Source organism: Pinus tabuliformis, chromosome J (genome assembly GCF_031772625.1).
Source record: "Pinus tabuliformis cultivar Carrire ecotype Pingquan chromosome J, CPIR1, whole genome shotgun sequence".
Lineage (NCBI taxonomy): Eukaryota > Viridiplantae > Streptophyta > Pinopsida > Pinales > Pinaceae > Pinus > Pinus tabuliformis.
In genome coordinates this window covers 1,568,064,620-1,568,208,798 of record NC_142295.1, presented here as the reverse complement: position 1 = coordinate 1,568,208,798, position 144,179 = coordinate 1,568,064,620, and positions in this window count along the sequence as shown.

Here is a 144,179-nt window from a genome sequence, read left to right as displayed (position 1 = left end):
AGGAAGAATAATGAATATGGACACATGCAAAAGCCTATCTAGTTGGAATTTATCAAGTCGTAGCCCTAACTTGATCACCTAGTGCATCATAGTTCATTGGTAAGAGTGCGAAGTAAGTGTGTCTCCATCAAAATATGAATTGGAGCATGCAAGCATGCATCCCTTCCTTGAGATATGTGTCCTCTATCTAAGATGGAATTTTCTCATGCATAAGTATTCTAATTGACTAGGGATCTACACCCTTTGAGTAAGAATAGACCATGCATGCTAAAAATAACAAAAGAAAATATCTAATAATAGAAAACTCTATCCAAAATTGAAATTGCTAAAATTGAAACAACATCCAAACTAGAATTAACTAAAGGTGTGACATGCATGCCCTTAAAATGCATGCACCCTCTCCAAAACAATAGTTTATTTCACTATCTCTTGTGGCACAAATGCGCCCTATACTAAGTAATAATATGTATCATTGTATCCTTTACGTTCATTCAACTTGTTCATCATTGATGTAAGGAAAGGGTGAAGGTGTCATATATTTTGTCTTCTCTATTGCCGCATCATTGGGATGATCATTAGTTGAGAAACAGGTAAAAAATCATAACACATGCATTAGACATAGAACATATAGGTATTAGTAATGTGATTCATGTTTTTTCTGGAGCAAGGTTGCTTGGGAGTGGGAGAAAAAGTGGGAAGTAGGAGTGGGGAGTGACATTTTCAAAATCCCTTGGGTCGGGAGCAATTTAGGGAGTGAATTTTATATAATATATATTCTTGTATATTTTGATGTGTATATATCAACAAAAACATGTAGAATGATGAATTTGTGATAAAAAAAATAAAAACATGGATTGAACTATATAACATCATTCATCTAGTAGTTATAATCTTCATCAACCATAGGTCCACAAATTACAAGTTCTCATTTATATAGCATGTAAGGGTGCACATAACCAAAGTAGCATTGAGTGCAATCCATCTATGAACTGAAAATACATCAACAAATAGGCTTTGGATGGCCTCTAGCATCCAAAAAGATCATGCTACAATAAATACCTACATATCATCAAAATCATTGCCTATCTTGGGATCTTTGTCATTAATATCATCCTCTAAGAATTAACATAAGATATAAAAAGGTAGCATGTCAAGTCAAGATTTTCTTTGAGTGATGGGTACATTTTTAGTAGGGTCATGATAGAGGAGTTCGAAAAACCATGTCACTAACATAAAGGTACATATAGGGCTTGATTTTCTTTATTAAATATGAGTTCCATACCCTAGTACATGACAAAATCCAATGGAAACATTGCAATCCCCCCAATCCAAAAATGCTAAAAAACTGATAAGTCAGCTGGATTTTGAGGGAGATCTAAAATTCTACTTTCTCCATATGAAATATAATGAGGTTCAAAACACTCTCAACATCTTGAGTCATTTCATGGTAATGTTAAAAAATTAAGTAAAAGGATGAAAATAAAAGATAAAGGAGAATGTCACTTTTACTTTAAGAATTTAACATTACCATGAATTTCATATCAATACTAGGGCCATAGGCTTGAATATTAGGCTACTTTGGACCTAATATTACTATAGTGTTTTCTTTCTCCCTCCCACTCTCGATACTCCCACAATACTCCTGAACCTGTATTTCTCCAACCCACTTGTTTTTGATTCCGCATGCCCTATGTATTGTATAAACAATACCTTATAATACACATATCACTATACAACATATAAAAACCCTTTACCCCTCTATTATATGATCAATATGTTATTTCATTTTTTCCTCATTTTTTATGCCCCAATATGAACAAATGTGGTATGGTATTGCTTTGTCAGTGGACCCCCCATGGAAAATGCTTGAGTCATTTAGTGAAAGAAAACACTTGTGTTGATATGAATACCTAGTTTGATTTGACGTTTGGTTCTAATATTTCGCTAGGCTGGTATCCTAATTGGTTTCCTAAATTTGCAATGTCAATGATCATTTTAAATACCTTAAGCTTTCATATTACGAGCATGGTATCTAATCAGATGCAAAGGGAACCAATGGAGAATCGAGGATCTCATAGTCACCAATTTGATCGTAACGTTGTTTTTAACAATTATCTCTCAATTAATCATTTTCCTGTTATCATACCCGATGATAGTTGTCTTACATTAATTTTTTTTTTTTATTACAGTAATATTCATGGTTTATCATTTCACGATTCAGGTGCTTGTTGGATAGTTGAGGCTCTTTAGCATGAATTGATAGTTATGTTAGGTCCCCATTATCTTGACAAGGCTTCTAGACGAGATTCGATTGAATTCCCCTCAGAAGATTTTCTTTGCAATTCAAATGCGTTAATTGGAAATTCATGTTTTCATGAGTCTCAGGGTTTTCAAATGTGTTGTTTTAAATGTCAAGATCCAATCGCCAAATGGTTAGAGCAATCTTACATGGCAAGCTCCATCGCAAATTATAAATTTCAATATTTTCTAATGTTTGCAAAAACTGAAAGCATGGATGAATGTACACCCATGAGCAGCCTTAAAGGTTTGTGTGATTTTCATTTCAATCAACAAGGTAAAGCTCGAGACTAGCTCAAACCAGTCAGTATGGCATATATTTCTATTAATAAGCAAGACCTTCAATTTATTGCGCAAGTTTTTCAAGTTCATATCTTTACTCTTTCACATTGTTTTATATTTCTCTTAATCATTCGTATCTTTGTTTTTGTAGGTCGACAGAAACTATAATGGCTACACTGGAAATTTGATTACACTTAACCTTGAGCTTCTAGCTGGTTAGCTTAGGAGTAGGTCAAGTTGCATGTTAGTTTCACTTGCACACTCATCTTGAACTCGCTCTCCATTTAGTCTCTACATATATTTGTTTTCTTATTTTATGTTATGCATGTTGCTATTAGTTTACCTTTCCTTCCTGATTTTATCAAGTCTTTTCTTTCATGTTTTATTTAATAATACTTTGCATGAAAACTTCCCTTGCTTGAATCAAAAGGCAATATGGAAAAATTTAAAAAGGGAATTTGTGATGACAAACAATTCTTGGCTTATCTATTTTCCTCTTCTCTATTTGGGTTTATATATCTTTAAAGTCGATGATGTTTGAATGGAAAATACGATTCGTTCCAAAAATAAATCCTTTGGTCAAACTATGGATGTCATATCTTTATTAGGATCTTCATTCCTGATTCAGCCTTGTATTGAATGGTGTTTTGACTTGTTGAATCAATTGAGTAGCAAAGTGAAAGGAGAAAACTTTAAAACGAGCATGTAACTTTAGTTATCTTTCAAATACCTTAAACAAAGAACAACCCCTTATGCTCTCAATAAGTTAGGATCCCTCTTCCACCCGTACTGCACATATTCAATAAGTTATTCAAGCATATCTTTAAGAAGATAAAATAAAGGGTGAATAAGAGAAAGGCTTCCTGCGCAGAAAGGTGAAGCAAACAACTTTGTCAAGGTACTATTCAGGCTCACTGGCAGCGAAACAATGTTTGTGTTTCCTTGAGGTGACTCTGTCAGGGTACTGTCCAGGCTCGCTGACGACAGAGCAACACTAAGGAATGTGCTTAAAAGCTCAGCATACTTACTATCCTTCTCCCTTATTGAAAAGGTTGAGGTATGGTTAGTCTTATGTTGATGTGTTTGAAGCTGAGCAAGGAATACAAGAGACTATATCTCTAACCAGGATAAGTGGCAAAGCGGGGGTAAATTGTATGGAAAATCAATACTTCCTGAAAGACTGGGACCTTTCACTTAAGGATTCAACCTAAATAGAGAAGCTAGATTTATACCAGTGTGTCCCCAAGTGTTGTTGCTCAGACAAACACCTTCCAAAATTTTTCTTACACTTGAATTTTGGAGGTTACTTATGACCCTATGATATTTTGTTCTTCGATTTCTTGTAGTTTCTTGATGATCAATTAATGTTATGATAAGTGTTTAATTATTTGTCTTAGTTTCTAAGTGTCGAAGTCACTTTCTCACAAATTTCTAGTCCGTAATGAGTTCATGAGCACATTCCTTTATGCAAGCTTGGGTGTGCATAACATAGTCCATCAAGACAGTGCCTATGCAATGTTCAACCTATGTCAAAAGTTAATGCACACTTTCAATTGACAGTCTCTCACTTTTGGTTATGATTGTACTTCTATTTCGGTGATTTTTTCCAATTGTCGCTTTGACACAACTTCACTTTCACACGAGTCACTTTCATGTTTAAGACTGTCACTTTTTCTTGTTTTCACTTTAATAAGTGTCATTTTCATGTTATCTTCACTCTGGAATGTGTTTCTTTCAATGTCGTTTGCATTTTCAAGTGTCGTTTGCACTTTTCTCTTACTGTCACGAGTGTCATCTTGCAGGCATAGGAAGTGTCACACGATGTAAGAGAAAATTTATGATTCATTTCATGAGGAAAATTTGGTGTAAATGGGTCCTAATTATCATATATACATGTATTATACTCATTCTCAAAGTTTTATGCATTGTGGTGAGTTGCGCATTGCGTAGTCTTAAGGCTCAAACCTGCCTCATTGAGCTCCCCAACTGCATAGTATTCCTACCTAGGCTTCCAAAATTGCACACGACACAATATCAAGCCTTAGTCCCTCACTCCTGGGCTTTGGAAGTATGAAATTTACTGAGCTTTCCTCCCGGTTTAGTACCCAGTTCCAGGTCAACCAGTGGTTTTCATGAAGCAAGTTAGACTAAGATATTTCCGGACTGATGTCATCTTGTCATGAGTGGATTTCAATTACAGGTACTATATCTTAACCTAACAGGATGATGATTTCAGAGGAAGATAAGGAGGCTATGGTGGAAGAAACTTGTGAAGATGGAACCATGAAGAAGTCATCAAGCAAGAAGATGAAGAGACACTAGCTTCCAATAGAATATCAAAGATATCACATGAAGACTTCATATCAATCAACTCCTAGGAGGATGTTGGCTTAGTGGGTCCTGACCCAGGTTCAGAGTTAAGTTTGCCAAACAAATCCCTACACTACTGGCCCTTTTGACATCAATCCACGGAGCGTGAACTGATGTCTCACCTGAAGCAGTATGGGGGGATGCTGGAACCAAGTTTCCACACCCAGAGATGATTGTGATGTCATTTTATGCCCTAAACCTATCTTCGTACAGATTGATAAGCCATTGAGGCTTATCGATATAACTTCCTCTTACCAGCCTCTAGACGTTCGCGAAGGTTTAAGATTGTCTTTCGTGGACACTAAATAGGCGAATCAACCAATTACACGCCTCTATAATCACTCCTAAGTCTGTTATTACCCAGATCGACTTAAGTGTATGATATCTTTAGCATGCATTAAGATATTCTTCACGTAAACAAACTAACATTGATATAACAATGTGAACCATGCAGAACCACGCATCAATACAATATTAAATCATAAACCCAATATTCATCATAACATAAACACATTCATTCATAACAGGAGTAAATGGGAAAAACACAGATATTTCCATAATAATCTCTTTATTAATGCTTCAGATTTTCTTAAAGACTGAAGACTACCCTGCGCACTTTGCTGCAAGGGTCCACACACACAGCTGCGGACTCTACTCTAGGCCTTTGTGCACTCAGTTGCAGAGCCTCTCTTCTACTCTAACACTTTTCGCTCTTCAAATCTAATGACCCATTACATTCATCATCAACTATCAACTTAACTGAACTCAACTGCCTTAAACTCTCTAAGACTCTCCTTTTTATACAATCCTATGGTTCAAGGACCATGGGTAGGTCTATACAAGCTGACACAAATTACATAAAATAAGGGAAAATCCCTTTCCACTTACTATCTACGTGCTCCGTGATCATAAATTACAGAGACTTTACACTTTACATCACAAAAACTTGGGATTTTGCCCCAAAATTGACTGGAGGGGACCTTGTCCCAACAAAGGATGAATACAAAGCACATGAAAATCATGCTTGGAAATGCCACATCATCATGAAGTTCCATGTCATCATTATCAAGAGTCATCTCAAGAGTCACATGTGTCATAATGTATTACCACATCATTTATGGAATGCAATGGTGCAATTTCCCAAAATGAGAAAATGTAAAATATGTGGAAGACTAGGGGTCCCACATGGAATATGAAGAGTCACTATTGAGTTCTAAGTTCATATATAATATCAAAGGTCATGTAATAATTCGAAAAGTCATTGTAGAAGCTCAAGAGTCACGAGGGAGGTCAAGAGTCATACGAGAGGTGAAGAGTGACCTTATTTGTTATAAGTACACCCTCATAACTCAAGCAGATGGAATTTTGGGACTTGAACTTCCCACCTTGGCTTCTATAGCATTGACACAGGAGAGAAGCTATTTTTTGGAGGAGAAAGTGGTGACTTAATGTTCCATTATTGGGGCTAGTGTGGCAACATTGTACTTGTATATCTTGGTACTTCCACTTAATAATGAAGCTATATGAGACAACACATTTTCATGCATGTATCATGAATGTCATAGGACTATTCTTTAGATGTTTGTAGTATATGTTTCATTCATATGTAGTAAGGAAATTGAAATATTTTAGTGGCTTTGGTACTTATATTGTTGAAGGTGTGTTGTATTTGGTTTTATGATCATGGTTTCCTTGTGAGCTACTTTGCAGACTAACTTGCGATCCTCTTATTCTATTATGTGTCTCTTTTAGGGTGGTACTATTACTTTTCTTCTAGAGGTTCACTCTCTTTCTCCTTTCCGTGAAATTAACTTATATACATCGCAAATTTTTGCCTCATATTGTTGACTTTCTTGTTTCAAAGAATGTTTGTATAAGCTATTATGTTAATAATAGTAGCCAAGGATTATCCCAAGGGACAATGAAAACTGACTATATTTTCAGTTGGGGTTTCTAATCCAAATGGTGTGAGGTCTAATTGGGACTTCACATCGGAGAGACCCCTTTGGTTGATGGATTTACAACATCATCAATAAAGGGTGAGGACTATGAAGAGACATTGTCTCTAGTTGCCAAGTACACTTACATGAGAACTATTATTTATATTTCTTATATTATAGGTTGAAAATTGCGTCAGATGTATTAGAACTTCGTAATTTCCTTTGGCTATAGGAAGGAAACCCATAGGTAACAACAAACCACTTGCGGAATTGGAAACTAGCCCTTCCAACCCCAGAGAGGGCTCTCTCTTTCAAATCAATCACTAAAGACTGGTTTCAATGAAGAAAAATGGCTAGATCTTTGGCAAATATCAGAGTTTGTAGGTGTGGTGGTAGGGCAGAGAAAAACCCATTGGGAATGGAGTTAGTAAAAATTGAGATCAATGACATGGTGGTGCTCGATGAATTGGGAAAAGCTATTCAGAGGCAAGATAGAAACACTTCTTTATGCCCATTAATAGTTGCAAATACGAGAAGGATAAAGAAAGTAGAACCATCTCAAGGCATCAAACAATGGATGAATCTTAAAATTATTATGACAAAAAAAGCATATGGAATTTCTAAATGACTATAACAGAGCACCATTAAATAGATGAATTCTGAAACATTTTTTTCATTTAAACATCATAGGAAGAAATATAACACACACAAAATAGGAAACACATATAAGAGATCTGTATCACATGAATCTATGAAGATATCTATCCAGGTACTTTTGATCCACCAATTTCATTGAAACTCAGAAAAAACTGCAATATGCAGAATGTTCTTTTCTCTCCAATCCGACCAACCAGACCATTTTCCATGTCTTTACATCATTATATACAAATAGGAATTCGAATTACCACTCTAGGTGGTCAAATTCACTTCATAAAAGTTGAATGGTCCAGATGCAATGCATCTTTACTTGCTATGCAGAAAAAACAAAAACTGCTATATCAAGACTAATACACTTTAGAAACATCAACCAAGTTGGAACTTATCGACACATGACTTTGAAATTAAAACTACATGACTTTAAATTTATATACACTTATCATATAACTAAAATTAATTCTAGAAGCTCCAAAATTCAAAATTTCTCAAAATAACATTGACTGATATGTTTGCGCAACAAGTCTACTATGAAATAGGGACTAAATTTCTTGAAAAATAGGGGTCCAAAACTAGCTCATATATCCTGCATCCGGACAGATGTTGCAAAAAAAAAGAGAGTTTTTTGTATATGAGAGTTTCCTTGATGGAAACCTCTCTCAGTTTCCAAAACTTCATCTCGAGATCCTCATAATCTTCACCCAAACATAATAACTAAACCAAGAAATGACAAAACCTGAAACATAGATCTAAGAGAATGATTGATTTTTGTAATAAGTATCATATAACCCTAGGTCACTCTACAGCTTATTACCCTCAAGGGAATGGACTAGCCGAGTCCTCCAATAAGAGTTTAGTGAATATCATCAAAAAATTGTTGGAGGATAACAAGAAAACATGGAACAAGAAGCTAGTAAATGCCTTGTGGGCAAATAGGCTAACCACAAAGAAATCCATTGGTACCAGTCCTTATAAATTAGTCTATGGAATGGAGGCTATTTTACCATCTTCCTTGCGAACACCAGTGATGAAATTACTCCAAGAGGTGCAGGTTGATCCAAATGACATTCAAAGGAGAATCAACTAGACAATTCACTTACAACAGACCAGGGAAGAAGTGTACATCAGATCCCAAGTGGTGAAAGAAAGGATCAAGAAAGATTTTGACAAAAGGACTACGGAAAAATATTTTTACCTAGGAGACAAAGTTTTGAAATGGGATTCAAGAAGAGAGGATAAAGGTAAACATGGGAAGTTTGACTTCCTATGGAAAGGCCCATATATCATTTATGCTTTTAGGGGTAATAATGCTTTTTTCCTTAGAGAATTGGATGGCATAGAAGCAGAAGGAGGACCAGTTAATGGTTGAATGCTTAAACACTACATAGAACCTAGTTACTAATTTCACTAATCACTTGTACATATTCTATTTTTCAAAAGTTTAGAGTTGATTGGATGGTAATTTTTGGAGTTGAAGCACGAAGAGAAGGCCCTAAGCTTCAAAAGTTTTACTGTCATAAATAACAATAAGGCATAAAAGTGAAAGGAAAAAATTGGAGAGTAACATCACAGAAATTCAGAAGGCCATTGATCTACAAGTTCTTGACATTTAACCAGGAAATGCCATCCCCAGGTGGAGCCACTCTTAGGTTCCTATACCAATAGGAGTCACAATTTTTGAATGGCTGAGATTAAACCTGTAATATGTACATACCTTTACTTTCTGCAAATGTTTTTCATATTCAAAAAATTAAAAAGTGTAAAGAGGGTATGTCCTAAAAGAAAAAACAAAGGACAAAAAGAATAAAAAAGGTAAAAAAAAGATAAAAAAATATGAACCCCAAGAAAGAAAAGACCATGAAAGTGTGCAAGTCAAAATGGCACTACTATTTACTTTTTGTACAAAATAAATGATTGTGTGCAATTTGTAACCTATGCCACAATCCATGATAGTCAAATTGTTTAAACTTGGCTATTTCATGCTTTCAATTTCATGCCTATAGATAGAGAATAAAATCTGACCAAACATTGTAATCTTGGTAGATAAGTAGATAGGTAGAGTCAATAAAGGAGCTCAACTGTTTAATCTAAGCCCTTGGATGTAATAAGGATAGATTTAGTTAGATTACCATTGTAAAAGAAAGAAAAATATTTGATAAGGGTTTGCTAGCTTAAATGCACCCTAATAAAGAGAAGTAAAAAGGTAGGATGAGTAGGTGGGTAAGTAGAAGAAAGTTTGCAGAATTGTGATGACTGTTAGACAAAAGCATATTTATCACCCTCGTCATGAAAGTTCTAAGTATGGATGAGAAATTGGACTGGCATAAAGTTCACAAAGTAAAATTGATTAATTCCCCCTCACTAATTTCACCTTTTACTTAACTAATTTCCCAAAATAAGTTTCAAGTACCCAAAATCTTAAAGTCAAAGGGGCTCAGAGCATTTCTTTGACTTTTGGAGGGACCGGACCCTCGGCCAAATGACTTACAGATCTTAAGTACTAAGAACCCCTCATAAACATTCATCCTATTGACCAGATTGAGTTGCACAAACAGATAGGGGAGATGATTTACTCCATCTTGACAAGGAAAGCCATCACAGCCCACAAATTGCAGAACTCCCTGAATAATGTATCAGCTCAGTTCTGATTGCAGAAGGCCTCTTCACAGGCAAAAGACACCAGAATCAAGTACTTAGAGGACTTAATCATTGAGTTGGGACACGATCCCAAAGATGTAAAGGCCACCGAAAAGTTGATAACGAAGAAGAATGATGACATAGCTGCTTTGAAGAAGAAACTCAAAATTCCACCATTGCATCATCCATAAATAGCAGAAGTCCTGGAAACACAAAAAGGACAAGAAGAGCTTATGGACTTGGTCCTAAAGCTAAATGACCAATTGAAAGAAACAGAGAAAGAATTGGACACATTGATTCAGTCCAAACAGAGTGAATTGGCCACTACCTCCACAACTGCCATTCCCACAGTAACAACTGCAGTCCCTTCAACATTGGCAGCCTCTTTAGCACCAATAGCTCCACCTGCTACAACACTCCCAGTCACAACAAAGTTTACAACAGCAGGTACTTCAACAGAGAAAACATCAGAGCTAGTGAAAGCCATGGAGGAAATGTCCATCCAGGCAACATAACTTAAAAGGCTTAAAGAGAAAATAGCAAGCTTAGAAACTGATTGTAATCTTGCCCAAATACAGTAGAAAGAAGAAGCACAAAAATCCCTAAGGATGGGAGACAAGATTAAGGTCCTAGAGAAGGATCTAACATTACAAAAGCGACTAGGATAGACTAAGGAGATGCTCTAGGCCAATATCATTGACTCTGTCAATGATATTTGGCCATAAATTCAAGTAATATTTGAGCAAACAGAATTGGTGAAAGTGGCCATTGAAGCAATACAAAAGGTAAAGGAAGACTTAGGAGAACAACCTGAGGATGCTAATCAACTCATCCATTTCTTGAACAGCAAGAACATGCATGAACTAAATGAGCTTGGTGTGGAGGACAGAACTGAATCCATCATTAAAATAAAAAAGGTTCTTTCTAAAAGAAACCTCATGCTTAACCTAGAGGGAAAATGCCATAACATGCAGGTTGGCATTGACAGATTCATGGCAAAGTTTCAAATTTTGAGGGATAAAGGCCTTCCCAGTCCCATGGTAATCAATGACAAACTTATGACCCAATTGGACTATGTTGATAGATTAAAGAAATTGTCCAAGGAATAGGCAAGCACTTTAGGAGTCAAAGCATTGCCAACAGGGAAAGTATTATATGATACTTTAGAAAATCTATTCTTCCTAGAGCATGAGGTGAAACATCTATTTGTCACCAAGCCAAATTTTTCCAAATACACTGAGGCAAACGAGATATATAGAAGGATGCTCAAGGTAAAGTTACCTGAAGATGAATGGTGGGAAAAAATGAAAGATTTACTATAAGTTACCACAATAAATCTGAATGGCAAGCAGGTGAAAGGACAGATAAACAGGGTCAAAGAGTAACAGGTTAAAGAGTATCAGTAAAAGATTAAAGACAAAGGTGATTCCAGCGTACAAATATCAGCCAGCTTAAAGAGCTCAAATTCAAACTGCAAACAGCCAGCACTATCACAATAAAAGGGACAACATGATGCAGTTTTCCATCTGTCTCTATCTTCATGCTTGAAGATATTTTGATTTCCTAGATTAAATCTCAAACTGTTATGAGATATTTTGTAAATATTTTTTGTATAAATACTTCACCTTTCGAAGTATTTAGGGTGGATTCAAAGACATTTTTGTAGACATTTTCCTCTCAAGTTAAAGTGCTATTGTATCAAGACTGGATTGGCTTGCTGGATCAAGGAATAAAGTAAAGACATTTCACAGGATTCTTGTGTAAAGCGGAAATCAAATAAGTATTTTCTCTCATGTGTATTATTGTTTTTTCTTTATGTTTATTAATAATCATATGTGTTTCTATGAAATTTGAATGGTAAACTAGGAATGATATTTCAGAACTGGCTTTAATGCTCTCTGTCTTGACTGTTTACATTCTTAATGTTTTCTGCTAAACTATCTTAGTTAGGGAATTCTTAAATTCTCCCTTACTTCCGTAGTTTCCCCCTCGGTCTATAGTAAAGGATTCTTAGTTGCCCTTTGCTCATGATCACCTCCTACTCTTCATCTTGATCCCGGTCTAAGGATTCTTCATTGCCCTTTCACCCTGGTTAGGACTATCTCATCCATTGAACCTGAAGATTTTCCTTTTGCTTTGCTAGCCTGCCCTGTGAACACTCCCTTTAGTGATTTGGTCTAGTTAAGCCATCCTTTGATTGACTCCATAGCCCAATATCTTGAAGGCCTTGCTCCATCCATCTGTTCCTAGAATTCCACCACCCAACAAAATTCAACACCTTATGAACACTAAGAAAGCCTAAAATCCCACCCAAAACAAAGTTCAATTATAAACAGAGAGCCCTATCTGGACTTAGGTTGGCTAGAACCCAAGTCTAAAAGATTAGGTTTGTGGTTACCTTGGATTATTACTTCTTTTGATAACTGCTAGAGAAGACTTCTGAGTGATAACATAGTGGCAACCATACTGGGGAATCAAACCCTCAGTCTTAATAAACCTTTGACAAATTTCGTTTTTTCTTGAAGGGTTTATTAGAAGTTATTTGTAAAATTTCAGAAAAAAGTAATAATTAGAAAAAGCTTGAAATCTGGCTTCAAGGAGAACTCACTATACTAGGGCCAACTTTGATCCAAACCCTTCCCCAGTATATGACAATCCCAACCTGATTTCAAAAATATCCAAAAGACAAGAAAGTTCAGTAAGCCAAATACCTTCAATAAAAGCAGATTCATGTCCGGATGAGTGGTTGTTTTTAGAAGACCTCCCCTTTAATGAGTCTTTTAACCTTTCCCTATTTAGAACCAGGTCTGAAAGTGCACTTGATGACATAGTTCTAGATCCAGAATTTACAACAGAACTTGAAGTCCAAAGGGAAAACTTGTCAATTGATTAGTACATTCTAAATTCCCCTCAGTCATCCCTTACTACTGTTAAGATCCCTGAGCTTTCTGAAACAGTTTCAACTTCCTTTAGTTCACCATTATTCCCTTCCATCTCTGAAGTTCATTCCACACCTCCATTTATACCTTCACTTCCCCACCAACCTACCATTACACATCAGTCACCCATTACTCCTAGTTCCTCATAACCCATTGTATCATCCTCGGGAAACCAAACTCCCCTTCTTAGTCCTACCCAACTTAGAGCCATGGAAAACATATATGCTCCTCTTGTGTTACCTGCTCCACTAGGTGCCATGCCACAAGACTACCAGAACAAAATTGTCCAATTTGATGGCATAGGACCCTACACAACACAACAACACACAAGAAAGATGACAAATTATTTTGAATTACATGAAATTGATCTTGGAGATGTCCAAATGAGACTTTTTGCTCAGACTCTAGCTGGCGATGTAAGAACATGGTTTAGATATTTACCTGCTAACAGTATAGATAGTTTAGAAGTATTTTACCAACAATTTTTAAATAGATGGGAAAAGAAAAAGAATCCTTTGCAGATCCTTTCAGAATATGAAAACATCAAGAGAGGACCAAATGAAATAGTTCAGGACTACTGTACTAGATTTAACAATATATACAATGCAATACCAGTTGACCTTAGACCCCCACCTAGCTTAGCTCTGATAAATTTTCCTGACGGGTTTGAAACTGATATGGAATTCCAACTTAGAGAGAGAAATCCTTCAACTCTAGAAGACATGCAGAGTGTAGCAGTTAGTGTAGAAGCTAATTTGCTAGAAAAAGAGCTAGGGTTAGGAACGAAAGGAGAGCACCCTTGAAAGATGAAGTCTCACCTTTTGACCTTAAAATGGATGCCCTAGCCAAATGAATGGAAAAACTGATGGATAGGATGGAGAACATTGAAAGGAAGGCTCACTGGGATAATCAACAGGCACCTCCAGTGAGAAATCCAAACTTTAGAAAGAATCAAAATCAAAATACTAGGAAAAATGGGTTTGATCAGAATATTAGTCCTCCTTTTCAAGAAACCTACGCTGAAACTTCCCATTCAGAAGACCCTGAACAAGACATACAAATTAACCTAATGGGATTAGATGAGGAGGAAACTGTCTTTTTGACTCAAGATGATCAGGAATTACACATGCTTCAGCAGTTGCAGACCCAATCAGGAGAATCATTTGACTAAAAGCAAGGGTATGATTCTGCTATCTTCGAAGTGCACAAATAGTACAATTTTATGAGTAAGAAGAACACTGACACTCCTGACCAAAATAAGAAAGGAGTACCAAATAAACTTAAGAAATTTAAAACAGTTCCAATTACTAAAACTCTCCAAATCCTCTCTAGACCAGATCAGAACCCCCCTAGTCCCACCATTGTATATGTAACCAATGACCAACCCCCTAATAATAAACCATCCACCTCAATCCCCTCCAAGGAGACAGTGGAAGAAACTCCAAACATTATATTAGAAAATCCATAGAAAAAGACTTCAAATACAGAAAAAGAAGAGCAACCTGCTCCAAACCCTGTTGTTAAAATTCCAAACACTCAAACAAAGAAGTCCCCTTTGCCTTTCAATTTGGGGGCAGAGGTGGCCAAATTGAAAATCTCGGTTCCCTTAATAGAGCTGATTAAACATGAAACTTACAAATCCTTAAACTTCGTTGAGAATGAAGACTCTGTTAACCTATTTGATGATCAGCCTGAGCTTATTTTCGGTCCTGATGTTAATGGAAAACCAGTGGAAGGAGGGATACCACCCTTTTACATTAGCCTTAACATTCACGATAAAATCCTACACAATGCTATGCTAGACTCTGGGGCTTCACACAATCTAATGCCTAAATCTGTTATGGAGAAATTGAACTTGGATATCACTAGGCCTTACAAGGACTTGTTTTCATTTGATTCAAGTCAAGTTAAGTGCCTAGGACTAATAAAAGACCTGTGTGTTTCCCTAGTACAATACCCTACTAAGACCATTCTTATGGACATAGTTGTTGCTGATATACCACCTAAATATGGCATGCTATTGTCTAGATCATGGGGGGCTAAACTCCAAGGATCTTTGCAACTTGACATGTCATATGCCACAATATCAGTCTTTGGACATCCTAAAAAACTATATAGAGAGACCCTGATGAAGTATGTAGTGAGTAGCCAGGAGAGGCCTCAAAACTTTCCTATATATTCCATGCATTCTGACATCGATTCTTTCATTTTGTACAATGCTGAACCAAACCAAGAAAATACTTCAAACAACATTACTTCAGAACCAAAAGAAATTGCAGTTGCAACAGAAAATCAAATTGTCCAAATTCAAGAGCTTTCAGATAAAAAAGATGATCAAGATACCTTAATCAAAGAAGATTTTGTTCCCCCAGACAGTAAGAATTATGAACATGAAATACTATGGCATCTTGAATTTGATGGATCAGTGAAAAAATTAGGAGTAGGAGCAGGAGTGTGGATTTACAATTTAGAGAATGATCACTCAGAGGGCCATGCTTACAGGCTAAACTTCAAATGCACTAACAACATGGCTGAGTATGAAGCACTTCTTTTAGGTCTCAAATTGGTTAAAAGGTTAGGAGCCATAAGAGTTTCTATTATGGGAGATTCTGAGTTGGTTATAAAACAAATCAATGCTGTATATATGACTAGAGATCCTAGGTTAGGTTTTTATAGAGGAACAATGGTAGAAATATTGAATACTTTTTTGGAAACTAATCTTGCAGTCATCCCAAGAAAACACAATATGTAGGCTCATAGTTTAGCAATGTTTGCCAGCACTTGTAAGTTACCATTTCAACCTAACCATCAGTACACTGCTGAGGTTAGGCACATACCTGCTATCCCTAACAACTTGAAAAACTGGCAAGTATTCACTAATGACCAACAAATAAACAATTTTCTAACTTTAGAGGAAGAATTTGTAAATAACAACATAGATACTGACATAACATTAGATCTTGATTTTACAGATAAAATAGAAATTAACAAATTAGAAGATGAAGAGATAGATAGATTCCATCCCACAAAGTTTACAAAATTAGATATTCAAAACCTAAAGCAAGTTGAAATTGATGAGATAATTGACGAAGACTCTGAAATCATCAATCTCAAAGATAATTTTTTGCCTAAAGGATTAACTCCTTTGGAAGACTTGTTTGATTCAAATGATGTCCCTAGAAAACCGAAAATGGAACCCTTAAAATCTGACATAGAGGAGTGTAACATAGGCTCTGAGGAAGATCCTAAATTGATAAAACTTTCAAAATCCTTACCTCCTACTGAAAAAGTAAAATACATAGAACTGCTAAAGGAATTCCAAGATGTCTTTGCTTGGAGTTATGAGGACCTCAAGTCCTATGACACCAACATAATACAACATACCATCCCCTTAAAAGAAAACCAAAAACCTTTTAGACAAAAGCTTAGAAGGATTAATCCCATTCTATTTCCTTCTATTGAAAAGGAAATCAAAAGAATGTAGGAAACCAAGATCATAGCACCAATTAGATTCCCTGATTGGGTTTCAAATTTGGTGCCCACAAGAAAGAAAACTGGAGAAATTAGACTGTGTGTTGACCTTAGGAAAGTCAATAAAGTTTTACTCAAGGACAACTACCCTCTCCCCAAAACCGATCACATATTATAGAGGGTAGTAGGTTCAACCAGAATCTCATTGTTGGATGGGTTTTCTGGTTATAATCAGATCTTAGTCCACCTAGATGACCAGGCTAAAACTGCATTCACTACTCCTTGGGGCACTTTCATGTATGTGAAGATGCCTTTTGGATTAAAGAATGCAGGGGCCACTTTTCAAAGAGTTATGGATATAGCTTTTGCTAAGGAAATCCATGACTTCCTAGTAATATACTTAGATGATATCACTATATTCTCAAAATCTGATAAACAACACCTAGATCATCTAAGGCAAGTTTTCATCAAGTGTAGAAAGTATGGAATTTCTTTGAATCCTAAAAAATATCTATTTGGGTTGGAGGAGGGAAAAATGTTAGGCCACATAATCTCTAAAGATGGTATCCGAATAGATCCTGCAAGAATTGAAGCCATCTTACAAATACAACATCCTAGGAGCATCAGAGAAATACAAACTTTTTTATGTAAAATAATCTTTCTTAGAAGATTTATTTCTAACTTAGAAGAACTAATTAGATTATTAAATAACATGTTGAAGAAAGATTCGACTATTAAGTGGACAGTTGAGGCTAAAAGGTATTTTGAAGATATTAAGCTAGCCTTAACACAAACACCAGTTTTGATCAGTCCAAAGTTTGATAGGGATTTCATTATATTTTCTTTTGCCTCAGAACACACAATTGCTTCAGTCCTGCTACAGAAGAATGATAAGGGTTTTGAGCAACCTATTGCCTTCTTTAGCAAAGCCCTGAGGGATGCCCCTTTAAAGTATAATATAATGGAAAAGCAAGCTTTTTCTTTAGTCAAAGCTATCAAAGATTTCAGAGTTTACATTTTATATTCTCATGTAATAGCTTATGTTCCCAATTCTGTGGTCAAAGACATCCTAACCCAGGATGGTCCAGATGGAAAGAGAGGGAAGTGGATAGCTACTATATTAGAATATGACCTAGAAATAAAACCTACAAAGTTGATCAAAGGCCAAGGTTTAGCCAAGCTCATGGCTGAATCAAACTGTCAGGCCTTAGACATAAATTTTATTCCAGAAATGGATAATGGATAGGAGATGGCGACTCCATTGATCAGCCAAGCCTTTATTGAATCACCATGGTATGCTGACATTATATATGTTTTACAAAATCTACAAGCTCCTCCTGAATTATCCAGGACTAAAAGTAGGTTCTTAAAAATGAAATCTTTAAAGTTTTGCATAATTGACAATGCTCTGTTTTGGAGGAATCATGAAGGTATCCTTCTTAACTGTTTATTAAAAGAAGAATCTGACAAGGTGTTACAAGAGTTTCATGTAGGTGACTGTGGAGGACATCTTTACTGGAAAAACACAACTGACAATATTCTTAGAGCCGGTTTTTATTGGTCCACTCCGTTTTCTGATGTAAATAAATTTGTAACCTCATGTCATAAATGTCATATTTTCAAAGGAAAGAAAAAACTTTTACCCTTACCCTTGAAACCAATATCTGCTGAAGCACCATTTCAACAGTGGGGTCTTGACTTCATTGGTGAAATCCATCCACCTTCCTCTGCCCAACATAGATGGATCCTGACTGCTACAAATTATTTCACAAAATGGATAGAAGCCATACCCTCAAGACAAGCCACTGACACTGTCATAATAACCTTCCTTGAATCCAACATCCTATCTAGATTTGGGTGCCCAACCAAGATCATCACTGATAATGCAGCAGCCTTCAAATCTAAGAGAATGATTGATTTCTGTAATAAGTATCATATAACCCTAGGTCACTCTATAGCTTATTACCCTCAAGGGAATGGAATAGTCGAGTCCTCCAATAAGAGTTTAGTGAATATCATCAAAAAATTGTTGGAGGATAACAAGAAAACATGGAACAAGAAGCTAGTAAATGCCTTGTGGGCAGATATATTAACCACAAAGAAATCCATTGGTACCAGTCCTTATCAATTAGTCTATGGAATGGAGGTTGCTTTCCCATATTCCTTGGGAACACTAGTGATGAAATTACTCCAAGAGGTGCAAGTTGAGCCAAATGACATTCAAAGGAGAATCAACCAGACAATTCACTTACAGTAGACCAGGGAAGAAGTGTACATCAGATCCCAAGTTGTGCAGGAAAGGATCAAGAAAGATTTTGACAAAAGGACTAAGGCAGAAGATTTTTACCTAGGAGACAAAGTTTTGAAATGGGATTCAAGAAGAGAGGATAAAGGTAAACATGGGAAGTTTGAATTCCTATTGAAAGGCCCATATATAATTTATTCTTTTAGGGGTAATAATGCTTTTTCCTCAGCGAATTGGATGGCACAAAAGTAGAAGGAGGACCAGTTAATGGTCGAATGCTTAAACACTACATAGAACCTAGTTACTGATTTCACTAATCACTTGTACATATTCTATTTTTCAAAAGTTTAGAGTTGATTGGATGGTAATTTTTGGAGTTGAAGCCCGAAGAGAAGGCCCTAAGCTTCAAAAGTTTTACTGTCATAAATAGAAATAAGGTAGAAAAGTGAAAGGAAAAAGTTGCAAAATAACATCACAAAAATTCAGAAGGCCATTGATCTACAAGTTCTTGACATTTCACCAGGAAATGCCATCCCCAAGTGGAGCCACTGTTAGGTTCCTATACCAATAGGAGTCATAATTTTTGAATGGCTGAGATTAAACCTGTAATATGTACATACCTTTGCTTTCTGCAAATGTTTTCCATATTCAAAAAATAAAAAAATGTAAAGAGGGTATGTCCTAAAAAAAAAATCAAAGGACAAAAAGAATAAAAAAGGTCAAAAAAAGATAAAAAATATGAACTGCAAGAAATAAAATACCATGAAAGTGTGCAAGTCAAAATGGCACTACTATTTACTTTTTGTACAAAATAAATGATTGTGTGTAGTTTGTAACCTATGCCACAATCCATGATAGTCAAAATGTTTAAACTTGGCTATTTCATGCTTTCAATTTCATGCTTATAGATAGAGAATAAAATCTGACCAAACAGTGTAATCTTGGCAGATAAGTAGATAGGTAGAGTCAATAAAGGAGCTCAACTGTTTAATCTGAGCCCTTGGATGTAATAAGGTTAGATTTAGTTAGATTACCATTGTAAAAGAAAGAAAAATATTTGATAATGGTTTGCTAGCTTAAATGCACCCTAATAAAGAGAAGTAAAAATGGTAGGATGAGTAGGTGGGTAAGTAGAAGAAAGTTTGCAGAATTGTGATGATTGTTAGACAAAAGCATATTTATCACCCTCATCATGAAAGTTCTAAGTATGGATGAGAAATTGGACTGGCATAAAGTTCACAAAGTCAAATTTATTAATTTCCCCACTCATTTCACCTTTACTTAACTAATTTCCCAAAATAAGTTTCAAGTACCCAAAATCTTAAAGTCAAAGGGGCTCAGATCATTTCTTTGACTTTTGGAGGGACCGGACCCTCGGCCAAATGACTTACAGATCTTAAGTACTAAAAACCCCTCATAAACATTCACCCCCTTCAATTCATTCATTTTCCCCTAATAAACCCCTTTTCCTAAGGATAAAATCTTGTTGTCCTAGGAAAAGTGATCACCCCCATGAAAAAAAAAACCATTTGCTCAAAAAACCCAAAAATACTTTTTAGCCTAAGTTATGATGTATGTATGCTAAAATCAAACAAACACAAAGAATTGATTATACTTAGTGTAATTTCATTTTTGCGATTCTCATATTAATTTCTAACATTTATATATTAATTCCCAAAGAAAGACGCTTTCCCGTATAGTTATATTAAAACCCTTTAATTTAATATCCCTAGCCCACTTTAAATATAAACTATACTTTGCCCCAAACCTCGACGACTCATGTAATTAATCAATCTATGATTAATTAAAAGTTAACCTTCCGTTAATGACCTCGACGCCCTAACCCCACCTTAATCCATCATTTAATTAAATCCCACCGTGCTTAAACATCAGCCGGGCCCCTCCATTACCCTCCATACAACTCCCATGCCTGATCATCATGCGATTACCTACCATTTGATCCGACGGCTATTAACCATATTGGTCGGGCTCGAAATCTGAAATTTACCCGCCCGGAATGGGCTGTTTTCCGCTGGGCCCCCGATGCGACGTGGCACTCGATGAATGGAATCGGGCGCACTCCTCAATACTGCCAGGTGCCCAAAAGTGGTGCAATGGAAACCGCTTACCGCCCCCCTGCTAAACGTCAAAACTATCACTATTCACATTACCCGCCAAAAATTTGACTTTACACATAAAGCCAAAACCCCGAAATCATTTCTTTTATCGTAAATTCAATTGAAATTGCCATGTACGCACCTGCAAACATCGAAGTTACCATCTATGTCCACTCGCCACCCTAAATATGCCATTGAACATTCAGTTCGCCTTCCAGCCAACACTGTACGTCTTTGACCATTTGTAGTTGCCAGTCAACCTGTTCAAAACCTTGTCTAAAATTCTGGACAAATTACTTAGTTTCTTAAAAATTAAAGGAAAGATTAATTGCAAGGAACTTGAAGTTGCCTCAACCTACTCTGCACTAAAACCCCATTACCCTCAAGAAACTGTAATTTCTGTCCCCCATTCTCAAATCCACAAGAACTGAGAATGGCCGCCCCAATTGCTATGGACGTTAGACCAATTTCCACTCCTCACCTGGACTTGGATCACCTTCCCCTTGCTGATAAAGACTTCCAAATCAAGGACACCTCTATCCTTGAATCCCCTATCAAACTGTACTGCCGATACAGGGACCAATACCTAAACCAAGCTGATAAAATAGGTCTTTGGGAGTCTAATTTGCCCAAGTATCAATTCCCTGAGGTGCACATCTTTCCAGAGATTGTCCATTATTGCCATGCAAACTATATTCCCAATCAAAGAGCAGTGATGTCCCCTGACCACACCATACTTTTCACCATCACTGCCGAGTCAATCAATGAAATGCTGCAACTACAACCAGGGCAAAACTTAACCCCTATTTCAATTGGAGACCTACTAGACCAATTTCCCAAGCTTACCACTGCCAAGATTGCTGAAATGCTTCAGACCTTCATCAGGGAGGGAAAGCATGTCCCAACAGAACCTCCTCCATATGTGGCTACCATATTTTCCCCATTTGGTCAGGATATAGTAGCAATGATCTCTTGTGTTTTAGGCTATACCACCAATGAATACATAGATGAAATCATTTTAGCCTTCATGTCCATTTTTACTCCAAGACAACCCCCTGTTGTCATGTATGATTATGCCAAGTACATAGCTGATAGGATGCATGAACAATTTCTGAGAATGAGTAATGAAAGAGTGTTTAAGTATTCTTCAGTTTTGTACCACCTTTTCTTATACTATCAAGCTGACAAGTTCCCATTCACTCTCCAAAAACTTGACACTAAAGGTCATCCTAGGTTAGTAATTTTTTGGACTCCTTTGATACATAAGCATGATTCCCCATATCCATACACAGATTTCATTGATCTTTTTGTACATCCAGTAGTGACCATGCTGCTAGGAAGTCCTCCTCCGAAAATCAGTTCAGATATCAGGAGGATCCTACAACTTTTAAAAAATACACAAAGTGGGAGATTGGTACTTGTACCAAAATCACACGGAAATCAGGATCTATGGTTGTGAGTTGGCCCCATATAAACTGCCTAGATACCTCCCAATGAGGTTATTTGCTCTGGAGTACTATAGGCAGATAATCAACTCAAATGAGGTACATTTTGTTAAAGCCAAAAAGAAGGCCCAGCTTAGAATCAAAGATCAACTAGGCCCCTTTGTATGCAATAATAGAGAAGCTGAAAGAGAAGCAAAAGAAATCCTTTAGAGATTCAAAATAAAAAAAAGCTTCATGTGTAGATATGACCCCTATAACTTCATCTGCAACAGAAGACAGAAAAATAAGATGACTCCCTACATTCACCACCGAATCCATGAAATAGAGAAATATGCAAATCAGTTGAAATGGGTGGAGAATACTCTAGTGGACAGAGATAGCACTGAAGTTGCTGTTGAAAATGCACTAATTGATTTAGAGAAAAGGCTTGATGAAGGTTCTTTCCTGCAGGTTCCAGGAGAATCTAAAGCACAAGGAGAATCACAGGCACATAGTGAACAACATAGAGAAGGAGAGTCCCAGGTGCAAGAAGAGTCAGAGCAGCCAGACCTATCAGAGCAATTAGGTCAAACAGGTACACAACAACCCAATATGAGTACTCCCGCTAACTTGAAAACTCCTCTAAATGAGGAGAAGAACCTCAAAAGGAATAGGGAGGAGGCCACTACATCAGGCAGAGCAACCATACATACATATGCAGAAACCAGCCTAGTCAAAAGGCAGAGGTTAAATCCTGTCTCTAAGTAGGAATTCACAGAAGAGGCAGTAGAGGCCACCATCATAGAGAAAGAAAGAAGTAGGCCTGCTACTCCTTCTAGGGGCACACCAGAACCTTCCACATCTCATACTCAGATGTTGGAGAGGCAACAGAGTGTTCAAGTGTCCTCATTTAGGATACTAGCAAACAAAGATCAAGATATCAAAGAAAGGTACAAGGACATCAAAGCCAGGAATGAGAGGCTAAAGGCCCAGACTTATGCACAGTACCTCAAGATGGCACCTACCAACCAAACAAGGCTGATGTCAGCCTATGATGTGAAAGAAGGCAAAATGCAAATGACATTCATGAAGCCTACCACACAACAACCAAGATCAGCAACTGACTTCCAGAAGATAGATTTTGAAGTGCTGGCAAAGGACATACATCCTATTGACCAGATTGAGTTGCACAAATAGATAGGGGAGATGATTTACTCCACCTTGACAGGGAAAGCCATCGCAACCCACCAATTGCAGAACTCCCTGAATAATATATCAGCTCAGTTCCAATTGGAGAAGGCCTCTTCACAGGCAAAAGACACCAGAATCAAGTCCTTAGAGGACTTAATCATTGAGTTGGGACACGATCCCAAAGATGTAAAGGCCACTGAAAAGTTGATAAAGAAGAAGAATGATGACATAGCTGCTTTGAAGAAGAAACTCAAAATTCCACCATTGCATCATCCACAAATAGTAGAAGTCCTGGAAACAAAAAAAGGACAAGAAGAGCTTATGGACTTGGTCCTAAAGCTAAATGACCAATTGAAAGAAACAGAGAAAGAATTGGACACATTGATTCAGTCCAAACAGAGTGAATTGGCCACTACCTCCACAGCTGCCATTCCCACAGTAACAACTGCAGTCCCTTCAACATTGGCAGCCTCTTTAGCACCAATAGCTCCACCTGCTACAACACTTCCAGTCACAACAGAGTTTACAATGACAGGTACTTCAACAAAGAAAACATAGAGCTAGTGAAAGCCATGGAGGAAATGTCCATCCAGGCAACAAAACCTAAGAGGCCTAAAGAGAAAGTAGCAAGCTGAGAAACTGACTGTAAGCTTGCCCAAATATAGCAGAAAGAAGAAGCACAGAAATCCCTAAGGATGGGAGACAAGATTAAGGTCCTAGAGAAGGATATAACATTACAAAAGCCACTAGGACAGACTAAGGAGATGCTCTGGGCCAATATCAATTCAATTAATATTTGAGCAAATAGAATTGGTGAAAGTGGCCACTGAAGCAATACAAAAGGTAAAGGAAGACTTAGGAGAATAGCCTGAGGATTCTAATAAACTCATCCATTTCTTGAACAACAAGAACAAGCATGAACTAAATGAGCTTGGTGTGGAGGACAAAACTGAAGCCATCATTAAAATAAAAAGGGTTCTTTCTAAAAGAAACCTCATGCTTAACCTAGAGGAAAAATGTCATAACATGCAGGTTGGCATTGACAAATTCATGGAAAAGTTTCAAATTTTGAGGGATAAAGGCCTTCCCAGTCCCATGGTAATCAATGACAAACTTATGACCCAATTGGACTATGTTGATAGATTAAAGAAATTGTCCAAGGAACAGGCAAGCACTTCAGGAGTCAAAGCATTGCCAATAGGGAAAGTATTATATGATACTTTATAAAATCTATTCTTCCTAGAGCATGAGGTGAAACATCTATTTGTCACGAAGCCAAATTTTTCCAAATACACTGAGGCAGACGAGATATATAGAAGGATGCTCAAGGTGAAGTTACCTGAAGATGAATGGTGGGAAAATATGACAGATTTACTATAAGTTACCACAATAAATCTAAATGGCAAGCAGGTGAAAGGACAGATAAACATAGTCAAAGAGTAACAGGTTAAAGAGTATCAGTAAAAGATTACAGACAAATGTGATTCCAGTGTACAAATATCAACTAGATTAAAGAGCTCAAATTCAAACTGCAAACAACCAACACTATCAGAATAAAAGGGACAACATGATGCAGTTTTCCATTTGTCTCTATCTTCATGCTTGATGATATTTTGATTTCCTAGATTAAATCTCAAACTGTTATGAGATATTTTGTAAATATTTTTTGTATAAATACTTCACCTTTCGAAGTATTTAGGGTGGATTCAAAGACATTTTTTTATACATTTTCCTCTCAAGTTAAAGTGCTATTGTATCAAGACTGGATTGGCTTGCTGGATCAAGGAATAAAGTAAAGACATTTCATAGGATTCTTGTGTAAAGCGGAAATCAAATAAGTATTTTGTCTCATGTGTATTATTGTTTTTTCTTTATGTTTATTAATAATCATATGTGTTTCTATGAAATTTGAATGGTAAACTAGGAATGATATTTCAGAACTGGCTTTAATGCTCTTTGTCTTGACTGTTTACATTCTTAATGTTTTCTGTTAAACTGTCTTAGTTAGGGATTTCTTAAATGGTCCCTTACTTCCGTAGTTTCCCCCTCGGTCTATAGTAAAGGATTATTAGTTACCCTTTGCTCATGATCACCTCCTGCTCTTCATCTTGATCCCGGTTTAAGGATTCTTCATTGCCCTTTCACCTTGGTTAGGACTATCTCATCCATTGAACCGGAAGATTTGCCTTTTTCTTTGCTAGCCTGCCCTGTGAAAACTCCCTTTAGTGATTTGGTCTAGTTAATCCATCCTTTGATTGATTCCATAGCCCAATCGCTTGAAGGCCTTGCTCCATCCATCTTTTCCTAGATTTCCACCACCCAACCAAATTCAACACCTTATGAACACTAAGAACTAGCCTAAAATCCCACCCAAGACAAAGTTAAATTATAAAGAGAGAGCCCTCTCTGGAATTAGGTTGGATAGAACCCGAGTCTAAAAGATTAGGTTTGTGGTTACCTCGGATTATTCCTTCTTTTGATAACTTATAGGGAAGACTTCTGAGTGATAATAGGGATCACGAAAGACATGACTTATTGGTTGATCTTCAAATTATTTTTCAAATTGATCATCATGCTTGGACAATTCATGTATGATTTCGTTGCCATCATATAGTTTTAGCTGTGAGTCATCAAACCCATTCTCAAAACACTCCTCAATCTCAATATGAAAAGGAAACACTACCACTTCTCATTTCGGATGACAAAGGTTCTCAAAGGGCTGATTTTGACATTGGAAATTGTGGGACTGAATTATAAATTCTAAGGCTTGAATATCTTTCTCAAGTTTTTGAGCAAACTCTTCTAAAAATTTGAGAAAGTATCATCAATTTGATCATCATCAAACTTATCCTTGTATTATTTGAAACCCTCAATAGAAATAGGGTTTGCCACATATCCTGTCATCTTGATTGACAAGAAGCTGGATCAATAGTTAAAGCTCTGAATGCTTTGGACAATGGATTCACCATAAGTGTTATGCAATATGGATTCTATGACAATGGAGTCGCCCGATGAAAAATTTTTGTAGCCTTTTGATGTCCAACTACTGTTCACCATCAATAATCAGATCTATATCGTCGTTGTTCTTTCCCGGGGAAGATAGAGTTTTCTCTCCTTGACAATGACACCAATATGTTAGCACTCAGTAATTTCCTTTGGATGTAGGAAGGAAACCTAGAGGTAACCATAAACCACTTGTGGAATTTGAAACTAGCCCTTCCAACACGAGAGAGGGCTCTCTCTTTCAACTCACTCACTAAAGACTGGTTTCAATGAATAACAATGACTAGATCTTTGGCAAATAACAAATTTTGTAGGTGTGGTGGCAGGGCAGAGAAAAACCCATTGGGCATGGAGTTAGTAAAAATTGAGATCAATGACGTGGTGGTTCTCTGTGAATTGGGAAATCTGTTCAGAGGCAAGATATAAATGCTTCCTTATGCCAATTAATAGTTGCAGATGCAAGAATAATAAATAAAGTACATAGCCATCTCAAGGCATCAAACAATGGATGAATCTTAAAATGATTATGGAAAAATAAACAAATGGAATGTCTAAATGACTGCAAAAAAGCACCATTAAATAGATGAAATCAGAAACAAGTTTTTCATTTAAACATCATAGGAAGAAATATAACACGCAAAAAATAGGAAACACTCACATAAGAGAGCAATATCACATGAATCTCTGAAGATATTTAACCAGGTACTTCTGATCCACCAATTTCATTAAAACTCAGAAAAAATTACAATATGCACAATGTTCTTTCCTCTCCAATCTGACCAACCAGACCATTTTCCATGTCTTTACATCATTATATACAAATAGGAATTCGAATTACCACTCTAGGTGGTCGAATTCACTTCATAAAATTTGAATGGTCCATATGCAATGCATCTTTACTTGCTATGCAGAAAAAAATAAAAATTGTTATATCAAGACTAATACACTTTAGAAACATCAACCAAGTTGGAACTTATTGACACATGACTTTGAAATTAAAACTACATGACTTTAAACTTATCTACACTTATCCAATAACTAAAATGACTTCTAGAAGCTCCAAAATTCGAAATTTCTCAAAATAACATTGACTGATATGTTTGCACAGCAGGTCTACTACGAAACATGGACTGAATTTATGTAAAAATAGGGGTAGAAAACTAGCTCATATATCATGAATCGGATAGCTGTTGAAAACTCGAGAGATGATTTTGTATATGAGAGTTTCCATGAGAGAAACCTCTCTCAATTTCTAAAAATTCCTCTCCAGATCCTCACAATATGCACCCAAACATCATAACTAAAACATGAAATCCCAAAACCTGAAAAATAGACTGTAAAGATGCATTTGAATATTCCAATATATGAGACATGTGAAGAAAATGAAGGATATTTTTTTGCTTTGGAACGTTCTTGAAAAAACCCTCTTTCATTTTTCTAAACTTAAGCTCCATTTGGTCGGAAATAGATTTTTAAAATGATGACAAAAACAGTCAATTTCGCAGCAAATTTGTAGCAAGTCCAAGTAGCCCTCCATGCTCTGTATGTTTGCACACCTCCTCTGGAAAAATGGATAAAATTTCTAGGCTTGAAATGTCCATGTGATGGTGTGTAACTCTTGAAGTAGTTTTTCTAATACATGTAGACCTCCTATATGAATAGTAAGAGGCAAACACACTTTGATTCCTAGATTATAGGATCCTAACAAGATGGATGTGGAAACCACTTTCCTCAATGGTGTAATTGTGGAAGAAGAAGTGTAAATAGAGCTACCTTAGCGATCTGAGGTACTCGAGAGGATTCTCATGTTTGCAGATAGAAGAAGTATTTGTACATACTCAAGCAGGAACCTTAGACTTGGTATTCTTGGAATGATGGATTTGTTGATATAAAGATCATCTGAGGTTGTCATTGATGTCAACCCAAGCAGCACTAGGGGCTACCCTGATCTTGCAAGGGAATTTTGACTTGAAATTACTCTATTTTGAGTCAAGGATCTTCTAGATAGATTCTACTTGTCGAGATGTTTCTGTTGATATATGGCATCCCAAGTAATTCTTCATGGTTTGAGAGATATTCATGTTTGAAGTTAGTAACCTAGTTAGTGGGCTAAAACCCTATGGGGTTGTGGCATGGCACTCATAATTGGTTTTTGTCATTGACTAGATAATAATTAATAAATTTTTAATATCCTAAAATCCCTCTAATATTCTCTATAGAAGCCCCTCTCAACTCTATAAAAAGAAATCTCATATTTTCTTCCAAATGGAGTGATTGTGGCATTTTCGCTATAACTTCATTTTTGTGAAGTCTTAGATTCTTAAATTAAAACCCAATTGATTTGCAATCTTGATGAATGTCCTGACTGAATTTCAGATCTTGGTTCACTATATTTTTTGAGATATGATCTATGGCAGTTAGGGTTTTTGCAGGATGCCGAATCTCATCTCAAAGAAGTGACCTTGGGACAATCGTCATAAATCTCTCTCAGAGAAGAGGATTGGAATTCTGTAAAAAGTGGCAAATAGTACATGGACTGTAGTTTTTTGTGTATCAATTCAGAGCCGAAGAAGGCAACAGTGACATGTGGTATGTCATACAAGTTATCTATACTGAATTAGTCCATAATTAGGTCATTGTGAGAAATTGGCCATAAATTTGTCTTGGAGAGTCCAAACTGGGTCAGACCAATGGAATTGGAAAGAAGACTCAGAGGGCTTCTACAAGACCTAAGATCACATGTTGGGGATCTGAAATCGCAGAGATACATCAGATTAAATATCGTGCTCCTAGAAGGCAAGAAAAACTAGATCAAGTGTTGTCAAGGGGTGCAAAGGACCAGACTTTCTAGGGAAACAAAGAGAAAGGTGCAGCAAAATGATGTAGCAGAGGTAAGCTACAGGTAAGTATCTTCTGTATATGCATTTTCATCTCTTAATTGCATTAGTTTCTTTGTATTCTAATTTGTCGTTTTTGTTTAGCACTGACATATGATCTACAGGATGAGGTAAGTTTTGCTATTATCATGTCATGGGTAGTTCTTTGAATAATTTTTGCACGTATTATATATTCATCAAGAGAAGACTCAATGCATAATCTAATGTTCTGAAGAGTGAGAAAGGGTAGCATGACAAGAGTAGCAATCAAGGTGCAGAACAACAGCAAGAAGTTCACCACATGAAGTCTTCAAGTGGGAAGCACTGCATACAATCATTGTAAAAGTATCATTGTACAGAGTCATTGTAAAAGCATCATTGTAAAAGTTGTACAAGTGTCTATCTGCCAAGAGTTGAAGAGGTAGTTTCGGGAGGTCTAGGATCATCATTAGGTGGTTGTGTCATAGTTGGGGTTATGGTTTAGTGTGTCTTCTTCTTCTACATCATTCTATATCATTGTAAAGTGGACCATTTTCCCTGGTACGGGAGTCCATTCTTCTTTTATTCTTCTATAGGGTGGTAGGGTGGTGCTAGGCTAGTGCATGAAGTCACCAACAGGTTCAAGCCTGTGAAAAATTCAAGGTGGTAGGGTGGTGCTAGGGTGAGTTGTAGCTCATTGGGTGTTGGGGCATCCGTTCAGTTGACTACTGAAGAATCTCAGGCGTTGGAGCGTCCATCCAGTGGGAGCTGGAGAAGAATGCTTTTCTAGATTCTAGGAAGTTGGAGCTTTCTTTTCAATTGGAGTTGAAGATTACAAAATTATTAGAAAAGCGTTCAGTTGTTTTGGACCCGGAGGGGGTTTTCCACCTAAAATTTTTGTGCCTCCTTTGTTCTTTTATTCACTGTTGTTACTGCATAACAATAATGATAATTGAAGATTAACTAATGCTCTGAAAAGATTTAAAAGTGCTAATTGCTAAGGAATACTGATTCACCCCCCCCCCCCCCCCCCCCCCCCCCCTCTAAGTATTTTTCAACAATTCGTATCAGAGCTTGGTTCCTTCAATAGTAGTTTAACAAACGGAAGGAGATCATGGAGCATACCAAGAATGGTGTACCTCTATTCAATGAAAATAATTATGCACTTTGGAAAGGAAGAATGGAGGTCTATCTCTTGGCGCAAGGTTATGAAGTATGGGACACTGTTCAAAATGGCTTTACACCAGCCGCAGATGAACAAGGTAAAAAGAATTTGGTAAATGATGTAAGAGCAAAGAATATTATTATCAGTGGACTTATTGAATCTGCTTATCATAAGGTGTTGGCTTGTAAAACACCAAAAATGTATGGGACAAGCTTGAGAATATATATGCAGGTGAATCAAATGTCAAAGAAGCAAAGCTTCAAATCTATAGAGAAAAATTTGAGCAACTTAAAATGAAAGAAGATGACAACATTGTTGCATACTTCCAACACGTTGATGAAATAACCAACACTCTGGAAGGATTGGGAGAGCCTGTTGACCAGAAGACTATTATAAGAAATATTCTTAGAACGTTACCAGGAAGATTCAACCCAAAGTTATCGGTCTTAGAATACAGTGCAAATATAGAAAAACTCAACAAAGAGGGATTACATGGAGTTATCATAATATATGAAATGAGACTTGATGAAGAAGAGGGTACTTCGCATCTAGAAACTGCATTGCTGCATCTAAGAAAACAAGTAAGGACAAACAACCTTCAAAGGCAAAGACCTGCACCTGTACCTAAAAGTGTGAAGAAAAGGAAGATGATGAAGAAGGTTTTTCAGATGGAGAATATGCTTACTTTACGAGAAAACTAAAAATTGGTAAGGGAATATTCAAAGGTAAACTTCCATTGATATGTTTTGGTTGTGGTGAGGTTGGGCATTTCACAACAAAATGTCTGAACAAAAGTGATGGAAACTCAAAAGGAAAGAAAGGCTTTAAGAAATTCAACAAGCAAGGCAAGAAGAAAGGATTCAAAAGGAACTTTCTCTCTAAAGAAGATAGCTCATCATCCGATGAAGAAAATGACAGTGAAGAAGAAGCCAATGAGAGAGTATTGTTTATGGCCAAGCACAATAAACAAGAGGTATCAAACAACGAAGAAGAAGGGTTGACCATAGAAGAATTTTCTAAGGAGGCAATCAAGCTTATAAAAGAGCTCAAGGCTGAGAAGATCCATTCCAACACTCTTGAAGAACAAGTTCAAGGTCTCAAAATTGAAGTTGAAGAACACAAATGTATTGAAGAGTCACTTCAAAAGAAGTTGGAAGAAAGCAATCGAGAAAGGGAAGCATTAGAAGCTGAAGTAGTCTCGCTGCGTAAGGAAGTGAAGAAGGGAAAAACTGTCCAAAACTATGCCAACAGCTCAAGGGCATTGGAAGAACTCATCAACAATCAACAATCTTACAACGACAAAACTGGCCTCGGTTACAAAGAAGAAGAAGTAGGACCTTCTATAACAAAATACAATGAACCTATGAGATCTGACAGGCATGTAGACTTCATTGGACAAGATTCACAAGAACAACCTTGGAAGACAATTCCCCAACGAAGATTTCCATCCAGGTACCAACATATTTTTCATGGCTATTGTTATTCATGTAGAAAATTTGGTCATAAAGTTGTAGAATGTCGCACGTACCCTAGGAACCAATACAATTCCAAGAGATCTGTCAAATATCAACCTGCCAGGGCTCAACGAAACATCAATAGATTTGAACATTTAAGAATTAATATTGAGTGTTACAAATGTCGAAACTTTGGAAACATAGCCAGAGACTGTAGACTTGAAAATCCTCCAGAAGAATATTCGAAGCGATAGAACGAATGAAAATGGAAGAAGAAGAACACTGATAATTGTGCTCTAGCTGTCAAGGCTCAAAACAACAAATATGTGTGGTATGCCGATAGTGGTTGCTCAACGCATATGACTGGAGATAGAAAGAAATTTGTATCCCTGAAAGAGAAGAAGGATGGAACCGTGTCCTTTGGAAATGATGGATCATCAAATGTTATAGGATTAGGTACCGTCAGTATCGGAAGAAAAGATGCTCTAGCCAAGAATGTTCTATTGGTTGAAAACATGAATCACAATCTACTCAGTGTTGGACAAATGTGTGATCAAGGACACACAATGTTATTCAACTCCACAAAATGTGAAATCAGGAAAGGAAGGTATGGTAAAAACATGGCTACAGTAAGTCGAGTTCCAAATGACATATATGTTCTGGATGAAGCAACTAAAGAATGTCTACTAGCTAAAGAAGATGAAAGCTGGTTATGGCACAAACGAACGGGTCAAATAAACTTTGACAACCTTGTTAGGATAAGCAAAAAGGAAGCAGTACGAGAAATGCCAAAAATCTCAAAACCTTCCAACACACTATGTGAGGCCTATCAGCATGGAAATCAGACAAAATGCGGTTTTAAAACAAAAGAACACTTTGCATCACATCCATTGGAATTGATACATACTTATATATGTGGTCCTATGGGAACAAAAGGCTTAGATGGAGAATTATATTTCATGTTAATGATAGATAACTATACCAGGATGACAGCCGTCAGTTTCCTAAAGAAAAAATCTGAAGCATTTGAGTGCTTTAAGATCTACAAGGAGTTGGTTGAAAATGAAATTGATTTAAAAATAAAGTGTCTAAGATTAGATAATGGTGGAGAATTCACTTCCAAATTATTTCAACAATACTGTGATGAAAATGGAATAAAAAGACAATTTTCAATAGCACAAACACCTTAGCAAAATGGAGTTGTTGAAAGAAAGAACAGAACTGTACAGGAAATGGGTAGAACAATGCTGAAGGACTTAAAATTGGATGAAAAATTCTGGGTTCAAGCAATTGATACGACAGTCTTCATTATCAACAGAAGTCTTCTCAAAAATAATTGCAGTAAGACCCCATATGAATTATGGAAAGGAAAACCGGCTAATGTAAAATATTTCAGAATCTTCGGAAGCAAATGTTATATCAAAAGAGAAGATCAAAAGTTGGGTAAGTTTGAATCGCGTGTTGATGAAGGTATCTTTGTTGGTTACTCACGCAATAAATGCTATAATCTAAGACGAAAACAGATAGTGGAGAGAATAAATGTTACATTTGACGAAGGTAGTGTTTTAACGAACAATGATGAGGATCTAGAATCTTTGAAGCTTGAGACAGAGGCTAAAAAATGTACAAAGAAAATTCTAGAACAAGAAGAAACTGTCAACCAGGAAGAAGTAAATAATGATCAACAAGATATACAGGAAAAACAACAAGAAGCTCCTCCAAAGAGAACAAAAGAATGGATTCAAAAGAACTATCCATCAAATCAAATCATTGGTGACATAAATGAAGGAATTGGAACAAGAAAAGGTCGACAACTTCGTTCATCACAACAAGCTCACACTGCTTTTATAGAAACCTTTGAGCCTATTAGTTTTGAGGAAGCCAGCCAGAATGAACATTGGGTAGTAGCTATGAATGAAGAATTGGATCAAATCGAGAAGAATAACACCTGAGAATTAGTTCCACGACCAAAAGATAAAAATGTCATTGGGACTAAATGGGTGTTCAGGAAAAAATTAAATGAAGATGGACATGTTAACAGAAACAAAGCAAGATTGGTTTGCAAAGGCTATGCACAAGTGGAAGGAATTAATTTTGATGAAACATTTGCACCATTTGCCAGAAAAATAAAAGTCTACCAAATGGATGTTGAGTCAGCATTTCTGAATGGAGAATTAGAAGAATAAGTTTACATCGAACAACCTCAAGGTTTTCTACTATCAGAAAAAGAAGACTATGTTTGCAGGTTAAAGAAGGCTCTGTATGTCTCAAGCAGGCTCCTAGAGCATGACATGCTCATCTTGACAGATATCTATGTCAACAAGGGTTCAAGAAAGGTACTGCTGATAACAATCTTTACGTACAAATAGATAAGGATAATTTAACAATCGTTGAGGTATATGTGGATGATATAATCTTTGGTAGCAATGATGATCGACTAAGTAAGAACTTTGCTACAAAGATGCAAAGTGAGTTCGAGATGTATTTACTTGGTGAGTTGACATACTTCTTAGGGATTCAAATATTTCATCAAGAGAAAGGAATATTTATATGTCAAACCAATTACATCAAGGAAATTCTCAAGAAATTCAAAATGGAAGATTGCAAACCCGTCCTTACTTCAAAGGTAACAGGTTGCAAATTGAGCATAGATGAATCATCTAAGGATGTGGATCAGAGGTTGTACAAATATATGATTGGTAGTATTATATATGTAAGAACCTCTCGACCAGATGTTATGCAAGCAGTTGGACAAGTAGCAAGATTCCAAGCAGCACCAAAAGAATCACATATTATTTCCGTCAAAAGAATTCTTCGATATCTAAAGGGCACAACAAAATATGGCTTGTGGTATCCCAAGGGAAACAATCTCATTATTCAAGCCTTTACAGATGCAGATTGGGCAGGAAGCATTGATGATTGTAAGAGTACTGGTGGAGCAAAATTCTATCTAGGTGGTTGTCTCGTATCATGGTTGAGCAAAAAGCAAACCTTAATCTTGTTATCTACAACGGAAGCAGAATACATTGCGGCAACATCTTGTTGTACTCAAGTCCTTTGGATGAAACAAACTTTGCAAGATATTCAAGTAAAATTTAGTGAGCTTATTCCCATCTTCTGTGATAACACCAATACCATCAACATCTCCAAGTATCCTGTCATGCATTCAAAAACAAAACACATTCCGATAAAATATCATTTTGTTAGAGAAAAAGTTGCTAAAAATAATATCAAACTTGAATATGTTGGTACAAAAGAACAAATCACTGATATCTTCACTAAACCTTTACCTTGTGAAGCATTCGAATATCTTCACTAGAAGCTTGGGATTCTCCCAATTTCTCATTAGATTTTCCTTATTCAAAAAATAAAGGGGGAGTGGAAGTGTGTACAGGTCCACAGGATGGTTGTGTGTTAGGGGGAGTTACCCTTTGACATTGATGTCAAAGGGGGAGAGAAGGTAGTAGGAGGGGGTTCCCTGATCGCGAGGGGAGTACTTGTGTTGCCATCAATGCCAAAGGGGGAGATTGTTGATCTAAAGATGATCTAAGGTTGTCATTGATGTCAACCCAAGTAGCACCAGGGGATACCCTGATCTTGCAAGGGAATTTTGACCTGAAAACTTACTCTATTTTGAGTCAAGGATCTTCTATATAGATTCTAATCGTCGAGATGTTTCCGTTGATATATGGCATGCCAAGTAATTCTTCACGGTTTGAGAGATATTCATGTTTGAAGTTAGTAACCATAGTTAGTGGGCTAAAACCGTATGGGGCTGTGGAATGGCACTCATAATTGGTTTTCGTCATTGAATAGTCAATAATTAATAATTTTTTAAGCTCCTAAAATCCCTCCAACATTCTCTATATAAGCCCCTCTCAACTCTATAAAAAGAAATCTCATATATCCTCCAAATGGAGTGATTGTGGAATTTTATCTATAACTTAATTTCTACAAAGTATTAGATTCTAAAATTAAAACCCATTTGATTTGCAATCCCGATGAACGTTGTGACCGAATTTCAGATATTTTTTCGCTATATTTTCAGAGATATGATCTGTGGCAGTTAGGGATTTTGCAGGGTGCTGAATTTCATCTCAAAGAAGTGACCTTGGGAAAATTGTCATAACTCTCTCTCAGAGAAGAGGATTAGAATTATGTAAAAAGTGGTGGACAATGCACGGACTTTAGTTTTTTGTGTATCAATTTCAGAGCCTAAAGAGGAAACAATGAGACGTGGTACGTCGTACAAGTTCGCTCTACTGAACTAATCCATAATTAGGTCATTGTGAGAGATTGGACATAATTTTGCCTTGAAGAGTCCAAATCGGGTTAGATCTATGGCATTGGAAAGAAGACTTAGAGGGCTTCTATAGGACCTAAGGTCACGTGTTTGGGATCTAAATCATAGAGATACATCATATTAAATATTGTGATCCTAGAAGGCAAGAAAAACTAGATCAAGTGTTGTTAAGGGGTGCAAAGGACCAAACTTTCTAGGGCAGCAAAGAGCAAGGCGCAACAAAATGATGCAACAGAGGTAAGCTATAGGTAAGTATCTTCTGTATATGCATGTTCATATCATAATTGCATTAGTTTCTTTGTATTCTAACTTTTTGTTTTTGTTTAGCGCTAACATATGTTCTGCAGGATGAGGTAAGTTTTTCTATTATCATGTCATGGGTATTTCTTTGAAGACTTTTTGTAGGCATTGTATATTCATCAAGAGAAGACTCAATGCATAATCTAATGTTCTGAAGAGTGAGAAAGGGTAGCATGACAAGAGTAGCAATCAAGGTGCAGAACAACAACAAGAAGTTCACCACATGAAGTCTTCAAGTGGGAAGCACTGCATACAATCATTGCCAAGAGTCATTGTAAAAGCATCATTGTAAAAGTTGTACAAGTGTCTATCTGCCAACAGTGGAAGAGGTAGTGTCGGGAGGTCTAGGATCATCATTAAGTGGTTGTGTCATAGTTGGGGTTATGGTCTAGTGTGTCTTCTTCTTCTACATCATTCTATATCATTGTAAAGTGGACCATTTTCCCTGGTACGGGAATCCATTCTTCTTTTATTCTTCTATAGGGTGGTAGGGGGGTACTAGGCTGGTGCATGAAGTCACCAATATGTTCAAGCCTATGAAAAATTTAGGGTGGTAGGGTGGTTCTAGGGTTAGTTGTTGCTTATTGGGTGTTGGGGCATCCGTTAAGTTGACTACTGAAGAATATCCAACATTGGAGCGTCCATCCAGTGGGAGCTGGAGAAGAATTATTTTCTAGATTCTAGGAAGTTGGAGCTTTCTTTTCAATTGGAGTTGAAGATTAAAGAATTATGAGAAAAGCGTTCAGTGGTTTTTGACCTGGAGGGGGTGTTCCACCTAAAATTTTTGTGCCTCCTGTGTTCTTTTATTCACTATTGTTACTGCATAAACATTAATGATAATTAAAGATTAACTAATGCTCTAAAAAGATTTAAAAGTGCTAATTGCTAAGGATTACTGATTCACCCCCCCTTTCAGTATTTTCCAACAGGATTTATGATGAGTCTTGGCTTCACTAAGTGTAATTTTGATCCCACCTTTACTACAAGGTTGATATTTTTATTATATGACTTGTTTCTAATGGTAATAGAAGGACTCACTCGACAAAGTAATCAACACTGGCAAGAGGATTTGCTTTCATGATAGAGGAAGCAATCAAGGTTACCTTAGGAATCCCTATTTCAATGAGAGTGGACCTCTAAGTTCAAGATGAAAGATCTAGTTTTGATGCATTAATTCCTTAGTCAAGGGAAGTATACTATTGATATCATTTAGATATTTGGTATGATGGATTAGAAATCCATGGCCACTCCCATGGTGACCAATCTGAAGAAGCTATGAGGCTTTGATCCATATTTGGTGGATCCCATGATGTACATACAATCAAGTAAAGTGGAAAGACCATATGTCCAAATTGATGTCATGGGATTAAGATTGTCATACTAAACGCTCAGAGATGTGAAGTCTCTAAGATAAATATGCCTTCTATTAGTGGACCATGCCAGAAAACATACATCCTTTAGTGATTAGGAAGCAACAATGGCAGAGGGGGCAACCAATATTTCCACAACAAGATATATTTTAGTGTCTGAGGAAATACCCAATCAGGGTGACTGAAAAGCAACTATGGTGATGAATCTAGTGAAGGAATCCAATCAATTTATGGTTGAGACAAGGCATACGACAAAACATGTGTTAAGGTACTAACATGGTACAATTGGATATGGTTTAAGATATGTCTCAACTTATGAAGGACAACTGTAGCGGTATACAGATTCAGATCGGGCAAAGAGTGCAATACACAGGAAGAGCACATCAAGATGTTGCTTCAGTTTGGATTCTTCTATGATACCTTGGATGATCAGGAAGCAAACATCTATAGCACTCAACATTGCAGAGGCTAAGTATATTGCAACTATTTTTCCAAGTTGTGAAGTATTGTGGATTTGGAAGCTACTCATAAGATCGTTTAATCAAGTGATGGAGACAACCGTGATAATTAAAGCAATGTGAAGCTTTTGGAAAATCCATTTTTTTCCATGTTAGGTTGAAGCACATTGAGATCAAGTACCATTACATTCATGGTATAGAAGGGAGTAGTGAGATTCTAATACATTTCTACAAATTAGCAGGTTGCTGACATTCTCACAAAGCCTTTGTCCTAGATGAAGTTTTTCTACTTCATCGACAAGGTTAGAGTGGTTGAGAATGCCTCCCTTGGTGAGAGGGAGTGTTGATGTTATAACATCAAGGGAAGATATTCTCATTATATCAAGTGTGTTGACCAGGTTCCATGTAATGTGGCTAGGGATATTGGCCCATAGAGCATAAGGGCTCAGAGAGCTCCCCCATTGAGAAGATTATGACCATAATGAGGGTTACTTGGCTAATGGGTAGAGTGAGTGCCCGATAGCATCGGGAAAGTGTTTTACTATTCAAGTATCATGTGACAACATGAGTGAATGGTAAATTGGCCAAGGGTTTAACCATTGGTCAGGGATACCTAGTTCCAAGTGACGATTTGGATAGTTGGTGACCCATGACTAGTCTTGTGTTTACTCTAGTGATTAGATACTTTGCAAAGGATATTTCGTTAGTGGGTAACTAGATCCTTTGCATGACACTGATGAAAGATGCTTTCCATGTGGTTCTGGAATAGAACATGAAATGGATGGATACTTTAACATATCGAACTCATTCAATATTTTTTTGAGATGGATAAATTATTCAACAAAGAGGACATATGAGGAAGTCAAGGTGAATACCTCCCTAGCTAAGAGGGAGTGTTGATTTTTCGATAGCTGTAGTCGGTATTCCATAGCTACACATGTTGGTTAAGAAATGAAATGAAATTTAATTTTAAGATGCTCAAGTTGGCCCCAATTGCTCAAGTTGGACCCACTATGTGAATGGATATTACCCTTGGTCAAAGCCACTTATTTTGACCACTATATATACCACTTTGACCTCCCTCATTTTGACAATAAGGATCACACTAAGAAAAATCAGATATTCTTCTGTTCACACGTGTGAAGAAGATAAATAAGAAGATTTAAGTTTGACATAATTATGACCAACATTGACCAACATTGGAAGAGAATTTCTAAGGTTGGTTTGACCAATTTTGACTGAGTTTCTTTTGAGGAAGTTTGAAAAAAATTTCTGAGGTAGTTTGACCAAAATTTATGAGGTAGTATGACCAAAATTTCTAAGGTAGTTGACTGAGTTCTGTTCTAGGTAGTTTGACCAAGCTTATGTGTAGCAACACAAGGCTGAAATTTGGTCTCTTTGACTCAAGGTTGATAATATCTATGGGCAACTACAGGAGGTCGAATTTAGGCTTGTTTGACTAGGTTTGATTTGTGATATGTTGTTAGTTTAGGTTGACCAAGTTTTGAATTGAAAATTAGATTGTACTTTTGTTGTGTTAGCTACCTATACCAATAGGTTTCATATTTCATGATGGCTATAGAAGTTCCAAATATGCTCTGCTTTGATTATGCAAAGATCCCATATTTCCAAAGGAGTACAAGGTGTGTAAATAGCTTAATGTGTCCCAATTTTGATGGATGGTCCAACAGTCTAAACTGGGTCATTCCATGGTTTAAATTTCCAGTTGTAGAATAGAGAAAGAAGTCTGTCCAAACTGTTTAATCTTGGCAGACAAATAGCTTAGGTAGAGAAATTAAGGTTCCCAACTGCTTAATCTGGGACCTTGGAAGAAATAAGGGTAGAAGTAGATAGAAAAACAAAAGAAAAAGCCAAAGAAAAGAAAAGGCAAGTAAGGGTCTGCAAGTCCAAGTGCACCCTCCAAGAAGAAACAAAAAATGCTAGACAAAGTAGCTGGGTAAGTAGTTGGGGTTCCAGAAAGGTTATCCTTACCATTGCAGGTATGTTAACTTTGTGTACTAAAGCAAAGTCAAAACAATTGAGAAGGTGTTCTTCTTCATCAAGTTGCAGCAAGCAGGAAGCATCTCTAACCTCCCTTCTTCCCCTTTTCCACTTCATTGCTAACACTCCCCCATCAGCTGAGATTCATGGAAGAAGATTATGGTTTCATGGTGGTTCTTAATCTTTTAGAAGCCACATTTCTTGTCTAAAAATTCTTTTCATTTTGATCTACTCCCTAAACTAAGTTAGTCTCAAACAAACTTAGTGTTTTCTCCCTTCACTCAATTCCCCCATATTAACTCTAACTTTACTATGTAAATCCCCTATATTACCTTTCCCCTACTAGTATTAACACCATGGTGTATAAACCCCAAATTTTGTATAAATATCCCTCCCCTGGTATTATAGCCAATAAGTTCTGTGTCAGGGATCAAATGACACCTGGTCATCTTGATGAACCTAAGTCCAACCCCCTTCCCTCTTCTGAAGTCATTTGGCCCCTTAGAAAACGTCATTTTCCAAAAGAGCCTCATAAATGACCTTGTTTTACCTATACCCGCTTCATTTGCAAAAATAACCCAAAATACCCACTTTGTTCGCTTATCCTAAGTATCGGGCCTGCATTATTGCGCATTGAAAACCATTATAAATCTCCTTTACCCATAAAACCCCTTTGAAATTATAAAAAATCCAAAAAACCCACCTTTTGGCACTTATCCAAAGTTTCTGCGCGCACAGTTGATTTTTTAAATTACATTGAAAAACCTTACAAAGCACCATACCCCGATGGTCTTCCGCCTAAGCGCGCATCCCGAAAATAAATATTAAATAATACCGCGCCCGCATCCGTATCCACCTATCATGTCATCATCCCGTCAACCGTCGGATCGGACCCACGGGATCCGACGGTCCTTATTGATATCGGAGCGGCCCCCACGACAGAGGTTTAGCGCCCGAGAAAATGACGTAGCGATACGTCAGGGCGCGGCCACGCGTCACCCGTTCAGGACTCTCGGAGCGCCTTCTGACAAGATCTGGTCCGTATCCAAACCGCCCCGAGAAACCATAACAGCTAGCGCTTAACCGTAACCGTCAGAGCATTACCGCCCGGTTTGCCAGTGCCACGTCATGCCCACGACATCTCCGTCCTGCCATCGCATCAGCACTTTTGTCCGCTTCTGGGCCAACTCACCTGCCACAGCATCATCCACATGGACCAACAGTAGCCCGCCACCTCACCTGATGACGTCATGCTGACGTCATCCGAGCTTGACCCCACCCTATGACGTCATGCTGACGTCATCACAGAAAAGGCGCCAAATTGCAAAAAATCCATATTATGGCCAAAAATCGCGTTTTTTCATACTTTCTGCTTATTTGCTATTGCTTCTTCTGCATGGTGTTTTACGTTCAAGACTGCGCCACCCCGCTGGAATCAACCTGAAGACCTCCAGAGCACCAATTCCACCCACATTTACGACCACTGCGCGCTGTTTGCCAGGTATTTCTCGCCGTTCATCCTCCATATGCCTAAATTGACTGTAAATTACTCAGAAGGCTTAAGGAACACTGAAACTCACAATTTCACCGGCAATTTCCCTCTGCAACACCTCTATTTACAACTGCAAGGTCGAAAAACACTAGCTGAGCCTTAATTCCCGAGTTCCTATCAAAAAACTGTAAACTGCTCGCGCAATCGTGAGACAGTGGGTTAGTCCATTAAAAACCTGCCACAAGACACAGAGTGAAACCTGACAGTGGTCCTATTCCTAATTCAAACAGTATTTCAATTGCTGTTGGATCAAATCTCCCTCTGCTACCTGAAACTCACTTTCATTGTAAGAAATCATCCCTGGGTTGGTCTGCTCACTTCAAACAGTTCAATTACAGTTCGAAAAGCTTAATAGACCATGGAGACACCAATTGCATTGAACATCAAACCTCTCAATGCCCCTCATAGGGAGTTGGAATGGAAAGCCCTGGGAGATATGGATTATCAAATGTTAGACTGGTTTCCATTAGGCTCCAAATACAATATTCAGATGCTAAATGAGTTGAAAGCCCAGCACCTTAGTGGAGCTGATATCCTAGGGATTTGGGATTCAAACTTGCCCATCTACAACCTCCCCCAGGTAAATTCTATGCCAGAGTTGATCTACAGATGCCAGGAGTGCTATGATCCAGGCCAAAGAGCTGTCCTCAGCCCTATAGGCTCAATTCTGTTCCATATCACCCCAGAAAGCATAAATGAGATGCTGCATTTCCACACAACAAAACCATTGACCCCCCTCCACATGCAGAACTTGATAAAGAAGGGGAATAAGTTGTCAAATGACCAAGTCATCAAAATCAACCAGCTGTTTGTACAGTCAGGCTCTGAAGCCATCAGAACTTCCCCTATTGGATATCATTACTTGAATGAATTGGGCAGAATGCTAGTAGATTTGATCAGCTATGTCCTAGGGTTCAAGGGAATGGAGGATGTGGATGAAATCATAATGGAAATGCTGTCTATATTCTCTCCTGGAAAGCCTCCAGCTGTACATTATGACTATGCCACATACATAGCAGACAAGATCCATGAGCAGCTAATGAATTTGCCAAGGGAGAGATTGTTTAGATACTCTTCATACATTTACCATCTATTCTTATTTTATCAACCAGCCAGCTTTCCCATTCCCCTGAAACAAGTTAATGCCCAGGGGAATCCAAGGTCAGTTGTGTTTTGGACCTCTGTTTTTCATCATACCTCTGTATCACCATACACATACTGTGAGTTCATAGAATCGTTCATTTATCCAGCTATCACAGTATTGTATGGTGTTCCTCCTCCAAGGTTAACTGATGACATGAGGAGAATTCTCCATCTGAACAAAACCTACAGGATTGGTAATTGGTACTTTTACCAACACCACACAGTGATCAGAGTTTATGGCTGTCAGTTGAAGCCTTATAGGCTGCCAAGGTATGTCCCCATGAGACTGTTTGCCTTAGAATACTTAGGGCAATTTGGGAATGCCGACTACCTCCACTTCCAAAGTAAGAACAAGAAGGCACAGTTGAAGGTAAGGAGCCAGCTGGGCCCTTTCCTATATAACAAAAGAGAGGAAGGATGGAAAGAGGCGGATGAGATCCTAGAGGGACTCAAGCTGCAAACTAGTTTTGAGTGGGTACCATATGACCCCAATCATTTTGTTTCCCTCAGGAGGATAAGATACAAATTGGGCACCTATTCACATGTGAGGTAGCCTGAGATTGGGAAATACGCCAATACATTGAGCTGGGAAGAGGGTACCCTAGAAGAGGAATTTACTGATAAAGAGCTGCTAGAAAGAGAGGCTAGAAATGTTCAAAAGGAAGCTGACTTGGAAACTTGTGCACAGGTTCCCCCCTCATATAAAAGGCAACTCGGAGCAACTACTTCATCATCAACAACACATCAGCAAGCTGCCGGGAATACTGCACAGACAACCAGCAAAGGCAAAGAAAAGCAGGTGGAATAGCCACCTCCTTTGACAGAATAACAAGTGGAAACATTGCTGCAGCAACAAGAAGAGATGGAACAACAGTAAGAAGAACAACAACAACAGAAAGAACAAAGGCAGGAACAGCCTGCCCAACAAGAAGGAACAGTGGAAAACCCCAAGACCACTGAACAGAATATGCCTCCAAGGCAAGAAGTTTCACCTGATGCAACAATCCTCCAAACTCCTCAAAAGGAGGATACATTTATTTTCAGAAAAAAGGGACAGAGAGACTCCCCTGACAACATCAGCAACTCATGGGGAGAAAAGACAGAGAGTCAATCCCTTCTCAGAAGAAGAGATGCCAATGGGAAAATCTTTTGGTATGGGCCCACCCAACAGAGAAGCTTCAGCCAGTTCCTGCCAGCAGGAACAGGACAGAACTGTGGGAGGAGAGGTCAGCTCCTCCAGCCAGCAAAGGGAAGGAGAAAAGAGCATCAAGCAGCAATTTATAGACATTAAGAGGAGAAATGAGCCCATCAAAATACAACTGTATAACCATCTGTAAATATGGCTCCCACCAATCAACAAAGACTCATGTCTGCCTTTGATGTGCAGGAAGGCAAAATGATCATGAGTCATTTTAAGCCAACAACAGTGCAGCCCCAATCTGCCTCTGACTACTTAAGGACTAACCTGGAAATCCTTGCCAAAGATATCCACCCAATGGATAAGATAGAACTGCACAAGCAAACAGGTGAGATGGTCTATGCTTCCTTAGCAGACCAAACATTGGATAACTACAGGCTACAGAATAGCCTTAATAATACAGCCTCTCAACTAGAGTTGGAGAGAGCATCATCCCAGGCAAAGGACAACAGAATAAGGTCCTTAGAGGATATCATCATAGAGATTGGGCATGATCCCAAAGATATCAAGGGCATACAAGAGATACTAAAGCTGAGGGATGAAGACATGGCAGCTTTGAGGAGAAAGATTAAACTTCCAGCCACAATTCACCCTCAAACAGATGATGTTGCCCAGCAAAGACATGATCAAGAGGTAACTGCTTTGTTGATGACTCTATACAAGCAGCTGATCCAAACTCAAGAGAAGCTGGGAGAATCGGAGGCTGAAAAAACAGCACTACAGGCAGCCTTAAAACAAAGAGAAGAAGGGCAAACTTCCCAGCCTCCTCCTCAGATCATAAATCTTGAGGAAACTGCCCCTATTACTGCTCCTCCTCCTCAACAGACTGAACAGACAGCAACATCTACTTCAACAGCGCCAACAACTACAGAGCAGGCCCAAAGCCTGGATATGCAAAAGCTGAAGAATGAAATCCAAATCCTGGAAGCTCAAATGACAGAGTTAAATGAGATCAGGGAAAAGTTAGCCAAAGTCAATGACAGGCATGATAAATCAAAGAGAGAAGTGGCAGAAAAGGGCAGGGAAATCAAAGCCCTTAAAGACAAGATCAAAGAGCTAGAGAATGAGCTCAAGTTGGATAAGGTGGTGGCTGAGCTTAAAATAGTGCCGTGGGCTAACATTGGTCAATCTATCAATGAGCAATGGCCATATATTGAGACAATCCATGAGCAATTAGAGCTCATTCCATAGGCACAAAAGGAGGTTCACAGATCAAGAGCTTTATTGAGCAATATGCCTGAAGTGGCCACCAGAATGATCAATGTACTTAACCATAAAACAAGTTCTTAGTTAGTTACCATGGGAATTACAAATAGAACTGAGACTATCCAAATGGTCAAAAGGGTTCTCACACTGAGAAACTTAGTGCAGACATTGGAAAGAAGAACCCAGGATATGCAGACTGAGGTGAAGAGGTTCATGGATAAATTCCTGGTGCTGCAAAACAGAGGACTCCCTAGCTTACTGAACAGCGCAGGGAGATTGCTCATTCATGAGCAGTATGCCAAAAGAGTGAATGCATTTGCCACAAACGAAATCAATGAGAAGCCCAGCAACTCAGAAGAAATAGGGCCAGCTACAGGACAGACTATCTACAACAAGGTAGAACATCTATTTTTTATAATGCATGAGATCAATCACCTGTTTGAGGTGGCTCCCAATTTTTTCAAATATACAGAGGCAGAGGAGACTATGGATGCAATTCTCAGGCATCAACTCCCTACACAAGACTGGTGGACAGATGCAATACAGAAGATTTTGTAAACAGGGAGCCACTCACCAATTTTTGTTTCTTAAAAAATATATCAGTTGTCATGCAGAGCACAGTTTAACAAAATCAGCATGCATTGTGGATTAAAGCTGAGCCAACTCAGCGGATGTATCGACCAACAAAGCAGAAATAGAAAACTACAGGTGGCAGGGCCGAGAAAATACAGCGCAGCAAGAAATAAAGACGCGTTATTCAGCATTAAAGCAAAGCGGCTCAACCGACTCAATGACCTCCAAAGGTCAAATTATCCTCTGACAGACATAAAGAGCATTTATGCTGCATTCAAAGTTGCAATAACTTCTTTTCTACTTTCTGTACGAATCTATGAAGATATTTTCTCTCTCAGATGACTCAATGCCTGAGATATTTTGTATAAACATTCCTATAAAGTCCCCTTCGCATGAGCTTGCAAGGGTTGTTGTTGATTTCTCCTGAAGAAGTTCTTATGCTGTAATCCTTTCAGAAGTTAATAAAGAAAGTGATGGAATTTCTCGGATTTCTGAAGTGTTGAATGCGTACTGGTGTCTGTTGGAAACTGCTGGATTCCTGTGTATTTCGCCATACAATAAGTCTCTGTAACTCTCTCTGTTATGTATTTTGTTTGTTAAAGTCCATATGTTATCTCACTTTAAATATCTAGCAACAAGGAAAAAGAATAACTTTCAGGATTTATTCAATGAATACCCTGAGTTCAATCTGCGTTGTTAATGAATGTTTTCTTCAGATGCAATCTTGATAAGTGTAATTCTTAACTGCTGCACTTTCAGAATACATCTTTCACAGTGGCCTTTGTCACAGGAATTCAAGTTTGCTCCTGTGCAGCGTGTCTCACTTTCACCTCACCAGCTTAATAGAAAATTCTTAATTGCTTTCTATTGGTTGACATACATCACCATTTAAGCTAAGTTTGTTTGTCTAAGATACACAACAGGCCCTGCAGTTTGAACACCACCAATCCTGCATATCAAATCATTTCACAACTCCAGACTCCATTGCCCAATGGTATTTCACTCCTTAAACACTACATCATAAGACCTGAAAGAAATCCTTCAACCAAAACATAAACCAAAACCTGAGCATAATAGCTAGCCTAAAACAACACCATAACAGAGACAAATCATAAAGAGAGAGCCCTCTCTGATTACAGTTTGGCTAGAAGCTGTGATCCACAGATTGGTTGGTGGTTACCCCGGCCGTATTCCCTTGGGAGTCATAGGGAACAACCTGGGCGTTAACATAATTGGCGACTCCACTGGGGAGTGCTTGAGTTTTTTCAATTACCATATATTTTCATAGCTACTATCAAGCCTGAAATCAGCCAAGAGGCCTTTAATCTGTTTCTGTATCACATTAACAGCTTTAAGGAGGAGCTTGTTTAGGGAATCTTCATCTTAGCTCTGAGAATATATAGCCATTCTAAAATCTCCATTCAGTCCTTGCAGATATAAAAGCTTCCCACAAAATCCTAAAAAAAAAAAAAAAAAAAAAAAAAAAACAGTTAGAAACTGGCTCCTAAGAAGAATCCACGGCACACTAGAGCAAATCCTGACCCTAATCCACCCATCATTGTTGATAATCCAAATACCATCCCTAGAAACATTAGGAGGCAGCAAAGGCAGGAGCAACCTGCTGATTTGACTTCAGAGTCAGATCATCCCAGCCTCATCCCTACTCCATGCAAGGTCCTTTTCCGGTCTACCCCTAGTTCCCCTAGCTCACCGTCCACATCTCAAACTCCTCCTCTCACATCCTCATCCACTGCTCATATCCCCTTGACCAACACTCTAGGTTCATCCTCACTTGTCACCCCTGTCGTACCCGCTGTTCCTATTATCCCAGCTGCCCCTGTTAATCCTCTAAATCCTGTAAATATGGCTAACAGATATGCACCCTTGCAGATACCAGCTAATGCTGCAGCTTTACCTCAAGATTACCAAAGCAAAATCTCATATTTTGACTCCAATGGCCCTATGACAGCTATCCATCATGCGAAGAAGATGCAAGACCATTTTGAGACCTATGAAATAGATGATGACAGTGTCAGAATGAGGATGTTTGTTCAAAGCCTAACCGGGGATGTGAGAACTTGGTTTAGATCCCTGAATGCAAACTCCATTACAACTCCTGATGAACTGTATCAAGCCTTTACTACTAGATGGGAAAAGAAGAAAGATCCTCTCCACATACTTGGTGAATATGAAACAATCAAGAGAGGTCCTCAAGAGACCGTTCTGGAGTATTGTGCTAGATTCAACAATGTGTACAATGCAATACCATAAAACCTAAGACCTCCTCCTGATTTGGCTTTGTACAAATTCCCTGATGGATTTGATCCTGACATGGCATATCAGTTGAAGGAAAGAGAACCTGAAACCCTTGAAGACGCTCAAAAAGCTGCTGTCACAGTGGAAGCAAACCTGATTGCCAAAAGAAACAGGGCAAGGTTGGAAAAGAGAAACATATACAAAGAAGAACCTACAGCCTTTGACCAAAAACTTGATGCAATACTTAATGGTATGAAAAGGTTGGGTGATAGGGTAGAATCAGTTGAGAGAAAAGCATCATGGGAAGCACCACAAAACAATCCTCCTAGGAATCCAAATTTTAGGAGAAATCCAAACCCAAACATTGGCAAGGCCAGTGCTGACCAAGACATAAGACCCCCTTTCCAAGAAAATTATGCAGCAACTTCCACATCAGCTGAGCCCAATGAAGATCCTGAGATTAATTTAATGGGTCTAGATGGTGAAAGTCAAGTTTTCTTAACACAAGAGGATCATGAGGATGATGAAATCAAACTATTCCAAACTAAATCAGGTGAATCCTTTGACTTCAAACAAGGCTATGACACTGCTGTTTATGAAGTCCATAAACAATACAAGCTGAGGAGCAGAATTGTGAATGTTAAACAGCCTGAAAAGAAAAAGGATAATCAGCAGCCCGAAAGAGTTACAGTCATAGAACCTAATGACAAAATGACTTCACATACAGAAGAAGTGATTGTTGAGGAGATCACTGAACCACTGTCCTTAAAACAGCACCCTATGGTCACTCCCCCTGCTCATCCTCATTCAACTCTTTCTCCTCAAGAGATGAGTAAAAAGGATAAGTCCCAAAATCAAGATAAAAATCAAGAAGAAGATTTAATGAATAAGGAGAGGACTGTCACCTATAACCCCAGGACCCAATCTGAAAAATCCTTTGATCTAGAAACTGAAATTGGCAAAATAAAGATAGCTATTCCTCTCGTGGAACTAGCCAAGCATGACATCTATAAGCTACAGATCAAAAAGTCCCTTCAACTCACTAGTAACAAAGATGATGTCAATGTGATGGATGACACCCCAGAACTCCTGTTTGGCCCAGAAGTGGATGGAAAAACAATAGTCACAGGGGTACTGCCTTTCTATGTCAGTTTACATATTCATGATAAAATATTACACAATGCAATGTTTGATTCAGGTGCTTCTCACAACCTCATGCCAAAAGCAGTCATGGAAAGACTGAATTTGGACATAACAAGACCATACAAGGACCTGTTTTCCTTTGATTCTAGCCAAGTCAAGTGCCTAGGTCTCATAAAAGATTTATGTGTGTCTTTGGTTCAATACCCAAACAAGACAATCCTAATGGATGTGGTAGTTGCTGATATCCCACCTAAGTATGGGATGCTGTTATCAAGATCATGGGGGGCCAAACTCCAAGGTTCCCTACAATTAGACATGTCATATGCCACCATCTCTGTTTTTGGGCAACCAAAAAGACTGTACAGAGAAACACTAATGAAATACATGGTCAGCAGTGAGGAAAAGCCTCAAAACTTTCCCATATATGCTATCCATTCAGACATAGACTCATACATTCTCTTCAATGACACCACAATGCCCTCAAAAGATGAGGATGAAACCAAGATATTCATACAAGAGAAAGACTCAAGGGAAAGTTTCACCACCCATGAAACAACAGCCAATCAAACACTAGATGTTGCTGCTGCCCTAGTTGTCCAGAACATCCAATCAAATGATGAGACTGTCCTAGAAGACAAGCTAGAGAAAAAACCACAATTGCTACTCACATTACCAGCCCATGAACATATCATCAAATCTCCTTTCCACCAGGATATTCTATGGTTCCTTGAATTTGATGGTTCAGTTAACAAATCAGGAGCAGGAGCTGGAGTTTGGGTACACAATAAAGAAAATAGCTATGCAGAAGGCAGAGCCTATAGACTGAATTTCAGATGTACTAATAACATGGCAGAATATGAAGCTCTTTTACTAGGCCTCAAGTTAGTAAAGTTCTTAAAAGCTGCCAGGGTTTCAATCATGGGTGATTCAGATTTAGTTATCCAACAAGTGAAGGGAAACTTTGTCACCAATGACAAAAGACTAAGGACTTATAGGTCTGCTGTTGCTGATGTACTAAACTCCTTCTTTGAATTCCAAATCACCAAGATTTCTAGGACCCACAATCTACATGCTCATAGTTTAGCCACCTTTGCAAGTACCTGCAAGTTGCCCTTTGAGCCCCACCATTGTTTTACAGCTGAGGTAAAACACAGACCCTCCATTCCAAACAATATCAATGATTGGCAAGTATTTGAGGATGACAAGCAAATAAATCATTTTTTAACTATGCAGCAAGAATTTGCAGGACTAAATATTGACTTTGAGACAGCAAGTCAATCACAAATACTTGAGACAGCAAGTCAATCACAAATATTTGATGTAGCAAGTCCATCACAAATACAGTTTCAACAGACTACTCAACCAATATCACCCAGAACTGCAAAACTAATGCTGAGTCCAACCATTTTCAACAAGGAAAACATTCAGCAAATTCAACAAATCAACTATGAAGAGGTGGCCAATGCTGAAACTGAAATCATAGAGCTGAAAGACAATTTCCTACCAACAGGCCTAACTCCACTAGAGGACATCTTTGATTCAAATGATATTCCCAGAAAACCAAAAATGCAGCCCCTAAATGCAGCCATTGAAGAATGTAACATAGGTACAATTGACAAACCCAAGATAATTAAATTATCTGCTTCCTTACCCCCTGATCAAAAGCCCAAATACATTGACCTCTTTAAAGAGTTCCAGGATGTTTTTGCATGGAGCTATGAGGACCTAAAGTCCTATGATACCTCTGTAATCCAGCACACTATCCCTCTCAAACCTGATCAAAAGCCCTTTAAACAAAAACTGAGGAGAATAAATCCTATGCTCCTCCCAGCGATGGAACAAGAGGTACAAAAAATGTTTAAGGCAGGCATCATAGCACCTATCAGATTCTTTGAATGGATCTCCAACTTAGTCCCTACAAGAAAGAAGACTGGTGAAATTAGGCTGTGTGTGGATTTGAGGAATCTGAACCAAGTATCCCTTAAAGACAATTACCCCTTACCCAAGATGGATCACATTTTGCAGAGAGTAGTGGGGGCTTCCAGAATTTCTCTACTTGATGGATTTTCAGGCTTCAATCAAATCCTAGTTCACCCTGATGATCAGGACAAAACAACATTTACAACCCCATGGGGAACTTTCAAATATGTAAAGATGCCTTTTGGATTGAAAAATGCAGGGGCAACATTTCAAAGAGCAATGGATATTGCTTTTGCGAAGGAGATTCATGATTTCCTTGTCATTTATTTAGATGACCTCACACCTTTTTCCAAATCTAACCAAGAACATTTGAAGCATTTGAGACAGATCTTCCTAACATGTACGAAATATGGAATTTCGTTGAATCCCAAAAAATCCCTGTTTGGTTTAGAGGAAGGTAAGCTATTGGGCCATATCATTTCTAAATATGGCATTAGAATTGACCCAGATAGGATACAAGCTATCCTACAAATGCCCCACCCAAGAAATGTCAAAGAATTGCAAGGATTCTTGGGAAAAATCAATTTCTTAAGAAGGTTTATCCCAAACCTAGCAGAACTAATCAGATTATTGAATAACATGCTAAAAAAGGATTCAAAAGTCAAATGGACTGTTGAAGCCAATCAAGCCTTTGAAGGTATAAAATTGGCCCTTACCCAAACTCCAGTCTTGACCAATCCTCAGTTTGACAGAGAATTTATCATTTTCTCTTTTGCCTCCCAACACACTATTGCTGCTGTTCTATTACAAAAAGATGACCAAGGAAATGAAAAGCCAATTGCTTTCTTTAGCAGAGCTCTTAGAGATGCACCTTTAAAGTATCAAATCATGGAAAAGCAAGCTTATGCTTTAGTCAAAGCCATTAAAGACTTTAGGATTTATATCCTTTATTCCCATGTTATAGCATATGTGCCAAGTCCAATTGTCAAAGACATTCTCACTCAAGAAAACTTAGAAGGCAGAAGAGGAAAATGGATTGCCAGCATCTTGGAATTTGACATTGAGATAAAACCTACAAAACTAATAAAAGGGCAAGGCTTGGCCAAATTAATGACAGATACAAATTTTCAAGCCTTAGACATCAATCAGCTGGACAGTGAACCGGAGCTGGCGAATCCAAAGATCAATGTAGCCTTTGAACAATCTCCTTGGTACTCTGATATCTGTTATGTCTTGCAAAACCTGTGTGCTCCCCCAGGACTGTCCAAAACTAAGTGTAGGTTCTTGAAAATGAAAACATCAAGATTTTGTGTGATGGATGGAAATCTGCTTTGGAAAAACCATGAAGGTATATTGCTGCACTGTTTAATGGAAAATGAAACTAACAATATCATGCAAGAGTTTCATGCAGGAGACTGTGGTGGACACTTGTACTGGAAGTCCACTGTGGATAAAATACTAAGGGCTGGGTACTACTGGCCCACCATGTTCTCTGATGTTAAGAAATTCATCACCTCATGTCATAAATGTCAAGTGTTTGAGGGAAAGAGACAGTTGCTGCCACTTCCTTTAAGGCCTATTGCAACAGAGAGACCTTTTCAACAATGGGGATTGGACTTCATTGGGGAAATTCATCCCTCATCTTCAGGCCAACACAGATGGATTTTAACAGCAACAGACTACTTCACTAAGTGGATTGAAGCTGCCCCATGCAGACAAGCAAATGATTCAATAATTATTCAGTTCTTGGAGAACAACATATTGGCTAGATTTGGCTGCCCTGACAAAATAATTACAGACAATGCTGCTGCTTTCAGATCTAAAAAGATGGTGAATTTCTGCCACAAATTTCACATTACCTTGGGTCATTCTACTGCCTACTATCCCCAAGGTAATGGCCTTGCTGAATCATCAAACAAAAGCCTTGTAAACATTATAAAGAAAGTACTGGAAGAGAACAAAAAGAATTGGCATAAGAAACTAGTCAATGCCTTATGGGAAGATAGACTAACAACCAAAAGATCAATTGGGACCAGCCCTTATGAGTTGGTTTATGGATTAGAGGCCAAGTTTACCTCATCACTAGCAGTGCCTGTTATGAAACTTCTTCAAGAAAGCCAAGCTGAACCAAATGACACGCAAAGAAGGATAAATCAAATCATATGTCTGCAGCAGACTAGAGACCAAGTTTTCAGCAGAGTTCAAGTTCTACAAGAGAAACTAAAGAAGGCCTTTGATAGAAGAACTAAGGCAGAAGATTTCAGTGTGGGAGACAAAGTCCTCAAATGGGATGCAAGAAGAGAAGACAAAGGAAAACATGGAAAATTTGACTCCCTTTGGAGAGGACCATTTGCTGTCCAAGCAGTGCAAGGAAACAATACCTACTTCCTTAAAAGTTTAACTGAAACTGACTTGGATGAAGGTCCTGTGAATGGCAGGATGCTGAAGCATTATTTTGATTATTACCCATGAGTGCAGTCTGGGTTCCCTTGTATATATGCAGATGTATATATTTTTTTCTGTTTTAGATTGTAAAAATGCAGTTTTACAAGTTTATTGACTGCCAGCAAAAGGCACATAGAATCAGAGATAAACCAAGAAGGAAAAGCACAATTTTGGCATTTCAAAGCAGCATACGGCAAGTTTTGGATAAAACATGTCAAGGGCCAAGGCAATCTGACCTGCTGATCTTGGTCTTTCAAATGAAAAACCATCCCCATGTGGAGCCACTGTTAGCTACCTATACCAATAGGTTTCATATTTCATGATGGCTATAGAAGTTCCAAATATGCTCTGCTTTGATTATGCAAAGATCCCATATTTCCAAAGGAGTACAAGGTGTGTAAATAGCTTAATGTGTCCCAATTTTGATGGATGGTCCAACAGTCTAATCTGGATCATTCCATGGTTTAAATTTCCAGTTGTAGAATAGAGAAAGAAGTCTGTCCAAACTGTTTAATCTTGGCAGACAAGTAGCTTAGGTAGAGAAATTAAGGTTCCCAACTGCTTAATCTGGGACCTTGGAAGAAATAAGGGTAGAAGTAGATAGAAAAAAAAAAGAAAAAGCCAAAGAAAAGAAAAGGCAAGTAAGGGTCTGCAAGTCCAAGTGCACCCTCCAAGAAGAAACAAAAAATGCTAGACAAAGTAGCTGGGTAAGTAGTTGGGGTTGCAAAAAGGTTATCCTTACCATTGCAGGTATGTTAACTTTGTTTACTAAAGCAAAGTCAAAACAATTGAGAAGGTGTTCTTCTTCATCAAGTTGCAGCAAGCAGGAAGCATCTCTAAACACCCTTCTTCCCCTTTTCCACTTCATTGCTAACACTCCCCCATCAGCTGAGATTCATGGAAGAAGATTATGGTTTCATGGTGGTTCTTAATCTTTTAGAAGCCACATTTCTTGTCTAAAAATTCTTTTCATTTTGATCTACTCCCTAAACTAAGTTAGTCTCAAACAAACTTAGTGTTTTCTCCCTTCACTCAATTCCCCCATATTAACTCTAACTTTACTATGTAAATCCCCTATATTACCTTTCCCCTACTAGTATTAACACCATGGTGTATAAACCCCAAATTTTGTATAAATATCCCTCCCCTGGTATTATAGCCAATAAGTTCTGTGTCAGGGATCAAATGACACCTGGTCATCTTGATGAACCTAAGTCCAACCCCCTTCCCTCTTCTGAAGTCATTTGGCCCCTTAGAAAACTTCATTTGCCAAAAGAGCCTCATAAATGACCTTGTTTTACCTATACCCGCTTCATTTGCAAAAATAACCCAAAATACCCACTTTGTTCGCTTATCCTAAGTATCGGGCCTGCATTATTGCGCATTGAAAACCATTATAAATCTCCTTTACCCATAAAACCCCTTTGAAATTATCAAAAATCCAAAAAACCCACCTTTTGGCACTTATCCAAAGTTTCTGCGCGCACAGTTGATTTTTTAAATTACATTGAAAAACCTTACAAAGCACCATACCCCGATGGTCTTCCGCCTAAGCGCGCATCCCGAAAATAAATATTAAATAATACCGCGCCCGCGTCCGTATCCACCTATCATGTCATCATCCCGTCAACCGTCGGATCGGACCCACGGGATCCGACGGTCCTTATTGATATCGGAGCGGCCCCCACGACAGAGGTTTAGCGCCCGAGAAAATGACGTAGCGATACGTCAGGGCGCGGCCACGCGTCACCCATTCAGGACTCTCGGAGCACCTTCTGACAAGATCTGGTCCGTATCCAAACCGCCCCGAGAAACCATAACAACTAGCGCTTAACTGTAACTGTCAGAGCATTACCGCCCGGTTTGCCAGTACCACGTCATGCCCACGACATCTCCGTCCTGCCATCGCATCAGCACTTTTATCCACATGGACCAACAGTAGCCCGCCACCTCACCTGATGACGTCATGCTGACGTCATCCGAGCTTGACCCCACCCTATGACGTCATGTTGACGTCATCACAGAAAAGGCGCCAAATTGCAAAAAATCCATATTATGGCCAAAAATCGCGTTTTTTCATACTTTCTGCTTATTTTCTATTGCTTCTTCTGCATGGTGTTTTACGTTCAAGACTGCGCCACCCCGCTGGAATCAACCTGAAGACCTCCAGAGCACCAATTCCACCCACATTTACGACCACTGCGCGCTGTTTGCCAGGTATTTCTCGCCGTTCATCCTCCATATGCCCAAATTGACTGTAAATTACTCAGAAGGCTTAAGGAACACTGAAACTCACAATTTCACCGGCAAGTTCCCTCTGCAACACCTCTATTTACAACTACAAGGTCGAAAAACACTAGCTGAGCCTTAATTCCCGAGTTCCTATCAAAAAACTGTAAACTGCTCGCGCAATCGTGAGATAGTGGGTTAGTCCATTAAAAACCTGCCACAAGACATAGAGTGAAACCTGACAGTGGTCCTATTCCTAATTCAAACAGTATTTCAATTGCTGTTGGATCAAATCTCCCTCTGCTACCTGAAACTCACTTTCATTGTAAGAAATCATCCCTGGGTTGGTCTGCTCACTTCAAACAGTTCAATTACAGTTCGAAAAGCTTAATAAACCATGGAGACACCAATTGCATTGAACATCAAACCTCTCAATGCCCCTCATAGGGAGTTGGAATGGAAAGCCCTGGGAGATATGGATTATCAAATGTTAGACTAGTTTCCATTAGGCTCCAAATACAATATTCAGATGCTAAATGAGTTGAAAGCCCAGCACCTTAGTGGAGCTGATATCCTAGGGATTTGGGATTCAAACTTGCCCATCTACAACCTCCCCCAGGTAAATTCTATGCCAGAGTTGATCTACAGATGCCAGGAGTGCTATGATCCAGGCCAAAGAGCTGTCCTCAGCCCTACAGGCTCAATTCTGTTCCATATCACCCCAGAAAGCATAAATGAGATGCTGCATTTCCACACAGCAAAACCATTGACCCCCCTCCACATGCAGAACTTGATAAAGAAGGGGAATAAGTTGTCAAATGACCAAGTCATCAAAATCAACCAGCTGTTTGTACAGTCAGGCTCTGAAGCCATCAGAACTTCCCCTATTGGATATCATTACTTGAATGAATTGGGCAGAATGCTAGTAGATTTGATCAGCTATGTCCTAGGGTTCAAGGGAATGGAGGATGTGGATGAAATCATAATGGCAATGCTGTCTATATTCTCTCCTGGAAAGCCTCCAGCTGTACATTATGACTATGCCACATACATAGCAGACAAGATCCATGAGCAGCTAATGAATCTGCCAAGGGAGAGATTGTTTAGATACTCTTCATACATTTACCATCTATTCTTATTTTATCAACCAGCCAGCTTTCCCATTCCCCTGAAACAAGTTAATGCCCAGGGGAATCCAAGGTCAGTTGTGTTTTGGACCTCTGTTTTTCATCATACCTCTGTATCACCATACACATACAGTGAGTTCATAGACTCGTTCATTTATCCAGCTATCACAGTATTGTATGGTGTTCCTCCTCCAAGGTTAACTGATGACATGAGGAGAATTCTCCATCTGAACAAAACCTATAGCATTGGTAATTGGTACTTTTACCAACACCACACAGTGATCAGAGTTTATGGCTGTTAGTTGAAGCCTTATAGGCTGCCAAGGTATGTCCCCATGAGACTGTTTGCCTTAGAATACTTCAGGCAATTTGGGAATGCCGACTACCTCCACTTCCAAAGTAAGAACAAGAAGGCACAGTTGAAGGTAAGGAGCCAGCTGGGCCCTTTCCTATATAACAAAAGAGAGGAAGGATGGAAAGAGGCGGATGAGATCCTAGAGGGACTCAAGCTGCAAACTAGTTTTGAGTGGGTACCATATGACCCCAATCATTTTGTTTCCCTCAGGAGGATAAGATACAAATTGGGCACCTATTCACATGTGAGGCAGCCTGAGATTGGGAAATACACCAATACATTGAGCTGGGAAGAGGGTACCCTAGAAGAGGAATTTACTGATAAAGAGCTGCTAGAAAGAGAGGCTAGAAATGTTCAAAAGGAAGCTGACTTGGAAACTTGTGCACAGGTTCCCCCCTCATATAAAAGGCAACTCGGAGTAGCTACTTCATCATCAACAACACATCAGCAAGCTGCCGGGAATACTGCACAGACAACCAGCAAAGGCAAAGAAAAGCAGGTGGAACAGCCACCTCCTTTGACAGAAGAACAAGTGGAAACATTGCTGCAGCAACAAGAAGAGATGGAACAGCAGCAAGAAGAACAACAACAACAGAAAGAACAAAGGCAGGAACAGCCTGCCCAGCAAGAAGGAACAGTGGAAAACCCCAAGACCACTGAACAGAATATGCCTCCAAGGAAAGAAGTTTCACCTGATGCAACAATCCTCCAAACTCCTCAAAAGGAGGATACATTTATTTTCAGAAAAAGGGACAGAGAGACTCCCCTGACAACATCAGCAACTCATGGGGAGAAAAGACAGAGAGTCAATCCCTTCTCAGAAGAAGAGATGCCAATGGGAAAATCTTTTGGTATGGGCCCACCCAGCAGAGAAGCTTTAGCCAGTTCCTGCCAGCAGGAACAGGACAGAACTGTGGGAGGAGAGGTCAGCTCCTCCAGCCAGCAAAGGGAAGGAGAAAAGAGCATCAAGCAGCAATTTATAGACATTAAGAGGAGAAATGAGCCCATCAAAATACAACTGTATAACCATCTGTAAATATGGCTCCCACCAATCAACAAAGACTCATGTCTGCCTTTGATGTGCAGGAAGGCAAAATGATCATGAGTCATTTTAAGCCAACAGCAGTGCAGCCCCAATCTGCCTCTGACTACTTAAGGACTAACCTGGAAATCCTTGCCAAAGATATCCACCCAATGGATAAGATAGAACTGCACAAGCAAACAGGTGAGATGGTCTATGCTTCCTTAGCAGACCAAACATTGGATAACTATAGGCTACAGAATAGCCTTAATAATACAACCTCTCAACTAGAGTTGGAGAGAGCATCATCCCAGGCAAAGGACAACAGAATAAGGTCCTTAGAGGATATCATCATAGAGATTGGGCATGATCCCAAAGATATCAAGGGCATACAAGAGATACTAAAGCTGAGGGATGCAGACATGGCAGCTTTGAGGAGAAAGATTAAACTTCCAGCCACAATTCACCCTCAAACAGATGATGTTGCCCAGCAAAGACATGATCAAGAGGTAACTGCTTTGTTGATGACTCTATACAAGCAGCTGATCCAAACTCAAGAGAAGCTGGGAGAATCGGAGGCTGAAAAAACAGCACTACAGGCAGCCTTAAAACAAAGAGAAGAAGGGCAAACTTCCCAGCCTCCTCCTCAGATCATAAATCTTGAGGAAACTGCCCCTATTACTGCTCCTCCTCCTCAACAAACTGAACAGACAGCAACATCTACTTCAACAGCGCCAACAACTACAGAGCAGGCCCAAGGCCTGGATATGCAAAAGCTGAAGAATGAAATCCAAATCCTGGAAGCTCAAATGACAGAGTTAAATGAGACCAGGGAAAAGTTAGCCAAAGTCAATGACAGGCATGATAAATCAAAGAGAGAAGTGGCAGAAAAGGGCAGGGAAATCAAAGCCCTTAAAGACAAGATCAAAGAGCTAGAGAATGAGCTCAAGTTGGATAAGGTGGTGGCTGAGCTTAAAATAGTGCTGTGGGCTAACATTGGTCAATCTATCAATGAGCAATGGCCATATATTGAGACAATCCATGAGCAATTAGAGCTCATTCCAAAGGCACAGAAGGAGGTTCACAGATCAAGAGCTTTATTGAGCAATATGCCTGAAGTGGCCACCAGAATGATCAATGTACTTAACCATAAAACAAGTTCTTAGTTAGCTACCATGGGAATTACAAATAGAACTGAGACTATCCAAATGGTCAAAAGGGTTCTCACACTGAGAAACTTAGTGCAGACATTGGAAAGAAGAACCCAGGATATGCAGACTGAGGTGAAGAGGTTCATGGATAAATTCCTGGTGCTGCAAAACAGAGGACTCCCTAGCTTACTGAACAGCGCAGGGAGATTGCTCATTCATGAGCAGTATGCCAAAAGAGTGAATGCATTTGCCACAAACGAAATCAATGAGAAGCCCAGCAACTCAGAAGAAACAGGGCCAGCTACAGGACAGACTATCTACAACAAGGTAGAACATCTATTTTTTATAATGCATGAGATCAATCACCTGTTTGAGGTGGCTCCCAATTTTTTCAAATATACAGAGGCAGAGGAGACTATGGATGCAATTCTCAGGCATCAACTCCCTACACAAGACTGGTGGACAGATGCAATACAGAAGATTTTGTAAACAGGGAGCCACTCACCAATTTTTGTTTCTTAAAAAATATATCAGTTGTCATGCAGAGCACAGTTTAACAAAATCAGCATGCATTGTGGATTAAAGCTGAGCCAACTCAGCGGATGTATCGACTAACAAAGCAGAAATAGAAAACTACAGGTGGCAGGGCCGAGAAAATACAGCGCAGCAAGAAATAAAGACGCGTTATTCAACATTAAAGCAAAGCGGCTCAACCGACTCAATGACCTCCAAAGGTCAAATTATCCTCGGACAGACATAAAGAGCATTTATGCTGCATTCAAAGTTGCAATAACTTCTTTTCTACTTTCTGTACGAATCTATGAAGATATTTTCTCTCTCAGATGACTCAATGCCTGAGATATTTTGTATAAACATTCCTATAAAGTCCCCTTCGCATGAGCTTGCAAGGGTTGTTTTTGATTTCTCCTGAAGAAGTTCTTATGCTGTAATCCTTTCAAAAGTTAATAAAGAAAGTGATGGAATTTCTCGGATTTCTGAAGTGTTGAATGCGTACTGGTGTCTGTTGGAAACTGCTGGATTCCTGTGTATTTCGCCATACAATAAGTCTCTGTAACTCTCTCTGTTATGTATTTTGTTTGTTAAAGTCCATATGTTATCTCACTTTAAATATCTAGCAACAAGGAAAAAGAATAACTTTCAGGATTTATTCAATGAATACCCTGAGTTCAATCTGCGTTGTTAATGAATGTTTTCTTCAGATGCAATCTTGATAAGTGTAATTCTTAACTGCTGCACTTTCAGAATACATCTTTCACAGTGGCCTTTGTCACAGGAATTCAAGTTTGCTCCTGTGCAGCGTGTCTCACTTTCACCTCACCAGCTTAATAGAAAATTCTTAATTGCTTTCTATTGGTTGACATACATCACCATTTAAGCTAAGTTTGTTTGTCTAAGATACACAATAGGCCCTGCAGTTTGAACACCACCAATCCTGCATATCAAATCATTTCACAACTCCAGACTCCATTGCCCAATGGTATTTCACTCCTTAAACACTACATCGTAAGACCTGAAAGAAATCCTTCAACCAAAACATAAACCAAAACCTGAGCATAATAGCTAGCCTAAAACAACATCATAACAGAGACAAATCATAAAGAGAGAGCCCTCTCTAATTACAGTTTGGCTAGAAGCTGTGATCCACAGATTGGTTGGTGGTTACCCCGGCCGTATTCCCTTGGGAGTCATAGGGAACAACCTGGGTGTTAAGATGTTGAAAGTGAATTATTTATACTAGAAAATATTGTTGGGTTTTCTCCCGAGTTTGGTTTTCCCAGGTGCAAATTTTTGGTGTCTACTGTGCATGGTTTTTCTACTATGATATTTACTATTTCCATTGCATATACTATTGAATTTTATAAGTGTTTTTGCTTAATGATGTTCTAAAATATGCTAAAGTAAGATTTTATTTCATTGGAAGTAATTATCAGTGGCAAAAAATTGTGATAGTCTAAATTAGCACTAGAAAATCAATAGTCAGATCAGTTTGGCACTCAAAATGATTGAATCGATCAGTTCAATTGGTTACAGTAACATTGCTAAGGAAAAAATATGGTCTTTTTTACAATCAAACTATAGAGCAAGCAATGGGACTTGTTATCACTCCAAAATTTCTTTTGAGTTGTTAGGAAAGAAATGATAGAGGTAACCACAAACCTACTTTGGATATTAGGATCTAGCCTTCCTAATACTCAGAGAGGGCTCTCTCTTTATGATTTCACTTTGTTTCAGTTATTTGATTTTAGGCTACTTATGATTTTACTTGGGTTTTTATTTTTATTTGGTGGTGAGATTACTTACTTAGATGGGTAGAGGGATGTCTTTTACCATTGGGCTATGGGGTCAAGTGTCAAGACAAACAAGACTGGAGCAAGTTCTAAAACTAGTGTCTATAGGGCAAGGTAGTTGAGTAATTTCAGATCTTAAGGCTGGATGGTGAAGTTGGTTTCAATTGGATCCAAAGAGAAATTAAGGGTTCCTTAGGCCAGATTATGAAAGAAGTGAAAGAGGTCAACCGGGATGGGAGAGAAATTAAGGATTCTCAGATCCGGATATCAGAAGAAAACATAGAAATGATTAACTGTTCAAGACAGAGTGTACTTAAACAAATTCTAAAATAAATTTCCAGTTAATTCATTCACTTTAGATAACATGCAAGTTTGTGAAATACATAAGAAGATAACAAATTTGACAAAATAAAATACTTCACTGTAATAGCTCAACACATGAATCCTATAATGCAATCTCTTTATTACTTAGTCCAGTCTGCTGACTTGAAAAATTGGTACAATAACCCTCAAGTTTCTGATCAATACAACTCTACAAATGTATAGAAATCCACACCAATAATTCCAATTATGAAGTATTTATACAAAAATAGTTTACAAAATATCCCAAACTGCCTTGGGAATTATTCTAGGAGAAAGAAAAATCTTCATGCAAGAAGATAGAGACATATGTTCAACTGCTGTATGCTATCCCTATTTAATTGTTTGTGCTATCTTTATGCTCTGATATTTTGTTGTTGGTCTTCACGTTGACTTTTCTTTTTACTTTTCCCTTCTCAACTGATACACTTTACCTGATACACTTTCATCTAGCTGGCCTGTTACTTTTCCTTTACTGTGCTTTTTTACATTTTGACTGTGCATTTTTATAGCAAGTCATTCAACTTTTCCCATGTGTTTGCATCTGGTAATTTGACATTTACCATTTTCCTGTAAATCTCATCTACTTCTGTATACTTAGCAAAAGTGGGTCTATTCACAAAAAGGTGTTTTACCTCATGTTGGAGGTAAAACAGGTTCTCAAATGTTTGATATAGAACCTTTCTAGTAGGCATCCCTTTCATGGAAGAAGTATTTACCTGATCTCTGGCCACCTCTCTAATTCTCCTGTTGTAGTCGTCCTGTGGCATCAATTTATCATTTATCACCAAGGGATTAGGCAGACCTTTCTGCCTCAGAGCATCAAACTTAACCATGAACCTGTCTATAGCCAGCTGCATGGTTTGGCATTTGTCTTCCAGGTTCAACATTAAATTTCTCTTTGTGAGCACACTTTTTACTTCTAGTATGGTGCCTGTTCTGTCTAGTATGTCTAGCTCCTGTAATTCATATTTGTTTTTGGAGTTAAGGAAGTGGATGATCCTAGTGGCTTCTTCTGGCATGTCTCCCAGTTCAACCTTAACTCTCTGTATGGCTTGTGTAGCCTCTTTCACTAAGTCATTTTGTTCAAAAATTACTTGAATGGATGGCCAAATATCATTGACAGAGTCAATGATATTGGCCCATAACTGTTCCTTAGCTTGGCCAAGTGGCTCCTTTAGTGTCAATTCCTTCTCCAAGCTCTTCATCCTTTCAATCAACCTAGTTGACTTCTGAACTTCTTCCTTGTGCATAATCTGTGCAAGCTTATTGTCATTTTCTAGACTTGTTATCTTTTCCTTAAGCTTGTTTATCTCTGTGGTCTGAATGGACATGTCTTCCATTGCCTTGACCAATTTACTTGCCTCATCACCTCGCTGAGCTGCTGCTATTGTTTCTGATGTAGATGCTGTGGAAACTGGTAGTGTTGTAGCCAGTGGAGCTGTAGGAGCCAATGAAGCTGCCAAGGTGGATGGTACTGCTGTGGTGACTGTTGGAATGACAGTGGCAGTGGCAGTCTCAAGGCTGGCTTGTTTTAACTGTATCAAGTTGTCCAACTCCTTCTCCATTTCCTTCAGTTGATCATTAAGTTGTAAAACAAGGTCCATCATTTCCTCCTAATGTGTTTGGCTTTCTAAGACCTCTTTTGTTTGTGGGTGCTCTAAATGAGGCAATTTGAGTTGTTTTTTGAGAGCAGCAATGTCCTCATTCTTTTTCTTTATCAACTTCTCAATAGCCTTGATATCATTGGGATCATGTCCCAACTCAATCACCAAGTCTTCTAGTGACTTGATTATATTATCTTTGCCCTGTGAGGAGGCCTTTTCCAGTTTGTACTGTGCAGTGATATTATCTAATGAACTTTGTAGTTTGTGTGTAGTCATAGCTTTACTTGTCAAGGTGGAATAGATCATCTCACCTGCCTGCTTGTGAAACTCAATTTGGTCAATGGGATGAACATCCCTGGCCAAAACCTCAAAATCTATTTTCCTATAGTCTACTGATGTTTTTGGCTACTGGACTGTAGGTTGCATGAATGACATCTGCATTTTTCCTGTTTTGATGTCAAAGGCTAACATCAACCTATTTTGATTTGCAGGTGTCTGCTTGAAGTATTGGGCATAAGTCTCAACCTTCAACTTCTCATTCCTCAACTTAATTTCCTTGTATCTATCTTTGATATCCTTCTCTTTATCCACAGGCCTGGTGAATGAAGAAACCTCAACGCTGAGTTGTCTCTCAATAAGTTGAGTGTTTGATGTTGAGGGCTGGTGAGTTTCTCCTGAAGCTGATGGGCCTTTTCTCCTTTCCACCATTGTGTCAGTGTTAGTAATTTCCACTGAGTCAATGGTGTCTTCCTATTCAGTTACAGGATTAAGCTTGGGCCTCTTCTTGTAACTGATTTCAAACTATTCATCTGTGGTTTCCATGGTTGAACTAGAAACTTCTTCCCTGGTTCTCTTTGCATTTTTATCTTCATTGGCTAGAGTTTGTAAAATAGGAGGAATATTCATTGGTCATCCTAGTTCTGGAACCCTCAGGAAGGAACTTGTATCAATATGTTTTTCTACATCAATTAATATATTCTCTACATCAACTACAGTACTTTCCATGTCTATCAAAGTGTTTTCCAACCATTCTGATTAGTTGGCAAATCTCTCTATGTTTGGCCTCGGATGATGAATGAAAGGGCCCAATTTGACCTTGAGCCTTAGATTATTTATGACTCCATGAGGGTCATATTGCCACATAAAAATGTTCTTAAATTTCATCTACTGTAGAATCTTATTTGCCTCTTGTACGACTTCCCTATTGTTACAAATAAAAGGGCCCAATTGGTTTTTCATCTTGAATTGAGTTTTCTTCTTAGCTGCCAGGAAGTTAACTTCATCAGAGTTTATTATCTGCCTAAAGTACTCTAATGCAAATAACCTCATGGGGAGGTATTTGGGAAATTTGTAGGGGGGCAGTTGGCATCCATATATCCTTAAGTCCGAGTGGTGCTGGTATAAATACCAATCTCCCACTTTAGTGTTCTTTGCCAATTGTAAAACCCTTCTAATTTCCTGACTAATCCTGTGCTGATAGCTACTGGTTAGCATGTTTACAACATGATGAACAAATGAATCAATGAAGTATTTGTAGGAAAAAATAGTGGAGTATTGTTGGATCACTGGTGTCCAATAGATGACTGATCTTGGATTGCCTTTGGTGTCCAACTTTTGGATGTTAATTGGAAACTTGTCTGACTGATAGTAGAGGAACATATGAAACAAAACTGAAGAGTACTTGAAAACTCTCTCATTTGGTAGTCTAATGAATTGTTCATGCATTCTGTCTACTATGAATTGAGCATAGTTATACATTATAGCAGAAGGCTTGCCTGGGAAAAAGATAGAAAGGAAATCCAGGACAACCTCATCCACATGCTCATCTGTGGTGTATCCTAAAATGCAAGAGAGAATGGTAATAATCTGTTTGCCTCTCTCAAAAAAAATGGTGGCAGCATAAGGGGGACTATCTGTTGGAGTGTGAGACTCTTTAATGATGAAAGTTTGGATAATCTGAGCCTTCTTGGGTATGTCTAACTTGGTATAGAGGTCAAGTAAGCCCTCAATAGAAAGTGGGGTCTCATTTTGGCTTGGCTGGATTTGCAGCATTTGATTAATGGATTCTGCTATAATGGTGAACAAAACTTGTTGGTCAGGGGTGAAAATGGATCTTTGACTAGGAATGTAGCAAGCTTGGAAGAAGTGGATGATTTCTGGGAATGGGTGTACCTGTGGGAAACAGTACTTGGGCAAATTGGACTCCCAAAGGTGAATATCATCATTTTGGTTTAAAAATTTGTCCTTACTCCAGTAGTGGAGCTTTAGAAGGTAGGAAGGGGAAGCAGTGTCCTTAATTTGAAAGTCTCTGTCTGCTAATGCAAGGTGGTCGATGTCCAGGTGAGGGGTTTGCAGAGGTCTCACATCCAGAGAGGTTTGGGAAGCCATAATTGGGTTTTCTAAATTGAATTAGGCTTTCAGGGGTTTTAGGAGTGAGTTTCAGAAGTTCTGGTACAATGGGAGGGTAATTACAGTTTGTAAAAGGGTTTGGGATGTAGAAATAAGTTTCTCTTCAATTTCAGGAAGGTTTCTTTAATTAATTCAATTATTTAACCACTTAATTACAGTTGTGCGTTTTCAAATTCAAGGGCTGGTTTTTTCTAAGAATACCTGGAAATTGATGGTTTGACGTGTAGACTAGGTTCAATGGTGAATGCAGAAGGTACTGTGGCTTCAACTGTCAACTGGTTGCTTCAATTGGGTATCCAAAGCGTCTTCAAGCAACAAAAGGTGGTAAAATTGGTCGCAAAGGTTTCAAGGTGTCACAAATGGCTAAGCAACAGTTTGCAGTGAAAAACGAGCAAAAAGAGCAATTTGGGGCTTTTTCGGCCTTTTAACGGGTAACGGTCACATTTTGGTGCGGAAATAATTAAATGAATAATGGGAAATTTTTGGTCTAGGAGAGGAGGTGGTTTCATGTGCCATCGCACTACTTTTGGATGGTGGGTGGTATTTTTCGCGAGCACGCGATCTAACCTGGTGCTGCCACGTAGCAGAACAGTGCCTAGGCAAAACCGCAAACCTTGCGTGCTCTCGGGCTGTTATCGGTCGGATAATGAATCCACGCGATATGGCTGTACACCATCGGATCTGGGGGTAGGAGATCAGAGGGCTATCATGCAGTTGAGTTGCATAGATGAATTTGGAAAGTTGTTGGCGGGGCCCATGATTTAATTACAACCAATTGTAATTAATCAACCAATAATGCGGGGATTTTCAATATAATCTGGGGCTAATAAAGGTGGGACCATGGTTTATGTGGAGGGGGTTTTTTAACTGCACCAAGTTTTGGTGGGTTAAAAAGGGTATCGGGGAAATATGAAATGGGGGATGTTAATTACATAATGCGGGGGGATTAAAAACTTAGGATAAAGGGTTTTTGTGGGTTTTTGAGGGGAAAGAAGGGAAATTAACAAGGGGGAAAGTGATATTTGTAATGGGGAATGGATTTCACACTAGGAAAGGGGTTTTGGGAAGGGGGGATGATTTTTGAGGGGTAATTTCTAGGGAAATGTGTGAAACCAAGGAGTAAAAGGTCAAAATGAGGGGAAAAGGGTATTTATAAGTAATGAAGGGATAATGGCGAAATTAACAAATAATCATGTGGGGGTGTAGTGAAATGAGGGGAATTAGTAAACAAGCTTGGTGAATATCCTTTCTTTCTCAAAAATCTTCCTGCACATGAAACATAGGATTAAGCATGATAAATGTGCTTTTGACTTAGCAACTTTGTGCATTTGCAACCATTTTTCTACCTACACTTTATTTACCCTAACATTTTCTCTTCATTTATTGGGTTCATTTGAGCTTGCTGACCCTTTATTTCCTTTTCTTTTGACAATCAAACTATCTAATTCTAACCTTATAACTTCCAATGGCTCAGATTAAACTCATGAGCTCATTTTTATTCTCCACCTAACTACTGATCTACCACAGTTAAACAGTTTCGCTGGATCTTTATTCTCTATCTATCAACATGAAATTTAGAGTATGAATGAGTCAAGATTAAGCAATTTGACCATCATGGATTGTGGCATTTTTGACAAGCTGCACACAATCTTATTTTACAAAGTAAAGCAAAAGCAGTGGCATTTGAATTTGCACAATTTCATGATCTATTTTTATCTGTTTTTTGGGGTTCATATTTTATATATTTTTTTTGTTTTTTTCCTTTCTTTTTGTCCTTTTATTATTCTTTTAGGGCATACCCTCTTTACATTTTTTATTTTTTAATATGGAAAACATTTTGTAGAAAGAAAAAGTATGTACAGTATTACAAGACTAACCATAGCCAATCCAAAATTATGAATCCTATTATTATAGGACCCTAACAGGCCTAAAGAAGAATTTTTCCTTCCAAGTGGCCTAAGATTAGGGACCTTATGGTATATTTCTTAATTTCAATAGTTTTTTGTTATAGGGGATTGAGGGATTATGGAGAAAAAGAAAATGTTACTCTAGTTCAAGGGAGAAATTTGGAAGAAGGTTAAGTTGAGGTTGTTATCACCAAAAAATGATCACCTAGCCATTTCTAACTAGGTGGATCAAAATACACCATGTGGATTTAATTTTACCATAGTAAAATCACTTTCACCGTGGAAAATAATTTAGTAAACCACTTTTATTAAATTATTTTTATAAAAAAATCCCACGAGAATAATTAGATAAATCATTATTTATTTAATTTTCTCTAGGAATTATTATTAAATCATTATTTAATAATTTTTCCTTGTCCCATTTGATTAAATCCCTTAGGAATATTTAAACAAATCATTATTTATTTGAATTTCCTTATTTATGTTATTAGAATAATTATTAAATCAGTCTTTAATAATTAATTTGATTTCGCACCTTTCTTGTTTCTCATGAAATAGTTAATAAATCATTTTAATGTTAATTATTTCTAAATAAAGGAATTTAACCATTTTAAATTCCTTTTCCCTCTCCAATAAATATAATAAAGTATTCCAAGTAGTTAGATCTGAATTTGGTCAATAATATTTTATTATTCTCCATTTTCGAGATTAACTCTATACTTTTCTATATAAAGGGGAGTTTTTCATTCATTAATCACCATGACCATTATCATCGTCAACATTATCGTCATTTTTTCTTGAGCTCGCACGTGAGTGCTTCACTTTGTTTGGGTTTTTCACATGATTGAGAGAGGGAATCTATTTCTGAATCATCAAGGATATCAAAGGACCCATCCCACGGAGGGGGACTTATAGACCAATCTGTAGATCTCCTCCACCAAGTGTTATCAATAAAGATTTATTTGTTTAAAATCGTCTTTCCACTGGGTTATTATTCTGGATCTATCATTCTGCTGCTATTTGTTTCAGATCTTGTTTTCTTTTACTGCATATTTTCCATTTGTGTTGCAGATATAGAACAACATCAACCATTAACTTGTTGTTAGGGTCACCTGTCACCTAGTGAATTAAGTGAAGGTTTTTGGTACATCTTCCAGGAATTTTCATACTAATAAATGGCGACTCCACTGGTTTAATAACCAAGTTCTTTTGTGACTGAAGTTTTAGAAATTTTAGGGTTTCTTCAACCATTTTTTAGGCCTCTCAATTTTATTTCCAATTTTAAGCCCTATTTTGTCTTATTTTCAGATTCTTAAGGGTTTCTGGTCTTTTCCACAGGTCACAGGTACCATTCGAGCAGGAGACAATAATATCTATCCGGAAGCTATTGTCCAAGACAAGCGGGAACAAAGTGAACTTTTTTGGCTATTTAGTGTGCTTCCTCTGTCTAAAGTTCACTTTTTGACCCAAGATTTGTGCTAGCTTAGGAAACAGGCAATACTTGCACTCCTTGGTTTTTTCTGAAAAAATTTCAATTTTTTTATAGTTTGTTTGAAAGTGCTGTCTGCAGATTGATTTGGATTTTTCAAATTATATTAATGGGTCTCCCTTAGGCATGGATCGACTTTTTTTGTCTCTTTTCGGAAGGAAATACCCCCCAGGGTTTATAGTACTCCTCCACATTGGTAGGAAGACTTTTGCTAAGTGAGGAGTCTAGGGTTTTCAACATTTTTAGCCTCTGCTTTTCAGATCTGATCCATCACTTTTTAGATCCATTGGATAAGTTTATTTTTCATTTTCTCACTTTAGAGTTTGTGTTTTCATTTTCCCCCCTAGGATCCCCTTGAACAATCTAGATCTTAGAGCTTCATAACTGTCCTTTACAACAATTGTCACCTCTGATTTTTGCTGTTTTTCTACAACATTTTCAATAGCCTAGAGCCTTTAGATCCCAATCCCTTGAAATCCTTTTTGGCTTAGTTATGTGTCTTTGAGTAGTATATTTTCCTTCTCTTTCCTAGCTGCCTAGTCTCCCTTGTGGGTGGGGTTGTGTATGCTTGATTGACTATTTAATTTTCTGTCATTTTAGATTCATTTACAATATTTCAACATTTTACTTTCAACAACATATGACATCATGAAACGTGCTTAATTAACTCATCCACTTGACATATGTTTTACACACACTTACACCTTAAGAGAACGAGATATTGGTTAACACCGCCAAGCCAAGTCATTAAACACTACACCTTAATAAATCAATAGACATAGATTAAGCCCACTTGGGCATCAGGGCCAAACAATGTTTGTAGTGTGGTTTAGGTTCGGTGGGATAGGCTTCCAATAACACCCATTGGTCACTTTTCATTGAGACATAAAAGTTGTCATATTAGGGAGCTTAAAATCTTCACCATCCCACGGTCAAAGCCAGAGTGCGTCAGAAACCTGATTCAGAGGGGGTTAGGCTAGCTCATCTTGCGAGCAGTTTTCCTCAGGGCTACCCAACCCATGGTAGGGAATTCCATGCGGTGGCTGACTACCAAGAAGCTCAAGAGTCGACCACCCCTATGGGATGAAGGTAACCATAGTGACCAGTCTTCAGAAAACACCTTATAGGACTAGTTGTGGGAAGCAGTTGGTCCTCTACCCCACCTTTCTCTGGACAACTCTACTTGCGAGGATTAGATTCTGTCAAGTAAGAAGTTATTTGGAAGGCCATATGAAATAATAGGTTTAGGATTGTTTGAGGATCCAGATCACCTATAGGCTAGAGGCCTTTTTTATTTAATAGTACGTATTTGCCTGCATTAGAGTAACGTCATTAAAATAGTTAGTTTACACTTTGCACCACTACACTAGGTGTTTGCTTACTGTTTGGTGCTATTTTCTTCCTATCTATTGTCACTGAAAATTCTGTTGCCAAAATTGCTCAGACTAGCTTAAGGACAAAGTGTTTTCGCAGCGCATAAATCTTTTAGCAGTTTCGCAGCGCAACCTGTTTTAGGTGATTTCGTAGCGCATAATTCATATTTTGCACTGGCTGCGCTACGAAATTGGGAAATGACAGATATTTAAAGCGGATTGATGGAAATACTGCAGGAAACGAGGTTTGTCAAGCTTGTCATATTTTGATGGTGATTATTGGCCAGGCGCTGCAAAAGATATGATAATGCAACTTCAACAAGCGAAAGGAAAGACCAAGAAAGCTGCAACCAAAAGAGCATCAGAAGCTGCATCACAAGCTGAGCTTGCAAGCAATACCTCCAATGAAAGAAGACTTTATTATGGTTCGTTTGCAATATGCATGTTCTCATTGTTGTCACTTCATTGTTTCTGGCAAACGCTGGGCTTGCAGCCAATGTAAGAGTTGACAATTATGTGATATTTGTTACGAGGCACAACAAAAGCTTGATGAAAGGGAGTGACATCCTGTCAACAGTAGGGAAAAAGCATTTATTTAATTCTGTTGAAGTCACAGATGTTCCTGCAGATACTAGGGACAAAGATGAAATTGTGGAGAGTGAATCCTTTGATACCCGTCAGGCCTTTCTTAGCTTTTGTCAAGGAAATCACTACCAATATGATACCTTGCCACATTCCAAGCATTCTTCCATGATGGTTCTTTATCACTTACATAATCCTACAGCACCTGCATTTGTAACCACATGCAATACCTGTCATCATGATATTGAAACAAGGCAAATAAGGCATATTTCTCTGTTTTAAGTTGTCAACTTCCAGGAGGTATTTAGAGCAGCTGAAAGAATATTTTCGAAAATTGAAAGAGGTTTTTATTCCTAACATAATGAAATAGAAACACCTCTTTCAGTTTCTTCAAATTGATTATGAGATGGGAGAAACGAGTGACTAAAGTTGCGCTACGAAACTGCTGTAGGTGCAGTTTTTAATTTCCTGTTTTACACATCTTCTTCAAAGACAGATTCTGGGCAGCTGGAGTAGTGTTTTAAAAAACCAAAAGAGGTTTTTGTTAAGTACGGATTTTTTCACAAAAACCTCCTTCCGTTTTTCCAAATACGTCTTCTGTGAGAAATTACAAGCTCTGTCTCAAGACATATTTTTCAGCCAGAACATATGGGAGTAGTTGGTTCGATTGCAGATTTATGGGTTAAATATGAAGCTGAAGTGAAGGAAGTTTTCTCAAATGATAGTGCTACTAAAGCTTTTGTTGAAGATACCCTTGATGACAATGAACGTGAGCCTCAGCGCTGAAAACAAAGCTTTGAAGAAGGAGATTGCAAATTTGAAGACAAAGCTAGGTCAACTAGCTCACTGATTTGAGGAAAAGGTGATATTCTTAGTTTTGCTCAATTTTGTTTAAGCTCCCCTATTTTGAAGTCACCTAAGTCTTTGAAACCTGTAGAAGAAGTTTGAAGAGTCACAAGTTCAAGCATAAGAGGCTTTAGTTCAAGTATACTTTGTTTTAGCAAAAACAGCAGTTTCGTAGCGCGCTACGAAACTGCTGTAGGTGCTGTTTTATAAGAAAAACAAAGAGTTTAATGATGGGGTCAGTGAATTTTTGAATGAAATGCCTCAAGAACGTAAGGGAGACCATACAAGACTCTCCTAGCTATTCAGAGAGTGACAAGTGTACTTTTTGGAGAAAAGGTGAAATATTTTGTCTTTAGCTAAAGCTTTGTTAAAGGTACTTTATGACCGAATTGTTAGGGTTCTGGTTATGGTTTCCGGTGATTTGGTTTGTACACCTGTTCAGTCCACAAGGCTTCCAGCTCATTGGGGAGTATGGTGATATGCGTTTTTTTTGAAGAATTAAAGAGAGGGGAACATGTTCTTTAAGTAGTGAAGAATGATGGGAGACAAGGACCGTGAAAACAGGGCACTTATCTTAATTGATTAATGAGCCATCTACGCAGCCAGTATCCAAAGCCAGCTCGTTCAGTGTATTCTCCTCCAACATATCTCGGCCAAAACAGAAAATATACAGGTGTCAAGGATCAGAAAGTCATCATGCTACGAGGAGGACAGATTTGAGTTTTGATTTAATTAGGATCTTTTGTAATTACAGTTCAGCACTTATGTAATTAATGAATTAGTTAAACAACAGATAGGAGTAGTTAATAGCAGCCTTCGAGCTCACTCTAGGTGGTTAATAGTGTATTCCTATATATGGATCAGACTTGGATGTAATTGGGGTTGGAGATTTTGATAAAGAACAAGTCTATTTTGGTTTATGTAAAAAAAAACAGATTTCAGTAATACAAACAGCTGTTGTTTCTTCTCAAGATTCTCAATAGATCTTATTGTTCAAATGTATGGTGGTTTATTCTCTTAGTGTTCTTTTATAGTCTTGTTACAGCATAATCACTCAGAATTCATGTTTCATGCTCTGATTTCCTGTATGCTTTGCAAGCTGTGTTTTATGTAAAGTATATTTGAACATCTGATGTAAAGAGCCTTGATTTCCATGAAAAGATAGTGTTTTTGTTTGCTGAGATGTGTGAGACTCCATAAGCCCAATGGAGATTAATTTGATATTTGTCCAACCAGCTTATTTTTCATGTGTTGTTTAAAGAGTTAGCCATCTTTCCTTGTCATTAATCCATATTCATAATCTGTGAGAGAGCCCTCTCTGACTAAGGAGGCTAAGCCTTAGTCTAAAGCCTGGTTTGAAATAGTTACATAAGATCTTGCTAAGTGGCAGCCCTTAGTACCTGATTTTGTGATAACATTTTGGTGCGTCTGCCGGGAGCCTGAAGTCTATTCATTCCCGAAATCAATGGTTGAACTTCTGAAGGTAGCAGGAGCTCATACATCTTTTTGAGGCTGCAAAACTACCTTGGCGGCTCCACACATCAAATAAGAAATTGGAAGGTGACTCCACTGCTAGAAGATCAGTAGCTTGATGAAGTTTCAAGATGGATTCTACTGCAAGAATGAATGCCAGGTATGCTCCTATGGATTGGTCTCATATCCCTGGTTTTCCAAATCCTATGCCAAAGGTTGATTGGTTAGATGATCTTCCAATATTCAAAGATGAAAAGAAGGATGATGCTGCTCTCCATTTGGTTAAATTCCATATGCATGTACGTAGTCTTAAGGTTCATTTCCCTGAGGATTGTCTCATGAGGATGTCTATGGCCACTTTAGAAGGAAAAGCATGGTCTTGGTATAAAAGTTTGGAGAATGGTTCATTATCTTCTCTTGTTGATTTCCATGATGTGTTCTATGACATGTATAAAGAATGTCATCCTTCCTTATTGTTGCTCAAAGATTGCTGTAGACATTCTTTAAATCTTATTCAGTACTTGGAGGATTGTTATGATGATGATGAGTTTACGGATGAAGAAATTTTAGAGGCTCTTCATAATAATGCATTCCAGCACCAAGGAGAAGGTATAACATTCCATGAAACACAGCATGAAGAGCAGCAGGAGTTTACTTGTGAAAACCATGTTTTATCCTTAGATATTGATGTAGAGATGCAGCAGATTTGTCAGGCTTCAGATCATGATGAAGATGAAATTGATTGCACCCAGCAAGAAGAAATATTGGAGGAAATTTTCTATGACCCTCAGGCAGAGGAAAAGCTTGTTCAATTTTGTAATTCCTTGCAGCAGCTTACTCCAAATAATAATCATAATAGTGAGGAAAATTCCATTGTTTGTTGGAATGATTCAGAAAAGCAGTTGGATAGCTTGTCAAATAGAAAAGTGGATAGCACATCAAAGGGGTCTTGTGTGGTTGAGAATCAGTGGCCTGAAAATGAAGAGTGTTATCATGATCATTATTTTCAGCAGCTTTCTATGGCAGAACGCAAGGAGAGAATGCTGGTTCCTTTCTCTTTCACGATTGAGGAACTGAACACTGTTGTTGAAAATTAGTTTGCACAGCTGGAAAGTTACAAGAATCATCATCAAGCTGATCATGTATTCTGGGATCCTGTAGCTGACTACATGGAAGAGTTTTACTCTCAAGTTTTTCAGTTTTTCTATGAAGATCAGAGGCAATTTCAGTGGCAGTGGTCATCACAATATCATTGTGGCTCTGAACTCCGATACAGTCAAAAAACTCAAATATCAGATAAAACAGAGGATTGGCTACATTGGAAATTTCATATTGATTGAGCAGAAAGAAGTTGAAATTGTTAGGGTAGGTAGGTAGGTAAATGCAAATAAGCTCAAGGTTGACTGAGCATTTTTTTTTTTTTAGTAGATGTAGTTTTCTTTTTCCTAATAGTGATCAGGAAGCTTAAGCCCAAGGTGAATGCCCCAGAAGCTTGAAAGGGATGCTTGTCAAGCAAATTTCTGTTTGTCATAAATAGATAAGGCACTGGACCTGCGAGTTCTTAGTGTACCACAAGGGCACACTATCCCAAGTGGAGCCACTGTTGTCACTGAAAATTCTGTTGCCAAAATTGCTCAGACTAGCTTAAGGACAAAGTGTTTTCGCAGCGCATAAATCCTTTAGCAGTTTCGCAGCGCAACCTGTTTTAGGTGATTTCGTAGCGCATAATTCATATTTTGCACTGGCTGCGCTACGAAATTGGGAAATGACAGATATTTAAAGCGGATTGATGGAAATACTGCAGGAAACGAGGTTTGTCAAGCTTGTCATATTTTGATGGTGATTATTGGCCAGGCGCTGCAAAAGATATGATGATGCAACTTCAACAAGCGAAAGGAAAGACCAAGAAAGCTGCAACCAAAAGAGCATCAGAAGCTGCATCACAAGCTGAGCTTGCAAGCAATACCTCAAAGGATGCTTTATTAATGCAAAAGCTCGGGGAGTCCATATCTCCAATGAAAGAAGACTTTATTATGGTTCGTTTGCAATATGCATGTTCTCATTGTTGTCACTTCATTGTTTCTGGCAAACGCTGGGCTTGCAGCCAATGTAAGAGTTGACAATTATGTGATATTTGTTACGAGGCACAACAAAAGCTTGATGAAAGGGAGTGACATCCTATCAATAGTAGGGAAAAAGCATTTATTTAATTCTGTTGAAGTCACAGATGTTCCTGCAGATACTAGGGACAAAGATGAAATTGTGGAGAGTGAATCCTTTGATACCCGTCAGGCCTTTCTTAGCTTTTGTCAAGGAAATCACTACCAATATGATACCTTGCCACGTGCCAAGCATTCTTCCATGATGGTTCTTTATCACTTACATAATCCTACAGCACCTGCATTTGTAACCACATGCAATACCTGTCATCATGATATTGAAACAAGGCAAATAAGGCATATTTCTCTGTTTTAAGTTGTCAACTTCCAGGAGGTATTTAGAGCAGCTGAAAGAATATTTTCGAAAATTGAAAGAATTTTTTATTCCTAACATACTGAACTAGAAAAACCTCTTTTAGTTTCTTCAAATTGATTATGAGCTGGGAGAAACGAGTGACTAAAGTTGCGCTACGAAACTGCTGTAGGTGCAGTTTTTAATTTCCTGTTTTACACATCTTCTTCAAAGACAGATTCTGGGAAGCTGGAGTAGTGTTTTAAAAAACCAAAAGAGGTTTTTGTTAAGTACGGATTTTTTCACAAAAACCTCCTTCATTTTTTCCAAATACGTCTTCTGTGAGAAATTACGAGCTCTGTCTCAAGACATATTTTTCAGCCAGAACATATGGGAGTAGTTGGTTCGATTGCAGATTTATGGGTTAAATATGAAGCTGAAGTGAAGGAAGTTTTCTCAAATGATAGTGCTACTAAAGCTATTGTTGAAGATACCCTTGATGACAATGAACGTGAGCCTGAGAGCTGAAAACAAAGCTTTGAAGAAGGAGATTGCAAATTTGAAGACAAAGCTAGGTCAACTAGCTCACTGATTTGAGGAAAAGGTGATATTCTTAGTTTTGCTCAATTTTGTTTAAGCTCCCCTATTTTGAAGTCACCTAAGTCTTTGACACCTGTAGAAGAAGTTTGAAGAGTCACAAGTTCAAGCATAAGAGGCTTTAGTTCAAGTATACTTTGTTTTAGCAAAAACAGCAGTTTCGTAGCGCGCTACGAAACTGCTGTAGGTGCTGTTTTATAAGAAAAACAAAGAGTTTAATGATGGGGTCAGTGAATTTTTGAATGAAATGCCTCAAGAACGTAAGGGAGACCATACAAGACTCTCCTAGCTATTCAGAGAGTGACAAGTGTACTTTTTGGAGAAAAGGTGAAATATTTTGTCTTTAGCTAAAGCTTTGTTAAAGGTACTTTATGACCGAATTGTTAGGGTTCTGGTTATGGTTTTCGGTGATTTGGTTTGTACACCTGTTCAGTCCACAAGGCTTCCAGCTCATTGGGGAGTATGGTGATATGCGTTGTTTTTGAAGAATTAAAGAGAGGGGAACATGTTCTTTAAGTAGTGAAGAATGATGGGAGACAAGGACCGTGAAAATAGGGCACTTATCTTAATTGATTAATGAGCCATCTACGCAGCCAGTATCCAAAGCCAGCTCGTTCAGTGTATTCTCCTCCAACATATCTCGGCCAAAACAGAAAATATACAGGTGTCAAGGATCAGAAAGTCATCATGCTACGAGGAGGACAGATTTGAGTTTTGATTTAATTAGGATCTTTTGTAATTACAGTTCAGCACTTATGTAATTAATGAATTAGTTAAACAGCAGATAGGAGTAGTTAATAGCAGCCTTCGAGCTCGCTCTAGGTGGTTAATAGTGTATTCCTATATATGGATCAGACTTGGATGTAATTGGGGTTGGAGATTTTGATAAAGAACAAGTCTATTTTGGTTTATGTAAAAAAAAAACAGATTTCAGTAATACAAACAACTGTTGTTTCTTCTCAAGGTTCTCAATAGATCTTATTGTTCAAATGTATGGTGGTTTATTCTCTTAGTGTTCTTTTACAGTCTTGTTACAGCATAATCACTCAGAATTCATGTTTCATGCTCTGATTTCCTGTATGCTTTGCAAGCTGTGTTTTATGTAAAGTATGTTTGAACATCTGATGTAAAGAGCCTTGATTTCCATGAAAAGATAGTGTTTTTGTTTGCTGAGATGTGTGAGACTCCATAAGCCCAATGGAGATTAATTTGATATTTGTCCAACCAGCTTATTTTTCATGTGTTGTTTAAAGAGTTAGCCATCTTTCCTTGTCATTAATCCATATTCATAATCTGTGAGAGAGACCTCTCTGACTAAGGAGGCTAAGCCTTAGTCTAAAGTCTGGTTTGAAATAGTTACATAAGATCTTGCTAAGTGGCAGCCCTTAGTACCTAATTTTGTGATAACACTATCATTATCACTTAGTCTAGACATCATAGTGCCTCCAAGGAATTTTTCGCGTCGAATTTGAGGGCTTCACCCTCAATTATTGTTAGGCCATATCACTCCTCCCCATCGGGAGTGAGTTCATCCTCCTATTCCTCCATCGAGTCATCATCCTAATTCTGATTCAAATTCTGTTGATTCATCCTTTGATTCCACGTCCCCTCATCTTGATATCACCATCATGTCAGGCACCAATGCAGGTATAGGAACCCAGGGCGGTAACCCACGTACCAACCAGGGTGCCCCTATTAGCGGAACCTCAACCAGTGTGGTCACTTCGACTCCCTTTCTTCCTTTTTTTGCTGGTCTAAGTCTCCCAGATTTTAGCTAGCTTATCAATGATCCTCTTCTCCATGATCCCACATGGCCATCAATGCCTACAAAACTCCCCTTCGACATCCCGAAGTTTGAGGGTTGTTAGGGTCCTATAATAATATGATTCATAATTTTGAGTTGAATATGATTAGTCTTGTAATATTGTACATACTTTTGCTTTCTGCAAAATGTTTTCCGATATTAAAAATAAAAAATGTAAATAGGGTGAAGTCCTAAAGAATAATCAAAAGACTAAAATAAAGAAAAAGATAAAAAAAGTACAAGATATGAAACCCACAAAAAGAGATCAAAATAGATTATGAAAGTGTGCAAATTAAAATGCCACTCCCTTTTTACTTTACTTTTCAAAATAATATTGTGTGCAGCTTGTCAAAAATGCCACAAGTCCATGATGGTCAAAGTAGTTTAAACTTGATTCATTCATGCTTTAAATTTCATGTTAATAGATAGAGAATAAAGATCTAGCCAAACTGTTTAATCTTGGCAGATCAGTAGTTAGGTAGAGAATAATAATGAGCTCATCAATTTAGTCTGAGCCATTGGAAGTTATAAGGTTAGAATTAGATAGTTTGTTTATCAAAGAAAAAGAAATGAAGGGTCAACAAGCTCAAATGCACCCAATGAATGAAGAGAAAATGCTAGGGTAAATAAAGAGTAGGTAGAAGAAGTTTTGGAAATGCACAAGGTTGCTAGCTCAAATGCACCTTCATCATACTTGATCCTATGTTTCATGTGTAGGAGGAATTATTAAAGGCAAAGGTCAATTCACTAAAAGCCTATTCACTATTTTCCCCTCATTTCACTAAACCCCTTTAGTAATTTCCCTTCATTTTCCCCTTCATTATTTTTCGTTTTCAAAAAAGGTATTTTCCCTTGTAAAAATATCCCCTCCCCTTCATTCCACTTTCCACCTTATTTCATTCCATTTCCCCTTCCCAAAATCCCTTTCCCTAGTGTGAAACCCATTCCCATCACAAATAATAACCCCCCTTTTATTAATTTCCCTTTTTCCCTTAAAAACCCACTAAAACCCATTTATCCTAAGTTTGAAAGGTTAAACGTGTCGGGACCCATTAAAAACCCTCCCCGATACCCTTTAAACTTAACCCCTATGTTATTTTCTAACCCATAGTCCCACTGTATATATTTAACCCCCCATTTTTATAATTCCCCGATACCCTATTAACCCATCTCATATATCAAAATCCCTTAATTACTTTCTAATTAATTACATTTCATTGTAATTAAACCTGACCCCACTCCCCAACTCTGCCCTCGCAACTCTGCCGCATGATAGCCCTCCAATCTCCCACCTCCAAATCTGACGGCCCATATCCATATCGCACACTCCCATCGTCTGACACTTAAAATCCCAAAAGCACGCGAGATTCACGGTTTTGGTCAATCACTGTTTCACTACGTGGCAGCACCATGTTGTATCGCGTGCTCTCGAAAAATACCACCCTCCACCCAAAAGTGGTGTGATATGGCATAAAACCGCCTCCCCACGTAAAAGAAAACCGCTCACTATTCATTCGTTAATCCCACGCCAAAATTTAACCATTGTTAGTTAAAAGCTGAAAAAGCCCCCTTTTCACTCTTTTCACTGGTTTTTCATTGTAAACACCTCTGTCAACCGATTCCAACACTCAGAAACCCTGTTCAACCATTTTCAACCCATTTACAACTTGAAGACCCTGCAGATTCCAAATTGAAGAAACACACAGACAATTCAAGATTTAGAAACCTCTGCTGCTACCATACAACCCTAATTGTGCACCAACTTTCCATTTTCTAGGTATTCTTGAAAGAACCAGAATGACCCTTTGTTTAAATCTCTCTACAATAATTAATGAAAGGTTATTAATTAAATTAATTAAATACCCTGCCAAACTAAAAGAAACCCACTGTGCATCCAAAGTCCCTTTTCTTGCAGATTATATTCACCCATCCTACTGTTCGAGAGCCCCTAAGCTTATTCCTAAGCCATATAAAGAATATTTCAATAGAAAAAACCAAATTATGGCTTCCCAAAGCATTCTGAGTGAAAAACCCCTGCAAACCCCTCACCTGGACATTGGCCACCTCCCATTGGCCGATAGAGATTTCCAAATTAAAGACACAACCACCTCTAGCCATCTATTAAATCTCCACTGCTGGAGTAAAGATAAATTCTTGAACGAGAACGATGGCATTCATCTATGGAAATCAAATTTTCCCAAATACTTGTTCCCAAAAATCATCCACTTCTGCCAAGCTTGCTATATCCCAAGTCAAAGAGCCATAGTCTTTCCTGACCAACAGATTTTGTTTGCTATCACTACTGAATCCATAAATCAAATGCTGCAGATCTAGCCAAACCCAAAGGAGACCCCATTTTCCATTGAAGCCTTGCTTGAACTTTACATAAAGCTGGACCTTCCCAAGAGGCTTCAAATATTTCAAACATTCATCCTATAAGAGTCTCATACTCCTACAGATAGTCCTCCATACTCTGCCACCATTTTCTCTAAAAGGGCCAGACAAATTGTAACCATGTTGTCTTGTATCCTAGGGTATACCTCTGATGAATTTGTAGATGAGCCTGTACTTGCTTTCCTCTCTATTTTTTTCCCAAGCAAGCCTCCAGCTGCAATTTTCAATTTTGCCTAGTTCTTGGCAGATAGGATCCATGATCAATTGATCAGACTGCCAAATGAAAGAGTATTCAAATACTCTTCAGTATTGTTCCACATGTTCCTGTATTTCCAGTCAGACAAGTTTCCAGTCAGCATCCAAAAGTTGGACACTAAGGGCCATCCAAGATCTGTCATCTTTTGGACACCCTTAATCCAAAAATATTCCATTGTTTTCAGTTATAAAGAGTTCATTGATTCCTTTGTTCATCTAGTTGTAAACATGCTAACCAGTAGCAATCAACCCAGAATCAATGATGAGATAAAAAGAGTTTTGCAATTGTCTAAAAACAATAGAGTAGGAGACTGGTATCTATACCAGGACCACACTGAAATCAGGATATATGGATGCCAACTCACTCCTTATAAGCTGCCTAAATACCTCCCCATGAGGATATTTGCATTAGAGTATTTCAGGCAGATCATAAACTTAGATGAGGTCAATTTTCTGTCAACTAGGAAGAAAACACAGTTCAAGATAAAAAACCAACTGGGCCCTTTTATTTGTAATAATAGGGAAGCTGGACAAGAAGTAGAGAAAATTTTACAGCAAATGAAGTTCAGTAGTAGTTTCATGTGGCAGTATGACCCTAATGGAGTCATAAACAAATTAAGGCTCAAGTTCAAATTAAGCCCTTTTATGCATGAGTCTAGGCCAGATATTGAAAGATATGCCAACCAGTCAGAGTGGTTGGAAAATACCTTAATAGATGTGGAAAAGAAGATATATACTAGTTCATTCTGCAGGTTCCAACCCTACAGGAATAGATGGGTATTAGTCCCATTCCATAGACTCCAGCCATGCAGGACCGAAATCTGAAAAGAACCAGGGAAGAAGTCTCTAGCTCTGAAATGGATACTATAGATGACATGTTTGAAATCATGTACAGGAAGAAGCCCAAGTTTAATCCTGTAAATGAACAAGAGGATACCATTGAGACAGTTGAAATCATTGATACTAACACAGTGGTTGAAAAGAGTAAAGCTCCAGTAGTTTCAGAGGAAACTCATCAACCTTCCACCTCAAATACTCAGATTATTGAAAAACAACTTAGTATTGAAGTCTCTTCGTCCAGTAAACCAGTGGATAAAGAGAAAGATATAAAAGAGAAGTACAAAGAAATCAAGTTGAGGAATGAGGCATTGAAGGCTGAAACATATGCCTAGTACTTCAAATAGACTCCTAGAAATCAAAAGAGGTTGATGTCAGCTTTTGACATTAAAACTGGTAAAATGCAAATGACCTTTTTGTAGCCTACAATCTAGCAGCCTAAAACATCAGCAGATTATAGGAAGACAAAGTTTGAAGTTTTGGCCAGGGATGTTCACCCTATTGATCAAATTGAATTTCATAAGCAGGCAGGTGAAATGATTTACTCCACAATGAATAACAAAGCAATAACTATGCAGAAACTTCAAAGCTCTCTGGACAACATCACATCACATTTTAAGCTATAAAAGGCATCCTCACAGGCCAAGGATAATAGAATGAAGTCACTGGAAGACTTGGTGATTGATATTGGATATAATCCAAATGACATCAAGGTAGCAAAAAAGCTCACAAAGAAGAAAAATGAAGACATTGCTGCTTTGAAGAAACAACTGAAGTTGCCTCATTCTGAATGTCCACATACCAAGGAGTTTCTAGAGAGCCAAACCTAGCAGGATGAAATGATGGATCTCATTCTTTAACTAAATGCTTAATTGAAAGAAATGGAGAATGAATTGGACAATTTAATACAGCTGAATCAGGCCAGCATTAAGACAGCTACTGCCACTGTTATCCCTACAGTCACTACAACAATTCCTTCAACTTTGGCAGCTTCATTGGCCCCAACAGCTCCAGTAGTTACAACACTTCCAACTGCATCAGCAATAGGTTCAATGACAGCAGCAGCTCATCCAAGTGATGAAGGAGGAAAACTGGTCAAAGCCATGGAGGACATGTCCATTCAGACCATTGGAATAAATATACTCAAATAACAGATAAGAAGTCTAGAGGATGAGAAGAAAATGTCTCAAATTATGCATAAAAATGAAGTATAGAAGTCAAACAGGTTGACTGAGAGGATAAAGAACTTGGAAAAGGAATTAACATTGAAGGAGCCACTTGCCCAAGCAAAAGAGAAGCTATGGGCCAATATCATTGAATCTATCAATGATATTTGGCCATCTATACAAGTTATATTTGAACAAAATGACTTAGTCAAAGAGGATGGTGAAGTAATTCAAAGAGTTAAGGCTGAACTTAGAAATATGCCAAAAAAAGCCTCAAGAATAATCCAATTCCTTAACTCTAAGAATAAATATGAATTGCAGGAGCTTGACATAGATGACAGGACTGACACTATACTAGAGGTGAAGAAAGTAATCACCAAGAGGAACTTGATGATGCAGCTTGAGGACAAATGCCAAACCATGGAGCTAGCTATATGCAAGTTCATGGTCAAATTTGATTCTTTCAGGTAGAAAGGTCTGCCAAATCCATTGGTAATAAATGACAGGTTAATGCCACATGAAGACTATAACAATAAAATTAGAGAAGTGGCAAGGGAGCAAGCCAATAGTTCCTCTATGAAAGGGATGCCTACAGGAAATGTTCTTTACCAGACTTTTGAGAACCTCTTTTACCTCCAACATGAGGTAAAACATCTATTTGTAAACAAGCCCATCTTTTTAAAATACAGAGAAGCTGATGAAGTCTACAGAAGAATGGTAAATATTAAATTACCAGATATAGAGACTTGGGAAAAATTAAATGATTTACTATGGAAATGCAAGGTAAACAGTGGATACAAAGCAGTGAAATAAAAGTAGCAGGTCAGCTAGGTCAAAGAGTATCAGATGAAAGAGTATCAGTCAAAAAGGAAAAGTAAAAGGACAACCAGTGTAAAGCAACAAAAAAGGATAAAAAGCAACAAAAGATCTGACAGCGGAGCCAAATAAATAGGGATAGCTTGCAGCGGTTACAATGTCTCTATCTTCTTGTGTGAAGATTTTTCTTTTTCCTTGAATAATTCCTAAAAACAGTTTGGGATATTTTGTAATAAGTTTTTGAATAAATACTTCATAATTCGAAGTATAGGGTGTGGATTTCTTAACATTTCTATGGTTGTATTGATTTGAAACCTAAGGGTTCATTGTACCATTTTTTCAAGTCAGCAGACTGGACTGAGTAATAAAGGCATTGCATTACATGATTCATGTGTTGGGCCACTTTAGTGAAGTATTATCTATTTTTCAAATTGCTATCTTCATAAGTGTTTCACATACTTGCATGTTATCTAAATTGAATGAAATAACTAGAATATTATTACAAATTTTTTTTAAGTACACTCTGCCTTGAACAATTATTCATTTTAATGTTTTCTTATGATATCCAAAGTAGGGAATCCTTCATTGTTCCCTAGTTTCGATTGAACTCTATCATTTCCCTCATTATCCGGTTTGAGGAATCCTTAACTGCTCCTTGACCCCGATTTAAAACCACTTCACCATCGAGCCTAAAATATCTAAATTTACTCAGCTATCTTTCCCTGTGAACACTATCTTTAGAACTTGATTCAGTCTTGTTTTCTTGACACTTGACCCCATATCCCAATGGTAAAGGACATCCCTCTATCCATCTAAGTCAGTGATTCCACCACCAAATCAAAATCAAAACCCAATCAAAGCTTAAATAACTAGCCTAAAATCAATTAACTCAACAAAGTTAAATCATAAAGAGAGATCCCTCTCTAAGCATTAGGAAGGCTAGATCCTGATCTTAAAAGTAGGTTTGTGGTTACCTCTAATATTTCTTTTGACACAAGATAACAACTCTAGGGAAATTTTAGAGTGATAACATAGTGGCGACCATACTGGGGACAGTCCTCAGTCTAATAAACCTTAAAGAAAATCTTAAAATCTAATCTCTTCACCTTAAGGTCATTTTAGAGTTGTTAAAAAGTTTCATTAAAAAAATTAAAAAATTAAAATTCTGGCTTCCAAAAGAACACACTATACCAGGGCACATCCAGATCCAAACCCTGCTATAATAGTTGATGATCCTGACAGAATTTTAAGAAAACCAAAAAAGGTAGAAAGCCAAGGAAGTATTAGTCAGTTAGTTAAAGCAAATTCACTTCCTAAAGAGTTATCAAGTTTAGAGGATATTCAATTTGATTTATCATTTGAGCTTTCTTTGTTTCGTACCAAATCTGAAAATTCAATTCATGATACTGTAATAGACCCCAATTTTATTCAATTTATTGAATCAAAGAAGGTTCCTATACATCCTGATTTAGATCAACATGTTTTAGATACTTTTGACAAGCTAGAAGCTTTAACCTCAACTTTGATAAGGCATATAGACGAAGCCTATCTTCAACAATCAGTTGAATTAGCTGCCCTAACTGCTGCTACCCCTGAAATTTCTACGGAGTCTTCAAAAACTATAAATACAACTTCATTTACTACCACCTCACCTATAATATCCACCACAGTTCATTCCCCTAAACCATTCATACCTCAACTTCCTCTCCAACCAAACATCTCAAGTTCATCTAGTTCATCTACAACCATTTCAAGTTCTTCTTCAAGCACCACTAATTTAATCCCTAGTCAAACCAAAGCCTTAGCTATGGTAGACAAATAGCACCTTTGGTCTTCACAGCTCAACTACATGCCATGCCCCAAGACTACCAAAGTAAAATATTTCTATTTGATGCTACTAGTTAGTATACTGCCCAACAACATGTGAATAAAATGACTGATTATTTTGAGTTACATGAGATTGATGAGTCTGATGTGAAAATGAGATTATTTTCCCAAACACTAGCAGGAGATGTCAAAAAATGGTTTAAAGGTTTACCTGCTAATCATATTGCTGATTTAGTTGCATTCCATAGATTGTTTATCAATAGATGGGAAAGAAAGAAAAACCATTTACAAATATTGTTTGAATATGAAAACATTAGAAGAGCTCCTAATGAATCTGTTTAGGACTATTGTACTAGGTTCAATAGTATCTATAATTCAATCCCTGCAAATATCAAACCTCCACTGTACTTGGCACTAATCAAATTTCCTGATTGTTTTGACACTGATATGTATTACAAATTGAGAGAAAGGAACCCTGAAACATTGGAACAGATGCAAAGTAATGATGTTAGTGTAGAAGCCAATTTATTAGCTAAGAAAGATAGGATGAGAAATGAGAAAAGAGTTACCATTAAAGAGGATCCGTCCACTTTATATGGTAAGATAGTCAGTTTAGCTAAAAGTGTAGAAAGGATAATGGATAGATTAGAAAATATGGAAAGAAAATCTTAGTGGGAAAATCAACAAGCACCCCCAATTAGAAACCCCAACTTCAGGAAAAATCCTAATACTGGAAAAACAAGAGATGCTGATTAACATATTAGACCACCTTTCCAAGAAAATTATGCTGAAGGTTCACAAAACCATGAAGAAGAGGAGGACACCCAGATAAACCTATTGGGGATTAAAAACGAAGATGTTGTTTTTCTTACTCAGGAAGAATATGAATTGTACATGTTACAACAATTACAATTAGAATCTGGAGAGTCCTTTGACTACAAACAAGGCTATGAATCTGCTATATATGAATTTCACAAGCAGTATAGCCTTAGAAGAAAAAATAATACAGAAGTTCCCACTAAGAAATCAGTCCAAACCCAAACTAAAAAAATAGCAGAAGCTCCTGTGACCAAAGTTATACAAATTCTCCCTAGAGGAACTCAAGAGACTTCCAGCCCAAAAATTGTAGACATAACTTCAGCTGAAACTCAAATTTCAACTGTTACTCAAACTATTCCAAATAAGAAAATTCAAAACAAAACTGTTGGTACACAAACTGAGTTACCAAGTGCTGATAAAGAAGACAAAAGTACACAGACCACAATTGCTAAGGAAGAACTCACTCAATTAGGAAAAACTCAATTGCCATTCAACATTAAGACTGAGATAGCCAAATTGAAAATATCAGTTCCTTTGATAGAGCTAGTGAAAAATGAATCATACAAAGCACAAATCACTGAAACACTAAACATAGGTAAAGGTGAAGATGCTGTAAACCTTAATGATGATCAACTTAAGTTATTATTTGTTCTAGAAGTAAATGGAAAACATCAACAAGGGGGTATCCCTCCATTCTACATTATCTTAAATGTTCATGATAAAATATTACATAATGCTATGTTAGATTCAGGAACATCCCATAACCTAATGCTTAAAGCAATCATGGAAAGGTTAAACTTAGATATCACCAGACCCTACAAGGACCTGTTTTCGTTTGATTCTAGTGAAGTCAAATGCCTTGGCCTGATTAAATATTTGTGTGTAACTCTAGTCCAATGCCCAACAAAGAGTATTGTTATGGACATAGTAGTTGTTGATATCCGAACCAATCTCGCTCATGGGGAGAAAAATTGCATGGATCTCTACAGTTAGACATGTCATATGCTACCATCTCTGTATTTGGTCAACAAAGAAATATTTACAGAGAAACCTTGATGAAATACATGGTAAGTAGTTCAGAAAAACCACAGAATTACCCTATATACTCGATGCATTCTGATATGGACTCATTTATCTTGTATAATTCAGACAATGGAAAAAATGAAATCATAGCTCTAGAAGAAAAATACAAAGCACCTAACAGTGAAAACATATTTCATGAATCAAGGTGGCACTTAGACTTTGATGGTTCAGTGAACAGATTAGGAGCAGGTGCAGGAGTTTGGATTCATAACATGGAAAATAACCATTCTGAAGGTCATGCCTTTAGATTAAACTTTAAATGCACAAACAACATGGCAGAGTATGAAGCTTTAGTCTTAGGATTACAAATTGTGAGAAAACTTGGAGCCAAGAGAGTTTCTATAATGGGAGACTCTGAATTGATCATAAAACAAATTAGAGGAGAGTATTCTGTGAATAATCCTAGACTGAGCCAATACAAAGAAACTGTTCTAGATCTGATTAAAGAACTACTTGAAATTGATTTTGCTGTTATTCCAAGGAAACAGAACATGCAAGCTCATAGTTTGGCTACCTTTGCTAGCACTTGAAGATTACCCTTTCAACCCAATCACCAGTACACTGCAGAGGTAAGGCACAGACCTGTTATACCTGACAATTTGAAATATTGGCAGATTTTTTCACAAGATTCTCAAATCTATGATTTTATGAATGCTGAGGGAGAATTCCAAAACTATAACATAGATACTGATTGTACAATAGATGACATCATAGATGGTAAGATAGATGTAAATACTATAGATAAACCCACTAAATTCACTGAAGTAGAAATAAATAAGTTGGAAAAGGTACAAATAGAAGAATTAGTTAATGATGATTATGAGATCTTAAACCTCAAGAATAACTTTTTGCCTAAGGGATTAGTCCCACTAGAAGATTTGTTTGATTCCAATGATGTAGCTAGGAAACCAAAAATGGAGCCTTTAAGATCAGACATAGAAGAATGTAACCTAGGAATAGAAGAAAAACCTAAGATTATCAAATTATCCAAAGCCTTACCTCCAGCTGAAAATCTCAAATACATAAGTTTGTTTAAAGAATTTCAATATGTCTTTGCCTAGAGTTGTGAATACCTCAAGTCTTATGACACCAACATTATTCAACATAAGATACCCATCAAAGAAGATCCCAAACCCTTGTTATACAGCAAAATGACCCCCTCATTAGCTCAGAGAGGAAAGACATGATAGCTGAAGCAAAGACCAAGATCACAAGCCTTGTTTCCACAGTAACACTGGCTAAACACTGACAACATGCTTTATAAAGCTTCTCTATAAGCCTAAGGGAGTGTTAGTCGCCCTACTAAATCTACTTGTTGGTTTGAGGACAACATTAGTGGATCCTAATGAGAATCTAGAGGTCAAAGGAGCGAATTGACTCATAAATATCTCTATATTCCCTCCTAAATCTACTCAGAAAAGCAAGGAAACATCTCAAGTTCGACCTATTTGTGGGATTTATAATCCTAATGAAGGAGGCAAATGGGAAAGAGCTCAAAAGCATGGCAACATCATTGCTTTTACCTTAAGAGACTCATGGAGGAACTTGGCAACCCTAACTCGATTGCTACATAAGAAAAGCTAGGGCTATGGTGATGGAGGTCAGATCATTTGAAAGGATAGCTTACTTGATTGTCGAGCATAGTCTCAAATCTAAGCATAAGAAGTTGGTAAGAAGGGAGAGAGAGAGAGGAGTTGGAGGGGTAAGGGAAGGCTGATGCAACAGATGGTTGTAATCACTCTTCTGACATTAATATAGAACTGCAATTGTACTGTCTACTCTGTGGTGTTGGTACTATCATTCATTTATTTGTTTGTCCAATACCTTTTAGCATGAGTAGCTTAGTTATGTGTAACTAGATGTCTTTTATATATTCATGTATTAATTATCAAGGTTGTATGCTGTGATTATGCTTGTCTCTTCTATGTGCAGGACTTGATTTGGAGCCGGCTCAGGGGACTTCCACCTAGCTGCATTGTGCTCTCCAACAAATCTACATGGAGGCTTGAGGTAATGAATCTGTTTTTCTTTGATAGTTAGTTAATGATTATGGACACGCATGTAACTTTGTGACGACTGTAGATAATCTTACAGTCTGCCAAGTGTCTCGGGAAGACCCTTGAGGGTATCTCCATTATCCATACACCATGCATTTTATCCTATAGTAGAATTGGCAACTCCGCTGGGGACTATACATTTAGTTCCCGGTTTACCCGAACAGTTCTCAGTTTCCTCCTCCTTCTAGACCTCCCTATACTTCTGCATTCCTTTTCTAGCCCATCAAGGCCTTGCTGTGTTCTTCCCTCATATGTTCAGCCCTATATCTGATCCCCAAATCCCTGTTTTGAACCCTTTTCCCACACTAACGCAGGTTAGCAGAGCAAACAAAGATTTATAAATCTCTGTGTCTGCAAAAATAGTGCGTTAGTGGACCAACAACTCTCTGTGGCCTCTGCTACAGAGCGTTAGTTACCCAAATTTTGTCATGCAACAATGTTTGTAAACTCAAAGGGATGGGAAACCTACTCATGGACTGAAAAAGGATCTGCAACTATACTTTGTTAGCAAGATCTGTGTAGTAAAATATTTTTTTTTAGGAAATATTTTTTTTTCTTTCTTAAAAAGTTTTTATAAAAGAAAAATCAACATTTTTTTATTCATTCTTCTGCTTAGCTGGTTAAAATCTGCTTTATTTTGGTTTCAAATAGTTGTTAGAAAGCTATGGAAAGATTTTTGTTGGTTATGCATGTGTTATAATGACTAGGATGCATAGAACAAATATGAATGTATGAAAGACTCTCACTTGTAGAATACAACTTATTTCATCAAATTGAATATTTTCAAGCATTGTCTTTTGCATGATTTTGAGTCAGAATCCCACCAAACATCATACATAAACACCCCTACCGAAAACACTAAAAAAGTACACATAAAATCTACCTAAAATCAATCAATAACTCTTTATAGAGCAAACAAACATTAGTTCAGGCTAGGATCTTGGGATAGGTAGTGTGAGTAAATTGCCCAAGATCAGAAACCAAAACTAGTGTCATTAAAGAGTGAAAATTCCTTCTGCACTCATACTACCGGGACCACTCCAGTCAAAGCGGAGCTAAATACAAGACAACATCAGACTATAAGTGAAGGTATCCTGCCTTTTCTTACAACTCCTTTGGGTATGTGTATTGGGGATCTCTTCGGGGATTTCGGAGCTGAGTCGGGGACTCAGGTATCCTACCCACACAGCGTACTGTCTGCGACTATGTCCCCCCTAGTAGTGTCTGTGATATGAGGTATCCTTAGTGGCCATACTTTTAAGGACTTACACAAGGTGACTGGGGTGGGCTACCCTAGTACCTAACATAGACGAACCTACTCTATCTTCAGTTTTTGGGAGGGTTCTCGTCTTCATGAGAGTACTTGGCCCCTCAATCTGAGGTTCAAGTGAAGCTCTAGAGTAACCGTAACTGTATATTTGGCCAACCCTCTCTGTTATTCATTGTGATACTGGGTTTCATCTCCAATGATCAGTGCTTATCAGACAGGGTCATTTCCCTCTGTTCGCTGATTGGTTCACTTAGTGTATTTTTTATATTTTTTAGGTGCCTGAGTGTTATCATTGAGACTTTAATAAATATCATGATAAAATTTATTGATAAAAATTATCAGTCATCGTGGCTACATCCGACCCTCTTCGTCAATCTAGATGATTTTTAGGACTTTCTCCACTCATTATGGAAGATCCACCGAGCTCCAGTGAATTAGATTCCCCATCTTCAGGAAATCAGTCTCCACGATCTCACACGGAATCTATTTGGACAATCGACGATTCAAGCTTACTGGAGGATTTCTTTACCGCAAAATTTGTTCCTCCCTATAACCCTCCGATCATGAATCCGTTGGACCCACTCTTGCTTCACGTTGCACCTATACCCCCTTTGTCTTCAGTTGGAACATTTCCATCCATCCCGTCGATGACTAATGGGTCGTGGGACTTTTTGGACACTTTTGGTCCCCCACCACTTCCGCAGTCGACAGTCACTACCACACCATTGATGGCGAACCATGTTATCCCATTTGTCCGAGGTACAAACCCTCACATGACACCCTCCACAAGTGGAACCCAGCCTATGCCTGGTTCCACCCCTTTAGTGTCAAGTTCTATACATTCGGCAAGTGCTACATACAATGCTCCTTATAACGCTCAATATAGCACAGTTAGCACCGGTCCCTTCAACCAACAATATGGTTGGCATCCATTATATAGTTCTATCCCCCAGATTCAAGTATCTGGGGGGACTCCCAATATGCATATACCGGTCGGGAACGTAACAGTTCCCCCTCCATTTTTAGGCATGCATGGCCAGTCACTAATTGACATGAGCACTCCTTATGTCAATCAAGGACATCTGGTTAGTTCTGTGGTGGGCGGGAATCCTCAAGGAGGTCCCAACCAGTCCATTGGGGCACCCTACTCACAACCTCAAATGAGTCAAAGGGGCACCTCTTATCCTGGGGGCAATGCTATACCCCAACATCACAATCCCCATGGAAATCCACATTACAATGCCATACCCCAAGGAAACTACTATACCACACAACCTCTGTATAATATTGGGACTCAAACAATTGGAGGACCGCAAGGATCCTCAAGTCATATGTCATTGCCTTAGTCCGAGTCGGGGGCATCACACACTCTACCTTTCTTGGAAACGTTGGATATCCACGACTTGTACAAACTTACAAATGACCCCATCTATCATAACTTACTCTGGTCGCCAATCCCGCATAAAATACCGACAAACATCCCCAAGTTCGAAGGGAAACAAGGGGAGGATCCGGGTACCCATATCACCACCTATCATCTTTGGTGTGTTTCTAACTCCATGGTGGATGATAGTATCTGGTTACATCTTTTCCCTGCACCCTTACTGGAAACGCAACTAAGTGGTACATCGAGTTACCACACGCTGTTAGCCTCACTCTCACATTAAAAACAATTCTAAGTCCAAATAATTAAATTAATTAAAATCATGAAAGTTAGGATTTAATCCTACCTTTCTAGATTGAGTTTGTTCCTCATGGTTAGGAGTCAGTTTAGGCTTAGTTGGTTGAGAGATTCTCTCCAACTAGTTAGGCTCCTAGATTAGTGTGTTGTTGAGATATTTTCTCAACCATAGTGTCCAAGATAGATGTACTATCTTGAGACCAACTTCCTCATGTATTTATTTGTACTATTATCATTCTTTGTACATTGGATTGATTAATAATGAGAATGTGAGGAATGCTGTAAGGCTGAGGCCTTTTCCGCCATGTCTGGTTTTTTTATATGTCTGATATTTATTTTATGAGTGTGAGTGTTTTACTATTAGTTTCTTAAATCTCTTCATGTGGTATCAGAGCAAGGTTGAGAGAATTGGTTAGCTTGTCAGTTTTTGATCTTGGAGATTGGAGAATGAATTGCAGCTGAGATTTCTTCGAGAGGAAGACACATCAAGAAACTGCGAAGCGAGGGTTTGGGCGAGTTAACAACCCATTTGAATATCAAACCCACACTTCTTTTTGATTTCCTGATAGCACTGCGTGTTGCCTTAACTGGGCGACCATGAATGCCCTCGTAAAATAAATTTCATAGTGTTGTGAAGTGCGATAATCGCTCCAGTTAATTTCTTTGTGTGCACTAAGCACAATAAATATCGGGAATTAAACCGATCTAGATGTTTCAGTGCACAGAATGGGAGGTTGAGAATTCCTAAGTCGCAGACCAAATCTCACGTGGCCAGTATTCACAGTGGCTCGCATCTAAACTGGAATTATTTGCTTCAACGCCAAACTCAGTGCGCAGGGAAGGACAATTTCAACCTATGAATCAAGTGTTCTCCACGGTAGGTGCAGTGATTATTCATTGCTTTGGATGGTTTGCATAGCGTATCTGCATCAGAATCAATACTCAGTGAATCGACCTGGTGTGAAGTGTGAATCCACTGCAGAATTGAAGCGCAAAAGTGAAGGGAATTATCTGCTGGTGAGTCGCTGATCTCAACAAGAGCTGGAATGGTGACTGTACAACAGAGATCGAGAGAGGCAACACAACATGATATATCATTGTGCATATATATTGATGCAGACTTGCAGATCTGTGTGCACCTGAGTCGATTGGTGCTAATATGAATCCATACAAATGTGAAAAATTGTTTTTTTTTGCATGTGTCTATGCAATTTATCAGTTTACTTGAATGCCCAAAGTCATAGCTTGTGTAAAATGGTGTAGTTTTATACTGTTATTAATCATCACCATTGTTGTTATAGACATTTTTGTGCCTTACAGCATTGAGCATGAAATGTCCATAATCTAAGGGATCCAAAGTCCCTAAACATGTTGTTCCTACCCCTAGAGGAACAAGGCCAGCTAACCACAGCAATTCACTGAAGTTCTCCACCTGAAAACACTCAAAAACAAGCCAATTCTGGATCATGTCAACTGCTCCACTGAGCATCTGCGCTGAATGTCAACTGCTCCACTGTCTACCTGCGTTGAATGTCAACTGCAACAAAGGCTACCTGCGCTGAGCGAGTTTGGACAAGTGGCAGAGTCATTTCTCAAGGTGTCAATGCCCAGGAAGCTTCCAAAATGACACTTGGATCAGGGAATTCGATTGTTGATGAGTAATAGGTTCCAAATCTCCAAGTGGAAGCAAGAACCTCCAAGTGGACTCAAGAACTATGAGAGGGAGAGGACACTAGTCAGTTTCATATCAGTCTCAAGCTGACTCATCCTCTCTCCAATATCCCTATATATAGATCTCTCCTACATGAGATCAGGGAGGCTGGAATTTTGTTATTGCAAAGAATTGCTGTTGGTTTGTGGCTAGAAACATTGGGTGCTTAATGCTTTGAAGGGAGCTGAAGAGGGAATTCCATTCTGCTGGGAAGGAGATGCTGGATTGGAACCCTATGGGTTGTATCTCTTCCTAAACCCTGTTACTTATCAATAAAGCTATCTTGATTCTTTCCTATATGCTGGTGTATTTGTATGATTGCATTAGTATATTTGATTTACTTCTAATCCTGAATCATTTATGAATATGTATATGTGCCTTTGTATTGTGTTCTTCTCTTGTCGCAAGTAGCTGTTCTCTTGTCACAGGTAGCTGTTCTCTTGTGACCTCGCGGGATTCAAGTAGCTGTTCTCTTGAGCAAGTGAGGAGACGAGTAGCTGTAGACACACAAAGGGAAGAGGATCTAGATCGAGGGACAACCGGAAGACAACGGTAAGTCTGCCAATCTCCTCTCTTTCACATTTCATAAAGGAAGAAATCATAATAGCTGTATTCGTTTGTTGCTAAGGCGCTGTCACACCTTAGGTGGATAGGATCGTCCTGCATAGGCATTTTTCCCCACAACAAATTGGCGACTCCACTGGGGAAGAACTTGTTTATTCATTTCATTTGTGTTTCCGTCATTTGTTTACTTCATAGACTTGACAGCAACTTTGAACTGCATCTTTCCCGGATGCAAAGTAGAAAGTTGCTTCTTTGATCCCATTGTTGGACTTGTCTATGATCTAAACTAGATCCACAAATGATTTGATGATCCTTGTGATAGTCTTTAGTACCCTATCAAAGCATCCCTCTGTTTATACCTTGCTTGTGTTTCTGATTTGGCCTGAAACAGTTGATTTTTGAACATTTTGTGACCCAGAAACCAAGGGAAACGAGAGTTTCTCTTTCAGTGTAGGCACTGTGAAGGTAGTCTGCATTTCAATGCAGGTCCCGAAGGGGCTACCTGCGCTGAATTTCAAACTGACAGTGTTGGACCTGCACTGAACCAGTGTGGCCTTGTGCAGCTGGGGTTCTTTGTCCTTTGTTGCCCTGTTTTGATCTCTATTTTTGCAGCCTTTAACCAGCATAGGTACTAGTCTGATAAACCCTTTTCTTTGCTTGAATTCCGCCTCATTTTTGTACAAAAAGATTGTGAATGTTTTTATGTGTTTGTGGCGTCATTTACAGTCTTCCTTTGCATGAGTAAAGTAGTCATCCTGTAGCCTTTGATTCAGATTTGATTATAATCTTAGAAGAGAGTTCGTTGGCTGTTTGCAGATTGATTATAGATTTACTTTTGCTTATTGGTTTGAATTTGTGTCTTTTAAGTGTCAAAACAAGTCTTTATTTCGAAAGTAGCAAAGTGATTGTAATCTCTTCTACCCTTGTTGTTTTCGAAAAGAGTGAACTTGTTTGTATTGATCATTTTAAAAGCAAATTCAAAGTTGTGCAAAAAGCTTTCTTTGTAGGCATTTATACTAAGAAAGTGGAAAACAAACACCTGCATTGTGCATTTTGCATTTGATAGTTTGCATGTTGGATTTAGGGAAAGTGCATTAGAGTGTGTTGATTGCTCTTTGAGAAAAGATAGTGTTATTCTTTTCCCTTAGTAGCTAGGATTTTCAAAGTTGAAAGATAATAAAGCTTGCTTATCATCTTAGACTGCATTTAGGAATTTGTATCATACATCACGTGGTGAACCTTGAAAGGAAAACTTTAAAAAGATCAACCTAAAATAAACTGAATGAACTTAACAACGCTTTGTAACATAACGCACAACATAGAGGTCTAGGCTAGAGACGTGTTCCGGCGTCGTTAAGCCTAGTGACTGTCGATCTCGAAGAAGGTGGGTGATTCCTCCTGAGAGACGGTAGCGCTAGTACGGATTTGTGCTCCCACGTACCGTCGCGTATATATTGGGAGACCCATATAGGCATATATCTTTTATCCTTAGGAAGCCGTGTCGGCCGCCCTACTGATCGCAATGCAGTGAACACAACATTCACGAAGATCGACCACCCGTACCGTAAAACGTATTCTGTGGTTTTGCGAAAAGTTTGGCACACCCTCTGCCTAGATCTCCAGAGCAGTTTCTTTTGGCCTTTTTCAGACTCTATAACAGAAAAAGTCCATCCGAGCATTTGTCACTTCGGGCTCGTTAAAACATCGAAGGAGACTAGAGTCATCTTTAGCTTTTTCTCGACTCTTTAAAACTGAAAAAGCAAGTTGTGTCTAAAGCGTCTAATAAAATTCATTCAATTCAGAAACACCAATTTCCCCTTTTTATTTTGGTTGATCGAGTAATCCGCAATCGTGGAAGAAAGTTAATTGAAACCCCGTCGTTCGCGGAGGCTTACGAGTCAACCGTCTTTGTCCCCGGAATCGAAAACAGTACGGACAAAGCGAACTCGTTTAACTGGTTCAAAATCTCCTATCAAAGTTAGAACAAGTGTTCCAACTACATCTGAGGTTTCGGTTACTCCAAACATTTCTGGGATCCTTGCCTCTATAGAAGAAGTTCAACAGCCACAGAGGGACAGTAACACTGATCCTGGTCTGGGGGCAAATACTCATGTTATTGAGCCAGTTCCATCTGCAACCGGTTCAGAGAGTCTTGTTCCTCAAACAACTGTCGCTGTCGAAACAAACCCTTCTTCGGCACCAGAAATATTTTACGGACCTGACGGTCTTCCTCTTCCACCTGGTTTGATTGCGATAGAGGAAATTGTAGAGGACCCGCAAGAAAATACTCCAACCCATTTTGGAGTCGGGGTCACTCTATTTCCTTCATCAGAATTTAATCCACCACAAGTGGAAGTTCCTGTAGAATCACTAGGCAATCTATTGGATAGACTTAAAATGTCTGAACAACCGTCAACATCTAGGACTGTGTCAAATGACACAGCGACAACAGAAGCCCCTGCTGTCACTCCGACAATGTTTGCCGGCATACCATCTGTCCCAACTAGCTCCCAACAGCTAGAAGGAGTCCACCAAGGGATTATTTCGATAGTGTGGTCTGTTCCAGTTTGTTCATCCGGAATAATATCCGGCAACTCTTATGTTGAGACTCGCCAGATTGATCCATTTGGAGGTCAGTTTGGGAAATCCAGTCCCCAAGGACAATCAATCCCCTTGAGTTTCGGGTTGCTACCGTATGGGGGGCAGTATGCCCTTTCATTACCCCCTCCGGGAGGGTATCCATACGGGAGTTCACAACAATATTCAGGTTATACTGGAATTACATCAAGTGGTTGGGTACCTATGCTACCTCAACAACCAAGGGTTGTATATTCTATGCAACAGTGTGTACCTATGACGAACATCCCAACCACACCGGCTATTGTAACAGTGTCACAAGTTCAAGCGATGCCTGTTGCATGTCAACCTCAGATTTCTCAGGTTGTAATGCAACAGCCCCTTGACCATGGGTCACAACCACAATCGCCAACTGGTGGGGCGACACAAGTCCAAACGGGTACAATTACCCCACACCTTGGTCCAACGGTTAGCATAGCGCAACAGAACATGGCTTCACAACCATGGCTAGTGCAATACCAACAACCACAATTCCAGCAAGTGTACCAAGGTTCTGAGCAGCAGATCTTTGCGAACAGTGGACAACCGTATATTCAAAACGGTCAAAACCAACCGCTTTACAGTGGTCAAGTCCACCAACCGTATCAGTCATACCAACATCAATTACATTATGATGGTATGCAAAGACCCACCGCTCAAGCGATTCCATCGTACCCTGGTTATGCTTCGCCTAACCTGAATCAACAGTTGGCATTTGTGGCAACTTTAGAGTTACCCGATTTACACCGGTTAACCAACGATCCGATTGCCTATGCCCCTTGGTGGCCAGCGATTCCTCACAAGCTTCCATATGACATTCCTAAATTCAATGAAAATCCAGGTGAAGACCCATCGAATCACGTGATGACTTTTCATCTGTGGTGTTCGTCGAATACCCTGAACGATGATTCAATAAGGCTTCGCCTTTTTCAGAGGACATTGATAGGTCCAGCGGCTAAATGGTATATTGAATTACCTAGAGCCTCTTTCGACAATTTTAGCTCCCTAGCCACGACTTTCTTAACCCATTTTCAATTACCGATAAGGTATGAAATGGGAACATAAATATTAACCAACTTTAAACAGACAACTGCTACTCATATATCCGATCATATACATGAATGGCGTCGTCATCATAGGATGGTTAAAACATACGTTCCCGATCAGCTGTTAGCTGAATGGTTTATAAAGTCGTTACTTCCTGCTATAACGGAAGATGTGGCAAAGGGGGGAGTCGTAACAGAGGAGCAAGTTATCGCTCGTGCGCAGTATCTAGAATTAGTTTATACTCAATCTGGCACGCTCTACGACAAAATACCTGACGCCCTTAGACCGGAATTTTCAATTCCTCCTCCTCCTAAATCCAATAGTGACTCTCATGCCGGTGATAGCATGATTGGCACGGCGAACGCGAAATCGATAAAGGCTTTGTCTAAGAAAGCCCGTAAGAATTTGGATAAAAATGCAAAAGAAGAAATTCTTGCTTCGGAAGTAAATGCCGTATTAGCAGATAAAGGCAAAGAAACCAATCAACCAGGAAGCAAGAAGAAGCAAAAAAAAGGGAAGAAGAAGAAACAGGGTGAGTCATCTCCTGGAAAAACTTCTTCAAACCCTCCTGGGAAAGGGAAACTAAATTATCCATGTCAAATATGTGATGAGGAGGATCATTATACAAAGAATTGCCCATTCAAAGCTGAGTTGAAAATGTTCTTTAAAAGTTCACAAACCTCAGCTGTGTTAACTGATCCATTTCCCAACCCAGGTCAAAATCTGGTTGATAGTGGAGATGCTTCCCCGTCGCAAGTACTTATGTTGTCGGTTTCAAAACAGCAGAATGATGCTTTGATTTCGACAAGGAACAAAGATTATGGGAATCCGTAGCTATCGAACGACAAAGGTAAAGATCAACCAAGTAGTTCGACAACAACTTCGACAGAAGTTGTACCACCCATCATTCCTGAATTAACAATAAAACCGCCAAAGGGAGTAGTACACAAGTCGACATTTAATCCTCGCGCCAGGGCGGTGCAACATTATAACATAGTGGAAGATTTGGCCCAATCGCCATCCGCTATGTCGACTCTTGAGGTACTACAAAATTGCCCATCCCAAAGGCAGGCTTTGTTATCGGCTATTGGTGGGGTTGATCCTAAGGATTCCAATCTTGTATCTTTTGATCACAAAGGATACGATCCTCAGTTACCAGCTCAACTAGCTTTCCTTATTCAAGTGAAAGCCCTCAACAAAACTGTTCACCGAACGATTATCGATGAGGGGGCATCTACATGTATTATGTCGATGAGTTGCTGGAAAACTTTAGGATCTCCAACCTTGTCGCGATCTTCGACGACACTAAAAGCATTCGACGGAAGGACGTACACCCCGTACGGCATCCTAAATAACTTGAAGGTTGAACTAGGAGGAAAAACAGTAGAAATAGATGTTGAAGTCATCGATGGGAATCTTGACTATAACATCCTACTGGGAAGACCATGGATATATGCCATGGCAGCTGTTGTGTCGACTTATTTTAGGAAGATCGCATTCCCGTTTGAAGGAGGGATTACGGTCGTCGACCAACAGAACTTCCTCCCTAATGGTTCACAAGTTATAGGAAGCATTCCCATGATCCATGGGAGCGACCATTCAATTCAAGATATCGGAGTAGGCCTATTGAAAGACCCCACAATGATGGGAACTTTCGCGCTACCGCCTCCTATCTACATAGGAAATATACCGTTTGTAGCAACCTGCAACATGATATCTTCCACGAAGGTCGCGAAAGACAAAGTCGACATGGATCATGCAATGGTTTTTCCCCCAAGCCTTATAGAAATATTGTAGCAATCAATGTTTCAGGCATGGGAGGTGAACCCAAATCAACGCTCGTCAAGCGTTTGGGTAGATAGGTCTAGAGAATATGGTACCCCATTAGATCCTTGGTCGAAAGTACATGGGACTGACGAAAGAATCTTACAATCAATGTTGATTGGAGGGACACCATGGAATGATCACCACCATCGTTCCCTTCTTCCGGAATATGAAGAAGATACTCAACAAGACCTTTATCACCCTTCAGTTTTTGAATTCCTATCAAATACTGTAAATACGGTGGATTCCGAGCGAAACTTATCCAATATTGAAGAGATTATAGCCATAAATATCTCGACTAAAACAAATATTGTAGAGAATATTTATGTCGGCAAAGGTTGTTCCCATTCAGAACGGGAAATATATAATGCTCTTTTTCGCGAATTTAGAGATGTCTTTGCTTGGTCATATGATGAAATGACAGGCATAGACTCGAGTATCGTTGAACATGAAATTAAAATGTATCCTGATGTCAAACCAGTAAGACAACGGCTTTGGCAGGTGCACCCCAAGAAAGCCGCTGCCATTAAGGCGGAAGTTGAAAAACTTCTCCATGCTGGATTCATCTACCCGCTTCCTCTAACCGATTGGGTATCAAATATTGTCCATGTTATGAAAAAACAAGGGACGATTAGAGTGTGTGTCGATTATAGAGATGTAAACCAAGCTTGTCCAAAGGACAACTACCCTACACCCTTCATCGACCAGATAATTGATGAATGCGCCGGATGTGAAATCTTTTCATTTATGGATGGATTTTCGGGGTATAATCAAATAAATATCCGCCCACAGGACCAGTCAAAGACTGCATTTATTTGTCCGTGGGGCACATTTGCTTATCGAAAATTACCCTTTGGTTTAAAGAACGCAGGGGCGATGTTTCAGAGGGCAATGAATTATGCCTTCCATGACATCAAGAACATCGTTCAACCTTATCTCGACGACCTTCCGGCTCATTCGCGAAAGCGGACTGATCATCCGCAGCATTTAAGAGCGATATTTCTACGTTGCCGACACTACAAGATAAGACTCAATCTGCACAAATGTGTGTTTTGCGTCGGTTCTAGTCGTCTACTTGGCTTTGTAGTCTCTAAGGATGGGATTCGTCTCGACCCTTGCAAGGTCCAGGCAATCATTAATTTGCCTCCACCTTCAAATTTGCTTCAGATTCAGAAACTCCAAGGGAAAGCAAACTTTCTGAGGAGGTTCATTCCAAATTACGCAGAACTTGCTAAAGGTTATACTCGTCTTTTGAAAAAGGATGTACCTTTCGTCTGGGACCAGGTGGCGCAAGCTTCCTTTGATGCTCTGAAACAATATCTAGTAAAAGCATCATTAATGTATGCCCCGAACTATCAAAGAGATTTTAACCTGTATCTGGCTAGAGCGGATACGACCATTGCGATGGTTTTAGTTCAAGAAGTCGATGGAATTGAACATCCTATATATTATTTAAGTAAAAAATTAAATGATACAGAAAGTAAATATTCTTATGTTGAAAAACTAGCGCTTGCAGCTGTTCAAGCGATTCAAAGGTTTCGACATTATGTCCTCTTTCGGAAAACTACCATTTTATCAGATTGTAACCCCATGACTTATATACTGTCGCGACAGTTGCTGGGGGGCAAATATTCAAAATGGATAGCGATCCTTCAAGAGTTTGATCTGGAATTTGTAAAATCCAAATCAAAGAAAGCTCTAGTTTTCGCAGAATTATTGTGCAATCTCCCATCATCGTCCAACGATGAAACATCAGAAGAGTCAATCGTGGACGAAAGTTTGTTTCTGATATCTACAAGCAATGAGTGGTATGGAGATATCATAGTTTATCTCCAAACCCACAAATTTAGGCCTAACACCTCTCACTCAGAACAGAAACGTATACGATACCAAGCTAAAGACTACATGATCATCGGTGATACGCTTTACTGTCGTGGTATCGATACAGTCCTGAGGAGGTGCCTTACCCATGAGGAGGCCGAAAAAGCCCTGAATGAGTGTCATTCAGGCGCGTGTGGGGGGCATCAATCTGGATATGCAACATCACAGAAAATCTTACGAGCAGGATACTTTTGGCCAACCATGTTCAAAGATTGCATAACCGCAGTCAGAAGTTGCCATGCTTGTCAAATTTTCGACAGCAAAACCAGAAGACCACCCACACCTTTACAGCCAATAGTTGCTGTTGGGCCTTTCGCCAAGTGGGGCATCGATTTCATGCAATGTAACCCCACCTCGACCGGGGGGCATGGGTATATTATAGTCGCTGTTGACTATTTTACCAAATGGGCCGAGGCAATGCCTACATTAGATAACACTGGTGAAACAGCTACCCTTTTCTTTTTCAATCATGTAGTCGCCAGGTTCGGCGTACCACAGGCTATAGTTACAGATCATGGGTCGCATTTTCGCAATCACATGATGGTTGAATTAGCTGCCAAGCTAGGGCTATCTCACGACAGCTCTACCCCGTACTATCCGCAAGCCAACGGACAAGTTGAGGCAATCAACAAGGTCCTGAAGCGTATGTTGCAAAGGATGATCGGGGTTCATAAAAGAAGGTGGAACCTAATCCTGTACTCAGCTTTGTGGGCTTACCGAACATCGGTGAAGAACGCGACCGGGTTCACACCTTTTCAACTGGTGTATGGCCTGGAAGCAGTCTTACCAATCCAGTGTGAAATTTCGTTGCTTAAACTCGCAATTGATCTCCTCCCCGGAACTTCGGAAGAAGAGGCTCGTTTCTTGGAATTAATCCAATTGGATGAAACCCATCATGATGCCGCTTTGGCTAACGAAGCCCATAAGAAATGAGTCAAGGCGCAGTTCGACAAAAATGTCAAACCCCGTGTCTTCTCAGAAGGTGATTTGGTCTTGCTTTATGACCAAGAATCCGATAAATTGGGAGCAGGTAAATTTAATTCCTTATGGATGGGCCCCTATATTGTTAAAAGGGTGTTAGCAAAAGGAGCCTACGAGTTAATGGATTATGACGGAATTCCACTGGCGCAACCCCGCAACGGGTTGTACCTCAAGCGTTACTATGCTTAAATAGTAACCTGTATGCTTTTGTTGTATTTTGTTTTCGCTAAAAGTGTTTGTTTTGGTCGAGTGATCCAACTTTTTCATTTGTTGCAAATGTCAAACCTTCTGGAGACATGTGTTGGGTATGCCGACGGAGCGAGTCGTAGTTCGCGGAACCTATCCTCCGCAGCCTGGGCCATTTCTGATCCAAGCGGCGAGTTAGTAAGTTTCAGAGGTGTGTGTATTGGGCAATCAACGAATAACATCGCTGAGTATAGCGCGTTGATAGAACTACTATCTGATGCCATCACCCGTGGCATACGTCGACTAATCGTCAGGCTAGACTCACAACTCGTGATACTATAACTCAATGGTATATATTCCGTTCGCAATCCAGCTATTTATCGCATGTTCCTAAGGGTTAAGATTTTGGAAAGACAGTTTGATTCAATTCAATACCAGCATATTTCCAGAAACTTAAACACATTAACCGACTCATTAGCAAACTATGTGTTAGATAGACATTTGCGACATTTATAAAAAGAGATACATCATCAATGTTGTACATATGGATTGTATAACTCAACCAAAATAGATCCCGAAAATAAAAATATATATAAGCTGTTTATCATTCATACATAATGTTCTGTAACCAAGACAAAAATTGGTCATATGACCCAAAACTCAAAAATGCTAGGGGGCACCCTAGCCTAGTGATGCTCATGATAGCACGTCACGACCTGTGCAATCATGCGCAAGAGACGAGTCCATCGTCTAGGCACACCAGTGGTATGGCGCTGCAACTGTAAAGGGAGCTCATCAATCCTCACATCGGGAATGCCGAGAGTAAGGCTCTCAACCTGCTCCTGCACAGCTGTAAGAATCTCTGCCACATCAAGGTCGCGGAGAATAACCCTCCCAGCAGTCTCCCCTGCTGGGGCGGCAACTGGCGCTTTCGGGCGAGCTGCTGGACGAACAGGACCAACATCTGCATGCACACATGAGTTCGATCAAAGTCTTGATAGAACAAAGCACAAGGAAATTATAAATAAGAATAGTGAACAGTAATATGGTCAAAGATTTTACCTATAGCGCCCCACTGTTCGCCATCCGACAGTACCAAGTCCGGATCACCTCGGAAATCCATGCCAACATATGGGTACTCGGAATAGACCATCTCCTGGCGCTCGAACCACCTGAAGAAGGTATCAGTGAAAGTAATCTGAGATTGACCAGCATGCCTAGACATGTGATCAACCCATCTCTGCATGCGTGGCTCGGTGGGAGAAGGCAAGTCGAGTGCGATATACTGAGGCTGCATCAGTGGTATTTTCTCCAGGGCAAAGGCAGTCAAAATAGAACCATACCCAAAGTTCTTCAGCTTCCCGTCCTTTACCTTGGCCAATTGACTTTTCATCTGAGCAAGTACTGCATCACACCAGTTGAATACTTTCGGTTGGAGACACTCCAAGGCGTGCTGCACATAAGACCTGTTGGCAACATGTAGAGATGCACTACCGGACATCCTACCAACATTATACAGAATGGACCTGAGAGACCTATCAGTGATCTCACGGATAACAACCTTGCCGTCTCTGCTCGGCTGGGAACCTTCCCTGCAATACTGACGGACATAATCTCTCACGGAGTCATTCACCTGGGCCGAACCTGACAAAGAAATGGGGGCACCCCGCCTTGACAACCCAGTCAAGAAGTAAATGTCCTCTATGGTCAAGGGGATGGATTTTCCCCTAATCTGGAATACTTGGTTGATAGGATCCCAAGCATCAAGCATATACTGCAGTAAAGAAATATGTGCTCTCATGCTAGAGATACAGAAGAACTTCAGCAGGCCACAGTTCAGCAGCGCGTTCACCGTGACAGGGTCATGGAGGGCAATCATGTCCTCCTCTTCATGTTCTCGTTCTCGCCATGTAAGGGACATTTTGCTCAAAGATCCCTGCAAAGCAAACAAGAGAAAGAGTAAGTTCCTGAATTCGATGAGAAACTGGAAAAATTTCATCAAAAACTGTGCATAGAACTGCTTTTTTGAGATCAGCGCAGTTGGCAAGTGTCCTACCTGCGTTGAAGGTCAAACTGCCTTAAGGCAGCTTGACATTCAGTGCAGGTTTCGAATGGACTGCCTGCGCTGATGCCAGAGCACCCTAGTAAAACCCCAGGGGATCATGGGGACAGGAAAACAGGCATAAAATTGGAAAAGGAAACCATGAAAAGAAAGAGCTAGGGTTTAGCTCCTACCTGGTCCAGACGACGCTGAAAATCGTCCGCAGAATCTCCCGGAATCAGCTGGTGAAAATCAAGGGGGAAGAGGCACCTCCAGAGCTCCAACAAACCAAATTCAAATGAAATGGTAAAATGAGTGGTAAAAACACCTTTTAATGGCTTTTTACGTAGTTCAAAGCGAAATATTAGGGTTATAATCTCATTTTCATGCAAATATTATTCATTTCTAACAAGGTTTGATGCAACAATTGAGAATGCAGTACTATCCTTGAAAAGAGAAAAGTTATTTATGGTAAAAATCAAATTTGACTATATATTCGAGCAGTTTTAGCATAAAGTTCATGCTCGTTAAAAAATAAACGCAAGATCCGAGCAGTTTTAACGCGGTCTTCATGCTCGTTAAAAAATAAATAAAAGCAGTGAGCAAAGTTTCCTCCAGTGTTTAAGCTCATTTTTATCTAAAAAATGAACCTATCCCGGTAAATAACCACTGTGATCGTAAATTTATCAGCCATAAAAGCCTTGGTCGTGTTTGCACCTGCCACCTCCACTTTTCATTTGGCCGATCGTTCACCTCCATATGATTGTTTACCCATTTTCAGGAACAGCTGCGAAGAGTGATTTCACCTAGCCATCCTTGTGACACTGCCGTGATTGGAAAATTCCAACCTGTACCTGGAATCAGTTGCTATCCCTGTTTATCACTCGTTCCTCAAAAGACGAGTCTTCTTTAAGCTCTTTTCAACTGACTCGTAAAATATGAAAAGATTGCCGAGTTTTGGCCTTCCAGCTCGTTAAAGGACAGGAAGAGCTATCCCTCCTCTAGATTTTAATCTTTTTGGACCTGAGGGATTATTGCACAAAAAGGTCGAGCGCTTGTTTTATTCGGCTCGTTAAAGTTATCGAAAACTCATCCCTTCTGTATTGTTTTATACTTTTTCGGACTTAAGGGATTAGATGACGAAAAAGGAATTTTGGAGTTAGCTTTATGTACCTTTTCAGACTCTCTAAAAATGAAAAGGACCGAGTTATCCTTGTCGTTAGACTCGTTAAAATTATTAAATAGTGACAAACTTGTCTTTAGACGAGAACGAGTTTCCCTATCGCTAGGCTCGTTAAAACATAGCGATGGGCTTGCCCGAAGGGCAGGTTATAGAACAAGCATATGTTATCCTCCTCAAGCTTGACAAAAATAAAGAGGTACTGGTCAGCAATGACTGGGGAAAAATTGGGAAAGATCAAGAAAACTTTGATGGTAGCAGGTCGCTCTTGAACATGACACTTTTCCTCCGTACCACATTCGGGTTGGGTTGTTTCATTCACCGGTCACATCACCATGGTCTCGCCATACCATCCATATTTGGGGTAATGCTACCAATCCATCGCATCAGTGTCGCCATATGTTCAAGAGAAGTCGTTCAGAAAGAGTCAACCGGGTCCCATCCACTACCATACATTATCCTTCATCCATTCATGACCGCCACCCTGAATCGTATGTCACAGATCGTTTTCACCTCCATTAAAATCATTAGCTCCGTTCCGTGTCACTGATGTGGGATTCATTAAGGCCCTCCTGTGACGGATCACTTCTTGTCGACATCAGCTCATTATCCAAGAAGTTGATCTAGGAACACCCCCCTCAGTACTTTGAAGCTTGCATGCCTCAATGGCAAGTTTCTCACTTCCGGCGACAGGTATACATTAATGACCTTCGAGCAGAAGATTTTGCGTGGTGTTCGACGCCAAGTCCTTTATTCACACCACGTGAATTGTACTACAGTACCTTGAGGGTCATTATCATTATCGGTGATTCCTCTCGCGCTTGTTAACGGTTTACATCATTGACCGGTAATCAAGTGATGTCTTTCCATGTTTGACTTCAGCGCAATTCTCACATGGATCGACTTGTACTTAGAGTGAAGATCGAACGAGTTTGAAGACCCCGGATCTAGTTTCATCCATCTGGGCTGCGATATATATTCAGGAAAAATAAAGACATTTGACATGTACATCATTGCAGCAGATGATCATCCTACTCAAAGGATGATAATTTTGCCAAAATTATCAGTCTACCATCAGACGATCGTCTGTTCTATGTACAAAAATGAATTTATAAAGCTGAGCATGGGAATGCCCGCCTCAGCTAGATCATGAAAGCAGTATGAATCATAATGTATTGTATTGTATTTTATTACAGGTCTCCTCCCAGTAGATGGATGAACTTCGGACCCTCCTGGATAAAGCATTTCACCCGATAAACGGCCTCATACTTTAGGGGGCAACTGTTATAGACATTTTTGTGCCTTACAGCATTGAGCATGAAATGTCCATAATCTAAGGGATCCAAAGTCCCTAAACATGTTGTTCCTACCCCTAGAGGAACAAGGCCAACTAACCACAACAATTCACTGAAGTTCTCCACCTGAAAACACTCAAAAACAAGCCAATTCTGGATCATGTCAACTGCTCCACTGAGCATCTGCACTGAATGTCAACTGCTCCACTGTCTACCTGCGTTGAATGTCAACTGTAACAAAGGCTACCTGCGCTGAGCGAGTTTGGACAAGTGGCAGAGTCATTTCTCAAGGTGTCAATGCCCAAGAAGCTTCCAAAATGACACTTGGATCAGGGAATTCGACTGGTGATGAGTAAGAGGTTCCAAATCTCCAAGTGGAAGCAAGAACCTCCAAGTGGACTCAAGAACTATGAGAGGGAGAGGACACTAATCAGTTTCATATCAGTCTCAAGCTGACTCATCCTCTCTCCAATATCCCTATATATAGATCTCTCCTACATGAGATCAGGGAGGCTGGAATTTTGTTATTGCAAAGAATTGCTGTTGGTTTGTGGCTAGAAACATTGGGTGCTTAATGCTTTGAAGGGAGCTGAAGAGGGAATTCCATTCTGCTGGGAAGGAGATGCTGGATTGGAACCCTATGGGTTGTATCTCTTCCTAAACCTTGTTACTTATCAATAAAGCTATCTTGATTCTTTCCTATATGCTGGTGTATTTTGTATGATTGCATTAGTATATTTGATTTACTTCTAATCCTGAATCATTTATGAATATGTATATGTGCCTTTGTATTGTGTTCTTCTCTTGTCGCAAGTAGCTGTTCTCTTGTCACAGGTAGCTATTCTCTTGTGATCTCGCGGGATTCAAGTAGCTGTTCTCTTGAGCAAGCGAGGAGACGAGTAGCTGTAGACACACAAAGGGAAGAGGATCTAGATCGAGGGACAACCGGAAGACAACGGTAAGTTTGCCAATCTCCTCTCTTTCACATTTCATAAAGGAAGAAATCATAATAGCTGTATTCGTTTGTTGCTAAGGCGCTGTCACACCTTAGGTGGATAGGATCGTCCTGCATAGGCATTTTTCCCCACAACAATTGTAGAATCCACAATGAAGCCATTGTATACAAAATACAATTGCCAGGAAAAATAAAGGGAAGCAATGCAAAGAATCCAATATGTTTGCCTATGAACATAGTTACACGTGGTGGAGTCGAGTTTAAGAAATGACCAACGTGGAGTCCAGTTTCAAGAAATGATCAACGTGGAAGTGTAGCCAACAGTGAATCACCGTGAGGAGAATCAACATTGTACGTGAATTTGTGAGGTGAAGGAGTCGGTACTGGGTTGCAGCTGCAGTTGCTAGAAGATCCAGAGGACTATGTGTGGAACCCAGTTGCATGAGGTGTGCATTGTTTGATGTCTCTGCATTGGATCAGTTAACATCTCTGCGTCTTTTTTTATCGTTGCAAGTTATGGGCATTGTTCAAAGTATACGGTGAAAAGTTTTTGAAAAGACACATATTGTATGGTACGTCTATTTTTATATGCATAAAGGGAATGGTGCATATACCTTTACATACATAAGCTAAAAAAGTTTAAAAGGAAACGTGACTTCAAGTGAAATCATAAAGTTCTAATAATTATTTTAATGGGAAGTATGTAAAGGCACTTTTTAAAGAGTGATCATAAAGTATTTTAATGGAGGGATAAGGTATGCTTTTTAAATTGTAAATTTCTTTTGGAGTATTAAGGTTTTTGGAGTGAGAAGTAAGAAGTGATTTTGTGGAGTCATAAGGTGCATATTTTGTAAATTTGGAGCAATAAGTGAATTTTTTTGAGTGAAAGTCATTATTGTAATCCAAAGTAATATTTTACTTTGAGAGCAATTGAGTCACTACAAGCAGTTTTTGAAGACAATTTGCTTCCAAAGTTTGCAAGTGTGACATTCTCATTGAGAAGTTTTCACGACAAAATTGTGACATTGTAAAATGATGTACTCCAGTAATTAATAAAATCATAATTTTTGTAGTGTTTGTGTTCTATATCCACCTGAAATTGAATAAGGGGATCTTAGGTACACCATGTGTATGTTTGTGATAGTGCATGATTCTTGATATTGTTTTTGTTTTGTGTCTTGTTTTGGCACTAACCTTCATGTGGTATCCTTCTAATATGGTACGCATGTAGCACACAAAAAATTAACAAATTGCATTTCACATCATGTGATGTAAGCAATCAAGTTAAGGACACTACAACATCAAGCATTTCAAGCCAAGACGACATCAACATCATCAACTCTATTTGTATCACTTGCAAATAAACATTTTTTAACTGAATTGTATGGGTGCATTCTCAGTTGTAACGAACACCCTAATTTGAATTGTTAAGGTGAATACATTAAGTCAAGTAAGTCTTCAACTCAGTCATCAAGATTAAACTTATCATTTGTCTCTTGGGTGCATTTTCGACAGTGTTCGACACCCTTTCTTTTTAAAAAATATCAGCACATTCAGTGAGTACATTCAAGAAAGCACAAAGTGTCAGTATTCAATCAAGCAAGTTCAAGCAAGCCATCAAGCAAGAAATCATCATCAAACAAGTGTGAGTTCAAACAATCAATTGTTACAACAAGTTCAAGTGAGCGTGCAACAATCAACCAAGCATCAAGCGAGCGAGTTCAGCTCTAAAGAAAGCAAATGTGATATTCAAACAACCATCAAGCTTGTTCATATCTACAACAAGTGAGCGCGAGTTCAAGCAAGCAAGATCAAGCATTCAAGCAAGCGAGTTCTAAAAATTTAGCAAGTATTAAAAGCAAGCGAGCGTGAGTTCCAACCAGTTCACATGGAGAAAAGCATTAAGTTATTAAATATTCTTAACAATTTCATCCTCTCAACTACTAAAGACATGGTGCAAATCAGTAAATCAACTCTTGTTGATATTTCAATGAATATACAGCGTGCACATGAAATGATTGAGTTTCTTCAACTGGAGTTGCAACTTCAAAGAGATGAGTTGCAACAGAAGGGTGATGTTTCCAAGTCTTTCATCCGTACAGATGAAGATAAAGATGTTTATTCCAAGTCACTGATCCAACCAACTTCGAGTGTCGAAGTGGTTCCTGATCCAGTTCAACTTTCTTCCAAACCAATCATCAAGCCATGGGAAGAAATCCAAAGTAACAGAAATCGATGAGGCTTAAAATATGTCAAAGATGATTCCAACTTGCATATTCCAGATTATTAAAGGCCCATTAAGTTTTTCAATGCAGGGTTTCTTGCAAAAATCACATTGGCTAGTTCTGAGAAAGTCGACGACAAACATAAATACACACAAACTGAAGTTGCAGACAAACAAACATGCACGCACACTGAAGTTGCAATCAAACCAAAATGCCTTCATTGTCAAAGAACCGGTCATCTGGAAGATCAGTGTTTTGATCTCCATCCTTGTCACCATTGTGGCAAGTCAAATCATTCATCAACACAATACGAAAAACAACAACAACCAAGTAGATTGAAGATTGATTATTCATGGATTGATCCCTGGGAATGGTCATCCACGGTCAGAAGATTGTATAAGTTTTACAATAGAATTCATTCACACATATTGTAGCCAATAGTAAGAATGAAGATGGTACTCTCATGCAGTTGAACGGGGGAGTACACTAGTGAAGCACTCCTACACCTGAAGGGGGGTAGTTCCGAAATAATTTGAGGAATATTGTCTCTCCTTTCAGCTGACAAAGGGGGGAAAATGTCAATGAAATTGATAGTGGTTGTCGGGCTGAAAGTCTCGACAACATCAGTGAAGTAGCCAATGGGAATTTTCATTAGTGAGTGAGCATCAATAAAATTCGCCAGCGGGCAATCGACAGCAAAGTTAGCCGTGAGAAATTTTCAAACACAACAAAAGCAACAATGAATTGTTTTTCAATGTCATCAGCAGTGGTCGTTCTCAATATTTTGTCAGTGGACAAAGGATGCTGATTGCAAGCAAAGGACAGATGGATACTTTTACAGCTTGGAATGTGATGGAGTTGTCACACGACATTCAGAGATGAATTAGACATGCAGTTGACTCATGTTCTCTTCAGATTTGAGTTTTTTCAGCATCCAGCTTTGGCGGTTTTTCAAGCAAATGTTTTTTGAGGATCAACAGTTTTAGCATGAGAACTTGGAAGATGGTTCTTGGTTCTTAATTTGGACTTATCATTGAGGGGGGGAATGTTAGCCTCACTCTCACATTAAAAACAATTCTAATTACAAATAATTAAATTAATTAAAATCATGAAAGTTAGGATTTAATCCTACCTTTCTAGATTGAGTTTATTCCTCATGGTTAGGAGTCAGTTTAAGCTTAGTTGGTTGAGAGATTCTCTCCAACTAGTTAGGCTCCTAGATTAGTGTGTTGTTGAGATATTTTCTCAACCATAGTGTCCAAGATAGACGTACTATCTTGAGACCAACTTCCTCATGTATTTATTTGTACTATTATCATTCTTTGTACATTGGATTGATTAATAATGAGAATGTGAGGAATGCTGTAAGGCTGAGACCTTTTCTGCCATGTCTGGTTTTTCTATATGTCTGATATTTATTTTATGAGTGTGAGTGTTTTACTATTAATTTCTTCAATATCTTCATGCGCGTCAGTAAACACCTTTGACACTCTAGCGATGGAATTCTTAAAGCACTTTTAGCTACCCATCCGCTATGAGATTGGGACAAAACTCCTCACTTCATTATGCCAGGATACCGCCACCCACATCTCTGATCATATACATGAATGGAGACATAGGCAAAGGTTAGTCAAAGCTCCCCTCCCAGACTATTTCTTAGCGGACTGGTTATGCAAGTCCCTACTCCCCCAAATCGCTAAGGATGTCGCCTTAGGTGGTGCGGTCACAGAAGATCAATCCATACATCATGCCCAGCACTTAGATCTGATATATTCACAGTATGGAACTCTTTATGACGTAATCCCCAATGCCCCTCACAACTCCAATGCTTCCGCTACTCAGCATCCCGGAGTGAATGCCGATGGGATTATCGGTGCAACCTCTGGGGTTCCTGTAAAACAACTTAGCGGTCACATTGCCCAGATGTTAGTGGATCCCTCTACAAAATCAACTACTCTTCCTACCACCGCGATAAAATATGTGCAGTCTACGCAAAAACCCGGTGGTAAGAACAAGAAGAATAAGAAAAAGAACACTGCTTCTAAGAAGCAGTCAACAAAGCAGCAAAACCCAAAGCAAAAGGCAACTGCACCTCCTGACGATGGAAAAAATAAACCCGCCAGATTCCCTTGAAAAATCTGTGCTGAAGACCACATGATCTATCGCTGCCCGTGTCTTCAAGAATGCACAGATTTCATTGCTAAAAAGGATACTAGTAGGACCCCCGTTGTCCCTAATAATCCTTTCCCCACTCAATAGCAACAACACCTCATTGCAAACCAACACCAACTCTTGCAAGGGGGCAACGATGGTTCACAAAATCCTTTAGCTGGTGAAGGACCCTCTACCGTTCACACCTTTGAAATGGTAGATCTACAAACAAGAGCCAAATCCTATGGAGCTTCTGTCGCTCATGCAAAGGAACCTTCCTCATGTCAAAACCCACGGCTGCCTAATGATTTGCATATCGTAAGGCCAGTTGCTGACCTTGTAATTCGCCCCCCTAAAGGGGCACTTTGACGCACAATGCACAATACATCTCCACGTGCCGCCCAAAAATACAACATTGTAGAAGACTTGGTGCAAGTGTCGTATGCTATGTCTGCACACGAAGTATTACAAACATGTCTAGCACAAAGGAAAGCATTGCTTTTGGCCATTGGTGGTATCGACCCACAGGATTCCATGCTTGCAATTTTTGACATGGAAAAGTGTAAACCTCCCCTTTCCCACCAACTTTCATTTCAAGTACAAATCTTTTTGAAAGGTAAAGGTATACATAGAACTGTCATTGACGAAGGTGCTTCTACCTGCGTCATGTCAGCTTCATGTTGGCTCGCTTTGGGTTCTCCAACCCTATCCCTGCCATCGAATTCCCTTAAAGCTTTCGACGGCCACACTTTCATCCCAAAAGGTTACCTAGCTAGCTACCCCATCACCTTGTATGGGAAAATGGTAACGGTGGACATAGAAGTCGTAGATAAAAAGCTCGACTATAATCTCTTGTTGGGTTGTAGTTGGACGTATGCCATGACGACCATTGTGTCTACTGTCTTTCACATCATCCTATTTCCATTGGATGGAAAGGTAGTCACAGTGGACCAGCTGTCCTTTTGCACCCATGATTATTCCCTATTACCAAGCGGCTCTGTACCCCTAGTAGGTGGTGTACCTGACTCTTACATCAGTATCAGTACTGATCTACTGAAGGCTTCTTCCGCTGTCACTAGCTGAATTGGCCTACCAAGCCATTTAATCTGCATCTGAATCTTCGGTAACTTTGGTTATGGCCAACGGTACCACTGCCCCTCCCATAACTGCTCCTTCTTTCGATCCACTCAATCAAGTCCTACCTACGGAAAAAACTATTAGAGAAATCATGAGTTTAGAAGAGCGAACTTGGGAGGACTCGCACCATCTTGTTTCAATATCTGATTCGGAAATGATGCCTCTTCAAATCCTATCAGCTAACATACCAGAAATCGTTTCCTCACCCTATACAACTATCCAAACTTTAGATGCGGAAGGAAACATGGGTAATATTTCAAAGACATTGCTCATCGATATTTCTGTCAAGAAAGGCATCGTGGAAAACATCCAGATTGGAGCGGATTGCAATCCTGAGAAAATTGCAAGCTTCACTTGCCTTTTTAAGGAATTCCGCGATGTATTCTCCTGGTCTTATGAGGAAATTCCCAACATAGATTCGTCTATTGTCGAGCATGAGATCAAGCTTTATGACAATGCTAAACCTGTCTGTCAAAGGCTTCGACCGGTCCATCCCCAAAAAATAGTAGCCATAAAAAACGAGGTGGAAAAGTTGTTACATGTTGGTTTCGTCTATCCTGTTCCTTTAACGGAATGGGTTTCAAATCTCGTTCCTGTCGATAAAAAACAAGGAACCATCTATGTATGTGTCGACTATCAAGACTTGAACGATGCGTGTCCCAAGGATAATTATTCGACACCATTCATCGATCAAATCATTGACAACTGCGTCGATTGTGAATCATTTTCATTCATGGATGGATTCTCAGGTTACAACCAGATTGCTATAAAACCCAAAGACCAGCACAAAACCGCCTTCATTTGCCCATGGGGCATCTTTGCCTATCAAAAACTCCCATTCGGTTTAAAGAATGCTAGAGCAAATTTTCAAAGAGCCATGGACTACGCATTTCACGATATCAGGCATATCATTCAAGCTTACTTGGATGACCTTCCAGCCCATTCCAAGCAACGAACACAACACCTAAACCATTTAAGAGCCATCTTTCTTAGGTGCCGGTTTTATAACATATGTCTGAATCCACATAAATGCATTTTATTTGTCGAGTCTAGATGCTTACTTGGATTCATTGTCTCCAAGTATGGGATTAGGGTTGATCCCGATAAGGTAAAGGCAATTACTCAATTTCTCAAACCACAATCCATTTTGCAGCTCCAATGTTTGCAAGGGAAAGCAAACTTTTTACGATGGTTCATCGTAAACTATGCTGAATTGACGAAAGGCTTTATGCACCTAGTTAAGAAGGTAGTGCCGTATATGTGGGATGATAAAGCTTAACGATCATTTGATGCCTTGAAAAATGTGCTTATATCAGCTCCACTCCTTAGCACTCCCAACTATAGCCGCGACTTTCTTCTATACCTGGCAGCCTCACCATCCTCTCTGGGAATGGTCTTGGTTCAAACTCATGATGACCGGAGTGAACATGTGACTTATTATCTATCAAAAGGCCTGTCTGGGCCCGAACTCAGATATTCACATGTGGAAAAGCTGTCATTGGCAGTCGTCTTTGCTGTCAACCGATTCCGATGCTACATACTGCTGCGGCAGACTACTGTCATCGCCTTGGAGAATACCATGAGACACATTTTGTCTCGTCAAGTAATTGGAGGAAAATATTTGAAATGGATCGTGATCCTCCAACAATTTGATTTGGTTTTCACTGCTGCCAAGGCAAAGAACTCCTTAGTCTTCGCCGAACTTTTGTCAGATCTTCCCATTGTCGATCCTAACAAGATAGCCCATGATCCTCTTCTGGATGAAGCTGTCTATCTTATCGACACCACTAACCCTTGGTACGGTGACATTCTTGTCTACCTCCAAGCACAACGATTCCACCCCAAACTATCGACAAGTGACCGTCGTCGCATCCGCCACCAAGCATGGTACTATCTAGTAATTAATGATATGTTATATCATCATGGTGTGGATACAGTTCTTCGACATTGCCTCACTCATGAAGAGGCGGAACATGTTTTAAATGACTGCCATGCTGGGGCATGTGGTGGTCATCTTTCTGGCATATCTACTGCACATAAAATCTTGTGCGCAGGCTATTACTGGCCAACCTTGTTCAAAGATTGTGTCAAGGCCATCCGGCAATGCCATCCTTGTCAAGTATTCACAAAGAAAATGCGCACTCCGTCGACCCTACTACACCCGGTTATCTCGTCGGTCCCTTTGCCAAATGGGGGATAGACTTTGTAACTTGCAATCCTGTTTCCTCTGCTGGACACAACTATATCATTGTAGTTGTGGACTATTTCATGAAATGGGCCGAAGCCCTTCCCACCTACCAGGCCGATGGAGAAACCGTGGTGCTATTCCTATTCAATCAGGTTATCTGTCACTTTGGTGTACCCCGCATGATCGTTACAGACCATGGTTCTCATTTCCAGAACCACATGATATCTAACTTAACATCGCTGCTAGGTTTTCATTAGGATGAATCATCCTCCTACTACCCCCAAGCTAATGGTCAAGTAGAGGTTGTTAATGGTGTCTTAAAGACCATGATCCGTAGGTTGGTAGGAAATCATAAAACCAATTGGCATTGAATGTTATATTTGGTGCTATGGGCATATCGAACTTTAGTAAAAACTGCCACAGGCTTTACACCATTTCAACTCACTTACGGCTTGGAAGCAGTGTTACCAATAAAGTGTCATCTCCCTTCCCTACAAATATCCGTTGTACTCCTGCCTGACACTACTGCTGAAGAAGAGCGCCTGCTATACCTCAATCAACTAGATGAAACCCGTTGAGATGTTGAATTGGCACTCGAGGCCCACAAGCGCCGGGTAAAAACCTAATATGACAAAAAGGTCAAGCCTCGGTCTTACCAAGAGGGAGATCTTGTTTTGCTCTATGATAAAAAACATGACCTCTTGGGGCAGGAACACTTCAACCCTTATGGCTAGGTCCCTATGTCGTCAAGAAAGCCCTCTCAAAAGGGGCATATGAACTTCAGGACTGGGAAGGAGTCCCGCTCGCTGAGCCCAAAAATGGGCTCTATCTAAAAAAGTATTATGCCTAGTATTGCACTGGGCATGTGCTTTGTAATTTTATGTATTTATAAGTTTTGCTTCCTTTTTTGGTGTGATTGGATTGTTTTGGTATTTATTGGAGTATTTGTCTCATACATCCTTCTCGCAATGCAGATGTCATCATTACCCTTAGCATATGTAGGATACACAGATGGTGCCAATCATCACACATGACACATTGCATCAGCTGCTTGGGTCATCTACACACCTGAGTCGGAACTATTTTGTTCCAGAGGAGTCTTTCTTGGTACCGCCACCAAAAATATTGCTAATTACATGTTTGTAATTTCAATTCTCACTGAAGCGTCATCAAGGGACATCTCCAATCTGGTGGTTAGGTTAGACTCTCAGCTAGTTGTTATGCAATTGATATATCTTTATCACATTCGTAATCCAACCTTGTTACATCATTATCTAAGAGTATGACTCTTGGAACGTCAATTTGAAGTTATTACATATGAACACATTCTTAGATAATCTAATACAACTGCTAATTCATTAAAAACTATGTGCTAGATTGGTATCTGTCTCATTCACTATAGAAGCATGCATGAAAAGTAAAAATTTACAAAGTTAAAATTTTTACAAAAGCATTTAAAAAACATTTACACCATCAAAATACCAAAATGTATATAGATAGAATCCAGTATTTTACATCAAAATATTCCAAAACTTGGATGTTCTAAGTAAAAAATGGCTACTAAGCCTAGATACAAACACCAGTGGCTATGCCAAAACACCTTCTAAAAAGAGCCTACTACTCCTGAAATGATAAAAGCGCTCTAGCTATCCTCCGAAGAGGAACCAAAAACTACTCAGGTACACCGACTGTGTGCCGCTGCATATGTGCAGGAATCTCCCTCATAGGAGGGGGGGGCACACCCATGCTCAAGCCCTCCAGGTTCCTCAGAACCTTGCGAAGACTGTCAGCATCACCCCCCAGCAGGTAGTTGACCTCCTTGTCTCATATGGCATGGTTCGCCTATAGGTCATAATGGCACCACATCTATGTTAAGCATAAAGCTTCATGTCATTACTTGTTCACCCATAAAAAACATCACATAAACATTCAAAAGCTAAAAAATACTTGAAGTACTTCCAAAAATCATTCTCACCTTGAGGACTCGAGTTGGTCTCGGGTGGTAGCATCAAGTCAGGGTCGCCGATGAAGTCCATGCCCTCATAAGCATAGTCATCAATCATCATGATCTGGCCATGAAGCCATTGGAAGAAATCTTCCTCGAAGAAATGTTAGATTGGTCCTCCTCCTATGCGAGGATCGAGTGATGACCATCGGCCTTGTCTCGGCTCCCTCGGATCAAAGGGACCTAAGCTCATCCTTGGGCGCATAACAGGTACCCTCTCAAGAATGAATGAGACTATGAGAGTACCATACCCAAAACTTTGTTGGGTTCGAGTCTTGCATGCAGTTAACTCTGCCTTCAACTGGCGAAGCACTGCTTCACACCAGTTGAACATCTGTGGCTGGACACAGTCAACTGCAAGAAATAGTTGGGCCTTTGTCGCAATGTGGGGACTCTTTGACCCCGCCAACTGCACAATCAACCATAAAATGGCCCTCATAGACCTGGACCTTATCCTCTCTATGGGGACCCTGTTGCTAACAAGTCCACTCTTAGGGATGTAGTAGGATTGCACCAGCTCTAGGGTAGATCGTGGATCAGGCCTACCCCCGGTGAGGTTTGCCTATGCCCCATGGAACGACATACCAGTTAAAAAGTATATTTCATTGGGGTTAATAGCCAGCTCATGATCTACAATCCTGAACACTTGCTCATGTTCATGCCAGCGCTGGATAATCCATATCAATAAATCCTCCTTCCCTTTCATCAGCTCCAACTTTGCATAATTCAATAAATCGCAGTGGTGTAATGAAAGTATGCATGCTAGATCATTTCGCATTAGAAATTCCTGGCTATCATGGGCCTGTTCTCTCCATAGGCTAGTCATTTTGGCCTAAAACCTGTGAAAAATAACCAAAAAACAGTCAAAATGGGGCAATACAACTTCAGGAATCACTGCATGAGGTCTTAAACTGCACCCTCAAGCTCTAACGCTCCCCCCAGTGGTACACAGGGAGGATTAATTCCCTCCAGCAAGTCGTATAGGGCGTTTAACGCTCCCTATAGGCCATCTAGAGGGCGTTAGTGCGCAAATACTACTTTAGGGCACCTCAGATCTGCAAGAATCCACCCCAAAAACTGATAAGAAAGGTTAAGGAATGCATAGAGAAATGTTTTGGCCTCTACCTGGGACTAACGGCACGTCGAATGGTTGCCCAGATCTCCTGCAATGGTCTGCGGAAAATCTGCTCCTCTTTGGCTCCAAAATGCTCTCACAGTTGTCAAATAGGGAAAATGGTGAATGTGAAATCTCAAAGAACTTCCTTATATTTATTTTTGGAGACATGATTTTTTGAAATCATTAAAGAGGAAGTAGTCCATTCGCCATGATTTTAATCATGCATGAACCCATATGGATAGGAATTGTTGCTTTTTTATACTTTTTCCACTTTTGATGAAAGTACCCTCAGGAATGAAAAGAGTAAAGCACTACATGAAATTCTCAATGAGCGCATTATTTTATGGGATATTTTCTCTCTCTAAATAAAGTGAAAAATCCCTGAGTTTGTCATCGTTGGACTCGTTAAACACCTACGACAACAGTCTGAGCAACTCTTTTTCCCTCTTTTTCTAGCTCATTAAACTGAAAAAGATCATTAGAGCATTCTTTTTAGGCGCTTTTTTCTCGCTCATAAAACTGAAAAAATCTCGAGTTTTTTCTTTAGGTTCGTTAAACATTTATAAAGATGACCCGAGCATTCTTTTAGGTACTTTTCTTGCTCTTTAAACTGAAAAATCCCAAGTTTTTGTCACCGGGCTCGTTAAAAATCTACGGTAGCAATTAGAGCACTTGCTTTTTTGGGACCATTTCTCACTCTTAAATCGAAAAAATCCCTGAGTTTTTCCCCTTCTTTGGGCTCATTAAATCTACGAAGAAGGAATGAGTAGTTATTTTACCTCTTTTTCCTCGCTCAATAAACTGAAAAAGATACCTTGAGTTTTCTTCATTTGACTCATTAAAATTTGATGAAGGTATTGAGTTTGTCGTCGCGTGACTCATTAAAAATTCACGACGAAAATCAAGTTTAGTCCATCTCCTTGTACTCATAATAAAATGAGGTCAACATATATTGAGCATAGGTTTCTCTTTATCCGGACTCAATAGATTAACTCATGGAAAAGTAACCGATCTGGGTATACTATTAACCTTTTGTCGCACCTGGTTAACAACTATGACAAAGGGACCACCCTGGAGTCGTTCTTTACGATCTTTTCAGACTCTCTAAATATGAAAAGACCACCAAGTTGTCTCGTCTGGACTCATTAAATTAAACAGACGAGGTATAGAGTCACTCTTTTACGATCCTTTTCAGACTCTCAAAACATGAAAAGATCGACGAGTTTGCCTGTCTGGACTCATTAAACTAATCAGATAGGGCATAGAGTCTCTCTTTTTGTGGTCCTTTTCAGACTCTTAAAACATGAAAATATTGATGAGTTTACCCGTCTGGACTCACTAAACTAATCAGATGGGGAAAGTGGACAATACAACTGTATTTCAGTATTAGAAAGCGTGGTTTGGCAGCAGTCGTTCCCTTGAACATGGCACTCCCTCAGATAAACCTTCCTTGTGACGACCTCTCAATATGAATCCTACCATCTTATGAGTTTAGCCTAAATACCTTGATGTTCTTGCATCTCTGTATCCTAACACTCTTTGGTGTTCATGAGTCTAGTGCTGCATGGATAAAACCGTTGTCGTGCCTTCTATTGTTCAAGGGTTAACCTTTTATTTCCTCCATCAACCCATCAAACATATCCTTTCATCATGCCCTCTATCATTTAGACCCAATGCTCAAAGATTCCTCAAAAAACAAATCATTCTTGTCCCGTTTCGTGACGATTGATGTAGGACACATTATTGCCTACCTTTTGACATGTATCTTCCTATCGAATTCAACACTCTATCTAGGAAGACAAACCAAAAACACATTCAGTGCCTTGGTACTTGCAGACATTAGTGGCAGGTCACCTTGCGTTTGATCAGGCGTTCTCATTATTAGATCCTGGTTAAGTGATTCTACGAGTGTTCGACGACGAAAACATTTTTCACACTTGCTAGATTGTACTGTGCATCTTGGAGACCATCACCGTTATTGGTGGCCTTCCTCGCATCTGTTAGTGGTCTCCATTATTGACTGGTAATCAGATGATTTCATGCATGTTTGACATCAATGCATATATTCACATGCATCGATCTATGCTGTTTGGTGAAGCGGAAATCAAGACCTTGGGTAGAGGCTTGCATCACTCAACCTTGTTTCCTCTCCCAAGTTGCGTATATTGTTTTTTGGAGACAACTCATCAGAATGATCCTATTATGACACCGGATCCGCATTGTTCTTATCGGCGGCCAACATCGTCATATCTCTTTTATGAGAAAATCACTCTGACATAGCTACTAAGCATGGGAATGCCCGACTCAGGACATGATTTTAGTTGTTATATATATATGTGTTGTATCAGGTTTCCCGTACCGCCCGAAGCTCTGATCCTCTCTCTCTTTTTGTCGAAGAAGGAAAATTACAGTTAAGTAAAGTATTTCGGCCATCATCGCAGCCTCTGATCTCACACTTTAGGGGGCATCTGTTATACAACAAAATGACCCCCTCATCAGCTCAGAGGGGAAAGACATGATAGCTGAAGCAAAGACCAAGATCACAAGCCTTGTTTCCACACTAACGCTAGCTAAACACTGACAACATTCTTTATAAAGCTTCTCTGTAAGCCTAAGGGAGCGTTAGTGACCCTACTAACTCTACTTGTTAGTTCGGGGACAACATTAGTGGATCCTAATGAGCATCGATAGGTCAAAGGAGCGAATTGACTCATAAATATCTCTATATTCCCTCCTAAATATACTCAGAAAAGAAAGGAAACATCTCAAGTTCGACCTATTTGTCGGATTTCTAATCGTAATGAAGGCGGCAAATGGGAAAGAGCTCAAAAGCATGGCAACATCATTGATTTTACCTTAAGAGAATCATGGAGGAACTTGGAAACCCTAACTCGATTACTACATAAGAAAAGCTAGGGCTATGGTGATAGAGGTCAAATCATTATAAAGTATATCTTACTTGATTGTCGAGCATAGTCTCAAATCTAAGCATAAGAAGTTGGTAAGAAGGGAGAGAGAGAGGAGCTGGAGGGGTAAAGGAAGGCTGGTGCAACAGATGGTTGTAATCACTCTTCTGACATTAATATAGAACTGCAGTTGTACTATCTACTCCATGGTGTTGGTACTATCATTCATTTATTTGTTTGTCCAATACCTTTTAGCATGAGTAGCTTAGTTATGTGTAACTAGATGTATTTTATATATTCACGTATTAATTATCAAGGTTGTATGCTATGGTTATGCTTGTCTCTTATATGTGCAAGACTTGATCTGGAGCTGGCTCAGGGGACTTCCACCTAGATACATTGTGCTCTCTAGCAAATCTACACGGAGGCTTAAGGTAATGAATCTGTTTTGCTTTGATAGTTAGTTAATGATTATGGACATGCATGTAACTTTGTAACGGCTGCAGATAATCTTACAGTATTCCAAGGGTCCCAGGAAGACCCTTGAGGGTATCTCCATTCTCCATACACCGTGAATTTTATGCTATAGCAACCCTTTAAACAAAAACTTAGGAGAATTAATCTAGTTCTTATGGCATTAATTGAAAAAGAAGTGAAAAGGATGTATGAGGCAGAAATCATAGCACCAATTAGATATTCAGACTGGGTCTCTAATTTAGTCACTACTAGAAAGAAAACAGGAGAAATCCGACTCTATGTAGATTTCAGAAACTTGAACAAAGTATCATTAAAAGATAACTATCCCCTCCCTAAAATGGACCACATTCTCCATAGGGTAGTAGGGTCATCCAGAATTTCATTACTTGATGGATTCTCTGGATGTTGGAAATAATACTGAGGGGGGGGGGGTGAATCGGTATTAGCAAGTCAATAATATTTCATTTCCATATTCGGATTCATATACGCTACTTCAGTTAATGAAACTTGTGTGTAAACGCAAATGTATATAAGGCAACTAGCATATACCTTGTAAACTTATAATTTAGTTAATTCTTCATATGTTGATCTTTAATCTGTGCATCAGAACCATATAAACAGTAACCAGGAATAGTAAAAACAAAATAGACAGTCACACACATGAATACAAGATATAAGGTGGAAATCCAATGTGGGTGAAAACCACCTACTGCAATCGTCTCTATCTTTCTTTTAATAAGAAACTTCTTTTTAAAATATTTTGAACTAGTGAAGTCTTATACCAGTATGCAAGCTTCTACCTGTAGAAGGCTACAACCTTCTCTCGTTCTCTAGCTTCTCCTGGAAGGGAGCTACAACCCCCTAGCTCTTGTACTAGTTGATGTACTAGTACGTAGGTGCTGACCTATAGAAGGCTACAAACTTCTCTTTTCATCCAGGGACCAGGTTTCATAAATTTTCAGACTCGATCCATCAATAACATCAATCAAACATCAAACATATCTACATCAACCAATCTCCTTTGCCCAACCCAAAACTGAATCAAACAATCACTTCTCTGAAAGCTGTAACTAGAATATAGTAACGGTAACCAGAATCCAAGCCAGAACCCAGAACACTGCAACAACAATCAGAAGTAGCTAAAGCATATTGTATGCGGTGTACGCTACTTCAATGTGATGAACCTGCGTGCATACGCACTTGTATCAAGGAAAACCCGCGTATACGCACTTTTGAAATGCCGAACCAACGTGTATACGTGCCTTTGCTATAATGAACCTACGTACGGATCTATAAAAGATGATTTTAACATTTACAATTATTCAGACATCAATTATACTCAGATCATCATATTTACAGATTACAACATGTGCCAATTATTCAGATAAAAGATCAAAACCACACAAAGATACTTCTCTTCAAGCCTTAAGATCTTGACCCATCAATAGAACTTATCCTTCATCAAGCGCTCAGGTTCATCCTTGATTCAGATCTAGCTGTGCACCATAACCCAATAACCTGTATTCTAGATCTTGCTCTTCATTAGATATTCAATTCATGAGTGCCTTTGCCTAATGATCTTCTCCTCCTTTTATAGTCTTAGGCCTTACTCAATACCATGGTCCAAAACCACTTAGAATCAATACCTTGGACCAAATACCTGGGGTCAACACGTCGGACAAGATACCTTGGACCAATACCATGGATCACAATACCATGGACCAAATACCACAGACCAAAACCAAGTTTTCCAACATGTACACGCCTTTCCTTTCGTGAAAGTGTGTGTGTACGCTATACGCGCCTTTTGGTCTGCGAACCCGCGTGTACATGTGGCTTGGTCAATGGGAACCTGTGTATACCTCTCTTTCTTCATTCTGTGAGCCTGAACTATGATCTGTCATCTGTGTGAGTTGCCATCAAGGACAACACCTGTGTCATAGCGCCAAATCTGTGTCATAATGCCAACAATCTCCCCCTTTGGACTTGATGGCAACCCCAAGTCACTCTCCCCCTTTGTCATCAAGGGAAAAGGGTTATGCTCCCCTTGAGTACATGCTGCATTCTCTGATATGCTGAAGTGTGCTGTCCATGCTCCCCCTGATTGTAAGCAAGGTCTGCAAAAATATGTTCTACAAGAAGAACATGACTCTATACATCATACATGACTTTCCTATCACCAAAGACTCATACATACATCCATCTCCCAACCAAGTGGGGATATACCAAGATTGACTCATCCACCCAACCAAGTGGGGATATACCAAATGTTTATACATGACAGAATAAGAACATTACATCATCCATCCCATGCATAGTGGGGAAACAAAATAGGTCATTACATGACCTTGATAATAAAAGATATACATGACATAGAGAAAATATATCTAAAACAAGACTATGATAGTTATCAACAACTATCATCAGCAGCATCTGTCAATCACCATCCAAATCAGAAACCATGATCTCCCTCTGCACCTGTTCCACTTGAATCTGTGAATTTTTACCAAGATCTTCTAAGATAATGCCAACAACGCATTATTAGAAGTATATGCTCCCCCGGAACCTATGCCAAATGATCACTGTCAGACCCATATCAGACTCTTTTCATCCTGAGTCTGGCCCACTGTTTTTCTTGAAACCAACATATACATGACTGTATCCATAGGCACCGGTGTATGTACGCAGATACGCTTCATGAAACATGCGTACAACCACTTTTCTTTGAAACAGATAAGTTTCAACAGAAAGCTCATGCATCAACTACTCCTAGCTTCTGTCTGAGATATTCAAATGTCTCCCTGGGCAGTGGTTTGGTGAATATATCAGCAACCTGTCCTTTGGAGGGAACGTACTCCAATTTCACCTTTTGTTCAAGCACTTGTTCACGGAGAAAATGATATTTGATAGGTATGTGCTTGGTCTTGGAATGCATGACTGGATTCTTTGAAATACTGATTGCACTTGTATTATCACATAGAATGGAGATGGGTGGAGTACATGTAATCTGAATGTCTTGCAATGTTTGCATCATCCAAAGGAGTTGTGTGCAACAAGATGCAGCAGCCACATATTCTGCTTCAGCTGTAGATAATGCAATTGAACTTTGTTTCTTGCTGAACCAAGACACTAATCTGGAACCCATATAGAATGCACCACCACTAGTGCTTTTTCTATCATCCACGCTTCCTGCCCAATCTGCATCTGTATATGCATGAAGTGTAAGATCTGTATCTCTAGGATACCATAAACCAAAGTTCTGTGTTCCTTGAAGATATTTGAAAATCCTTTTGACTGCCTGAAGGTGTGATTCCTTTGGATTTGCTTGGAATCTTCCAACTATTCCCATTGCATGCATGATGTTTGGTCGGGTACCTGTTGTTGGCATTATGGCTAAAATGTTGTCCTTGATGGCAACCCATTCAGGTGACAGGTCACTGTTCTTCAAGTCAGCAGCAGAAGTTGATGATCAGCTATCAAATATTGAAGGAAATAAGGAGGACGCAGGTATACCTTACAGAAAGTGCGTACCCGTAGGTACACCATGCAGAAGCCGCGTCCAGAGACGCAGGCCAGCCGTTCAGGAGGTGCGTCCACCCAGTGCACACATTTTAAGGCAGAGAAAAGCACACGTGGGGGTTTCTTGTGTTTTACTCTTGGTATCTAGCCGACGGTATTGTGTTATTGTGGTGTCGGCTCGTGGTATTGTTCCATGATTTGAGGAGGAGCTTGCCTATATAAAGCAAAGGAGATCATTTGGTTTAGGTATGTCTTTGGTTGAATATCTTATTGGGTGAGATCTGGTCTAGATCTAAAAGGCGAATCTACTGAAGGACTGAGATCCCTTTGGCGCAAGATCAGATCTGTAGATCTGACTGTTTGGGTTACACTTAAAGTCTTGAAATCATTCATACCCGAAGGGACGCAGGTACTGTGAAAGGAAAGCGCGCCGGGACGCAATGCAGAATCTGGAGATCTGTGTGGGGACGCAGGGCAGACGAAGTTCAGGTGCGTCTGGGACGCAGTTCAGTGACTGGAGATCTGCGTGGGGACGCAGAGCGATCAAGGTTCAGGTGCGTCTCTGAAGCAAAGGATGCGGCGCGATAGTGTTTTTGGGTGCGTCCCTGTAGCAGAAAGACGCGGCGCGATAGTGTTTCTGGATGCGTCCCTGAAGCAACAGAACGCAGAGCAGTTAAAGGAATAGTGCGTGGGCACGCAGCGCAGCAGAAGGATATCTGCATGTGGACGCAGGGGAGCAGAAGGTTAACTGCGTCTGGTCACAAGCCACAGAAGGAAAAACTGCGTCTCTGTCTTAAGATATTCTGTTGATTGAATTTCTCTGTTGATAAGGTGTTCTGGGTTACTTCTGTTATTGCTGATCTGATATCTGTAGTGGACTGTAACTGTTATGTACTTGTTGATCATCTGATGCTTTATGAAAAGAAGTGGGGGGTTGTAGCTCCCTTCCAGGAGTAGACTGGAAAACGAGAGAGAGAGAGAGTTGTAGCTCTCTGCAGGTTGCAGCCTGCGTACTGGTAAAGGACTGCACCAGTACAAAATCATTGTAAAAGAAGTTTCTAATTTGAAAGAAGATAGAGACATATTGCAGCAGGTGGTTTCCACCCACATTGGGTTTCCACCTTACATCTTGTGTTCTTTGGTGTGACTATCGGTTTTTCTTTGTTCATGCTCATTATTTTATGGTACTGACATGCAAAAATAATTCAAAGATCAAATAAGGAAGATTTATTAAATTGCTAGATAATACTGATTCACCCCCCCTCTCAGTATTATTTCCAACAATTGGTATCAGAGCCAGTCCTTCAGAGAAGCTTGATCGCTTGAAGGTAGATCGTTCATCATGAGCAACTACGAGAGAGAAGCATCAATCAGGCCACCGGTTTTTGATGGGACAAACTTCAATTATTGGAAGGTAAGAGTTACTGCATATCTTCAATCTCTTGGTACAGAAGTTTGGGACATTGTAGAAACAGGCTATGCTTTTCCTTCAGCTACTCCTACAGATCCAGCTGAGAAAAAGAAGTATGAAACAAATGCAAAAGCAGTCAGTACTCTATTAGGAAGTATATCCCAAACGGAATTCATGAAGGTAATGCACTTCAAATCAGCAAAAGAGATATGGGACAAAATGGTCACGAGCTATGAAGGAGATGAACAGGTAAAGCGAGCTAAACTTCAAACTCTCAGGATTCAGTATGAGACTCTCAAGATGTATAATGATGAAAGTGTGGCTAATTATTTTCTTCGGGTAGATGAGATTGTTAATTGTATGAAAAATTTGGGTGAAGAAATAAAAGAGGCTACAGTAGTTGAAAAGATTCTAAGATCATTATCCCCCAAGTTTGAATCTAAAGTATCTGCAATGGAAGAAAAGGAAAATCTCCGAATTCTCACTATGTCTCAGCTACATGGAATTCTAACTGCTTATGAAATGAGAAAGGGAGGTCCATCAGACAGAAGGGAAGCTACTTTCAAGGCATCAGGCAAAGAAGATTACTATGAAGCAAGCCATGTTCCAGAAGAAGAGGAAGAAGAATCAAATTTTGTCAGAAATCTTCAAAGGGGTTCTGGAAGGTTCAGAGGTAAGCTACCTTTCAAATGCTTTGCTTGTGGAAGAGTAGGTCATTATGCTGCAAAATGTCCTTATAAGGATAAAGGAAAGGAACCTGCTAGATGGAACAAGAAACAAAGTGCAAATAAGAAAAGCTACTACACCCATGAAGATAGTGATGGTCTATCAAACAGTGATGAAGATGAACGAGGTAATGAATATAAGTTATTAATGGCATTTGAAGATGATGATTATATGGATGCTATAGATGTGGATAACCTTTATGATGAAATTACTAGACTCAAGAGATGTATAGAAGAAAAGAATGTGATCATTGATACTCTACAATTTCAAATTGATGAAAAGGAAAAACATCTTGAAAAACTAGAAGGAGAAATTGTTGGTCTTAGAAAAGAGATTGAGAAAACAAAAGCTATTAATCTTAAGTTTGTCAAAGGATCTGAAACTTTGGATAAGATTATCAATGTGCAGCGGTCTCCTCTAAACAAGACAGGTCTGGGCTACAATGGAGAAACCTCTCAAGCATCCACCTCAAAGAGTTATCTTGATGCAGCAAGAAGAAATGAGCAAAAGAACAATGAAGATCATCAGGTAAAGCAGGGACGAATTACAAACAGAAACTATCAAGGGCAATCCATCTTAAGGGTGAACCAGCCACAGGTAAAATCTTCTCAATTTGGTCCAAGAATAGATGAAAATAGAAATTACAATCAGTTGGCTGGTAGATTCGATAACGGCAAAAGTTTCTTCAATGGACAATGCTTTTCTTGTCATAACTTTGGTCACAAAGCAGCTCAATGTGTTGCATATAAAACAATCATGACTAGGGAAGCTCAAAAACAAAGAAGTATGACAGGGATTACAAAAAGGACCTATAACAACTTTTCGGTTCTTGAAAATGAAGTCGAATGTTCTATTTGCAATAACTTTGGTCATGAAGAATCTGAATGCAGGAGCAGGTTTCAGCAGAAAAAGGAGCAAGCCTCAAGCACCAAAACATGGAGAATAAAGGAACCTCAAACAGAAAGATGTGGAATAGCATTTTATGCAGAGGGACAGGAAAATCTATGGTACATTGACAGTGGATGTTCGAAGCATATGACAGGTGATAAAGAAAAACTTGAATCTTATTCTGCTCTAGAAAAGGGAAAGAAAGTCTCTTTTGGAAATGATACTCCTGCAACTATAAAAGGAAAAGGCATTGCTCAGTTAAAAGAAAAGGTCAAAGCTGGAAATGTTTTGTATGTTGATGGATTGAAGCATAATCTTCTAAGTGTCAGCCAGATGTGTGATCAAAGAACCGAGGTTATTTTCAGATCGAATGGATGTCTTGTTCGTGATCTTGATACAGGTAAAACAGTACTCAAAGGCAAAAGAACTCCAAATAATCTGTACATATTTGAAGAAGGACAACAACAATGCTATCTGAGCAAGGATGAAGAGCACTGGTTAGGCATCGAAGGTTGGGACATCTAAGCTTCTCACAAATAAGGAAAGCATGCAAATATCAGGCAGTTCGCGATCTTCCAGATATCAAAATTCCTGACAACACCATATGCAGATCATGTCAGTTTGGAAAACAAACCAGAACTAACTTTCCAGAGAAAGAAGGATCAGCTAGCATGCCTCTTGAGCTAGTACATACAGATACGTGTGGTCCATTCAGGAAAAGAACACCTAGAGGAGAGGAATACTTGATATTATTTATTGACGATTTCTCCAGGTTTGTCTGGTTAGGACTTATGAAGCACAAAGATGAAGCATTCGAAAAATTCAAATCCTTCAAAGCCTTGGTTGAAAATGAATCAGGTCACAAAATTAAGTGCCTCAGATCCGACAGAGGTGGGGAATTTACTTCAAATGAATTTTTCGATTTCTGTGATGAACATGGGATAAGGAGAGAATTCTCTACAGTTAGAACTCCTCAGCAAAATGGAGTTGTTGAAAGAATGAACAGAACAATCCAACAAATGGCTCGTGCTATGCTTGATGAATCAGGAACTCCCGCAACTTTCTGGGGTGAAGCTGCACATGCTGCGGTTGTTATTCTCAACAAAACAAATGTCCGGGTGAACAACACTCAAACTCCTCATGAGCTTTGGAGTGGCAGGACTCCTTCCGTAAAGCACTTCAAAATCTTTGGGAGCAAATGCTATATCAAGAATACTGATGAGCAGCTTGGCAAACTTGAACCTAGAGCAGATGAAGGCATTCTTCTTGGCTACTCTCCATATAGCAAAGCATACAAGTGCTACAATAAAAGACTTGGCAGAATTGTTGACAACATTGATGTAGTGGTTGATGAGAAGGGATACATTCCTAGGCAAGTCCATCATGAAGACATCGAAGAAGATGAAGGCTACCCTCAAAGACAGAATGATGAAGAAGAAGAACCTCAAGAAGAGCCAGAGGAGCAAACAAGAATAGAAGAAAAGACTCCATCCAGATATGTTCAGAAGAATCATCCAGAATCTCAGATTGTGGGGCAGAAAGAAGCAGGTGTACAAACAAGAAGAACAGTTGCAGAAGCCTCAAGCTATTTGGCATTACTCTCCTCTACTGAACCACAAAATGTGAAAGAAGCATGCAAAGATGAATGTTGGGTGAAAGCAATGGATGAAGAACTTGAGCAAATCGAAAAGAACAACACTTGGGAGCTGGTTCCTAGACCAAAGGATAAGAATGTTATCGGAACAAAATGGGTGTTCAAAAATAAATTGAATGAAAATGGAGAAGTAATTAGAAACAAAGCCAGACTTGTTTGTAAAGGGTATGCGCAGCAAGAAGGAATAGACTTTGAAGAAACTTTTGCTCCTGTTGCAAGACTTGAGGCCATCCGAATGTTCCTTGCTCTCTCAAGTTTTCAAAACTTCAAAGTATTTCAAATGGACGTGAAATCAACCTTTCTGAATGGAGACTTGGAAGAAGAAGTATACATTGAACAACCAGATGGGTTCATTCTTGGAAATGATCCAAATCTTGTATGCAGATTGAAAAAGGCTCTCTATGGTCTCAAACAAGCTCCAAGGGCCTGGTACTACCGGTTGGACAAATATCTTCATCAACAAGGTTTTTCAAAAGGTTCAGCAGATAGCAATCTGTATATAAAAGTTGAAAATGACAAATTGCTAATACTTGTTGTGTATGTAGATGACATTATTTTTGGCAGCAATGAAGAAGCTATGAGTCAAAGCTTTGCCTCGGTCATGCAGAAAGAATTTGAAATGTCCTTGCTAGGAGAACTAACATATTTCCTTGGTTTGCAAATCCAACAAAAAGAAGGAGGAATCTTTTTATCTCAAACCAAGTATCTCAAACAGATTTTGAAGAAATATGGCATGGAAGATGCAAAACCAGTATGTACACCCATGGTCACAGGATGTAGTCTCAGTGCAAATGATGAATCTGCAGCAGTACATCAACCAACCTACAGATCTATGATTGGAAGTTTACTATATTTGACAGGTACTCGACCGAACATCATGCATGCAGTTGGAATAGTTGGAAGATTTCAGGCAAATCCGAAGGAGACTCATCTTCAGGCAGTAAAGAGAATTTTCAAATATCTTCAAGGGACTCAAAATTATGGCTTATGGTATCCTAGAGATACAGATCTTACTGTTCATGCTTATACAGATGCAGATTGGGCCGGAAGCGTGGATGACAGGAAAAGCACAAGTGGTGGTGCGTTCTTTATGGGTTCTAGACTGGTATCTTGGTTCAGCAAGAAACAGAGTTCGATTGCCTTGTCTACAGCTGAAGCGGAATATGTTGCTGCTGCATCTTGTTGCACCCAACTTCTTTGGATGATGCAGACTTTGCAGGATTTTCAAATCACTTGTACACCACCTATCCCCATCTTATGTGATAACACAAGTGCAATCAGCATCTCAAAGAATCCGGTTATGCATTCAAAAACCAAGCACATACCAATCAAGTATCATTTTCTCCGGGAACAAGTGCTTGAACAGAAGGTCAAGTTGGAGTATGTTCCTTCTAAGGAACAAGTTGCTAATATTCTCACCAAACCATTGCCCAGGGACACCTTTGAGTACCTCAGGCAAAAGCTGGGGGTTGTTGATGCATCATCTTGTTGTTGAATGTTTTCTGATTGATGGTACAGGTTCAGGGGGAGCATATAATGCATTGTTGGCATTATGGAGGATGGTCAGAAGGAGGTCTTGGAAACAGCTGCAATATGTCTCTATCTCTTTCATGGTGGATTATGGTTATTTGTTGCAGATCTGGTTCATATTCAGGGGGAGCATGTTCTTAGGGGGAGCATACCCCTTTTGCCCTTGATGTCAAAGGGGGAGAATGAAGCTGAAGTTTGTGAAGGTTGCCATCAAGTCCAAAGGGGGAGATTGTTGGCATTATGGCTAAAATGTTGTCCTTGATGGCAACCCATTCAGGTGACAGGTCACTGTTCTTCAAGTCAGCAGCAGAAGTTGATGATCAGCTATCAAATATTGAAGGAAATAAGGAGGACGCAGGTATACCTTACAGAAAGTGCGTACCCGCAGGTACACCATGCAGAAGCCATGTCCAGAGACGCAGGCCAGCCGTTCAGGAGGTGCGTCCACCCAGTGCACACATTTTAAGGAAGAGAAAAGCACACGTGGGGGTTTCTTGTGTTTTACTCTTGGTATCTAGCTGACGGTATTGTGTTATTGTGGCGTCGGCTCATGGTATTGTTCCATGATTTGAGGAGGAGCTTGCCTATATAATGCAAAGGAGATCATTTGGTTTAGGTATGTCTTTGGTTGAATATCTTATTGGGTGAGATCTGGTCTAGATCTAAAAGGCGAATCTATTGAAGGACTGAGATCCCTTTGGCGCAAGATCAGATCTATAGATCTGACTGTTTGGGTTACACTTAAAGTCTTGACATCATTCATACCCGAAGGGACGCAGGTACTATGAAAGGAAAGCGCGCCGGGATGCAGTGCAAAATCTGGAGATCTGTGTGGGGACGCAGGGCAGACGAAGTTCAGGTGCATCTGGGACGCAGTTCAGTGACTGGAGATCTGCGTGGGGATGCAGAGCGATCAAGGTTCAGGTGCGTCTCTGAAGCAAAGGACGCGGCGCGATAGTGTTTTTGGGTGCGTCCCTGTAGCAGAAAGACGCGACGCGATAGTGTTTTTGGGTGCGTCCCTGTAGCAGAAAGACGCGGCGTGATAGTGTTTCTGGATGCGTCCCTGAAGCAACAGAACACAGAGCAGTTAAAGGAACAATGCGTGGGCACGCAGCGCAGCAGAAGGATATCTGCGTGTGGACGTAGGGGAGCAGAAGGTTAACTGCGTCTGGTCGCAGGCCACAGAAGGAAAAACTGTGTCTCTGTCTTAAGATATTCTGTTGATTGAATTTCTCTGTTGATAAGGTGTTCTGGGTTACTTCTGTTATTGCTAATCTGATATTTGTAGTGGACTGTAACTGTTATGTACTTGTTGATCATCTGATGCTTTATGAAAAGAAGTAGGGGGTTGTAGCTCCCTTCCAGGAGTAGACTGGAAAACGAGAGAGAGAGAGAGTTGTAGCTCTCTGCAGGTTGCAGCCTGCGTACTGGTAAAGGACTGCACCAGTACAAAATCATTGTAAAAGAAGTTTCTAATTTGAAAGAAGATAGAGACATATTGCAGCAGGTGGTTTTCACCCACATTGGGTTTCCACCTTACATCTTGTGTTCTTTGGTGTGACTATCGGTTTTTCTTTGTTCATGCTCATTATTTTATGGTACTGACATGCAAAAATAATTCAAGGATCAAATAATTAAGATTTATTAAATTGCTAGATAATACTGATTCACCCCCCCTATCAGTATTATTTCCAACACCTGTAAGATAAGGCAGACTGCCAATCATGGATCTGTAGGTTGGTTGATGTACTAATGTTGATTCATAATTTGAACTGAGACTGCATCCTGTTACCATAGGTGTACATACTGGTTTAGAATCTTCCATGCCATATTTTTTCAAGATCTGCTTGAGATACTTGGTTTGTGATAGAAAAATACCATATTTATTTTGTTGAACTTGTAAACCAAGAAAATATGTGAGTTCACCAAGTGGGGACATTTCAAATTCTTTTTGCATTGCCAAAGCAAAGTTTTGACTCATGACTTCTTCATTGCTACCAAAAATGATATCATCAACATACACAATAAGTATTAGCAATTTATCATTGTCAATCTTTGTATATAGATTGCTATCAACTGATCTTTTTGAAAAACCTTGTTGATGGAGGTATTTGTCAAGACATTAGTACTAGGCCCTTGGAGCTTGTTTTAGACCATAGAGAGCCTTTCTGAGTCTGCATACAAGTTTTGGATCATTTCCAAGGATGAATCCATCTGGTTGCTCAATATATACTTCTTCTTCTAAGTCTTCATTATGAAAGGTAGATTTTACATCCATTTGGTATACTTTGAAGTTCTGAAAGCTAGAAAGAGCAAGGAACATTCTTATGGCTTTAAGTCTAGCAATAGGTGCAAAAGTTTCTTCAAAAGCTATACCTTCTTGTTGAGCATATCCTTTACAAACAAGTCTAGCCTTGTTTCTAATAACATCTCCATTTTCATTTAGCTTGTTTTTGAATATCCATTTGGTTCCTATGATATTCTTATCATGAGGTCTAGGAACTAATTCCCAAGTATCATTCTTTTCAATTTGCTCAAGCTCTTCATTCATGGCCTTGACCCAACATTCATCTTTGCATGCTTCATGTACATTTTGAGGTTTGATGGTGGACAATGTTGGTGTCAGTATTTGCAGCCTTCCTCCAGTGATCAAATATGTTCTTACAAAGTGGTCTCAGAGTGTCAAGGTCAAATTTTGTCATTTCAGTAAGTCTTCAAGAAAAATTTGGTCACTAGGCATTAGATCTAGGGTTTGCTTTTATTCCTGTCAAAGTTGTCCAAATGTCGGTCCATGTCACCATTAAGCTAAGTGTACCATCATTCAGAGGGTTTTCATTATCATGTCAAGTTCCACTGGGTCATTTTACACCTTGTTCATGCTTTAGTTGCGCCTAGGTAACGTCATTTCCCTCTCCTAGGGTTTTGAAGGCAATTTCTCTTGGACTGTCAAATCATCGGCAAAACTTGTATCCTGATGTTCATACACCTTCCCCTATCCTTAAAGTACCTTATCAAACACTTCCCATCACTGAGATCCCCCAAATTCCTCATTTTCGCACAAACCCTAGTTTCTTGGTACAACCTGGCAATTTTCTAGGTTGGACCAGTGTTTTGCCTTTTTGGACCCCTTCCCCTCACTAATCTTTGAAATTACACTTTCCCCTACTTCTTAACATCCCTCCCTACTTCCAAGAATTTTCCCAAGAATTTAGAAGCCCCTTATCCCCTTCATTTCGCTTCATTTCGACAAATCTCTTGTTCCACGCATCGGGATAGGTTTTACTCCAATGATGTTTTTGAGCAATAAAAGATGAATTTGGGAAAACTGAGAGATGGTTTTGTCCAAAATAATTGAAGGAATAAAAACCTCCTTCACTTTTTACACAAGTGTCATGGTTTTAGAGAAATGTCAATAATAAAATTGCCTCGGGAGAATTGATGCACCTCTGAAGTGACCTTGGGAAAATCATGTTTTCTCCTAGCTCGGTTGGCCAAATGACCTTTTTGAAGAGTCAAATGATAACTAGACACAAATATATTTCCAATGAGCCATCATGAGCTCAATTTGGAGGTGAGAAAGGCATTCAAAAGTTGATTGTAACAACACTCTGCCTTGAGGCAGCCTCATTTGGCACATTTTGACCAGTCTTGGGAGATTTGAATTTTTACATGGAAAATGAACTCCAAATTGAAAAATTCTGGTTGGGTTGGAAAGTAGACTCAAATACCTTTCCAAAAAGCTATCCTAAACCCAATTTGGACACCTGAAAGGCCTCCAACAGTCACCTGAAAAAGGCGCGGCACACTGGGAGAAAATTTCCAGTGTAAATTTACACTGGCGCGGTGCACTGGGAAGGCGCGGTGCATAGAGCTTCCAAGGCTGATTTTTTTTTAAAATTTGCTCAAAGATTGCCCCAAAATTCATGGATTTCCATTGGTACAAGTAGGTTGAACTTCTCTCATGGTTTTTTATCCAATATTGATGGTTGTTGATGGTGTTTGATGAATGGTGAAGTGTGTTAAAGAAAACAAACCCTATCTCTTCAAAATTTGCCAAGGAGATTGCTGCTAGGGTTTTGTGTTGTAACTAAGTATCCCATCACCTCATCACTTCCTAATACCATACTCTCCTTACTTCCCTTATTCCCCAAGTTAACATACCCCCAAAATTCACTAGGCCCATGCTTCCAATTCCCAAATCACTTATTCCTAAGTTCTATTATCCCTATTGCTAAACCCTACCATTCCTTATCACTCTCCTTCTCTCATTTCACTTGTAAAATCCTCAAATCCCAATTCCCAAACATATTCAAGTGACTGTCCTCACCTTCACTTGATTGAACCACATTTTTCCCACACTCCACTATACCCACTGTCCCTGTTCATCACAGTCCCTTCCTACTTGGCACATATTTGGCATTGAAATAAAGGGTACCAAATTCTCTTTTTCAACAAGTTGCTAAACATACACCTTGCATGGACATTATGGAGACAGACACTGAAACATCATATGAACAAGACAGTCATTTCCACCACTGAACTGCGTGCACCAAGAAGGCATCAAAAAGGAAAAAGAGGAAAAAAGAGCATGATCGACTCCGGATATTGGCCGAGGAAATCCTTGGCCCACCATAACACTTATTGAAGAATCTCCAGCCCAAATTTCAAGAAATTTGGGGCAGTTTTGGTATTTTTGTAAATTTTTGTGCAAAAAACAAGGTTTTTCTCCCTGTGCACCGAGCCACATGGCGCGCGCTTACGATAGGAGGATCCAAATGAAACAAAGTTTATAGTTTTGGATTTTTCATGAAAAATCATGACTGTTGGTGCATGGCCAAGAAGTTTGGGCCAATTTTGAGTCCTCAGGAGGTCAAAAACACCCAAAAAATGACCTCTCTGCCCCTATTTTGACACACAGGAAGAAGCCTTGGGAGATTGTAGTTGTGGAGGGTAAAATGGGCACCACATTCAGAAATTCCACTTGGGTTGGAAAGTAGACAGGCAGGGCTTTCCAACAAGCACACTTGGGCTCAATTTGGACTTCAGAAGGTGCCTCAAAACCAGCTCCAAAGTGGCGCGACACATATAGTTTTTGGCGCGGTGCACAGAGACCCAAAGGCCAAAATCACTCCCATTCGCGAAATTTTGATTCGCAACTTTCTCCAAGTGGGCCCACTCATTTACAATAAATTTTTCCCGGCATCAAAGACAAAGTTTAAAAAGCATTTTTGGCTTCTATCCAAGTGGCCAAATGAAGGCGAACAACCACCCAAAAAATTTGCGCTCATATTTGATTTTTTCTAATTGGTCCTCATAGAAAACTGAATGTAACTGCTGATGGTTGGCTCTTCATTTCCTGGGTTGATCGACTTTCTCATGGAAAAGCTTATTTATTGTATTGAGAGTCATTTTGTAAAGGGTTGGAATTTCTGGGAATAGCGTGGAGAAAAAACTCAGCTATTCATTGTACAGCTTGGCCTGGAGATTAATGAAAAATGATGCAGCTCTGATTTATGAGATTCCTGTGGCGTGAGTTTTAGCAATATGTTTCTTCTCTGTTTCATATGTAACTTGTAATTTTTTGCCATTCATTCATAGTCATTTCCAGTTGAATGTTTTTTAAGTAGGAAAGGTAGAATCCAAATTTATTGCTCTGCCTTGGAAAACATTCATCCTCTGTGTTTCTTCTTCTGTCTGAAAAGGATTCATGTGTATGCCCTTCTCAGCTTTCTCAACAGTCTTTCCACTCCATATTATTTAAATCTGATTGCTAAACTTCCTGCCTATCTTGCCTCACGAACTATTCTGTGTCTTCGATTTAATTTCCCAGCTCATGCAGTCCTTTGGTCCCACACAGCCCAGAAAATTCAGTCATTCAAAAAATCGCCTTTTTTCATATCTATTTACTAGCCTAAAATCAGTATCCATTTTAAGTCATTCTCAGACCCTATTTGTTTATTCTTCACTGAGCGTGACCCGGAGAGAGCCCTCTCTTGTTTTGGTAGGGCTAGCTACCAGACTGAGCGTGGTTTGTGGTTACCCTGAATTTTTCCTTCCTTCAGCCTAAGGCAGATTTAGGCTCTAACATAGTGGCGACTCCACTGGGGAAGAAAATGGTTTGCTTGTAGATTGTCTTGCCCCAGTACATATCTCAAGTTTAGATTTGATGGTTGATGGTGGACAACAATCAGACAGAAGACGACTGAAATCATTCACCTAGCGACTCCATTCACTGAAGAATCCAGCAATCGGTGCTTCATGGTGACTCCACTGGAGGACTAACATTTTCTCTGTGAAAATGGAAGGATCTTACACAAAGTTCAGGTATTCAAAGTGGAATGGTATTAAGGACCTACTCTGCTTTCTTGTGAATTACTTCTTTGCTGTTCTTAAAGCTGCCCTGAAAGTTTTTCAGAACTTGTTGTATGATAAAGGTGATCAAAATCTTCAATCGACCCATTCAAAAAGCATAAATACTAAGTTTCCCTTTGATCCTGGCCTCCTTACTTTTCCTACATCTTATGATGATTCTCTGTGAAGTGATGAGTCTAAAGAAAACAAAACTGATCCCATAGCTCTTGTATATATTCCTACAACTGTTATAATCCCAGATGGGTATAAACCTCTTGTTTTATCTTTTGTTCTTCATGCTTTCCACAAAAACTATGATCTATACATGCCAAGATTTGACGGTGAATGTAAGAATGTCAATGTTGAGCAACATGTGCAGAATGTTGGGACTTTTCTAGACCTTTTTGAAATTGATGAAGAAGATGTCAGTATAAGGCTTTTTGCTCTTTCTTTGCGAGGCAAAGTCAAGAGTTGGTTCAAAGCCCTGCTTGATGCGAGCATCACCGATTTACAGCAGTTCATCAAAGTTTTTCTTGACAAGTGGAGGATCGGACAGAACCTTTTCCTTATCGTAGAAGAGTATAATTAGCTGAAAAGACTGCCAGGGGAGACAGTACAACAGTTTTCAGCCAGGTTTAATCAAGTTTATTATTCAATTCCGGTTGATATAATACCCCCTCCTAGATCTGCTCTCTTGCACTACCCAAGTGCCTTTGATTCGGAAATGGAGTTTCAGCTGAGAGAAAAGAATGCCGCAACACTTGAAGAGATGCAGAACAATGCAGTAAATGTAGAGGCTCATTTACTGATCAGAAGGGCAAGGTTGAAAGAAGAAGAGATGAAAAACGTGGATCCAGAGAAAACTACACCTTCAGAGGAAAAGCTCGACATTTTGGTGAGTGCATTAGAAGAGATGGTGCGGAAAATGATTGCAAAAATGAAAATGACGTTCATGGACAAGTGGCTGATCCAAAACATACTATTTCTTATCTCAGTTGTCATAAGGATTGTTTTGTAGATCATCTTGAGGAAGAAAGACATGTTGATATGACATTTATGCTTGATGATGTGTTTTATACTGACGATTTTCCTCAGTTTGATCAGTATGATGATGATGATTATGTTCTCCAAACAGAAGCTAATCTTGCAGACAAACCATCAGCCAATTTGTGGGATGAGGAAGTTCACTTACATCAGCTCGAGTACAGTGACCAATCGATACATATCAGCTATGACAATGACGAGGGAGGTGCAACAAATTGGGAAGTAGGTGAAGGATCTTTACCTTTTTTCTTTGATTCATGTCAGTTCATCAGAGACAATTTCCGTGCAATCAAAAATCAGCTGTCGACTAGTCTTGATTTGGAGCCTCTTGAGGGCGATGAAAACTTAGTGCCAGACTTCTCATATTTATATTTCCAGCCCCCAAATGCCATTAGTTTTCAAGTTGCGGATGAGGACATGGAAGCTGGCACATGCGATCAAATGATACAAGAAGATTCCTTACCTTTCTGTTTTGAATCATTTCAGTTTTTGAGAGGTAAATTGCATAGTAAATCTTCAAATGAGCAGCCTATAGGAAATCAACAATCTCTCAGTTCTAATATTGAGGATGAGACAGATGGCGAAATTCTTGAGCAAGTTGTTAATAAGAAATCTTCCCCTGAAATGATTGACGAAATCATTTTGGATATAAAACCCTCTCTAGCACCAGATTCGCAGCCACCAAACACAATTGAAGGTCAGATTACAGATGAAGGTGTGGCAGCCAAAGTACATGACCTAATGATGCAAGAGGATTCTATACCCTTTTGTTTCGAAATATTTCAGTTTATAAGGCAGAATCTTCATAATATCTCTAAAGAAAAAGATGAACCGCCAATAGGATGTCATACAGTTTCAATAGATACATCACAACAGTCCCCTCAAATTTTTGATGATCCTTTTGCTCATGTGTTAGATTCTGTTTGCTGTAAAAATTCTTCTCCATCAGCCAACCATGTGACAAAAGAGAATGTTGATAATAATATGATTCCAAGGCCACCTTCATTGTCTTGTTTAACGAATTTTTCATTACAAAGCTCAGATCAAAGTTTGCAGTCATATGAGGAGATTGATAAAGGAGGCTTTGGTTCTGTTTGGAATCAGCAACAGAGTTTGGCTCTTCACAAAATTCAGGATCCTTTTGACAGCCTATTGCTATCACCAAATAAAGACAACACAGATGTGAGGAAAATTTTAATATCCAGCTATGAATATTACTTGGACCAGAACAGTAATGTGTTAATGGAAATCAATGGCGATGCTTATGAAGATCCTTTTGCAGTATTCTTGAAGTCATCCAGCCAATTCATGCTTTGCAAGTTTGTCAGCAGTGAACTTGATTCCAAGTTTCCATGGGAGTTTCCTTTCGATTCTTCCCTTTTCCTGCGCATCATAAAGCATTTGGGAAGAAATCAAATATCAGCCATGATACTTACCTGGTTGCATTGGCTGTTCCATCTCACTTGATCGGGTGGTGGAAAGAGTAAATAGGATAGGTTTCCTGAATAAGCTCAAATATGAACATCTTTCCAGTTTCTTAGTTAGGATTTAGTCATGTCTGGTTTTATTATGGTTTTCAGTTTGAGTCTTCAGTCAGAGTCCATCTGCATAATGTCAGTTTCCGTGTTTTGATTCCATAGCCCAATGGACGAAGGCACTGTCTACTCACCCAAAGATCTGCAGTTCTTGGCACCTCCAAGGAGCTGGAGCTACCATCCCCATTGGAGCCAATGTTAGTGTCAGTCTTTGCAGCCTTCCTCCAGTGATCAAATATGCTCTTACAAAGTGGTCTCAGAGTGTCAAGGTCAAATTTTGTCATTTCAGTAAGTCTTCAAGCAAAATTTGGTCACTAGGCATTAGATCTAGGGTTTGCTTTTATTCCTGTCAAAGTTGTCCAAATGTCGGTCCATGTCACCGTTCAGCTGAGTGTACCATCATTCAGAGGGTTTTCATTATCATGTCAAGTTCCACTGGGTCATTTTACACCTTGTTCATGCTTCAGTTGCGCCTAGGTAACATCATTTCCCTCTCCTAGGGTTTTGAAGGCAATTTCTCTTGGACGGTAAAATCATCGGAAAAAATTGTATCCTGATTTTAATACGCCTTCCCCTATCCTTAAAGTACCTTATCAAACACTTCCCATCACTGAGATCCCCCAAATTCCTCATTTTCGCACAAACCCTAGTTTCTTGCTACAACCTGGCAATTTTCTAGGTTGGACCTGTGTTTTTCCTTTTTGGACCCCTTACCCTCACTCAATCTTTGAAATTCCACCTTCCCCTACTTCTTAACATCCCTCCCTACTTCCAATAATTTTCCCAAGAATTTACAAGCTGCTTATCCCCTTCATTTCGCTTCATTTCAACAAATCTCTTGTTCCACACATCGGGATAGGTTTTACTCCAACGATGTTTCTGAGCAATAAAAGATGAATTTGGGAAAATTGAGAGAGGTTTTTGTCCAAAATAAGTGAAGGATAATAAACCTCCTTCACGTTTTACACAGGTGTCATGGTTTTAGAGAAATGTCAAAAATACAATTTCCTCAGGAGAATTGATGCACCTCTAAAGTGACCTTGGAAAAATCAAGTTTTCTCCTAGCTTGGTTGGCCAAATGACTTGCTTGATGAGTCAAATGATAACTAGACACAAATAGATTTCCAATGCGCCATCATGAGCTCAATTTGGAGTTGAGAAAGGCATTCAAAAGTTGACTGTAACAGCACTCTGCCTTGAGGCAGCCTCATTTGGCACATTTTGAGTAGTCTTGGGAGATTTGACTTTTGACAGGGAAAATGAACTCCAAATTGAAAAATTCTAGTTGGGTTGGAAAGTAGGATCAAAGGCCTTTCCAACGAGCTATCCTGAACCCAATTTGGACACCGAGAAGGCCTCCAAAAGTCACTTTGAAAAAGGCACGACGCACAGGGGAGGCACGACGCACAGGGAGAAAATTTCCAGTGTAAATTTACACTGGTGCGGTGCACTGGGAAGGCGCGGTGCATAGAGCTTCCAAGGATGATTTTTTTTTTAAATTTGCTCAAATATTGCCCCAAAATGCATGGATTTCCATTGGTACAAGTAGGTTGAACTTCTCTCATGGTTTTTTATCCAAGATTGATGGTTGTTGATGGTGTTTGATGAATGGTGAAGTGTGTTAAAGAAAACAAACCCTATCTCTTCAAAATTTGCCAAGGAGATTGCTGCTAGGGTTTTGTGTTGTAACTAAGTATCCCCTCACCTCATCACTTCCTAATACCATACTCTCCTTACTTCCCTTATTCCCCAAGTTAACATACCCCCAAAATTCACTAGGCCCATGCTTCCAATTCCCAAATCACTTATTCCTAAGTTCTATTATC